Below are 138,601 nucleotides of genomic sequence, written 5' to 3'. Positions count from 1 at the left end.
CCGTATAAGGGTGGGGGGGGGCCGGTGCTGTGGGGATTGGGGGCCAAACCCTCCCCAGAGAGACCTAAGTGTCCCCCTGTCCTCTCCACCTGCCATCCTCTCGGGAAACACTTGAATCCCTGCTCTGCGTCCAGCAGTGAAAGCCCCAGAAGTGGGGCTTTGTCCCCTTGGGCTCACAGTCAGGTGGGGGAGACACAGCGTGACATGGGCTGTGCTGGGGAATGCTGGAACTGTGAGAGCCCAGAGGAGGAGCCTGGGGACCCCTGTTCCCTACTTATGTTGCACAGGCCCCAGAAGCCCCCGGGGTGGTCCAGAGTGTGTTTAGAACAGAACTGCAGTTGGTGAGTGAATTCAGAGCCTCTCCCATCGTCCTGCAGCTCCAAGGCAGAGCCGTGCAGCCAGAGCCCATTTCCTCCTGCGTGGGCTGGGAGACTAAGTCGTTTTTCAGCCAGAGGCGTGGAGGGTGGTGGGAAGAACAGAAGTGTGAGTTCTACTCCGCTACCCACACACTGTAACCACCACAAGTTTCTTCCTTAAGCCTCAGTTCCTCATCTGTAAAACGGGACCGTTACTCCCTACCTGCTCTTGGAGCTCCTGGCTCTGGGGAACCCCTCAGAGAGTGATGCTTGGTACCCCATGGGGCTGGGCAAAGCCCGGGGGATGGGGATGCAGCTGCCAGGGATGCTGCCAAACTGCCTGGGAAGCTGTGCAGCTCGAGGCCTGTTCCCAGAGTTGCGTAGGCACCAGGCCTGACGGGTGGCCCAGGAAATACCTCTCGTGGCTGGGCTCGGAGCCACGCTTTCACTGGGAACTGGGGTTCTGGAAGACGGCCCTCCACCTGCCAGGTAGGTGTATAGGCAGAGCAGTGAGCTTGGCCTCCACCTGAAATGTGTACCAGGCCTCACACTCAGAGCCAAGCAAACACAGATGCAGGAGGGACTGGGGGCAGGAGCAGGGCTCTGCTGTCAGATACCCCTGGTTTCAAACCCTGCATGGCCCTAGTTGTGTGACCTCAGTGAGTGAAAACCTCCCGGAGCTCCAGTTTCCTTTACTGTAAAATGGGGATGCAGGCGGACTTCATTTTACTGCACTTCGCTGAACCACACTTTGCAGACATCACATTCTTTACAAATTGAAGGTTTGTGGCAACCCTGCATGGAGCAAGTCGATCGGCACCATTTCTCCAACGGCATTTGCTCACTTTGTGCTTCTGTGTCACATTTTGGTAATTCTCTCAATATTTCAAATTTTAAATTATTATATTTGTTATGGTGATCAGTGATGTCTGATGTTACTATTGTAATTGTTTTGTAGCACCACAAACTATGCCCATATAAGAACTTAATCTGAACTTCCCTAGTAGTCCAGTGGTTAGTACTCCACGCTTCCACTGCAAGGGACATGGGTTCAGTCCCTGGTCGGGGAACTGAGATTCCACATGCCACACAACGCAGCCAAGAAAAATGCAAAAGGATAAGAATCCACCTGCCAATGCAGGGGACACGGGTTTGAGCCCTGGTCTGGGAAGATCCCACATGCCGTGGAGCAACTAAGCCCGTGCACCACAACTACTGAGCCTGCGCTCTAGAGCCTGCAAGCCACAACTACTCTAGAGCCCACGTGCCACAGCTACTGAAGCCCATGTGCCTAGACCCGGTGCTCCACAACAAGAGAAACCACCTCAATGAGAAGCCTGCGCACTGCAACAAAGAGTAGCTCCTACTCACTGTAACTAGAGAAAGCCTGTGCGCAGCAACGAAGACCCAATGCAACCAAGATAAATAAATAAATTTATTTTTTTAAAAAGGAAATACATTTCACAAGGCTATAGCTGCCACACATAGTGATTCCTCTGATGGATCTGAAAATTGAAAACCTTTTGGAAAAGATTTACCATTCTAGATGTCATTAAGACATTTGCGATCCATGGAAAGAGGTCAAAATAACATTAAGAAGAGTTTGGAAGAAGTTGATTCCAACCCTCATGGATAACTTTGAGGGGTTCAGGACTTCAGTAGAAGAAGTCCCTGCAGATGAGATGGAAATAGCAGAAGAACCAGAGTTCGAAGTAGACCCTGAAGATGTAACTGAATTGCTGCAATCTCATGATAAAACTTTTAACTAACAAGGAATTGCTTCTTATGAAAGAACAAAGAAAGTGGTTTCTTGGGATGGAATCTACTCCTGGTGAAGATGCTTTGAAGATTATTGAAATGACAACAAAGGATTTAGACTATTACATAAACATAGTTGATAAAGCAGTGGCAGGGCTTGAGAGGATTGACTCCAATTTTGGATGAACTTCTACTGTGAGTAAAATGCTATCAAACAGCACTGTGTACTATAGAGAAATCATTCATGAAAGGAAGAGTCATTTGATATGACAAACTTCATTTTTGTTTTATTTTAAGAAATTGTCACACCTTCCTCAATCTTCAAGCAACCACCACCTTGATCAGTCAGCAGCCAGCAACATCGAGGCAAAACCTTCCACCAGCAAAAAATTACAACTTACTGAAGGCTCAGATGATGGTTAGCATTTTTAGCAATAAAGTAATTTTAAATTAAGGTATGTACATTTTTTTTAAGACCTAATGTTATTGCACTTAATAGATTACAGTATAGTGTAAACATAACTTTTATATGTACTGGGAAACCCCAAATTTTTTGTGACTCATGCTTTATTTCGGTGGTCTGGAACCGAACTCATAATATTTCCGAGGTATGCGTGTAACTATGCTTATGCTTGTGGACTAGGATGATTTCTGAAAGTGCATCCCATGGTCTCAGGACACAGTAGATGTTTAGTAAACAGCAGCCACTGTGACCCCATCCCCTCAAGGAGATGAAACATGCTCAGGATAGCGGGCCTGCCACCTGCACATTGGAACCCGTGGGCCTTTTGACCAGACTGCAGGAGGGCACCTAGGCAGTTTCAATTAAAACCTAAAATGTGGTAATTCCCTGGCAGTCCAGTGGTTAGGACTCTGTGCTTCCACTGCAGGGGGCACAGGTTTGATCCCTGTCTGGGAACTAAGACCCTGAAAGCCATGCGGCGTGGAATGAATGAATGAATGAATCCTAAAAATGCACCCACCCCATGACCCAGCAATCCCCCTTCCCAAGCAGAGCTACCCAGAGGAGTCTCACCCACAGGCCCCAGGAGGCTGGCCCAGGATGCCCACCACCTTGTGGATTAATTGGGAAAAACTGGAAGCAAGCGGAACACCCAGCACCTGGGGAGGTGGTTAAATACTTTCCTGATGTGGAAAGTGGTGCAGGGCCAAGGAATCAAGATGAGCAAGTTAGAGAACCAAAACTTCAGAGTGATTCCACCCTGTGGTTCCATGTGCCAGCTCGTGAGGGCACCCAAAGGTGGAATGAAGGATGAATCAGTGAATGAGTGAACGAATGCATGGGCTGCGCAGACCACAGTCCCTTTAAGACAGTGGCTCTCACAGTCAGCGTGCAAAGCATACTGATAAGACACATCCTTTAGGCCAAGTTCTAGCCCCAGGTCTCAGCCCTGACTGTATAAAGGAATCCGATGCCCAGGCTGCCCCGCATCTAGTTCTAGGTGATCTCTGGAAGGGACCCCACATTAGTATTGCTAAAGCGCCCCACAGTCCAACGGGTACCAGGATTGAGAGCCAGTTGGTTGAGATCTGGGAATCTGCATTTCGCCCAGTCGTCCTGGAGCAAGGAGATGCAGCTGTGAGCAGGACACACCCTGGAAGGCGAAGTCGCCATCCAGTACCGCCCAGCCCCTGTGTGTGGAAGGCTCCACCGCTGGACCCTGGGACCCCTGCGTGAGCGCCCAGCACAGGCGGAAGATCGGTGGGCCCTAAGGGAGGGAGCCTGCGGCGGCCCCGGGAAGCTACAGCGCCCTCTGGTGGCCGGAGGGCTTGCAGGCCCAGGGAGGACCGTTTTGTGCCAGGTACAGTGCTCGGTTCCTAACCCACCTCCTGTCATTAGTCCCTGGGGAAATATTCCAGCAAGGAGGTGCCCGACGACCATTTTGAAGAGATTCAGAGATGTGGAGGTTACACATCTCGACAGCTCCCCTGGCATTAAGAGGGTCTCTGGGCTGCCCCAAATCTCATCCCCATTCCTTAGCATCCATCACACAATTAGAATCCCATTTCCCCAATTTCTTCCTTACTAAGGTGTGAATAGCTGATATGAGCTCCCCTCCCCCTGCTCTGGGGGCATGGGTAAGGAGTCGGTAAAACAAGGGTGGCTGCCAGTCCTGCCTTGTGACATTAGAAGCGACAGGTGACCAAACCCCAGGAACTCAGAAGTCAATGTCCTCCAGCTGGCAGGTGGCATTGGCCCACTGTCCCAGCTGAGGGTTAGGACATGGTTCAAGAGCAAGACAGCTGTGGCCAACCACAGACCTTTAGAAACCTGCCATCAATAGTATTGGCAAAACCTCTCTGAGCCACTTCCTGGATTTAAATCATGAGTTTCATTTTCATAGGAAAATGAAAAAGGAATGTCTCAAAAATTAAGCCAATTAGACCCACTTTGCATCAATGATAAGTTCAAAATAACTCATTTCACAAAATGCTTGCATTCCATTAAAAATGGATCTTGTGGGGCTTCCCTGGTGGCGCAGTGGTTGAGAATCCGCCTACCGATGCAGGGGACACGGGTTCGTGCCCCAGTCCGGGAAGATCCCACATGCCGCGGAGCGGCTGGGCCAGTGAGCCATGGCCGCTGAGCCTGCGCATCCAGAGCCTGTGCTCCGCAACGGGAGAGGCCACAACAGTGACAGGCCCGCGTACCACAAAAAACGAACAAACAAAAAAAATGGATCTTGTTAGCTTAATTGTTCTTGAGCACTCTGTTTGGAAACAAGGTATGTTTAAAAAATGAAAGAAAGATTGTCTTTAAACCCTGGCTCAGTTTTGCAGTAACTGGATATCAAATGCTCCTTTTAATACTGGACCCACACTCAGACTCACCGAGCGTGGGCCAGGAAGTGGCAGCACTGATGACAAACTGTGGGATGCAGACCTGGAGTCAGATCTGGGTCTACACCTGCCTGTCCCACCCCTCCACTGTTACTTGCCCTCTCTGAGCCTCAGTTTCCTCCCCTATAGCTTGTGCATAATAATATCTGCTTTACAGTGTTGTTATGAGACTGAAGCTTGGAAAACTCTCCGTGCAGCCCGGCACACAGTGAGTACTCAGGAAATCTAAGACTATTGTTCTTATTCTTAACTCTGTGAACATCTTCCATGTCTCTGAGCATGTTTGCCTCACAACAGTGCTGTAGGTACAAGGCATGGCTGGGCCCAGGCTAGTGTCCGGGAATCTTGTAGAAAGGGGACACAGTTTTCCTGGATGGGAATGGAGTGAAGAGCCCTGGACTGCGAGTCAGGAGTAGGTTCCAGACCTGGAAGCAGGGTCCGTCTCCCCTTTCCTTACTGTGGGCTTTGGGCCATCAGCCAGCTCCACAGCAGGAAAATGAGAGTCGAAGGCTGATGTGAGTGGCAGGTGGGTCTCATGTGGTTTTAAATTATGAAAAAGAAAATTTGAATGTCAAATACCCCAGTTCTTGCTAGGTGGGGTGATGTTCAAGCGTGGGGCGGGCCCTCTGCTTAGGACCCGCCCAGAAGTGGAGAGGCAGCACGTCCAAAGGGCTGCCTCTGGAGTGTGGAGTTCCAGAGTTTGGAGAGTTCTTCCTTGTACCCCAGCCCCAAAAAACTACCAGGAAGAAAGAAGTATGAGTCATAAGAAAATGAAAAAGGAATGTCTCAAATCTTGTACAACTCATTATTGATTTCAGAACTTGAGTTGGATTGAAGAATGAGTTCAAATAGAGGATTGGTTCAAGATGGCAGAGTAGAAGGACGTGCTCTCACTCCCTCTTGCAAGAACACCAGAATCACAACTAACTGCTGATGCAAGAAATGTTTAACAAAGACCTAGAAGAATTAAAGAACAAACAAACAGAGATGAACAACACAATATCGGAAATGAAAACTACACTACAAGGAATCAATGGCAGAATAACTGAGGCAGAAGAACAGATAAATGACCTGGAAGACAGAATGGTGGAATTCACTGCTGTGGAACCGAATAAAGAAAAAAGAATGAAAAGAAATGAAGACAGCCTAAGAGACCTCTGGGACAACATTAAACGCAACAACATTCGCATTATAGGGGTCCCAGAAGGAGAAGAGAGAGAGAAAGGACCCAAGAAAATATTTGAAGAGATTACAGTCGAAAACTTCCCTAACATGGGAAAGGAAATAGTCACCCAAGTCCAGGAAGCACAGAGAGTCCCATACAGGATAAACCCAAGGAGAAACACTGAGACACATAGTAATCAAACTGGCAAAAATTAAAGACAACGTATGGTGGGGGGGTGAGGGTGTTGGTGTGATGAATTGGGAGATTGGGATTGACATGTATACACTGATGTATATAATATGGATGACTAATAAGAACCTGCTGTATAAAAAAATAAATAAAATTTTTTTAAAAAGCCCCAGTTCTTGGCAGAAACTAAAATCAAATGACATGAAAAGTAGTAATTCCCACTGTCACAAAATTCCATTGAACGTTGCCACAGCAGCAGAAGGAGTAACAGAAGCCTGGAGGTCTCCCCTTCTCCATCCCCTCTTGTTTGGTCTTAGGGCCACACTAAAACCTCTCCCTCACCCCTCAGGACCTTGCCCAGCATGTTCCAGAGGCAGAGGTGAAGAGCCTCCTGGGAGCCCCCAAATAGCATCCAGGATGCAGATACATAGGTTGGGCAGGTGTTTCTTGAGCAGCTACTAAGGTCAGATCCTGCATTGGAGGCTTTTCTAGTGTATTTGTGGTCATGTCTCTGAAATGAAGGCTGGACTTGTCAATTCACTCTGTGAGCGTTTAGTAAGCTCTGACTGCATGTCAGAGCTCTGCAGGATGGTGGGAAACTGTGCAAATGAGGAACAGGCTTTTGGTCTCCTGGGAGAGGCAGGTCTGTAAGCAAATTACAGTACAGGGGAGGGTGGCGGTCAGGTTGTCCACTGGGGCTGTGGGTGCACAGAGGAAGTGCCGGCTCTTCCTGGGAGGGCAACAGGGACTGGAAAGGCCTCCTGGAAGAGGAGACATTTAATCCTGAGATCCAAAGAATGAGTAGGTCCCACTGTCGGACCTGCAAACACTTTTAAGTCTGCTAATACCAAGTTTTGCTGAGATGCAAAGCTGCGGGTCCCTGTTAGCAAGAGTGGGAACGTTATTGGCCTCATTCCCCCAGAAGGCAACTTGGCACCCTTTGGGACTGCTGAAGACCCAGCCTTCTTGCTGGAGAAAGTCTTGGTTGCGACACTGCGAGCCACACAGGTAAGTTTGTTCATCGCCACACTGTAAAGTGCAAAATTGGAAACAATGTCCACACAGGAGACTAAATGGAGAACTGGAGGTGAGTTTGCGCAGTGGGTATGGAGCCTCCGCCTTCACAGTGGACAGAGCTGCCAGCTTCAACACTGACTGACTCTCAAAACCATGTTAAGAGGAAAAGTGGAGGAATATGTGCGGGGTGATGAAATAGGGCAGCGCAGATGCAAGCTTCTGTGTGAAGCGCCGAGGACTCCAGGAGTCAGAGGGTACAACCAGGACACAGGACGCTGGCTCCTCTGAAGGGTAGGGGTTGGGGGACACCTGGGCTCCAGAGACTACCTAAGGGCTTGGCTTCTGTCTGTAATGCTTTACTTCTTTCAAAAAAAGTTTGAAGCATGTACAGAAAACCATCAGAGGTTCATAGAGCTTGGTGGAGGGTCTGCAGATGCTTATTTTATTCTCTGTGCTTTATGCTCAAAACATTTCATAATTTTTAAAAGTATTTTTTTAAAGAACAGGTAGGCGTTCTGTCTCTTGACCTGACTGCTGGTTACCCAGGTGTCCCTTTCTAATGATTTGTTACACTGTACATTTGTGCTATGTGCTTTTCTTTACGGTGGTGACATTTCGCAGTTTTTTAGAAGTTAAAAAGAATGAGTAGGCAACACAGTGGAGTCGGGAAGCGGTCTCAGGCAGAGGAACTGTCAGAGCCAAGGCCTGGGAGCTGGGCGGGGCCCTGGAGTCCCGCCCCAAGGATGAGTGGTCCCCTGAGCACAGCCCTGCTCCCAGCCCCCACCCATGGGTGGTCGGGCTCTCTGCACTGGGGGGCCAGGCTGGCAGAAATTGAGCGCTCAGGCAGGGGCGCCAGCTGGAGTGAAAGGACAGGCTTGATGAACGATTTAACCCCCTCCTGGTGTGTTAAGAGGTGGGCGTGCGGCCCGCAGGTGGGGGTTATCATGAGCTTGGCATTACTTGTTGGAGGCTGGGGGCGGGCTGCAGCTGAGCTAGTGCGCGAGCTCGTGGCCGGGGCGTGGCGGCCGGCGGGGCTGTGGAGAGAGTGCGGCGGGGCCCTGGGCGTGGGCGCGGAGGAGCAGCTACCCCGCTGGGCTCACGAGGTTCCGCTGACTGCAGCCTGCACCAGCTCGGTAAGATTTTCTGGGGCTTTGGGAAGGTTGGGGGAAACGCAGCACGGGCAAGTGTCGTGGGATAGTTGCGCTTTCCCAAGGGAAGCAAAAAACTTAAAGGGTTGTTTTTTTAAACTCTCCGGTGTTCTTTCTGCGTCAGAGATAGGAAGTCAGGCTCCGTGGGACTGGCGTTCGCTGTGAGGTGCTGGGCCTGCGCAGGGATGGAGGGGCACTGATATCAGGGGAAATGTGGGTGATTTTTCTGACAAGTAATCTTATTAACAAAGCTCGTAAAGGGACTTCCCTGGTGGTCCAGTGGGTGAGACTTGGTGCTTCCACTGCAGGGGGCCCGGTTGGATCCCTGCTTGGGGAGCTAAGATCCCACATGCCCTGTGGCCCAACCAAGAAAAAACAAAACAAAGCTCTTAAAGAAAAGTGTAGAGATAAAATTGCCACCCTTTGTACCTCCCACCCTCATTTCCTCTGCATTCTTCCAGAGGGAACCAGCACCTGGTTTTAGTGTGTGGACCATTTCTCTGTGCCATAGGCAACTCTGAGCATAGTCTAGAGAATATTTTTTTATTTTGCTTTAATTAATTAATTAATTAATTTTTGGCTGTGTCTTTGTTGCTGCGTGTGGGCTTTCTGTAGTTGTGGTGAGTGGGGGCTACTTTTTGTTGCAGTGTGCGAGCTTCTCATTGCAGTGGCTTCTCTTGTTGCGGAGCACGGGCTTTAGGTGTGCAGGCTTCAGTAGTTGTGGCTCACGGTCTCTAGAGCGCAGGCTCAGTGGTTGTGGCACACGGGCTTAGTTGCTCTGCGGCATGTGGCATCTTCCCGGACCAGGGCTCGAACCCGTGTCCCCTGCATTGGCAGGCAGATTCTTAACCACTGCGCCACCAGGGAAGTCCCTAGAAAATTGTTTTGCATGTTTTTAAACTTTATTATAAACAGTGTCTGTGCACAGGAGGATCCTTCTGCTGCCTCATTGCCCACCCTGCCAACCCACGCATGCTTTTGAAATTGACCTTTACTAAGCCCTGTAGCTCAAGTTTATTTCCTTCTTTTTGTGAGAGCTTTGAGATATAATTCATATACCATACAATTCACCCATTCAAAGTGTACAATTCAATGGTTTTTCAGTATGTGCATAGAGTCATACAATCATTACCGCAATCAATTTTAGAAGTTTCATCACCCAGAAAAGAAACTCCATACCCTTTAGCCTTCAGCCTCCCACTTCCCCCATATCCCCAGCTCTTGGCAACCACTAATCTACTTTCTGACTGTATAGATTTGCCTATTCAGGATGTGACATATAAATAGAATCATACAATATGTAATCTTTTGTGACTGGTTAAGGCATTCCCTTTCAGGGTTGTATGACATCCCATCATATATATTGACCACACTTTATCCAAATAAATGACGTAGAATCCTGCTTTCATCCTGCCAAATGGAGTAGAAGGGACGATATTTACCGTCCTGTCCTGCCTGAGGAAAAAAGAAAAAAAAAACCAAAAACAAGTTAAAATCAATGAAACAACAGTTCTCAAGATTCTGGACATGAGGTAACAAAGGGCAGTATGCCCTGAGAGATGGGAAACATGGGAGGTGAGCCCCATGTTCGCCCAGCTTACTGCTTGCAGACAGTCTCCAGGCTGAGGCTTAGGGAGGGGAAACCAGGCGGTGCCTCATGGCTCCCCAAGTTGGGAAGATGAAGCTGGGAATTCAGGGAAGCCAAGGGGGCTGGAATTCAGAATGTAGCCTATTGGAGATGAGAGAGAAAGGCCCAGAGGTCTGCAGAGAATCCTTCTGGAGTACTTGGCTAAGAACTCATCAGGGCATGTGTGTGAGGAAATGCTCCAAGGTGAGAAAGGATTATCTGAGTGGATAAGAGGGAGCAATCCTTAGAACTCACAGCGTGTTGGGAACAGTGGCTATTCTCAGAAGCCATACTGGAAAGCCTCATTGTTCAGGGTCATTGTGTAGAGTACCCAGAAGTCACCACATCCTAGAACAAAGCCTAAGAATATTTATGGGAATATAAAAAGTATCCAGCATCCAATCACATAAAATCCACAATGTCTGGTATCCAATAAAAAATTACCAGGCATGGGGACTTGCCTGGTGGCGCAGTGGTTGAGATTCCGCCTGTAAATGCAGGGGACACGGGTTCGAGCCCTGGTCCGGGAAGATCCCACATGCCGTGGAACCACTAAGCCTGGTGCCACAACTACTAAGCCTGTGCTCTAGACCCCTCAAGCCACAACTACTGAGCCCACGTGCCACAACTACTGAAGCCTGCGTGCCTAGAGCCCGTACTCTGCAACAAGAGAAGCCACTGCAATGAGAAGCCCGTGCACCGCAACGAAGAATAGCCCCCACTCACCGCAACTAGAGAAAGCCCACGCACAGCAACGAAGACCCAACACAGCCAAAAATAAATAAATAAAAAATAAATAAATTTTTAAAAAAATTACCAGGCATGAAAAGAAACAGGAAAAATATCAATTGAAACTGACCCAGAACCAACACACGTATTAGAATGTGCAGATAAGGACATTAAAACTAGTTATTAACTAAATAATTATTATAACTATTCCATATTTCAAAAAGTTAAGTAGAGGATGAATAGGCAAAGCACAACAAATTTTTAGGGCAGTAAGTAAAACTGTTCTCTATGTTAATATATTGATACATGTCATTATACAATTGTCCAAACTCATAGAATGTATAACGCCAACAGTGAACCCTAATGTGAACATGGGCTTTGGGTGATAATGATGTGTCAATATAGGTTCATATTAATTGTAACAGATGTACCACTCTGGTGGGGGATGTCAATAGTTGGGGAGGCTATGCATGTGTTGGGGTAGGGAGGATATGGGAACTCTATCTTCCACTCAGTTTTGCTTGTGAACCTAAAACTGCTTTTAAAAATAAAACCTATTTTAAAAAAATAAACAAATATGGAAGATACAAAAAAAGACCCCAATTACACAGTGATGTCTGAGATTTTAAAATATGCTGACTGGGATTCACAGCAGATTAGACATTGCAGATAAAAACTTAAAGACGTAGCAACAGAAAGTATCCACAATGAAACTCAGAGTGGGGGAAAAATTAACAGCACCAGTAAGTCATGGTACAACCTTAAGCAATCTAATCTATATCAAAGTGGAAGCTCTAAAGGATAAGGGGATGATGGTACAGAAAAAATATTGGAAGAAATAATGGCAGAAAATTTTCTAGACTTGATGGAAACTATAAATCCATAGCTCCAAGAAGCTCAATGAATCCCAAGCACAACAGACACAAGGAAAATACACCAAAGCACATCATAATTAAATTGCTAAAAAGCAGTGATAAAGAGAAAATCTTAAATATATCCAAAGAAAAAAGTCATGTTACAGGCAGAGGAACCAAAAAAAATAAGGATGACAACAGATTTCTCTTTGGAAACAAGGCAAGTGAGGAGACAAGTGGGCAAGTCTTTAAGATACTGAAAGACACACACACACACTCAGAATTCTATGGCCAGAAAGGGGGTCAAGAGTTTTTCAGACATCCAAAGCTAAAATAATTCATCTCCAGCATTTACAGAAAATGTTAAAAGAGGTCCATCAAGCAGAAGGAAAATTATTCCAGATGGAAACAGGGATCTACACAAAGGAACAAAGCATACCAGAAATAGGAACAGTATGGATGACTTGGTATAGTAATGAAGCTTTGGTGAACTGTGTTCTGGAATTGCACATGCAGGCCAATTAGTTCCAGAGGTGACATGATTTAACATTTCTTTATAAAAATGTCCTTATTCCTCTAGGGGTGGACGCAAGGCAGGAAAACTGTTTCTGCAGATAATGAAGGGCAGGAAATTAGCAATGCATCTGCATACACCTTTCCCAACGACCACAGTGAAGTTTTTCTCAGGTTAATTGTACTCTTTTGCTCCTCATTTCTCATTTACCCACTTTGTTGGACAGCTATTCATGTGCCATCTGCCCCATTCACAACACTGCAACTGGCTATGTGGAGAAAAAGACGAACCAGAAAATCACCCAGGTTTTAAGGATTTCACAGTCTAGAACAAACTGCCATAATAGCAGTTAATACATACAACTGCCTTATGAAAGGAAGAAATATAGAAGAGGCAGGGAGGGATTTCTCCCAACCAGAGATCTAAGGAAGGCCATTTCCTAGGTAACCCTCCAAAGCATGAGAATTTAGAAATATTCAATTAAGAAAGGCTGCATCTTATCTGTCACGTGTTGGCAACTTCTGATGAAAATATTAAATTTCTGTTTAAAATATAAAATTTCTCCTCCTGCTTCATGCCCCTGCCTTCTGTTACTCTACTATGTTTGAAACTGGAGGAGCATGGAGAGGGAGGAGGAGGGGGAGAGAACACACAGAATGGATGGTGAAGCAGCAAAGTGGAGGAAGATAGTTTTCATCGCTAGAATATCTCAATTATCTCCAAAGGCTGCTGGTAGCAGGGTGAGTGGCCTTGGAAATTACGACTGTAATTTGGGCTTGCTTGCAGATTTCTCAGGTGTGTAGGGGGTGTGAACAGAAAGACAACCTTTTGGTTTGGGAGGCTTGGAATCTGTGGAGAAGTGTGATTAATTTTTCAAGCACTCTATGCACTGATATCCTTTTTGTTTTCTCTTGGTTTAGTGGACCCTTTCTTGAGAATTTCAGCCCATCTTGTCTTTGCTAAGGAAAGCCACAGAAAGGTGATATTCTGGGCCTGGGACTTGTGTGTGTGGAACTCTCCCATTCTGTTCATTAGCTGGGTTTGGGGAATCACTGGCCTGGAGGACATGAAGTAGGGCTGGTCCAGCTTTGGATTCCTCTTTTCACAGGGCTCGGGCCATGGAAAACATTCAATAAAATATTGGTTGGAGAAGGAAAAAAAAAAGAGTTCCTCTTCCTGTGAAAGTAAAATTGGAAGTCTTTTCAGGCATAGTTGAGATCCAAATTACTGAAGTTAGCATTCAAGGCTGCATCCTTCCTCCCCCAGCCCCCCACCATGTGTGCTCTCTAGTCACACTAGGCATGGGCTGTCACGCAAATAAGCTGTGCCTTCCTCCTGAGAGGCCCTTGCCCCCCAACCCAAGCTTTCTCTTCCTCCTCCTCAGTCCCCGGTTTTCTTCCTGTTGTCAAACTGCCTTGTGTTTTTCTCAGCACTAAGTGATCGGCACCAGCGCAGCCTAGGGAGGGGGTGGGAGGGAGAAGAGGAAGTGGGAGAGACCATGGAGGAAGTGACAGAAGCTGGGCTGTGGGGTGGGGGGGCTGGCGCTGGAGAGACAGGGTGGGGGCGGGGGATATGGTTTGAGGTGAGGCTGCCGCAGGGGCAGGAAGAAGCCGTTCAGGGCTTCATCCAGTGGGAGTCATGAGGGAGGGGATGTGCTTGAACAGTAAGTGCTTGTGTCAGGTTCTAGAGGATTCCCTTGGGCTGCTTTGTAGAGAATGAGCTGGGGGGAGGGGCAGAAGTCAGAAGACATCTGGAGGCCATTGACTGTGCTCTGTATAAGAAGAGGTGACGGGGACTTCCCTGGGGTGCAGTGGTTAAGAATCTGCCTGCCAGCACAGGGCACTTGGGTTCGAGCCCTGGGCCAAGAAGATCCCACATGTGGCGGGGCAGCTAAGCCTGTGAGCCACAACTACTGAGCGCGCGCACCACAACTACGGAAGCCCACGTGCCTAGAGCCCATGCTCCGCCACAGGAGGAGCCACCGCAAAGAGAAGCCGACGCACCACAACAAAGAGTGGCCCCCGCTCGTCACAACTAGAGAAAGCCCACACGCAGCAATGAAGACCGAGGGCAGCCAAAAATAAATAGATACATTTATTTTAAAAAAGAAAAAGAAGAAGAAGAGGTGATGAAGGTCTGGAGCAGGATGAAGGCAGAAGCTGGCATATTTGGGATCATTTAGGAAGCAAAATCAATGGGGTCTGGAGTTACTGGGAGAGAACCCTGTCCAGTCCCACGAGTGGGACGGGGGTGAGTAATTGCCCAAAACTTCCTCTTCGTCCCAGCATGCATCTTGCAATTTCAGTGCTGTGTGACTACTGGGAGCCATTGCTGCAGCCCAGGGTCTCTGGTCCATGAGTCAGCTCCTCCCTAGTCCTTGCAGGTGGAGGTACAGGCTACTCTTCCACATGGGCCACGTTTTCCTACAAAGTGATGTGACTTGGGCCTCTGAGGTGATGGAGAGACAGGCTCTTTGCTGAGGTCTGTGTTCCTGGGATCCGCTAAAATGAAACTCCCGGTGGGTCTAAACTTCAGTGCCCCTCACCCCCAGCCTGGTGGACCTGGGCTCAAGCACATGCAGAGGCCCTGGCTTGTCTCCAAATACCTCTTGTAAGGATAGAGCTGCTCATCCAGTTCTGAACTGTGTGATGGTTTTCTTTATCTTTTGAGCTGCAGAGGTGGAAACTTCTTGAATTTAAGGTGCAGAGGTATGGTTAGGAAGTTTTTGTTAAAACTCTGATCAGCTGCCTCCTACCCCCATGAAAATATGAGAAAAACGTTTATTGCATGTTCAGATCTGAAGTCACTGAAGGCAACATAGAAATGGGCCATGTATGACTTGGGTACTAATAAACTCACCCTTTGTGCTTTGAGGAGTACTGAGATAGAAAGAAACATTTTCTGGGGAAAAGCATTTGTCGATGTTGGAAACTCTGTTGCTCTTTTTTTGTGGTGAGATGGGGATGAAGGATGGGGGCTCTGGGCTTCCTTCACCCTGGCTTGGGTGTGTGTAGGGAGGTGGTCAGTGACCTGCGGATGAATTTCTGCTCCCTTTATAAAGAACCTTCCCTCCTCTTCCCCTTTAAATCCCAGATATTTTCCTTTTTCTCTTAAACTTCAAGTTCTAACGTCTAGATGAGTGTTCCCCTGGGAGATGATGGGTGAACCATGAACTGGGCAGATTTGGGGGCTGCTATGCACTGGACTGTGTTGCTCCCAAATTCATAGGTTAAAGCTCTAACCCCCAATATGACCATATTTGGAGATGGAGACTCTAAGGAGGTATTTAAGGTTAAATGAGGTCATGTGGGTGGAACCCTGACCAGATAGGGTTAGTGTCCTCCTACTTAGTGACACCAAGGGCACTGTCTGTCTCCCCTGGCACAGGGAGGAAAGGCCATGTGAGGACATCTATAAGCTACAGTGTAGGCCCTCACAAGAAACCAAATTGGCCGGCACCTTGATCTTGGACTTCCAGCCTTCAGAACAGTGAGAAATAAGTTTCTGTTGTTTAAGCCACCCAGCCTGAGGAATTTTGTTATGCAGCCCGAGCTAAGACCAGGGCTTCAGCAGCTTTGGGGTCCTTTTTTTTTAAAAAAAAAAATAGATTTATTTATTTATTTATGGCTGCTTTGGGTCTTCGTTGCTGTGCACAGGCTTTCTCTAGTTGCGGCGAATGGGGGCTACTCTTTGTTGCGGTGCACGGGCTTCTCATTGCTGTGGCTTCTCTTGCTGCAGAGCATGGACTCTAGATGCACAGGCTTCAGTAGTTGTGGCTCGCAGACTCTAGAGCACAGGCTCAGTAGTTGTGGCGCACGGGCTTAGCTGCTCCGCAGCATGTGGGATCTTCCCAGACCAGGTCTCAAACCTGTGTCCCCTGCGTTGGCAGGCGGATTCTTAACCACTGTGCCACCAGGGAAGCCCTGGGGTCCTCCTTAATTCTGACGTTGTCCCTCCCCATTCCCAGATGGCTGGGAGCAGGACACCTCCTGGCTCAGGCTTAGGCTGTAGAGGCAATAGCAAGACACCTGACCCCGAGGACCCTGTCCTGCCTTGCCAGCTTGACCAAAGGCTCACTCTCCCCAAGGCTGCACCTGACCTAGAGTGAATCAGCACCAAGCCCAGCACAAATGCAGACCCTGTGCCTCCATCCAGGACACAGCTCAAAGGAGACACTTTCCTCCTCTTGCCCTTAGGGCCACATCTGCGTGACCCCTTTTCTCTAGAGTGGATAATAGGAGCACAAGATCTGGTTTGGGGGGCCTCAGTGGCCCCCACTGAACCACTACTTGGGGGAGGAGCCTTGTAGTTCACACCCTTTTATTGCCTCATCCTTTCCCACTTTTTGCACTTAATGTATTTTTTAACATCTTTATTGGAGTTTAATTGCTTTACAATGGTGTGTTAGTTTTCTGAATCAGCTATACATATACATACATCCCCATATCTCTTCCCTCTTGCGTCTCCCTCTCTCCCACCCTCCCTATCCCACCCCTCTAGGTGGTCACAAAGCACCAAGCTGATCTCCCTGTGCTATGCGGCTTTTTCCCACTAGCTATTGGTTTTACATTTAGTAGTGTATATATGTACATGCCACTCTCTCACTTTGTCCCAGTTTACCCTTCCCCCTCCCTGTGTCCTCAAGTCCATTCTCTAGTAGGTCTGTGCCTTTATTCCCATCCTGCCCCTAGGTTCTTCATGACATTTTTTTTTTTTTAGATTCCATGTATATGTGTTAGCATATGGTATTTGTTTTTCTTTTTCTGACTTACTTCACTCTGTATGACAGACTCTAGGTCCATCCACCTCACTACAAATAACTCAATTTCGTTTCTTTTTATGGCTGAGTAATATTCCATTGTATATATGTGCCACATCTTCTTTATCCATTCATCTGTCGATGGACACTTAGGTTGCTTCCATGTCCTGGCTGTTGTAAATAGAGCTGCAGTGAACATCGTGGTTCATGACTCTTTTTGAATTATGGTTTTCTCAGGGTATATGCCCAGTAGTGGGATTGCTGGGTCATATGGTAGTTCTACTTTTAGTTTTTTATGGAACTTCCATACTGTTCTCCGTAGTGGCTGTATCAATTTACATTCCCAGCAGCAGTGCAAGAGGGTTTCCTTTTCTCCACACCCACTCCAGCATTTATTGTTTGTAGATTTTTTGATGATGGCCATTCTGACTGGTGTGAGGTGATACCTCACTGTAGTTTTGATTTGCTTTCTCTAATGATTAATGATATTCAGCATCCATTCATGTGTTTGTTGGCAATCTGTATATCTTCTTTGGAGAAATGTCTGTTTAGGTCTTCTGCCCATTTTTGGATTGGGTTATTTGTTTTTTTTTGATATTGAGCTGCATGAGCTGCTTGTAAATTTTAGAGATTAATCCTTTGTCAGTTGCTTCATTTGCAAATATTTTTCTCCCATTCTGACGGTTGTCTTTTGGTCTTGTTTATGGTTTCCTTTGCTGTGCTAAAGGTTTTAAATTTCATTAGGTCCCATTTGTTTATTTTTGTTTTTATTTCCATTTCTCTAGGAGGTGGATCAAAAAGGATCTTGCTATGATTTATATCATAGAGTGTTCTGCCTGTATTTTCCTCTAAGAGTTTCATAGTGTCTGGCCTTACATTTAGGTCTTTAATCCATTTTGAGTTTATTTTTGTGTATGGTGTTAGGGAGTGTTCTAATTTCATTCTTTTACATGTAGCTGTCCAGTTTTCCCAGCACCACTTATTGAAGAGGCTGTCTTTTCTCCATTGTATGTTCTTGCCTCCTTTATCAAAAATAAGGTGACCATATGTGTGTGGGTTTATCTCTGGGCTTTCTATCCTGTTCCATTGATCTATATTTCTGTTTTTGTGCCAGTACCATACTGTCTTGGTTACTGTAGCTTTGTAGTATAGTCCAAAGTCAGGGAGCCTGATTCCTCCAGCTCTGTTTTTCTTTCTCCAGATTGCTTTGGCTATTCAGGGTCTTTTGTGTTTCCATACAAATTGTGAAATTTTTTGTTCTAGTTCTGTGAAAAATGCCAGTGGTAGTTTGATAGGGATTGCATTGAATCTGTAGATTGCTTTGGGTAGTATAGTCATTTTCACAATGTTTATTCTTCCAATCCAAGAACATGGTATATCTCTCCATCTATTTGTATCATCTTTAATTTCTTTCATCAGTGTCTTATAGTTTTCTGCATACAGGTCTTTTGTCTCCTTAGATAGGTTTATTCCTAGGTATTTTATTCTTTTTGTTGCAGTGGTAAATGGGAGTGTTTCCTTAATTTCACTTTCAGATTTTTCATCATTAGTGTATAGGAATGCAAGAGATTTCTGTGCATTAATTTTGTATCCTGCTACTTAACCAAATTCATTGATTAGTTCTAGTAGTTTTCTGGTAGCATCTTTAGGATTCTCTATGTATAGTATCATGTGATCTGCAAACAGTGACAGCTTTACTTCTTCTTTTCCAATTTGGATTCCTTTTATTTCTTTTTCTTCTCTGATTGCTGTGGCTAAAACTTCCCAAACAGTGTTTAATAATAGTGGTGAGAGTGGGCAGCCTGTCTTTGCCCTTATGTATTTTCCCAGATTCATACTTCAAATCCCCATGTCTGTAACACCTAGTTCCCTGAGGGTTAGTGATTTCTGGAATCCTGCTCAGAGCACTTGCCAGTGTCCCCTTGCTCTCCTGTTACCTCTCCCCCCACCCCGAAGAGGACAGAAGAGCACAGGGGAGCCCCAGGCAGGGACTCGTCTTGGGGAGGAGGGCTGGAACCTGCCTCTGAAATGCTTTAATTATTAAAGTAATACCCACCCCCAAAACCCGTTGTCCCGGAGGCTGGGAAGGACAGGCTGTTTGAGGTGGCGGCTTTCTTTGTGGCAGAACCTGGATCCCCCTACACACAACATCTGGGGAGGGGAACTTTGGTGAGATGAGGGAACGGTTGTGACCCCAGCTCTGCTGCAAGAGGTGTCTGTGTGGATTTCCACACGGAGATCCTGGAAGCACAGGTGTCCTCACTGGGAGAGAAAGGAGCACTTGGTCCCCAGCTGCAGTGAGACACCTCACATTCTGCCCCCCTGTCCTTACCACAGAAAGGACAAGAAGTGAAGGCCTTCAAGTCCCATCAAAAAGACAGGAACTGGTGAAATCTGAGTAAGGTTTGTGGTTACCTGAGACATTGTACAAACATGCATGTCCTGGTCTTGGTGATGCACAGTAGTTATGTAAGATGCCACCACTGGGGAAAGCTGGTTGAGGTCATGAGACCTCTTCTTTTTTTGCAACTTCTTGTGAATCCACAATTATCTCAACAAAAAAGATTTTTAAAAATGGCAGACCCCCAGAACGGGAGAAGATATTTTCAAATCATAAGTCTGATAAGGGACTTGTATCTGGACTACATAAATAAAGAACTTTTAAAATGTCTTAGTTTGGACTACTGTTATAAATTACCATAGACTGGGTGGTTTAGCCAACAATTATTTATTTCTCATAGTTCTGGAAAGTCCAAGATCAAGGTGCCCTCAGATTTGGTGCCTGAAAGCCCTCTTCCTGGTATGCAGATGGCTTTTTAGTTATGTCCTCACAGAACATTTCCTGTGTGTATACAGGAAAGACATCTTATTTGCTTCCTCTTTTAAAAGGGCATTAATTCCATTGTAAGAGCCCCACCCTCATGACTTTATCCAACCCTAATTATCTTCCAAAGGCCCCATCTCCAAATTTCATCACACTGGGGATGAGAATTTCCACATGTGGACTTTGAGGGGATACAAACATTCAGTCCATACAATTCAATAATAAGAAGAAAAATAACCCAATTTTAAAAATAGGCAAAGAATCCGTATAGATATTTCTCCAAAGAAGGTGTGCAAATGGCCAATAAGTATATAAAAAGATGTTCCACACCATTATCCATCGTGAGAATGCAGATCAAAACCATACGATACCACCTCACCTGTAATAAAAAAGATAATTACAAGTGTTGGCAAGGGTGAGGAGAAACTGGATCTGTTATGCATCGCTGGTGGGAATGTAAAATGGCACAGTTATCAGCCTTGCAGTTCCTCAGAAAGTTAAACAGAGAGAGTTACCAGCAATTCCAATCCTAAGTATACACCCAAGAGAAATGATAACATATGTCCCCCCAGACCACAAATGTTTATAGAAGTGTTACTTATAATAGACAAAAAGGAGAAATAACTGATGAATGGAAAGATAAAATGCAGTATAACCATACAATAATATATTATTTGGCAATAAAAAGAAATTAAGGGCTTCTCTGGTGGCACAGTGGTTGAGAGTCTGCCTGCCGATGCAGGGGACGCAGGTTCGTGCCCCGGTCCGGGAAGATCCCACATGCTGTGGAGCGGCTGGGCCCATGAGCTATGGCCGCTGAGCCTGCGCGTCTGGAGCCTGTGCACTGCAACGGGAGAGGCCACAACAGTGAGAGGCCCGTGTACTGCGCAAAAAAAAAAAAAAAAAGAAAAAAAAAGAAAACGAAAAAAATGAAATTTCTGATACATGGGTGAACCTTAAATACATTATGGTAAGTAAAAGAAGGCAGAAAAGACCTGTATTATTTTGTCAGGCTCACCTGGCTCAGCCTCGCCTGAGAACCAAGAAGTCCCCAGGGTACCCCTCACCCCTGTAGCCATGTCACATGCATGGCTGGGGGGTGGTGTGAAGAAAAGTGGTCCCTGGCCTCCCCTCCCTGCCAGCTGGGCTGGGAGGCCCTTCACGGGTGCCAGGAGTTTGTCCTGAGGCTGTTGTGGGGCCCTGAAGCTGACCCTCCCCAGGCCATGCTGACCTCCCACTCAGCTGCCTAAGCCATGAGGCTTGGCCAGGACTTTCAGGCTGGGAGGTCAGGCCAAGGAGAGCCTTGGGCACTGTGTCCTGCCTTCTTATCCTCCCTGGCCAGGTGCTGAGGAGGCAACAACAGGTTCCTTGGACTCTCATGAGGGCCCAGCTGACTGGGCTTCCTGCACGTGCTTGGCCACACCGCACAGCATGTGGGGTCTTAGTTCCCTGACCAGGGATCGAACCTGCAGTCCCTGCAGTGGAAGCATGGAGTCTTAATTGCTGGACCTGTAGGGAAGTCCCTACCAAGCACGTTTTATACTATGTCTTCTCAGCCAAAGAGAGGAAGCAGGGTTTCAAAGGCTCAACATGGGCTCTGGGTCCATAAATGTCCCAGTTTCCTGTGTTCCTGATGTCTTAGGACTAGGTCTGGGGCCTTGGGAGTATTGTTACTTCCTCCATATCCTGCCCAAGCCCCAAGGACCTGCCCGCCCAGGACTTTGTCTTCTCCCTCACAAGCTGTGTGGGTTTCGAGAGGCTGAGCAGGCTGGGGTGTTGGGGCAGCTGCCTCTCCTGTCCCTCTGCTTGGATTATCCAGTGCTGCCCAGGTCCTTGGGGCCATGGCTGATGCATATAGATGGGCCCAGCAGGTCTGCCCCAGCCTCCCTGCAGGCCTGGGCCTGTGTCCATGGCTCAGGTGCCCTTTTCCCACCATTTGCTTCTAGAAACTTATGTGCATGGGCCTTAGGCCCCAAGGACCCCAGGCGGCTTTGCTGACAGCTGTACAGAATCTGAGCTCCAGCATGCTCCCTCCACGCTCCCCATGGCCATGGTCCTGCAGGACCCAACGCCCTTCTCCAGGTGCCCACTGCACAACCCCTTCTCCAAGGGGCCGAGGGGCAGTAGGGTGCAGAGGCTGAGGTCTCGGAGTGAGAGAGACCAGGCTCCAATCCCAGCTCTGCCTTCTACTACTGTGCTGGAGTAACTGGTGTCTCATCTGAGCCTCAGTTCTACCTCATCTAAAAGATGGGATGATCCAGTTGGAAGGGCTAAATAGATGTATACACATAAAGCGCTAGCTTGCAGGAGGTGTTCAGCAATGTCACCTTCACCTCCCACTCCTCACTGTTCCTGGCTGGCTGCAGCCCAGTCCTGGGACAACAGCCACCATCCCACTCCTCGTCTCAGCCCCACCTTGGGGATCCATTTCAGGCATCACAGTACCAGGGACGACCACCAGGTGGCGCCCACCCCAGCTCCCCGTCCCCAGGCTGCTGCTTTGCAGACCTCCATGGATTTCCTTACTCTTTTTTTCTGGTTTACTGTAGTTTATTTTGGATTATACAAGAAGGGGCATCAGAGTTGTGTCAGGACCCAGAGCTCTGGCTGAGAACTATCCTCTTCCCCCCACCCCATTGGTCCCAGGCAGGAAGAGAGGGCTTGCTTGCTCCCCTCCTCCCCCTACCCATGTGGGCTTCCTGCAGTGCCTGGTGCCAGCCTCCCTGGTGTTTGCCCTGATATCGGCTTCTAGTGCTTAAGTTGCCTCCAGTTGGTGCCCGGATCTCCTGGGAACCCCACCAGTGGCTGGGAGCACCCAGCCCTCCTTCTCTGGCATTAGTTTGTCCTAGGTCGGGATAAGGTTCTATGCGTTTGGCTATAGGCAAGGCCTACTGTAGCTGAGACCAGGGAGCAAGGGAGAAATAAGCTGTGGTCACGCGGGTGAGGGAACCAGCCCGTGTAGAGGCTGGAGCTCGGGCCTGCACAGCTCTCAAAGTGTGAGCAGAAGCTCCTGGAGCAGCTGTCAAATACAGAGTCCCCGGCCCCAGAGGCAAGGCCCAGGAAACTGCATTTTCACAAGTCGAGGGGAGGCAGTTCTGCGCACTTGGAATTGAGGACTGCTGGGTCTGTGGTGCTGGGTGAGAGATTCTTTTTTTTCTTGCTGCCTGCAGCTCTGATGCCAACCTGAGAGCTTCATTCTTTCTCAGGATCGGGCTACCCTGTCCTTCTGCTTCTCTGAGGTTGCTGGTTAAGAGGGCATGGGAAGGAACTGGAACAATAAGCAAGTGCCCTCCCGACCCCAGGAGACCTCGGACCACAGGGGTCAGACTATGAGGCAGCTCCCTAAGCCCCTGGGGCCAGGCCAGCTGAGGGTGAGGGTTTCCACCTCGGGGCTGGAAGGCAGGTTGCAGGCGAACTGGGTGGTGCTTGGGAAGCAGCAGCAGCTCAGAATCAACTGCGCCAACCTCCCTACTTCTCCCTCCACCCTTCTTCCTCTGAACCAGCACTGGCTGCATTCACATCAAAGAAAAAACATTTCAGGAGCCAATTCATTTTTCTCAAAACATATATTTATGACTCCTCTCGGTACATCTTTGAGTACCAGTACCTCTGCCAGGATCTCAGGAATGTGTAGAACTCACTCCCACGCTGTACCCCACGCTCCCCACTAGGCCTTGGTGACCAGGCCCCGCACGGCTTGCGCGATGGCGTCCCTGTCAATGCCGAACATCTTGAGCAGCTCTGCTGGTTTCCCGCTTCTTGGCACCTGGCTGACAGCCAAGCGAGTGACAGTGATGCCAGGCTCGCCCACTACTGCAGAGGCCACTGCCTCACCTATGCCACCTGGACAAAGGAAAGGAGGTGAGTCAGGTGATGCAGCCTCATGTGAGCAGTGGGCGGGTCCCCAGATCCCCTAGCTGCCCGTCCAGGCCCTGAATCAGTCTGAGTTTACTCCCTTTCCCAAGGATGGGGGGATGGCATATATACCAACCACGCTGCCCCACGCCTGTAGCCAGAGCAGACATCACCAATCACAGTACTTATTTTTTTCATAAGCCCAAATATGGCCTCTGAATCATATTTAACACCATCCTCTGGGCAGCTGTCATCAACCGACATCTGCACTTGATCTCAGGGTCTAAGCCCGTCTATTCCCCTGGGGCCTGCCTTGGAGGAGAGAGTAGTATATATTTGCAGAGGATGGCTTTGTGAAAAACTCATTAAAGCCAGAAATTTGTGTCACTTTCCCAGCTTGATTCTGCACAACAACCTTAACTTTCAGGTACTTCAGGGACATGACCACTGTGTGCTCTTAGCACGGCTGGAACCCCCTCGGGCTTCCTGGGTCAGGCAGGGATCCAAGGAGCCGTTCCAGCCATTGAATTCAAGGGTCCCCAGGCCAAGCCTGAGGTCTGTTAAGAGGCCAAGTCCCAGCTGCTCTGGGTTTCCTGGGCCGCAGCTACCCTCCTGGGGCTGGGATAAAGGAGGATGTCCAGCTCTGTGCCCCCAGCCCTCCCAACCCGTGTGTCCCTGGCTCTCTCACCTTCACAGTAGTGGTCCTCCACGGTGACGATCCTGCCCTTGGTAGCACGGGCACTGTCGAGAATGAGCTTCTTGTCCAGGGGCTTGATGGTGAAAGGGTCCAACACGCGAATGTTGATCTTCTCTGTGAGGGTAGGAGAAGCAGGGTGGGCTGAGGGGAAGGAGCTGGGCGCCGTGGGTCTGCCCTTTGGGGGTCTTTGATGGGCACCCTGCGAGGGGGCCTGTCACACAGCTGCCCACCCCCGATGGCTCGGCCACCTCCTCTGTTGATCTGTGATGCCCGTGTCCTCCGCACCCACCCCTCCACCTCGGAGCCTCCCTGGCCTGACAGGAGCAGCAGGTCTCAGGCAAGACGAGGAGCGCCTCCTCTCTCCCCTCACGCCCTGGGCTGCAGTATCTTGGCCTTTGGACCGACTGTCAGGGAAAGCCAGAGGGATGGCTGCCTCCAAGGGTCCGCCCGGAGGTAAAGTGAGGGCATGTGGGGTGGTGGGGAGGGGAGCTGTGGCTGCAGGCAGGACGGTGTCAGGTCAGGAGGATGGGTCAACCCTCCCCCTGGATCGCAGCCCGTCTCGCTCCTGCTCTGGCCCTTCCCCCAGTTCGTCTGAGCTCTGTTCCTGCTGTCTGGGCCCCTTCGATAACCCTCTTTGCTTATCACAGTTCCTACTCACACCTGAGGTCATTTTCTTTTCTTTTTAAAAATTTATTTATTTTTGGCTGCACTGGGTCTTTGTTGCTGCGCGAGGGCTTTCTCTAGTTACGGTGGCTTGTCTTGTTGCAGAGCATGGGCTCTAGGTGCATGGGCTTCAGTAGTTATGGCACGTGGGCTCAGTAGTTGTGACTCCCAGGCTCTAGAGCGCAGGCCCAGTAGTTGTGGTGCACGGGCTTAGTTGCTCCATGGCATGTGGGATCTTCCTGCACCAGGGCTTGAATCCGTGTCCCCTGCACTGGCAGGTGGATTCTTAACCACTGCGCCACCAGGGAAGCCCTGAGGTCATTTTCCTAAGGACAACCATGTCCACCCTCTCCTGGGTGCTCAGCACGGCTGAAATCTGCTGTGATTCTACTGCAGGGGAGGCTAATGCCTGTCTTCCCTACAGCTAACACTTGTGAGCTCGCAATGATAATAATAATAATGCCAGGTCACGTTTATTAAATCCTCAGGACAGCCCCGTAGGGAAGGTGATAGTACCTCCATGGATGGGGAAACGAGGCACAATGATGCTGAATAACATACTTAATTAGAAGCCAGCTAAGTAGATTCAGGCTCCAGGGCCTCTGATCTGGCCACCATGCTGGGCACACAGTAAGTGCTCCAAGCCTACCTTTTAGTAATATTCTCATCATTTAATTAGATGAGATTTTTCTTCACCCAAGACCAGGTCTGCAGTTAGTACCCCATCTAAGACTGTGGGTCCCGCCCTCCTTACCTTTCTTTAGCAGGTCAGCAGCAGCCAAGGCCTCATGCAGGGTCACCCCAGCCCCGATCACAGTCACCTGGTCATCCCTGCTCTTCAGGACCACCTGGGGGCAACATGGGGGCCAGTGAGGCTCAGAGACTGGTAGACTGGGGTGGGTCCCAACCTCAGGCTCTCTCTATGGGGTGTCACTGGGGCATAAATCACACTGACCTTGGCCTGTCCGATTTGGAAATCCTCATTGTTGTTGTAGATGATGGCGTTTTCTGGGCGGCTGGTCCGGATGAAGCAGATGCCCTGGAATGAAACAGAATAACTGAGGATTTCAGGACACAGGACTTCCAACCTTGAGGACTGGAGTCTTTGCTCTGCAGCACGTGCCTCTCCGAATATTCCTCCTGCGTAACAGCCAGACCCAAGCCCCAGATGGAAGATAACTTCTCCATCAGGTAGACTGGCCTCCAAGGACCGCACCCACTCCGCCCCCCGCCCCAGAGTGCTGTGGCTCGCTCCCCGCCCTCAGAGGGACGAGAGCCACGTGAGACATTCCAGTCAATGGCAGCGTGGCTCTTGTTCAGGATTCAGTTCATTCTGTCTTGGAGAATCCAACTCAGGGAGAGCAGACAGGCATCAACTGCTGGATTGGCAGGGGCTGCCAGGATGCTCAGTGGTGAAAGAGAGCGGTGTGATCAATTAGCAATGTCTGCCACGCAGCAGGAAGGGTGGTGTGTATTTCATTTTTCCTGGTCTAACTCCTCCAGGCCACAACACCAGTGCAAGGTCAGGAGACACCACTCTGGGGCAGCAAATGACCAGCTCTGTGCCTGCATGCAGGCCTCCCTTCCCATCCCTTTAGGGGAACGCTAGCTGCCAGCTGAAGAAAGAACAGTCAAGTGACCCACCTTTCTATTGGCTGCTAATTCCACTGCCTTCTCCGTAGACACCCCATCGCTTGGGTAAAAGACAGTTGACATGGGGACAGACCGAAACATAGCCAGATCTTCTAGGGCCATCTGGGAGGGCCCATCTTCCCCTGGGGTGTGGGAAAGGATATGTTGAAGTAAGACCTCATGCGTGGAATGGAATCCTGGCCCCAAACCCTGTTTCAGAAGTCTGGGGACAGAATTTCACGCCAAGCTGGCGGGCTATCCCCGTGTCAGTATGATGTCCTAGCTCAGAAGTGTTTTCTGCCACCGTCATGGTTAGTCTGCTAAACTGCATTGTCACTGTGTCCCAGAACATGGGCATCGGCAAGAATGGGGACCTGCCCTGGCCCCCACTCAGGTAAAAAGAATTTCGTGATGATGGGTGGGAAAACCTGGTTCTCCATTCCAGAGAAGAATCGATCTTTAAAGGACAGAATTAATATAGTTCTCAGTAGAGAACTCACGGAACCTCCACAGGGAGCTCATTTTCTTGCTAAAAGTCTGGATGATGCCTTAAAACTTATTGAGCAACCAGAATTAACAAATAAAGTGGACATGGTTTGGATAGTGGGAGGCAGTTCCGTTTATAAGATATCCAGGTGGGGCTTCCCTGGTGGCGCAGTGGTTGAGAATCCGCCTGCTGATGCAGGAGACACGGGTTCGTGCCCCGGTCCGGGAAGGTCCCACATGCCGCAGAGCAACTAAGCCCGTGAGCCATGGCCGCTAGGCCTGCGCGTCCGGAGCCTGTGCTCTGCAACGGGAGAGGCCGCAACAGTGAGAGGCCCGCAAAAAAAAAAAAAGATATCCAGGTGTTCCTTCTGATGTCCAGGAGGAGAAAGGCATTAAGTAGAAACTTGAAGTATATAAAAAGAACAATTAATGTGAAAGTGATTTCTGATCTATTTCAAGCCTCCCCCCCACAAAAAAAATTATGTATTTTTTGTTGTGGAGACTTTTGTTGACTTTAGATCTATGGATAATTATTTCTAAGCAAAGTACTTTTATTCCCCATTAATCTTAACTAGACTGTTATCAGATACCATTTGTGAAACATTTCTTGCTGTAACTGCCTGAATGCCTATCAAGAGTCAAGAATAGGTGACCAGCACGTGCCTAGGGTAGAATATCTACCAAGACAGCCCAAAGTGGCAGAGTCCCCTGGTAGCATGAGTTGAAACCAGAGCCTATAGAGCTAGGAGCTAGGCAGATGGGTCCAAAGGTCAGAAATGGATTATAAACAGAAGAGCTAGTATTCAGTTATTAAAATTAGATCAAAAGAGGGACTGTGAATTACTTTATATCACACTTTTGAAAAAAATTCTGTTTACTCATACTAGGAGTCAGTAAGTTGAAAAATCCAGGATATTCCACAGAGATAGTAAAGAGGCAGGTACGAGACTACCTTTTGGGTGGTTAAAGGAGAAGGTCTGAGACCTTAAAAAACTTTGTTTCTGATCTTCAATGAGATTGCATGAGATGTTACAATGATAGAATAAGAATTGGCTGCTCTTTACAAAAAAGAATAACCTAATATCAAGCATAATGACTAAAATTAAAAATTCAAAGAGGTAAAAATTGAGGATGAATATTGCTAGAAACCAAAATTAGTAAGTTAGAAACTAAACTTCACAGAATTCAAAAATGAAAATTAAAACATGTTTTACCCATCACTTTAGCAAAGATTTAGATTAAGTATCCAAAAAAAAAATAGCATTTTCTGCCTTATAAATTGGTACAACCTTTTTAGAGTGTAAGTTAGCAATATCAATTAAAATTCAAAGTATTATGGGTTTGGACCCAGAACTTCCACTTCTAGAAATTAATCCTGAACAAAGAAATGGACCCAAGAGTATTCGTTGCAACTTTCTTTTTCAAACTTGGAAACAGCCCAAATGTTGATTAATAAGAAATAACTAACCAATATGTCTATAAAATGTAACATCTGCAGCAGTTAAAAAGAATGAAGTACTGACAGAAAAATGCCAAAAACTGCTAAGTGAAAGAAGCAAATTGTGTATAATACTCAAAATGTTTAATAAATGTTCATGTGTGGGGAAAAAGCAAAAAAAAAAAAAAAAAAGAACTCCGGGGACGTCACAGGTGTGAGCACCCGGCCGCAGCTCCTTACCGATGGACACGCCGCAGTGGGAGCCGCAGAGGTTGATGTTGCTCTCAGAGATGGCTGCCATGCGAATCTGGTCAAAGGCCCGCGTGAAGAAGGCTGCAAAGGCGCTGCAGAAGGGCACCGTCCTGTCACGTGTGGCACAGCCCACGGCAATGCTCACCTGGGGGCAGAGTGGGTGGTGTCAGCCCCGAGGAGGGAAGAGGGTGGCCACGGGGCCCAGGACCCCCAGGGCCACCTCTTGGGAGGTGAGGGTTCTGTCATCCTAGTAACCGTTAATTCTCCTCCTCCCATGCAAGTGATCCTGTGCGCCCACAGACTCCACAGTCTGTTTCCAAACTCCTCCAACTTGAAATCGTAATTTCACAAGTTCTCTTAAAATCACTGTCCTAGGGAACACTTTTCTAGCATCAAGAAAAGCCTTTCACAGAGCAGGCTAGTAAGCTTGGGCATGGATGGTCCATCCTTCCCAGGCCTCTGCAAGTCTCCTCCACCATCTCCCTGCCACCCCAAGGCCTCTGCAGAGACCAGCCCTCGCAACCCCTCTGTATGCCCAGAGGCCCCAGGCCCCAAATCCTGGCCCAGAAGCACTGAGTGCAGGCACTGGTTCTAAATTGGCATCACCTCCACAGCCCTGAAACTCACCAGCTGACAGGAGCCCTCCTTCCCCAGCCCCCGCCCCAGATCCTCCAGCTGCCAAGGCTGGAAGCCAGAGACAACTTCAGGTTCTTCAGGTAGAGGAAGAACTCTGGATGCGACAGAGTCAGGTGGTCTCCAGGGCGAGGAAGCTCCCAGTTCCTAGAAGCCTGCAGGCCAGGCTGGGCTCCTCGGCCAGGATATTTTGAAAAACAGGACAAAACACTGTTCCTTATTTAACAAACATAGATCCTGACAAGGAGCTGTTAACCCAACTGTGTGCATGGCAGGGGTCCACAAAGTTCTCTCATCTCTGTATTCCACAGGGTGGCAAGGGCCAAAGCCTTGTGCATAAAAGGGCCCAGCAGACTCTGGCTGCTAGTTCCAGCCTCCTGGCTGTGCCTGCCCTTCCACCTGGAGGGCCCTTTACCCCAGAGAAAGCCCATCCATCACAATGACTGGCCTGCGTGCAGCATCCCCTGCTCAGCTCCCCCATGTGCACTCACCCAGCCCTTGGGTGTCACAACACCCCTCCCCCACCAGTTACTTGAGGTCAAGGGTTAATGCTGGGTCCTAGCTGTTTCTAGGGCCTAGCAGGCGCCTGGCACTGCCAAACACGGCTGCTCAAGGGAACAGGAGGGGTTCAGCCCTGCCCCTGCACCCCTCAGACCCCAGCTGCACCCACCATGTTCTGCTCAGCAATGTAGCACTCGATGAAGCGGTCTGGGTGCTCCTTTTTGAAGAGCTCTGAGAAGGTGGAATTCTTGGTGTCCCCGTCTAGGGCGATGATGCGGTCGCTGGCATGGCCCAGCTTGGCCAGGGCCTGCCCATAGGCCTTGCGGGTGGCTATCTGTAGGGAGGAGAGTGGGAAGGCTGAGCACCTCGGGGGCGTGTGGTCTGGAGCCCAGCTCAGCCTCTGGGTCATAGCTTCCACCAGGGAGGAAAAGGGTAAAAACAGGAGCAGAAAAAGGAAGCCCAGCAGCATATGGCTCTGCGGAAACTTCTGTAAGGTTGCCAATAAGAATTTAAAACGATGAATGTCTTGGGTGCAGCCTCTTGTCTCCAGCCCGGCTATGAACCATCTGAGCTGGAAAAGATGTCCTAACACCCCCATTTCCCCAGCCCTGTGAAAGAGGCCTGTGAACTTGCCCCACTCTGCACGAGAATACACTGAGGGCCTGGGAGTCAGAAAGCCTGACTCACGTGGCACTGATGGGTCCAGAAGGAGTGCCCAGAGCCGGGCAGGCCTGCCCTTTGCCTTTGCCTGGCCAGAAGTGGGGGAGTCCTGAGCGCAGGCCAAGGCCATGATGGACAGGGGCTGCGGGGGGACTCAGAAGCTGACAGCTTTGATCCCAGTAGCTTGCTGTGTGACTATGGGCAAATCCCTTGCCCTCTCTGAGCCTCTCTGCATGTAAATAATTCCAGAGCTGGCTGGCCCCATGAAAGAACTGACAGGAGCAACATCTCAGGGTTCCTCCTCACCCTGAACTAATCTAATCTCTCTTCTCTTTCCTGGCCCCAGCCCTGGGGAACCAGAGAACTGCTGCCACCCTAGCCCAACCAGTCCAGAAAAGTGGGGCCCAACTGGGTACCTTGTCCCCAACTTTGTAGCTGGGTGGGGTGGGCATTCGGATGCTGGTGATGTCCACTGAGGGGGTGTCCTCCTGCGGGGGTTTCGCCAGGATCTTCTTTTTGCTCTGGATCTGGCTGTAGATTTCCTGGATGATCTGATCAGCCATGTTTTTGGGGAGGGGCTTCCCATGCCAAGACTCCTTATCTTCTATTCCTATGGGTACAACATAGGAGGGCAGAGGGCCAGGTAAGGTGAAAGCTCTCAGAGGGCCAGGAAGCTGCTCGAGGGGGCCTAACCCTCCACACGTCAAGGGCAGGCCACCATGGGGGTCAGGGAAGGAGTACCATGGTGACCAGCACTCAACTGCAGGCCCCTGTTGAATAGCGGCCCAATCCCCCAGGAGCTCCCAGTGGGGAGGGGGCATGTGTGGTAGATGAATGTTGCTGGCATACCACCCCATACCATTGCCCTTGCATCACCTCCCCACCCCAAGCCTGCACAGCGTGGGGTCTGCTGTAGAAATCACACTCAGTTTGTTGAATAGGTTGGGAGAGGAAGCTGAGGCCTAGGGCAGGGGGAGCACCGCCAAGGTCACCTATGCATCAGTGAGCAGCAGACGGGGCTCTGTAAGCCCCCAGGTGCATCCCCCGCCATGGCATCTTGCCGTGTGGGGACCAGTGAGGCTTAATAACCCTCTCCTCTAAGGTCACCTCAGATGTCACCACAGCCTGGAGAAAGCCACGGACTAACCCTCCCAAGCAGCCCTCAGGAGCTATGAGGTTTCCAGATCCCACATGGTGGTAACACCTGAGGGGTCAGCATCAGCAGCACTGAGGCCATGACTGTATACCAAAGTCCTCTCCCAGAAGGTTCCAGAGCTGTACACTTCTTCCCAGATACCAGTGAATCTCTTCATTTACCTCAAGTCCACACAGGCAGAGGGGGACGTGACCCCTGGTGGGCATGGGGTGAGCCGGGCACGTGGTACAGTGAAGCCAGCCCAGAGCCTGCAGTTAGCCCTTTGAGTGCCAGACTCCCTGTATCCCTCCCTGGGCAAGTTCCTGGCCACTTCCAGCCCCATCTTCCCATCGTTACAATGGGCAAGGGCCATCCCAGCCCCAAGCAAGGGTCTGGAGCCCGTGCCTAGGTGCTAGGGAGGGACTTATGTCTGCATGGCTCTCAGGCCAGGCACAGGAACCATCTTCCAGACCCTCCTGGGCTGCCCACCTGCACAGTCCTCTGGAGTCACTTTTCCATTGCATGAGGGGTACCCCGCTTGCCTCCTAGGGAAGAATCTAGGTCTCCCCAGGCTTTCCTGGGGCTCCCTGCATCAGCCCTTCAGCTCAGGGCAGACAGCTGGAGCTGTCAAGGTCGCTCTGCAGATGCCAGGCAGGGAGTGTCCTCTCTCCTTACCCCCAGTCCTTTCCAAGTCCTCCCTCTCCTCCTGCCTACACATGACCCCCAGTCGAGACCAGCCAAACCAGGGTCTAAATCCCAGCTCAGCCACGCTGCCCAGCAAGTCTCCTGCTCCCCCTTCCCTGGACTGTGTGCACTCCGCTGAGGAAGCAAGGGGCTGGCTCAACCCCAGACACGGGCTCTCAAAGGCACGCCTCCTAAACCCCCCCCACCGCTCTTCAGTCAGCTGCAGGGCCCAGTCCTGGGGTGGTGGGTGGAAGGAGACTCAAGCATACAGACCTGTGATGCCTCTACCCTTGAAGGTCTTGGCAATGATGGCCGTTGGCTGGTTCTTGACCTGCCCGAAGGCCTTGCACAGCTCCTCCACGCTGTGTCCATCTACGATGATGGCGTGCCAGCTAGGGACAGAAAGAGAGTGTGAGGGGCGAGGGCCCTGAGAAGGGTCCTGGGGAAAGGCCCTGCTCTTGCTTCACTGCACGGCTGCAATCTGGAAAAGAGCTGGAGGAGCTGGGGTGCCTCAAACCTGCCGGTTTCCAATTTGGGTTTAATTTTCTCTTTTCACATTGTTTTACTTCCTCTTGTTTGCCTTTGAACAGATTTTCCTCCTCTCTCCTAAGTAATGCAAAGCCTAGTTCACTTATTGTCTTTCATTCCTGAGCTATTCGTTTCCTACTGAAAGCTGCTTTTAGGACAATGCACTGGGTTTGGAATCTACTGCTAGATTTTTGATGAATTTTTATTTAAGGGACACATCCGATCACTCCATATATGGTGGACGTGGTGCCGGAAACTTGTATAAAATGAGTCATGTTGTCAAACATCCAGAGGAAGGAGCCTTTCTCTTTCAGGCAATCCCTTTTGGGACACTTTTTGGCAGATTAATAGTAACAGAAGTAGCAGCTCACATTTACTGAGTGCCCACTCTATGTAGGCACGGGGCTGAGCACATATTAACCCATTTAAACCTGTTGTTGGGCTTCCCTGGTGGCGCAGTGGTTAAGAATCCACCTGCCAATGCAGGGGACATGGGTTCGCGCCCTGGTTCGGGAAGATCCCACATGCCACGGAGCAGCTAAGCCCATGTGCCACAACTGCTGAGCCTGCACTCTAGAGCCCATGAGCCACAACTACTGAACCTGTGCTCTAGAGCCTGCGAGCCACAGCTACCAAAGCCTGCGTGCCTAGAGCCCGTGCTCCAAACAGGAGAAGCCACCGCAATGAGAAGCCCACGCACCGCAACAAAGAGTAGCCCCCACTTGATGCAACTAGAGAAAACCCAGGTGCAGCAACGAACACCCAACGTAGCCAAACATAAATAAATAAAATAAATTTTTTTAAAAAGAATAAAAGGCAAATTATTAAAAACAAACAAAAACCTGTTTTTGTCCCCATTTTATAGACATGTAAACTGACAAGGTGGAGTAAACTGACAAGGTGGAGTAATCTGCCCGAGGCTGCAAAGTAAGTTAAGTGATGAAGCCAGGACTTAAGGAATCTGGCTTCGTAGCCACAAGGTTATGGACACAGCCCCAAGGATGCTGCCGGGGTTATACTCCAAGTCCCCAGCCCGATGTGGCCTTGAGGAGGTCTGTCCCTGAGGCATGTTGTGGCTGTTTCTTCCCCTGTCCAACAGAGAATCTTTCTTCTCTTCATTTTCTCCCTCTGTAAGGTCAATCAGAGATAACAGCCCTGTGTCTGCTGTGTGATCAGGTACTGTAACTCCAACTCGACTTTCCCTGGTCATCGGGTCATCTATGAAGGGTGGCCTTGGAGGCCCTGGGCCCTCAGAGCCCAACTGCAGAACTTGTATTTGGTGTAGGGGAGGGACATCAAGGTGAGGCCCTCTCTGGCTGACACCCACCCAGATGGACCTCCCTGCTTTGTAACACGTGACTCTGAACTCACAACCATCCAAGGCCCACGGGGGAAATCTGGAAACCCTATCTCCCGTTTCCCTATGAGAGGCCTGTTCCTCCTCCTGTCACAGGAGGTAACCAGTGGCCTGACGTACTGAGCGAGCCTGGTCCACACCGTGCACCTCCTGCCTCCTCACCCAAGAACAGGTGAGGATGTGTGAGATCACGTTATGTGGAAGCTCTGAGAGCCATCACACCACCCAACATGCAAATAAAGGAACAGAGCTGGGCCTCAGCCCACAAGTCCATGGCACTGGCCAGGGCGGCCACTTTAAGTCCAAATGCCCTGTGAGTCAGACCCTGAAGGGAGACCTTCTTTTGATGGGGCTTAACATCTGGCTTCAGCCCCTGCATCTGCAAAGCTTCTGGCACAGAGGTCTCCTTTGCTATGAGGGTGCTCAGGCCACAGCCTCGTACGTACCCGAAGGCCTCGCAGCGCTTCTGGTAGACTTCCATCTGATGCTGCAGCGGGGTGGGGTCGCTCTGGCCCAGGCGGTTGATGTCAAGAACGGCGACGAGGTTGTCTAGCTTGTAGATGGCTGCAAAGGCCATGGCCTCCCACACGGAGCCCTCTGACAGCTCCCCGTCTCCCAGCATGCAGTAGACACGGTAGCTGTGGGGGTGGGGTTGGGCGCGGGGGTGTTAGAGACTGGCCCCCTTGCCTGGCCCACGTGCCCCTGGCCTTTCCCTCTGGGACATGCAACAGCTGTGCCCACCCCAAGTCCACACCCAGTGAGGAAGGGGCTGTGAAGGAAGCTGTCAGGAGCTCCAGAAAGACAGCAGTCTGGACTTGTTAGGGCATGAAGAAATGGTGAGGTTCACAGGGGCTAACTACTCACGCTGGGCGGGAGGGCCGTGAGCCGCCCGCTGCCGAGTGCACCGGCTTCTCTCCGCCCCACCATGAACCAGGACTGCTGGGGGAGCCCCGGGACTCGCTAAGTGGGCCAGAGGGACAGAGGACCTTTCTGCTCAGAGGAGCTGGGCCAGGGAGGCCATCTGTGATGCACCCTAGAGGGAGGCTTCAGGTGAAGATGAGCACTCACGAGGGGACTTGAAGGCTGGGATCACGGTGCGGGCAGGTGCCTCAAAGGATGGGCTCCTCCCAAACTTCTGGGGCTGGTTCTTACCCAAGACCAGAGCTGGGCCTAGGCTTTCTCCACCCCAGGGGGCTATCTCCTGCCCTCAACACAGGCAGCCATGATTGTTCCAAAGGTAGCATGACACGGTAAAAAGAGCAATGAAGTTGGGATAAATTACCCAGAAACGAAACCTTCCCTGGCCGGGGAGGGTGGAGCCAAGGGGTGAGGCTGGAGGCAGGGAGACCAGTTCAGGGATCTTGACCCCAACCCCCAACCCCCCAACTCTGCTTAGCACTGAGGAACCCTCTCAAAGAAGGTAAGTGCAGTTGTTATTCCCGAAAAAACACACAGACAAGGAAACAGGCTCAAAGGTAAAGGCACTTGCCTGAAGATCATGCAGCTGGGGAGCAGCTGAGCGAGGATTCAAACACAGGCCTGACTGCCCAGCCCAGACTGTCCACTCCTTGCTGACTAGGATCGCACACAGGGGGAGGAGCAGGATGCGGAGACCCCCGTTCCCCTGCCCAGCGTCCAGATGTGTGACCCCAGGGAGTGAGGCTGGTGCCTGGATGGCTTGGAGGGACACAGCCGCCCTGTTGCTGAGTGGGTCGGGCCTCCAGGCCTCCCTGCTACAGGGCCAAGGCAGGGGGAGCTGAAGAGAGGTGGGGATGGCTGTGGTGCTGTCAGCACGACTCAGCACCCCTGCAGGCCTCCAGGTCAGGGAGGGCTCCTGCATCCTCCCCTTGCCATACCAGGCCCGTACCTTCCCTTCTGCGGCCTCCAGCAGGCCAGGCCACTGGTTCCCCCACAAGGAGCAGAAGGTCCCACTCACAGAGGCTTATCTGAAGCTGGGTCTTGCAGGCTGCAAGGGGGACCCAAAGACACTGCAGGGGTGGGGTTTGGCACAGCAGCTCCAAAAAATGACCAGCCTGATGGGGCTAAGCCAGAGAAGGTAACTCGACTTCCCCAAAAAGGGATTCCAGGGAAGCAGACTGGCTGCCTTCCCAACTCCACACCCACTTCCAAGGAAGCTGAACTGGGGCCAAGAGTGGAATTCCAGCATAGCCTCAGACTCAAGTCAGGAGGGCGGCGTGGGGAGACACTGGGGGTGCTTGTGAACAGGAAAGGGGGCCCTGCAGAAGCCAGGGCTAACCTGAGGCTGCATATTTCCTGAAGCTGTTAGATTCAGGGTAGGGCTACAAATGCCCACAGTCCTGAACTACCATGAAGAGAAGAGACCCTAACGAGAGGGCAAACATTTGCTGCAGGAGTTGGGAAACCACCTCAAATATCCAACAACAGATGACGGTCTAAACGTGTTACAGCATCCCCATAAAACAGAACAGTATCCAGTCATTAAAACTAGCTCTTGGACTTCCCTGGTGGCACAGTGGTTAAGAATCCGCCTGCCAATGCAGGGGACACGGTTTCCAGCCCTGGTCCGGGAAGATCCCACATGCCGCGGAGCAACTAAGCCCATGTGCCACAACTACTGAGCCTGCGCTCTAGAGCCCGTGAGTCACAACTACTGAAGCCCACGCACCTAGAGCGCATGCACCGCAACAAGAGAAGCCACTGCAATGAGAAGCCCGCGCACCGCAAGGAAGAGTAGCTCCTGCTCACCGCAACTAGAGAAAGCCCACGCACAGCAAGGAAGACCCAGCACAGCCAAAAAAAAACACTAGCTCTTGACAGTTAGGGTGTGAGAAAGTGTTCAGATTTTTCTAAAAAGCATTGGGTAAAATTGTATAAATACTAGGATTATAAATCCATTAAGTTTCTTCTCACAATAACATGGAAGAAATAGGATACACTGTTAAGTGAGATTGAAATGGGGGAGAGGTGGTTAAGAATAAGGAAGTTGTTTGTTGTTGTTTGTTTCTTCTTCTTCTTCTTCTTTTTTTTTTGGCCACACCTCACAGTATGCAGGATCTTCATTCCCCAACCAGAGATTGAACCCATGCCCCCTGCAGTGGAAGCGCAGTCTTAACCACTGGACCGCCAGGGAAGTCCCTTGTTTCTTTTTAATGCATTCCTGTATTTTATAATCCAAAAAAGAGAAATGGGGAATTCCCTGGTGGTCCAGTGGTTAGGACTCAGTGCTCTCACTGCCAGGGCCCCAGGTTCGATCCCTGGTTGGGGAACTAAGATCCCATAAGCCATGTAGTGCAACCAAAAAAAAAAAACAAAAGAGAAATGGAAGAGAGCCAATTGGATGTGTGCTCCGTGGTTGATGGCTGGACAGACTTGACTGGTGGCTGGATCCAGGACCTCTGGCAGCTGGCGCAGCCTGATAATTCCCTTAACCCCTCAGTCTTAGCCAACCCTGGCCACTGAGAACCCAGCTAAATGCTTTCTCCCTACACTGGCTTTTCCCATTACGTTAGGGTCAGGAAACGACCCTTCACGAGGAATTATTTCAAGCAACTGTAGAGAATAATTAACTCACAGCTCTGGTTCTGTGCCAAATAAAATACTCTTAAACACACATCCCATTCTTTGTGATTTTCTTCACTGCATGGTGAATCATTTCTGGGTGTAGCTGAGCCTGGCCCCAGAGCCCAGCCCGGGAGGCTATGCCGTCAGGTAACACTGGCCTGAGTCTGGAAGGCCTCACAGCCCCAGCCCACTTCCTGGAGAGCTGTCTCAGGAGCTTCCCCTGCACACAGTAGGTGTGGCTCCCTGTAGCCACCTGCCGCCTGCAGGCCAGACTTCCTCGGCTTCTCCTCTGGGAAGCTTCCCGCCCACAGGGCTCCCCGAGCCTGCTGTGCTTCCCTCAGGCCCCTCAGAGCAGCCTGGGGACCCTGAATGTGGACTCCAGATGCACACCCTGGGTTCACATCCTGCCTCCACCATAAGGCAAACATCTTATCTCAGTTTCCCCACCTGTGAGAGGGGCAGCTGTACGCACTTTATCATCTTATCAAGGTGAAACCCTATAAAGCACAGAGTACAGGGCCCTAAATGGTAAAGGAATGGAGAAACCACTTTGACAGCCTGCAGCCAACACTCCTCCCCTCCGCAACAGAGACCTGTCTGCAGGCCACGGTGGACGGCCTTGTAGCTGAAACCTGCCTCAAGGGGGTTCTCCCCCAAACTGCCTGGTGCTGGAGCAGCAAACCTCTCTGACCAGGCTGCTCACCCTCCACAGGCCACTCTCTCCAGGGTTCATCTCTTCCCTGGCTGACACGTGGGGGTCAGGGAGGCCCAGAAACACCCGCGGAACACCCCATTTTCTCCTTTCCCGAGGTAAAGGCGAGTGGCTCGGGCCTGGGTTCTTGGCACCTAGTCAGGCATTGAGAGGTGGGCCCACCTAAGACTTCCAGGGTCCAGGTGCCAGGCTTGGGGGCAACACGGGAACTCATGAGCCAAAGCACTCTGGCCAAAGAGCACGTGGCTCTGGACGCAAGCCTGGCCCTATTGGTCACTATCCAGGGACTCTGGGCAGGTCCTTTCACTCCTTTGAGCCTATTTCCTCATCTGAAAAGGGAGCTGGTCCTGGTACCAGCCTCATGACACACATGCACGGTTAGTTACTCAGTTCCTACTCCGCCCTGGGCACACAAGGAGGTGCTTGGGGGCAGCGAGTAAAGCTGGGCCACCAGGACCCCTCCCAAAACCATCGTGGGGGTGGGGAGTGGGAGTGTTACCTGGCTTTGTCGAAGTATTTGCCAGTGTAGGCCATCCCGCAAGCAGCCCCAAGGCCTTGGCCCAGGGAGCCCGTGGCCACGTCGGTGAAAGCTTGTTTCTGTCATAACAGAGGGCTACAGTTACCACAGGCAATGTTTCCCAGAAGTGCCTCCCAGGATTCTAGCCCTGTGGCCTTGGGAGCCTCGAAGCCACACCCCACCCACACCCAGGGTGCAGGCATGTCTGCAGAAGGCAGAGTGTGACTTCTCATTATTCCCCTACAGCAGTAATTGTGGGTGTGGTTCAAATGCCAGCTCGGCCCATGGGGAGCTGTGTGACTTCAGGCCACGGACTGAATCTCTTTGGGCCTTGATTCCTTCATCTGTAAACAGAGCCCACATTATTCACCTCACACAGTGGTTGAGAGAATTCATGACAAAACTGAATTATTTGGCCCTGGTGGGTGCCCAGATGGGGCGTCACAGTTTCCACAGTAACCCCATGAACTCCAAACGTTTGCAGCGCCCCGAGGAGCACACCGGTGCTCCTCGGGGCGCTGGTGATACCCCTTCCGTGGGTATCAGCAGCACCCTGCTGCTACCCCCTTAGAGAATCCCTGGTGAACCTCTTCTCCCAAGCTGTGTCTAAGTGGCCAGGGAGGCCCAGCAGGGCAGGGAAGCCGGTGTTTGGTGCCTGGGGAGAGGCCCTCCCTGCAGTTGACCCAGAGTGCCCTGGGATGGGGCGTTAAAGGTCTCACCCTTCAGCACAAGCTTGGGGTAAACAGCGTGCCCCCAAACACCTGCTTCTTCCTCACTTTAATGCCCTCCTCTGCCCTCCAACACCCTCAGGTCCTCAGTGGGTGCCCTGCCCGCTTCCTGTATGCCTTGAGAAACAGGAAGTGGAAGCAGAGGCCTGGAGAGGCTCCTGGTGGGGTGCACTTACCGGGACAGGGTGCCCGTCCAAGTCAGAGCTGATCTTCCTCAGGTTCAGCAGCTCTGCTTCGGGCAGGAAGCCGGCTTCAGCCCAGACGGCATACAGGATGGGCGCTGCGTGGCCCTGCAGGGGATGTACAGTGTGGGGATGGGTCCGATGAGGAGCTGTTCCCGCCACGCCCCGAAACCCGGGGCCTGGCCGAACCGAACCTGCCAGCCCGGGTATCCCTTTCAGGAAAGGAAGCAAGTGAAGGCTATCTTCCCTCCTTTCATCCCTCTCCAGCCCATGATTCCCAAAGCCAAGGCTGAGCAGGCCCTAGGACAGGTGCAAGGGGAAGTGCAGCTGTGAGGCCCGAGGCCAAAACACCAGCAGGCAGCCGGCCACCCTAATTCCTGGGTTCTGGCATGTGAGTGGACTTGGACAGACTTCTAAGCTCTCATGCCTACCCCGAGAGACCAGAGGCCATGGAGCCAAGCCTGGGTACAGGTGGATTTCGGGGGTTCATGACATAGTTTGTGGCTATGGTTCTCAAGCAGGGCGGCGGGGGGAAGTGGTCAGTGCCCACCATCCCAAACCCTACTGCAGGGCATCCCTACTCTTGAGGGAGCGAGCGTGGCCTGGGTACTGGCACAGCAGAGATGTGTGTAGAAAGCCACAAAGCTATACCCCAGACCTGGACATCAGTCCTACCTGTCAACACCAAACATGGGTGGAACACCCAGACCATTTCCATTATCCCCTACTAATTTGGTTGTTTATTCCTTAGCTTGGGGTTAAGTTTACCAGCTAGGTCAGCACAGAGCAAGACATCGAGGGAGGGGCTGGGCGGAGCAGGTGGAGAAGTGTGGTGAGGGGCTGGGTTCACACCAGGGAGGTAGGTCCCCTTCTCACCATTTCAGGTCCCACCCAGCCCCAGGTGAAGGACAGAGGGCTGGCATCCTACCTTGGAGAGCACAAAGCGGTCGTTGTGAGGGTTCCGGGGATCCATGGCCTTGTAGCGCATGGTGTGGAAGAAGAGGACAGCCATGATCTCGGCGGCGCTGCAGCATGACGTGGGGTGGCTGTGGCCCAGGAGAGAGACGGATGCATGCATCACAGCCCTGAACCCCTGATCTATAGGGCTTATCCCACGCCCACAGACAGGGACCTGGGGGTACAGGTCCCAAGGAGTCACAGGCTTGGCTTGTCAGAGAGCCACGTGCTCCTCCCTCCTGGGAGGGTTACATGGGGTCTCAAGGCGGCACTGCTGGCAGCAAGGGGGTTGCACCCTCCCAGGGGCCAACAGTCTGGACCCTCAGAGTCACGGTAATTGAAGAATTCTGGGGCTGGACTAGAGTAAGAAAGGAGGAGGGGTCCAGGAGACTGCGGTGGCCCCTCTATGAACAGTTAGCTAAGTCCCAGTGGGACTGCCCAGGACTCTGTCCACTTGTCAGGGCAACTTGGCCTCCCAGGCCCCCAGGGGTGCTGGGCATCCTACGGCCCTGGGCAGGGGCTAACAGATGAAGGCTCCCAGCAGCCTGCACCCACAAGGTTGGTAGTATGAAAACTGGGCCTTCGGGCTCTCCAAGAGCATCACTGGGCTACTTGGTAGGCTTTTAATGGGCATTCTGAGGGCTGGTATAGCCAGCCACCAGAAACCATGTTTTTGCACAGAATTTAAAAGGCAAAGCAACCTCTTATCTTCTACAAAGGCTACAATCCTGGAAAAAATAAAAATTCCTTCTGCCTGAGACAGGGCTGGGCTGGGGCTGACAGCAGCAAGCGCCTGCCCTTCCAGGCCTGGGGCGGTGGGGTCAACGGGTCTCCCTTCTTTAGGCTCTTGTCCTATTTGCTGCACAGTTATTGGAATGGCTACTGGGCAAAGGACTTAACCAGAGAAAGTACAAGGATTACGTCTTAGAGATGTGACTTATTCAGGTTTCTTAGGACCCACTTGATTGATTCAGCCCCAGCCCCCAGGAGTGGAGACTGGGGTTCCTGGCAGGACATGCTGTGAGTCCTGAAGCCCTGTGGTCTGCAGTTTGATTACAATATCAGCCTCAGGGCACGTGCCTCCCAGGCGCTCCCTCCATGCAGCTCAGAGCAGCCTTCTGCCTACTCTGAGGCCCTTCACACTAAAACATGCCCACTGCCAAACTCAAGGGCACATGCACCACCTGGAGTTCCCATGGGCCTCCCTCCTCCCTGCCAGCCGGCTCCCACCCTGGGTTAGGGGTGAGTCACTCCCAGAGCAGACACATTAGTAGAGAAATCCGGAACTGTCCATGCTGGTTTAGTACCCACATCCCCAGCACACAATTGTCTTATACTTAACCATTTCTACGAACTCCTGGTCATGGGGAAAGACACTAGACCTGAAAGAGGGAGGTGAGGAAATGTGAACGAGAAACCTTTCCCTGCCTGGCAGGAACCCAACTCCCTTGTCCCTAGCGCAAAATTCAGCTGGAGGACACCCCAGTCAACACCAGCCAGGCTGACCTCCTGCCCTTCCCCTCCTAGGGCAGCCCCATCCCTGAGGAACCCTCTTTCAAAAGTCATGACCCTATTAGGAGAACAGTGGGGAAAGGATGTGGGTGGAGAGCAGGCCAAACTGCTCCAAGAGAAAGAAGGCAGACACGGACAGGAGCTTGGCCTGCCCTGCCCACCTGGCAGTTCCCAGGAAGGGGCTTCAGGGAGAAAGGGCTGTGACACAAGCACTTTCTGCACATGGTGGAAGTGTGCCTGGCCCAGGCAAAGCTGACGTAGTGGGAGGGAGGTCACCCATGAAGAGACACCAGAAGTTGAAAAGTAGTTGATCTGAATCCTTCCTTGTGAGACCCATGGGGGTTGAGCCTGTATTTCCTCCAAAGCCTGGATCCCGGACACACTACTGGCCCTACCTTCATATCATACCTCCCAAATAAAAACATACAGAATAAGGGATCCTTGGGGGCCAGGTGTCTGCTCCACCCCACCCCAGAGCTTTCAGGGAACTCCCTCTGAGAGGTGTCCCAGGATGGGGATATGGGCCACTCAGGCTGTGACTTTAGCACATGCTTCACCTCCCTGAAGCTCGGCTTCCTCACTTGTAAATGGGATGCTGTGTGGGGGTCCCTAAGACAATGAACTCATAGTGCCCAGGTTACCATCAGCCACCACCATCTGCTGGAAGACCAGATGCCACACTTCTCAGTGCCTCCAACTCCTTGTCTGCAGGCTGGGACCACAACCCTCTGCGGACCACAGGGCAGGCAGGAGGGAAGAAATGAGCGGAGGATTGACATGGGGCTCTGCAAACCGTAAACTGCTGAACACACGGGAGACAGTTACTTTTAGGTGCAACTTACTAGAGGAACTTCAGTGTACAGAGTCTGTGGTCTGAGTGCCTAAGATTCTCCTGTAACCCCAGCCTGCCCTAGGGGAACAACTGTGGGCGGGGGCCCACTCCAAGGTGCTGTACAGGACAAACCCATGAATGTAAACTGGCAAGAGGCAGGGAGGGGTGTGGGCAAGGTGGGAGGCTGCAGGGAACTTTATCCACTACACAACTCTTTGTGATGCATGGGGGTTATAAGTTTGCTCCAAAACCTGTCCACTTACTCCTAATTAGTTCAATCTATGAAGGTGGTGCTGAGGCCTTAGAGCTGGGCCTAGGTAAGTCTCCCAAAGGCCCCCCACCTCTGGGAGGACATTCTTCCAGATGTCCCCACCACCACCCATCCCTTCAGGATTCACTCTGCTTGCTCACAGGTTTCCCTGCAGAAAAAGTGCAGAGAAGATCCCTCACCCCCTGGCTGGGCTCCTCTCCATTATCAACAGATAATGCTGCCAGCTGCTGGAAGATGGCCCTTCTCCCACCCTACACATGTCATACACATGCCTCAAGGCCTCAGAAAATGAACCAGGGAGGTGAGCACTACAACAGCCTCTCCAGTGCTTAAAAATACAAAGAAAAATAATCTGTTATAAAGAAGAAATAAGTACCCGAAGGAAAAAGTAAGAAGTATGAGTTGAAAACCAACAGTTAAGGTCCAGCCTAAAAAGTTAAAAAATACAGTGAGCTCAAAGACAGCAGAAAGATAAAAAATGGAAATTTATGAAATAGGAAGCAAATGTACAATTTTAAAAAATCAAAGTCAAGAGTTAGCTCTTCAAAAAAGAAAAAACAGGGACTTCCCTGGTGGTACAGTGGTTAAGAATCTGCCTGCCAATGCAGGGGACACGGGTTCAAGCCCTGGTCCGAGAAGATCCTACATGCCACAGAGCAGCTAAGCCTGTGTGTGCACCACAACTGCTGAGCCTGCGCTCAAGAGCCCGTAAGCCACAACTACTGAGCCCATGCACCCCAGAGCCCGTGCTCCGCAATAAGAGAAGCCACCGCAATGAGAAGCCCGCACACCACAACGAAGAGTAGCCCCCGCTTGCCTCAACAAGAGAAAGCGTGTGCACAGCAACGAAGACCCAATGCAGCCAAAAAGAAATAAAGAGGATATTTAATGACAATATATTCCTATAATGGAATACTATGCAGCAACCTCAACAAGATCTCACAAATACGACACGTGAACAAAGCACACTGCTGACAGATCTCTACAGCAAGGAAGACCATACTGTTTATGAATTTATACAAACGTTATAAGACTATAAGGAAAACAATAAAATGCAAAACTCAGTGTATAGTTCTTTCTGAGGGAAACCCTCCTTCTGTGAGGAGGGAGAGACACCTAGCAGGTTCTAAAGCACTATAACATCCTAGTTCTTAAGCCTGGAGGTAGGTACACCCAGGTTAGTTATTTATAACATGTATATCATTTATATTCTTTTTTAGGTATATATTAAAAAAAACACTCAAGGGACTACCCTGGTGGCATTCTTAACTAGTGGTTAAGAATCCGCCTGCCAATGCCGAGGACACAGGTTCGATCCCCGGTCTGGGAAGACCCCATATACCACGGAGCGACTAAGCCCGTGCACCACAACTACTGAGCCTGTGCTCTGGAGCCTTGGAGCCACAGCTACTGAAGCCCGCGTGCCACAACTACTGAAGCCTGCACGCCTAGAGCCCGTTCTCTGCAACAAGAGAAGCCACCACAATGAGAAGCCCACGCACCACAACAAAGAGTAGCCCCCACTCACTGCAACTAGAGAAAGCCTGTGCGCAGCAATGAAGACCCAACGCAGCCAAAAATAAATAAATTAAATAAATAAATTTATATATTAAAAAAGAAAATACTCAGGCAAGAGAATCTCAGGATGCCAGGATAGAAGCCATCTTTGTTCTTCCTGTTCCTAGAACCACCTGGGCTGGCTCCTGCCTGTTAAGACTGCCTCCACACCTCAGACTGTGAAGAAACAGAGCTATGCCCCACACCACTCCCTCCAAGAAGCCCTCCCTGACCACACTATCTAAAATACCTTCTTCAAGACTTCCCTGGCGGTCCACCGGTTAAGACTCTGCACTTCCACTGCAGTGGGCTTGAGTTCAATCCTTGGTCAGGGAACTAAGATCTCGCATACCCGTGTTAAAAAAAAAACAAAAAAAACCTTTCTCCCCTCACTCATACTTGCCGCCAACTGACATTATGTGGCTATTTGTTGGCTGTCTATCCTAGGTGCAACTCCAGCTCCAGGAGGGCAGGGAGTTTGAGTCTTTTCACTGTTGTAGCCTCCGGCCTGAAGAGCATCTGGAACAAAGAGTGCACAAATAAATGAGGTATCCTGGCTCCAGGACTCTAGGGATGTGACCTCTCTGAGCCTCAGTTTCCTCAATGTAAAATGGAGACAGTAGCAGAATCTGACTGAATGAGGTAGTATTTGTGAGTAAAGAGCTTGACACAGTGCATAGGAAAATGGCAATTGCTCACTAAATATCAGCTCTAAAAATACCAGATATGAAGTCGAACCTCCTTCTCATTTTGAGGATGGGACCACTAAGGTCCACAGAAGGGGGAAGTACCTTGCCCAAGGTCACACAGTACCATCAGAAGAGCTGGGAGAAAAGCAAAATGCTGAGAAAGTGAAGAATGGATAAACAAAATGTAGTATATCCAAACAATGGACTATTCAGCAATAAAAAGAAATGAAGTACTACTTCATGCTACAACATAGTGACCTTCCAAATATTGCGCTAAGTGAAAAAAGCCAGACCCCCAAAGACCTCATTCTGTAGGATTCCATTTATATGAAATATCCAGAAGAGTTAAAATGGGAAGTGGTAAATTCACTAAAACTTATTGTAAATCGCTGTCAATATACTAAATTTACTAAAAGCCACTGGACCATACACTAAGAATGTTATGATGTGAAAATTATACCTCACTAGAGCTATAAAAGGATGATTTTTAAAAGGAAGAAGGTGCTCAGAGCCCAGCAGAGGAAGTACTTGAGCAGCCACACTCCCTTACCCAGTTGTGCAGCCCTCAGAGATTACAGCCTTCTTGCTCTTCTGAGCAAGAAGGCCAAACAGTGCAGGCCCCCGCCAGCTAGACCCACATGCTGGGGCAATCGCCAGCTCCCACCAGCCCACCCCATGGAGTGGACTTCACCTCACTGTTCAGGGTAGGAGCACAGAGTCTGCCTAAGGACCCAGCGTCCAGGGCTGGTAGCTGTAGTCTGTGGCAATAAGGGAGTTCCTGATTTTGTCAGACTGGGCTCTAGTGACAACAGGCCTCTGCCTAAACAGGCAAAGTCAAGGGGAGTCAGAGCTGGTGGTCCAGGGGCCACAGTGTGATCAGCTCACGGCAAGACAGGAGAACATCCCAGACTCTAGCCAGGTGGCTGCACCATGTTCCCAGCTTCAGGAAGCACTGCCCATCAGCCCTGCTGAGTTCAGAGGCAAAGAACAGAGTCATTGCAGGACAGCTGGGTGTCCTCACACAGAGTTGGGAAATGCTGCTGCTGGGGTAATCTCAACGGGCTTGCTCTTGCCTCAGTCAGGGCCAAGCTGGGGTGAAGACAGCCCGAATGGAGAAGCAGGCCCAGGAAGCAGTTTTCTGCCCAGAGAAGCTGGGCCAACAGGGGCCCTCTGAGCACTCAAAGCCTCTCTAAGCACCAGAGCTGGGTAGAAGGGAGGGATGTACTTCCAGCCACTTCAAGGTCATGTGAACCCCCCAGGACATGAAACCCACAATAGGAGGTGGCAGGACCCCAGAGCTTGCTCACTCTGGTCCCCCAGCCCCACCCTGTGGAGAAACCCAGTTAAAAAACCACCTATCTGTGAACTTCTCCTTTAGAGATGGCGAAACTGAGGCCCTGGGATGGGAAGGGTCTTTCTGACAAGGGCACAGCCAGTCGGAACACAGCCAGGGTTAGATTTGTCGCCCTGTGCCCATAGCCAGGCCTGGCCAGACCTTATGTTCCTGAGTATCCACCCCAACACTGTGGGTCAGAGCCCCGGGGACCTCTAAGCACAGCCCGCGCCTCCAGATCTGGGCCTGACTCTGATGGCGTCCTCAGATGACACTCAGCACTGTTTGGGTAATGCCAGTCTAGCCCGCTTGGTGAGAACTCAGAAATCTCCACCATGAGCCTCGGCAGTAAGGGCCCCTCTGACAAGGCCATCAAGTCTCATCTTTTAAAGCCTGGATGAGCTGGACCCTTGCCACGGCTGCCACAGCTCCCCCAGCACACGGAGGGAGGGGCAGGTGACCTGGAGAAGCCGTGGGTGCTGCCACAAGGAGCCCTCTGTGCAGGCTCTGTCCCTCAGCTCCCTGGACACAGAGGCCAGTGTCCTCACTTCCCGGGCCTGGTGACGTCCACTGTCACTTGGTCAGTGATGTTACAGGAAGGGGAAAGCTACTGAGATATCAGGACTTTACCGAATCCTGAACACCACGGCCTGGTCCTCACTGATCTAATGTCAGTCCAGCCTCTGCAGTGACCATGAAAAGACTTTTGCCAAAGTGCTGTTTCACCACCGGGGGTGTAAGTTCCCCGAGAAAGGAGACAACCTGACAGGATGGTCACTTTGGCCATGACTGCACAGAGCCAGGGCCTCAAATCTGAGCCTTCACTTAATGGACTGCACCCATTGCTGTGAGGGAATAGTTGGCCTCAAAACAAACATCAGGAGACCTGTTCAAGTCTTTACTGGTTTTTTTTTTGTGTGTGTGCACACAGAGCTCTTGGCACCTGCCTTTCAAAATCTCTTGTGACAGAGGTAGTAATAGTAATGTTACTTCCTTCTGAAAAATTAAGTTTTTTCTAAGTATTTCCTTTTTTTTTTTTTTGGCTTTGCAGCATGTTTTTTTCTAAGTATTTCTTTCCTGCATTTTTTATGCATGCTTAAAACGAACAGGAATCACTGTATCTTGCACTTTTTCTTTTTGTAAATGGACACTTTGAGTTCAGTGAGCTCCTCCCTAAGGCATTACAATGTAAACCTGGGTGTAACTTAGTTGCCAAATCCAGTATCTTTTCCCCACAGAAATCAGAGTTTAACTATCTAACAAAGACCCAGGAGAACCATTCGACACCCTCTCCCTTTGGGAGCCCCCCTCCCCCAGTTGTAAATGTTATTTCATTTCTCTCCAAGTGCCTTCAAACTGACTGAGATCCCCTATCACCGTGCCTTATCTTCCCCTTTCTAGTTTCTCTCCATTTTCTGGCCTGGTGCTGCCTGCCTGCCCAAGAAGTCTTCCTGGTTAATGTGAGCCCCTCACTGAACAGCATGGAACAGCTACCAATGACCAGCTTGGGCAAGTCACTTAACACACTAGCCTCACTTTCGTCATCTATAAAATGTGATAACGGCAGCATCTGTCTCACAGGGTTATTCTCAGAATCCATAAGATAATATTAGCAATAAAGGATGCTCTGTGTCATACCAGGGATACTTACTGACCACTCAGGAACCCTGTAATTGCCTACAGGTTTTATCTAGACCTGTAAGATGCTCAGAAGCGTAACACTATTTTGTGTCCCTCCAGCTAGACCGCCAGGAATCTAGCTAGAGAGCTCCTAGCATACAGCAGGGCTCAACAAGTTTCTGCAGGGCAAATGATCCCTTGAAGTGGTCAAGGTAAGGGGATCCAGTAGTACTCACCAAGCAATATAGGTGTGCAGACCTACTGTGTGCCAGGCGGAGGAGAGGGCACCAAGAGTAAGCCAGATCCCTGCCTGGCCCAGGGATACCCCGCATGATCGGTATCAGTGAATCTCCACTGATATAAACCCAGTGAAGATAAAGGGTCCAAAGACTGCATGGTGGGTGGGGTGGGAGAGGTGATTGGGAGGGCAATGGCCTCCCAGGAGAGGTCTAATCCCTTCTGAGAAATGGGTGTCTTAAAGGCACACAGGGTGAGTGGCTACCTACCCTGCTGGTCAACAGGTTTACTCATTAAAAGCCTATCCTGTATGAAATCGGCCAGAAGCAAGAATCTTGTCTTTGTTCTAAAGAGAAGAATTGGCTAGGAAGGTTCCTGGAAACCATCCCCCACCCAGACTTCAAAATCATTTCATGAATCCATCACATGCTGTCTGGGCAGCCTCATGCCCCACCCCAAAGGGCTGGAATCCTGAAAACCACTCAGTGTGTAGATGCTACTACTGTTCCCATTTTCCAGAGGGGAAACAGGCTCTGAAACAACTCACTAGCTGACCCTCTCAACTACCCCACCTGACGCCTCCAGCTGCACAGTGGCCAGTTATCATTACTGTCCCTTGCAACTGGCCATCTTCAGAGAAGGCTCCTTGGGATGGGCAACAGCCTTTCTCCATCTTCTGAGCCATTAGGGCTGACGGGAAAGAACGCTGGGGGATGGGCCTCTGACTTGAAGAAAGTGCACCTGGAGGCTGGCCCTGCATGTTCACCCCGAGGCCCTGGGGCTTGGTTCTAGGTTCTCTTAACCTTCCAAGTCTCCCCTCCTCCACCCCATCCCCTCCTCCTGCCCTCACCCCAGAGGAGATCTTAGACCTTCCCTTCACAAGGGATGCCAGGGTTCTGCATCCACGTGGCCACCTTCCTCCTCACTCCCCACTGCTACTCCCCTGGAGTCTCAGCACCCTTGCTCCAAAGCCAAGAGTGGTAGGAATGTGACTCTGAACAGGAATGTGAGGCGGAGAAGGGGACGGGTAGTTTGAGGTAGGGACAAGGCCGGGGCCCCAGGCTCCTCTGCAAGATGAGGGGTTAAAACAGGCGCTCTCGAGTTGGGGGCAGCACGGGTTCAAATTCCAGCTCTCGCCGAGTGCGACCTCGGGCAACTGAAAAATTCGGAGCTTCAGTTTCCTCATGTGTGGGTGGAACGTCACCAGTTACCAGGGTGGAAAGGGTCCAGGGGCCGCGCGTGCCGAGGGCATGGTACAGGGCTTGTCTCTCTGCGAGTGGGCACTAATGGTGGCCTTCCCGGCACGGCCGGCGAGGGGCCTCCGCAGTGCGGAGCCGCGCGTCCCCTGGTCCTTAGTGCAGCGGGGAATGAGGGGCCGGGCCGAGCCGGCCTGAGGCCTGCTGGGAGCCGGGCCCCAGCGGGCGGAAGCCGGGCCGAGAGCGGGCGCGGCGGAAGGCTCCTCCGGCGCTGACCTGCGCGGCGCACGCTCCGCCATCTGACCGCGCCCCCAGCCGCCTCCCTCGTGGTGGCACCGTGCAGCGCGACATAGAGCCGGCGTGCCCGCGGCCCCGGCGCCCTCGCCCTGCGCCCCCACTCACCCCGAGCCGGCCGCCGTGGTGGCCTGGATGGAACTGATGCGCAGGCGGTTGGCTGTGTCCTTCAGGGCCTGCAGCTTCTGCTGGTCTGGCTTATGGTAGGCCTCCATGGCGCGGCCGGGCGAACGGGAGGGTGGGGAGGCCCAGGACGCGGAGACGCAGTGCAGCGTAAATGCAGGCAACTGCTAAGGCCGGACGCCGCCCGGCGGCGCGTTAAGAGTCCCGGGGGCCGCCCGCGGGGGCGGGGCGCCGGCATCACCCCAGTTTGCCCCGCCCCACCCCGCCCCCGGACCCGCGGAGGCAGCCCCGCCCCAGCCCTCCGGCGCAGTTAGGAAACCGAGGCCGTCGGGAGCCCGGGAGTCTCTGGACCCAGCCCGATGCTGTCCACCCACCTAACCTCTCCGTCCCTCTTTCCTTCCCCCGAAATCTGCGGGGCAGCTGCGGGCTGCCAGGCTCCTGTGAGTCAGGCTGCACTGCCATGCCGGGATTAACCACCGACACGAATAATGTGATAATAACTGCAGGTTCTAGGCCTGGCTCAGGGTTCTCCTGTTGACTCGCATCTTCACTGCAGACCGCTCTCCTTCCTCCACAAAGCCCTGGAGTGAAACTGAGAGGGGAGGCTTCATTGATTATCCCTTAGTAAAAACGAGCAAACTGAAACTGGCAAGGTCAATTAAGCTCACAGGGCTGGTGCGTGCAGGGGGCTCTGCCCTAGCAAACATGCCCTATCCTCAAGCCCCAGCCCCAAAGAGGGACCCCAGGGCTTGAGGAGCCTGTAGGAGGATGAGGATTATGAAACTGAGAATACATATTAGTAGTAATGATAATATCAGCTAATGTTAACTGAGAAATTACTAGAGGCAAACCCTTCACAGGTTATTAGGACCTAATAACACTGCTGACTCAGGGAGATCACTGGGTTTGGTTCCAGGTCTGTAGGGACAGGAGAACCCACCTTTGCTCTTACCAGGTCCCCTGGCCCCCAGGGGGATGAGGGTCCCCCAAGTGGGAGTAGGGAGGGGACCGTCATCACAGATGCTGTCGGTGGAGTTCACCACCCCCCCCAGGAGGCTGATACCCTTTACCACGTCTTATACAGGAAGAAGCTCCATTTTACAGAGGACAGAGAAAGGTATGCCCTCAAATCAGTGGCTGAGGAGGGGGCTGCATCAGATCTGTCTGATGCTGAGCCCCTAAGTGAGCTGAGGGAGACAAGTGGCCAGGCCTTCCTTGCCTGTGTCCTCTCTGTGTCTTTTGCCAACACTCAGAGCTCTGGGTCATGAGGGTCAATGGACTGAATGTGACTGAGTCCCCCACCCCACCTCTGGGTGCTCCTTGGCTGTTCCTCTGCTGACCTGGCTCCCAGATGCCCAGCCAGACCCTAAGCCAAGTGCATCTCATAGCACTTGGGTCCTGCTGGCCCAGCCCACGGGGGCCTGCCCACCCAAGTTTGGCTCCAAAGCTGGCAAGGGCTGCAGGCTGGATTGGAGTGAGATAGCCCCAAGGGTATGCCATGTCAGAGACCTGACATGTGCCTCTGCCCTCAGTCTGATAAGAAAGGACATACCTTTGGAAGCTCTGTGCCTTCCAACTCTGGCCTTTAGAGCAGTGGTTTCCTGTTCCAAACCTCAATTTCTTCCTCTGCCCGACGGGACTAATCCTTGCCATTCTGCACCCACCCTGGTCTCTAATGGTGGCACAGGTCTCTTCATGGCTCTGGGGATCCAGCAGTGATGGAAGAAAATGCCCCTCTACCTGCCCCATTGTGGGGCTCTAGGGACCCCAGGGGCAGCTTCTTGTCATCCCAGTATTCCAGGTGAATAAGACCCAGTTTGGCATCACCACAGCCTTCTCCTCCCACCCCCCTCCCCGACGCCCCTGGCCTACAAGGTCTGGGTGCCTTAACTAAGGCACAGGGCAGAGCCAAGGTCTAGCTCCTCCTGCTGCCCAGATCTGGGCACCCAACTAGACCCTTGGACATGAAGACCTCCACAACGCTTGTGCCCTTCCACTAGGAACTCTGTGCCTGGGAGATGATGCTGAGGGAAGTTCCATGGGCAAGCTTGTCTGCAATGGCAGCAGGCACGGACTGGTGGGGGCCTACGTGGTCATTTCACCCAATCGGTGTGAAGACCAAGCCTCCGGAGAAATGGGGATACTCTAAAGTATCCCCATTTCTGACTTGTGGACAGAAAGTGGAAGGGCCTGTGGGGAACTGCAGCTCCTAAGGGTCCCAATCACCAGACCTGACAGTCCCCTAGCTGGCTGAGTCATAAGAATTGCCTGAAACAGTTATTCTACACACGAATCCCTGGTCACCACATCTAACCTTCTGAATCAGAATCCCTAGGGTGGGGCCTGGGACTCTGCATTTCTAAGAAGACCCTCAGGCAATTCTGTTTTGGGGTTCTGAGAACTCTCCAGAGAAAAACATTGGGGGGACCTGGACAGACCTGAGTTCAATGCCTCGCTGGTTACATCATGGGGCTAAGTGAAGCACTGAAAGTCCAGCTGTGGTGGGGAGATGTCCGTGACATGTAAACAGAGTAAAGCGAGGTATAGAACAGCAGGTAGAGTGTGATCCTATTTCTGTCAAAAATAAAGTGTGCACATGCATGTGTGTGTGTGTGTGCATGCGTGTGTACCCATGCATGTGTGTGTTCGTAAGTGTGTCTGGGCAGAACAGAGGCTGCAAGGACAGACTTCAAGCCATGGGGGACTTTGGAGGGTTGGACTGAGGGAGACTTTGGGTTTCTACTTTACGAATTTCTCTTTGGCTGGAATTTAGTGCTAGTGAACACTGTTGACTTTTATAATCCAAAAAAAAAAGCAAAACAAAATTCCATGTTGAAAAAAGCACTGTTGAGATTGGGAGATGCATTTTTTTTTTTACTTTTAATTTTTTAAATTAATTAATTAGTTAATTAATGGCTGCTTTGGCTCTTCATTGCTGTGCGCGGGCTTTCTCTAGTTGTGGCAAGCGTGGGGTACTCTTCGTTGCGGTGCATGGGCTTCTCATTGCGGTGGCTTCTCTTGACGTGGAGCACGGGCTCTAGGCGCACCTGCTTCAGTAGTTGTGGCTCACGAGCTCTAGAGCGCAGGTGCAATAGTTGTGGTGCTCGGGCTTAGCTGCTCCGCGGCATGTGGGATCTTCCCAGACCAGGGCTTGAACCTATGTCCCCTGCATCAGTAGGCAGATTCTTAACCACTGTGCCACCAGGGAAGCCCTGGAGATGCATTTTTATGAATGTGCTTTTTCTTGTAATTTCTCATGATTATGTAAAGCTGCCTCTGTGTTTCATAAGCCAGGCTGTTTCCTTGGATGTTTTTGAGTTGGGAGCAAACCTCCAGGCTGTGGGTGCTCACCAGTGGGAGGTCCCTCCTGCCCTTGCTCTGCTATCTACATGAAATTCAGGGCAGAGCTATCCTGATGTGCTTCTGCACATCCCCTGAGTGGACACCAATGAGGCGTGAACGGGTCCTAAGCAGCTGTGTTCCTGAATGACAGCACTGGGCATCACTTTGGCAGGTCTGGCCCACGTGCGGCTCCTGGGGCAGGCCTGGGCTAGTGCTGGGGGCCCTAAGTCAGCACTGGGCTTACAGTGGAGGCAACATCCCAGTCTGGGTCTTCAGGACACTGTCTTTGACTCATATCCGGGGCTGAAAGCCTGTGGGGGCCTGGGATGAGTCCTTGTGCGAGGATGTGTCCAGCCTCATGTCCACCAATGCGTAGCAGAGGGCCCACTCTTGGACACTCTCTAACGGGCTTGTGGACTGATGAAGAATTCAGTTTTAATAAATCTATCTCTCCTCTCAATGCTGGAAACTTCCTTCCAGAGGCATTTTTGGGGTAAAGTTTCTTTTGATAATGTTGCCCCCAGGGATGTGAGATGACACACAGTTCAACTCACAGAACCTCTGATTTTTCTGATTTAACTTTTGTTTTCGTTCTTGTTTTTTTAAAAACACTGCCCTCCCTCCAAAGGTAAAAGTAAAGTGCACTCATTGTAAAAACCTGGAAGGTATAGAAAATTTAGAAGTAAACTAAAATTGTATGTAATGCCACCCAAAGAGGACCACTGTTAAAGTCATTTGTTCGTTTGACAATTTTTTTTTTTTTTTTTTTTGGCTGCACCATGCTGCATGCAGGATCTTAGCTCCCCGCCAGAGACTGAACCTGTGACCCCTCCAGAGGAAGCTCAGAGTCCTAACCACTGGACCGCCAGGGAATTCCCTCATTTGACAAATACTGATTTATTACAATTGTTTGAAGAAAATAAAACAGGGTCAAGGGTCAGAGAGAGGGGCTGGAGAGTAGAAGTGGGGGTCCCTTCAGTAGGTGTTTGCTACTATAGTTTCTTTTGTTTTCTTATTGTCAGGATCACATAAAATTCTCCATTTTTCATTTACATTTTCCCATTAGCATTCCCAAATTCTTCAAAGACATCGTTTTTACTAGCTGTGTATTGTCCCATCATGGAGCTGTGTCCTCATTTATTAACTATCCCTCAGTGATGAATATTTGGAGTGCTTCCAGGTTTTCACCAAGATGTATTACCCTGCAGTTAACATGTGGTACCTAAATCCTTGTTCTCCTGGCAGCTTAGCTGGGGGTTTTCCCAGAGTTTTCAATGGGAAACTGCTAGGTCAGAGGGTGGCAACCCTTCTAAAGCCCTTGATACATATTTGGCAATGAGCTCTCCAGGAAGTCTGGTTGTGACTCAGTCACCTCTGCCTCTTAGTAGAGAGGTCCCAGCCATGTGCTTGGGGGAGAGGGCAGAGGGAGGGAATCCAAGACCTGCATGGCCTTGGGTGGATCCCTGCATGTTTCTGGGCCTCTGTTTCCTCACATTTGTAAAATGGGCTCATTCTCATAACAAACAGAGGTTTCTTCTTGTTTTCCCTTTCTCTGCCTGGGGAAAGCAAATTCAAGGTGGGGAGGCTACCCTCATTTTCACAGTTGTAAGCTCTTCCTGGCAGTGGTATGTAGGCAGCAGGAGGTATTAGACCCCCTTGGCCAGTTAGCAAAGGGAAAATCAATGAGAAGAGAGAATTCTGAGATGAATTTTATAGATGGTTTTCTCCAGGACACCTGCAGACTCTGGGACCGTGGGCACTGGGCAAGAGCCCCATGACAGGGAGGCAGGGGTGGGGAAAGGGAACCTGGACACAGGGGATAACTCACCAGCTCCTCGACTTTGCTAGAAGTCAGCTCTAACCCAGGTGCACATGGCTCTCTCTCCTTCCTTTCTCATTTTATTGCTTTAAAAAAAAAATCACAACTTGGGAATTCCCTGGTGGTCCAGTGGTTAGGACTTGGCGCTTTCACTGCCAGGGGACTGGGTTCATTCCCTGGTCGGGGAACAAAGATCCCGTAAGCCGCGTGGTACTGAAACTGTGCACCTCAAATTGGGACTTGAATCCACATGCTGGGACTTGAACCCAGCTTAAACGCAGATTGGGACTTGAACCTACGCGGCTGGGACTCGAACCCGGCCAAAACCCTGACTGGGACTTGAACCAGTCAGGGTTGCTTCTTTACTCCCAAATCTTCTCTCTGGATTCACTTTTCTTCTTGCAGAAATGTATCTTTTAATAATTTTTTAAAATAAATTTATTTATTTTTATTTTTGGCTGCATTGGGTCTGTTGCTGCACGCAGGCCTTCTCTAGTTGCGGTGAGCAGGGACTACTCTTTGTTGTGGTGCACAGGCTTCTCATAGCGGTGGCTTCTCGTTGCAGAGCATGGGCTCTAGGCACGTGGGCTTCAGTAGTTGTGGCATGCAGGCTCGGTGGTTGTGGCACACGGGCTCGGTTGTTGTGGTGCACGGGCTTAGTTGCTCCACGGCATGTGGGATCTTCCCAGACCATGGCTTGAACCCATGTCTCCTGCATTGGCAGGCAGATTCTTAACCACTTCGCCACCAGGGAAGCCCGTCCTCTTGTCTTTTTTATTTTAACTAGCCTTGTAGGTACAAAGTGGTATCTCATGGTGGTTTTGTCATTTACTGCTTTAAAGAAAAAAAATTATACAAGTAACAACACATGTTCTTTGTAGAAAATTTGAGAATATAGCAAAATACTGTGATAGTCTGTTTTATACGTCATTCTGAAACCATGCACCCCAAATTGGGACTTGAATTCACGTGCCAGGACTCAAACCCAGCCAAAACCCAGATTGGGACTTGAACCCACATGACCGGGACTAGAACCCGGCCAAAACCCCCAGCCTTCCAACTGAGATCGCACACCTGGTTTCAGGACTTAATGAAGCTCAGGTTCTTGATGTCTCATTGCAGAAAGGATTCAGTGAGACAAAGTAACAGGTAAGAAGTGAGAAACACACTCCACAGACAGAGTGTGGGCCATCTCAGAAGGTGAGAAAGGCACCAGGGTATGAGATTGTCAGTTTTTATAGGGGTGGGTAATTTCATAGGCTAATGAGTGGGAGGAGTATTCCAGCTATTCCGGGAAGGGGCAGGGATTTCCAGGAATTGGGCCACTGCCCACTTTTTCATCCTTATGGTTGGCCTTGGAACCCTTATGGAGCCTGTGGGTTTGTCATTTAGCTTACTGATGTGTTACAATGAGCGTATACTGAGGCTCAAGGTCTAGTAGAAGTCGACTTGTCCACCATCATGGACCCATTTGGTTCTAATCCATTTATGTCATGTCCTCGGGCTATGCCATTCTTTCAAAAGTTGTGCCCTGCCCCCCCTTCCCTCCTGTTTCAATTCAGCTAGGCTGTGTCCCCAATTATTCAATCAAACACGAACCTAGGTGCTGCTGTGAAGGTATCTTGTAGATGTGATTAAATCCCATAATCAGTTGATTTTAAGTAAAAGAGATTATTCTAGATAACCTGGGTGGATCTGATTCAGTTGGTTGAAAGGCTGAAGAAGAAAAGTGACTTCTTCTGTGGCAGCTCCAGCCTCCTCTGCAGTTTATGACTTACCTATCAGTCCCCTCGCCCCACCACCTTGGAGCAATCCAATTCTTTGCCACAAATCTTTAATATAGACCTACAGGTTCTGCTTCTCTGCTTGTATCCTGACTGATACACAAAGAGGAAAACTTCATCCCCCATTATCCATCATCCAGAGGTCACTAAGGACAACATTTTGGTTATTTTCTTCCAGCCTTTTTTTTTCCTTTTTATCCATGAACATAAATATTTTAAGTAAGGTCATGATCCCTCTGGTTTATATCACTGTGCCTCTTAAATGCTTTCCCGCAGAGTCCACGTGCTTTTCTCCCCCAGAATTATTACTGGCGCAGAGGAAGGTCATCCACTGTCCCCCCTTGGTTGGACGTTTTTGTTGCTTCCGCGTTTGTACTGTATCAAACAATACTTATGCTTTCACTATAGTTAGCACTTGCTTCTGGGAGAGAGGGCTTCTTTTCTGGTCATCACTGTGTGTCCTTGGCCAATCCCAGGACCAGATTGGGTGGTCGACCCTCTGAGTCACCCCCAAAGGCCGGGGCTGCAGGCACCTGGCACTCCTGAAAGGTGAGCACCAGCATGGAGCCCAGCGCAGCCCTGCCAGGCCTGCTTTCCTAGCACACAAAGGAAAAGTGCCTAGTCATTGCAGCTTGCGGTTTGAGTAGCAGAGCCTGGGCACCTCCCTGGGTGGGGAGTAAGGAGCTGCCTCAACAGCCCCCATCAGTTCCTGTCCGGGTGTGCCATGCCGGGCTGGGCTTGGGCAGTGCTGTTGACAGTCAGGGCACTTCTAGGGCAGCCGGGCCCATCTGCATGGCCTGTGGCACAGAGTGGGGAGAGATTGTCACCCTGTTCCCTCTTCTGCTATCTCCTGGTTTCCCTGAGCAAACTGGGTGGTAGAGGTGGATTTTGTTCCTGTGGATATTAAAGATGAACATTTTTGTTTTGTTGTGGGGAGATTAAGTGGATTTTCTCCTGGGCAGTTGTTGAATAGCTGAAGTGGTAGTTATTTAGGAGTAGGGCTGCAGCAGTCTGGAGAAAGGCATGGAGAGGGATCCTTTCTTTCCCTGTTCAGAGCCACAGGGCTCCTCCTGGGAAACATGAAGCTGTAACAGTGCTTGGCTGGGAGGAACAGTCAGCAGCCACAGGAAGTCCCAAGCCCAGGTTGGTTGCCCTCCAAACACAATGGCTTTTTCTACCCACCCCACCCCCAGAATTAGCAATGACATCTAGTCAGCCTTCCTTCTGGTGACTTTGATGAGGCCTCAATTGACCCTTTGATTCTCTCATGAATTCACTCCTTTGTTGCATTTACCAGGGCCTGTGTGCCGGCACTGTGCTAGATGTTTGGGGAAGAAGATGATCCTGTCTTGGTTCTCAGATCACAGGTCACAGGTCGGCAGGGGCCACACGGCCCTGTCCTGTGATCGGTACAAAGAATTGCCTGCTGAGACTGCAGATCAGGGAAGGCTCCAAGGAGGAAGTGACAACCGACAGCAAATTTTGAAATAACAGTATTCCCTGCCACCAAACTGTACCTGTGTCATGCTGGCACGGGTGATGGGGATTGAGACAATAAACCCATTTCAGATCTGGACCTCGGCTTCCCAGCTCGGCCAGTGTCCTGGCAGGATGCCTCTGAGCCACTCCCACGCACCCCCCCCACCCCCCAACCCACAGCCTAGGGCTGAGAAAGCCCTCTGAAGAGCCATACCTGGGAGGAAGGGATAACAACAGGTGACTGGCAGCAACGCCACTGTCATTTCCAAACGTGCTTCAAAATTCTCCAGGGACCCAAAAGCTTTTTCCACGTTCCACAAACCCAGAGGGAGATTTGAAATGAACACGTCCAGGTCAACTCTTGCCTCTGCTGCCCCCTAGCTGGGTGAACTTGGACGGATGGCCTTTGGCAAATCACTCAGTGGTCAGTTCCTTCATCTGGAAAACGAGGCAATGACATGTGTCCCCCAGGTGGTCAGGATGGTGAAAGTTACTCTATTCCACAGAGTGACGTGCATCCCTGCTCCTGAAATCACAGTTTACCATGGAGCCCAGGCTAAGGGGACAGGGCAGGCGTGTGTGGGGCTGTGTCCATAGTGTCCAGCACTGAGTCTGGGACAGAATAGCTGCTACCCCCCAGCCCCAAGGGTCGGTTGGGGACCAACAAATAGGGTATGTGTGTGTGTCTCTCTCTCACCTTCCCTCCTACCTTTCTCTGAGATTGAGGAACCAGCCATCGCACTGGCCCATCATTTAAGGGCTCCAAAGTCCTCGGGGAATGTTAATTAATAACCTCGCCATCTTGGGCTGGAACGCAAACAGCTCCTCGGTCTGCTTTTGGGCAGGAGCCCAGTGAGTCAGGGCAGGCGATGGAGGGGGTTGGGGGCTGGCTCCCAGGTGTGTCGGTCCTGGACGGGTCCTTTGTGGGAGAGCAGCCGTCTTCTGGGTGAAGGGGAGCCGTGTCAGAGTGAAGATCAGGGCTCCTATTTACGGGGGCATTCTGAGAATTTGTGTAGTCATACCCAAGCATTTCCATATTTAATATGGAACATCTGATTATAAATTACTTTAAAACTTCTCATTTAGATCACAATTAAGGTCCTATTTAAAAATTATGTAGGCATAGGTTACATTCTCTATGAATTCTAGGTCAAAATGGTAAAGGTGAAATGACAAAATATTTGTTTAAAAGGGGGTGAGGTGCCTGCTGGGGTGGAGACCACACAGTAAATGGGGGTGTTGCCGGCAACATTGCTCGCCCCATCAGGGGCCCTGTTGGGGTAAGGGTCAAACAGAAGTCAGGGAAGCTTCTCGGTGCCAGCAGGACGGGAGAGGATGTTAGCCCTTCTGTCCAGGGGAAAGACCCCTGCCTGGGAGAGACTGGGAGGGGCAGTCTCTGGGGGCAGGGATGCATCAGATATAGAAACAACAAAACAGGGCTTGGTTAGCAAAATGTGTAGGGTCCGGATTTTGTACATGCTTCAGAAGCCAGGGCACCATTGCCAACACTGAGAAATTCCACAGAACATGGCAGGTGGTTTGCTGGGGGTGTCTCTAGAGCTTTGCCAGGGCTCAGGCAGTACCAGACCCGTCTTTCTGGAGGGGCAGGGATGTGGTAAGCAAGCAGCAGTTCCTGTGGACTGTGGCTGCCTTCTCAGTTCCAAATTCTGGGGCCCTTTTTGGACTGATGGGCTGACGTCAGTCTAACCACAGCCAGCGCCTCTGCCCCTTCCCAGGATGCCAGGAAGCTGGTGTCGTGAGTGGCCCATTCCCGAGGCTGCACTTTGAATGGCCTCCACTGTCCAGGGCTGTGGGGAAGGTTAAAGAATGCACACAGCACACAACAAACATCGGTTATGATTACTTGTAGGACTGTACTTCAAATATATTCAAACTTATGTGAAAGAAGGGTTTGTGAAACATGATGTGACTGTCATGTGGCCTTTGTATCACCTCCTTCCGAGCCATTCTACCGCTGGGCATAAGAAATCTCTTAGTAATCAGCTTTACTTTTAGCTAATTTGCCTGGTGAACCTGAAGAGATATGTGTAAGTTCCATCCTCCCGCCCTGCCATGGGTCCGTCTGCATGAGCGTGGCAGCAAACTTAGACAGATGGAGAATCTTGAATTGATCTAAGCCCTTTAGAAATCTGTTGGCGTCTTCCCATTACATTTGGGGATAACAGAGACCCCAAAAGACACGGTCTGAAGGAGGGAATGCAGGCTGGGCTCCAGGGTTTGCTTGATTTAGTGACTCTTTTGCTGCTCTTCCCTTCAGCTTTTCAAAAACCCGGCTTCATCTTTAGAGGAAACCCCGTGGCTGGATTTCTAGCTGCTCATCCAGGAAAGACAGGCTGGTTCTTGTAGCTCTGACAAACACAGAAGCCTCAGCAATTTCTAACTCACACACTTACTCAAAGACCAGGTATTTTAAAAAATTAATCAATTAATTAATATTTATTTTATTTTTGGCTGTGTTGGGTCTTTGTTGCTGCATGCGGGCTTTCTTCAGTTGCGGAGAGCGGGGGCTACTCTTTGTTGAGGTATGTGGGCTTCTCATTGCGGTGGCTTCTCTCGTTGTGGAGTATGGGCTCTAGGCACGCGGGGATCAGTAGTTGTGGCTCACAGTCTCTAGAGCGCAGGCTCAGGAGCTGTGGCGCACGGGCTGAGTTGCTCCGTGGCATGTGGGATCTTCCCGGACCAGGGCTCGAACCTGTGTTCCCTGCATTGGCAGGCGGATTCTTAACCACTGAGCCACCAGGAAAGCCCAAGGCGAGGTATTTTTTAGCAACAGCATGAACCAGGATCCATAAACAGTGAGTGAAAACATCATTAGAAACAACCAGGAAGCCTAAAATCCCAAACCCTATGGCTCTTGTTCACGATCCAGTGGCGTTAGTTTTTCATGAAATTCCAATGAACCTGGTCACCTGGTTTCCTAGGTCATGACAGCTGAAAAGCAGCACATGAGTAGGTCGAACTAGCTTTTAATAAACAGTGGTAATGTGTGACCTAAGGAATTATAAAAAGCAATCTAGAATAATTTATCATGGAGGCGATGGGAGTCAAGAAAGGAATTCTAGACCAGCCCCTCTGGTCTGTTTGGCTTCGGGTCCCTAACTCAGTACTGGCTTAATAAGCAGCAGGTCCTGTCACTCTCGGCGTCAACTCCCTTCTCCCTAAAATGGGTTATTGTGAAGATCAGGAAAATAATGGACAGCAATGCTTAAGTGCTGAATGAGCATGCATTAACGATGACTGGGGTGTGTCTACAAAAGTCATAAAGCAAGGGTTAAGCATATGCTCTGCTCTAAAAAAGCAGGCAGGTAGGGCTTCCCTGGTGGCGCAGTGGTTAAGAATCCGCCTGCGGATGCAGGGGACACGGGTTCGTGCCCCGGTCCGGGAAGATCCCACATGCTGTGGAGCGGCTGGGCCCGTGAGCCATGGCCACTGAGCCTGTGCGTCCGGAGCCTGTGCTCCCCAAAGGGAGAGGCCACAGCAGTGAGAGGCCCACGTACCACCAAAAAATAAAATAAAAATTAAAAAAAAAAAAAAAAAAAAAAAAAAAAAGCAGGCAGGTATAACAAACATTTTAGAGAGAATTTCATTTGGAAACACACTTAATGTGAACAATTACTAGGGAGATACATGATTAACACTTTTCTCCTTTTCCCTATGTCCCATAATGATCACATTTTACTTTCTTCCCTCCCTCTTTCCTTCCTTATCATCCTAGATGCCTGGCACATATGACAGCTCAATACACATGAACTGAGTGAATCTGAGAAGTGACCTGGACGGTTAAGTCCCCTGTAAAACAGTGTTTTTGGTCATGATTAGACCTGTACCCTCCAACTGGGGAAAACTCAGAGGAATAAATGGAGTTGTTTTGTTCTCTCACCTCACTCCCTCTCAGCAGTAGGAGGCTCTGGCAAAGTGTAGCAACACATTCAAAAGTTCCTATTTCTGTAAATTCAATAAAAACACAATTAAAATTTAGTAGGTGCTAAAACTTGGTTTTGAACTTTTATTAAAAAAATATATTTGCAAACATATAAAATTTAGGATGAAAAATGCTCATCTGAAAACAGGTAATAACTTAATATTTGCAAACATACACAGATGGTATAAAATCCATACCATTAAAAATGTTAATGATGCTGTATTGCGCTCATGGAACAAAAATCTTGCTGTAATCCCAGAGCTTCTCATGCTCACATTTCAGGGCGCTGAGACTCTGGTACACTGAAGGTCATGAGAGCCACATGGCCAAAGCAGGAATACAGAATAAAAAACCATTTAGAACACATACTGTTAAAAACACATTTCTTAAGGAATCACACAGATAAAAGGGAAACACAATTTTGCATTTTCCCCATTCAAAGTGAATGATATTGCATCATAGCATTTCAAATGAAGATGTCAAATACAAAACCGAGTGAAACATTGCACACATCTCTCCTGCTGAATTTGCTGAAAAACAGGCTCCTTGAGGCCCCGGCCCACTCAGGGAAATGTTCTCAAGCACAGCTTTAAAAAGCTCAGTGTAAGTTGCTTTACTTGTTTCAGATCTTAACATTTTAGACACCTGAAAACACAGGGCACTATTGGTTCCAGAAGGCCCTTTGAATACAACTGAAGAAAACCAAAGACAATTAAGAAGAAACACGTGCTCAGCAGCAAATGCGCAGCAAGAATGCAGGACACACGTCCCTGTGATTCCTCGTCTTCACTCACGTGGACAGAGCCCACTCGTGCCTGTGCCGCCTCTCATTCCTCTGTGTTTCATTTTGCCCAGAGTTACAGTATGATGGCTAATTTTGTTTTTTAAGCAGTTAGGCACCTTCAATTTCATGTTGCATTGTTAGTAATACAATGGCAGTTATGGCCTCTACTACCAAAATGAGAAAATTTCAAACTACATTCTTTGGGGAGGAGAGTAATAAAGCTGCGTGGTTTAAAAATATTTACCTAGTAGAAGATTTGATGGGGTTTAAAATTTTTACAAGAAAACATGGGTGGAAAAAGAACAATTCTTGACATGCAAAATCGGGTCATATTCTAAACTTAGCCTGTGCATCCTCCGGCAGAGAAGGACCCAGGTCAACTTGGGTACTTAACAAAACCCCACTCCCAAAAGCCTTCCAAAGTAAGCCATGGACACTCACATTCACATGCAGACGGCATGAATGCTTCTGAAACTGACAGTCATTTGAAAACTTAGGATTCAAAGTCACACCTTACAAACCTCGGGAGAGATGCACAATGAGGAGAAGCTTCTTCCTTAAAGGAAGGGAGCAAGGCTGTTTGGGAGGTGGGAGTCCATTCAAAGACACCATATTAACTACAACCAAAGAAGAGTAGTGCCACCCACCCAGGTGAGGGGGGCATACAGACAGTCACGGTGACCTAAATGCAGGTCACCTGCAGTTCTGCAAATCTAGCAAGAAGCATCTGTTTTGGAGTCCGTTTTGATTCAACTAAGGTTTAAAACTAAGATTCCAGTAAAGCCACTGCAGCAATGTAAACATGCAACCTAAACTAGCATGAGGTTCTGGACAGAAGCCTGAACGAGGAATAAGGCAACTGATCTGCGACTTTCGGGCCAGGATCATCCAACTGCAACTGTTCAGGCTTGCCCTGACTTCTCTAGGGACTCATTCTGGCCTGAACTTCCAAGTCATCTTGACGGTGAACTTTTGGCTTCTTACTTTTCAAAATGCTTTGAATACATAAATCTGGGAGTTGAAACAGGTTTACCCTTTTCAAGTCTTTGTGACTTGGGCACTTAAAAATTTACTTTCACACTAAGGAAACCTTATCACAGATTCTCTTTACTGTCTGTCATATTCATTCCTTGGATTAAAGAGTGAAAATTAACAGATTTGATTAAAGATCCTCTTCAGGATATTCTCTCAACTCTCTCATAATATTGTCCATACTCAAATCATCGTTTCAATTCAAATGTCTGTCATAACAAGAATCCCTCGATTCTTCCGCCTACCAAAGCCCACTGAGACTACACCTGGGATGAGAGCAAACCTACCGGGGCAACTGTTTTCTGAGAACAGTCACATGGCTCCCTGGACACCACCTCCTGGTGTCAGCAACACTTCATGTCTTACTGTAACTTTCTCTTTCCCAGGTGACACGCAAGCAATTCATTTTTGGTTGCTGAATTTACACACTACCTTTGAAAACAAATTATTCCTAATGGAGTATGAGAACTTAAAAGCTTCCCTGACTTCTGCGCAATTCACAAATAACTAGGTAAATGCAATAGAAGTCACTAAATTGGGAAGCAGAAAAGTTGCCCAGGAAGCATGTTTAGATTAACAAAAGCCAATCAAGGTATTCTTTATGCTAAAAAACTAAGAGCAAACTAAAACAAGTATGTAATTCACAATTTTCTAAAATCTCAGCTAGAAAAAAAAAAATCTGTGGACTTATGACTGAGTTACCATTAAAGCTTAAATGATTGTTCCCGAGGAACCATTACATCTGTCAGCATTATTCACAGCTAATCCTTATGCTAGCTGGTTGAGCCAATTGGGTTTTACCCCATCATTAATTAGTGCTCAGAAAAGTAAGCAGTGCATCTTAATTGGTTAAATACTACAAAACGACCTGTATCATAGAAACGAAGACACTTTCATTCAAAGAATATCTTAAAATTACTATTGCTGAAATAAATCAAAATCTACATTAAAATATTACTAATCACCATTACATGCCATAAAAGAATAAATATAAATCATGGCAGATCAATAGCAGCATAACAAAGCATCTTTACATATTTTCACACTTTGGGCTGCAAAAGTACTCACAGCCTAGAAATACATTGGTAAAGTTCTGAATTTCACACTTTGTTTTTAACTCCATATTCTATAATAAAGTAAGGGCAGTGTGAACAACAGCTCCCTTTTCTGCATAGCTTTAAAACTATTCTCAGTAGACTTGAGGAATGGAACCAGCATGGCTTTGTCAGATTGGTCCACTGGTCCTTTTGTCAAAGTGTTAAGGAAAACAATTAACAATGACTTCTCACTGTGTTTAGACAGAAAAGGAAAATAAGGCTATGATTCACACACAAATTTAACATTTTCAAAACCACTGGAAAGTAACTTAAAGTGAAGATTTCTGATAGAATTCCGGCCTCACCAGTCCCAGCCTTTATTTCAAAGGTGTGCCACGCCTGCTCCCTTACCATGACAGGGCCTGCAGGGCCTGATTCCAATGTATCCTCGCACTGGGAGCCTGCTACATGGCAGCACTGGGGACACTTAAAAACAAAACACAATTAAGAAATTTCAGAACTTTTAAGGCCCAAGTGAGGCATTCATATAAAATATACTTCACTTGAACAAATCAGTCCTAATTTGCCAGCTTAAACTCTGACCCTTAAAACATGAAGTTACTTTGCACAGAGCTGACTTCTGCTCTGTTCTGAACTTGACTATCAGCTCAATGCTCAAGTTTTTAGTGGGGGAGTGGAAGGCAGAGGGGTGCAGGCTGGGCTGAACTCTGACTACTGCAAGGCTGGTGACCCCTTTTCCCTAAGACCTTGAACATGAAAGTGAGTTGAAAATCAGATTCCTTATTTCACAAACTTGCTTAGATCTGATGAAAACACCCACACAACTCAACACAATGGTCTTTTTTTTTTTTTTTTTTTTTTTGTCAAAACAAAGGTCTGCTGGTGATGCGTCACAGTGAAACCTCCATTATCACTGGGAACGTCACTTGGAAAACATTCTTAAGGAATGAGTCTCTTTCTCATAGGCTCAATTTCAGGATTCTCAAAACTCAATGTTCTGTTTAGAAGTTTCCATGATGAGGCCTATTTGTTTCTGAGGTCGACATTCTGCCTTCGGATTTACTCTGCTCCAGTCATAGGTTGTGGTTGTCTTTGTTCTTGGTCAGAACCTGCAAGTATACTTCATGAAGCGTACTGAGGAAGGTGGAATCATTCTGGAAGAGATGGTAATGTCACATTTACCTCATTAGAGCTTACTTTCTTGATAACAGCTTAGGAAGAAGCTGTATACATGATTTGTATAACTAATTATCCAAAGAATCCCACCACCCAGAGATAACCATCATTAATAGTTTGGAATTCACTCAGATATTTTTCCACCTGGAGCATATGCCCAAGAGGAGAGAAACAATGGTTCTGGCTAGTCTTGAATTTTCTTTATGAACTGATTTTCTAAGAAGTCACACAATTTTTTTATTTTTAAAGAATGAAATTCAAAGACTAAATTGATATTCTACATACCTTAATTAGATGTATTAATGTATCCTGGAGCTGAGACTTGCTGAGGATAATGGAAGGCTTTCTCTGATTTTCTGATGTTCCAACAGTGAGAGGAGAAGGGGAGCTTGCTTTCCTCTCAAGGTCTGAGGACCTTGTAACTGTCTGCTGGAAAACACTTGGGGACAGCAGGACTGAGGACACTGCCGAAGTTGTTGCAGGAACCAGTGGGGGACCTGCCACCTGCAGGGGAACAATGGTCATTTTGCACCGAAGTGTGGAAGCCAGCAGCCATATCCAGAGTAGTGGATGCCTGATAACAAGCATAAGCAGCAGAAGACTGGAGCCCAGAGTCCAATGCTAACTATTTGGGGTTCAGATAAACATTCAGGAGCAGCATCTGGGCATTTTACATCTGGTTAGGAAGCTTGTTAGCTGAAGGATAAAGAGTCCATTTATATGATAAGGATGCCCTAGAGTTGTTATGAGAAGCCAAGCCCGATCATCACAGAAGGGGAATCCGATAAATAACAGCAGGGTATGCACAGTAAGAATAGTCCTGTGATAAATCAAACATGTAAAGTTTTTCCATGAGGGGCACAGAAATGACTGGAAGAGGGTGTGAAGGAACTTCCTGAGGTGATGGAAATGTTACATACCTTGGCTGGGTCGTTACCCAAGGGATATACGTATGTTAAAACTAAATTAAAAAATCTGCATTTTATTATATGTAAGTTTTTTTTTTTTTTTTTTTTTGCAGTACGCAGGTCTCTCACTGTCGTGGCCTCTCCCGCTGCGGAGCACAGGCTCCAGACACGCAGGCTCAGTGGCCATGGCTCACGGGCTCAGCCGCTCCGCGGCATGTGGGATCTTCCCGGACTGGGGCACGAACCCGTGTCCCCTGCATCCGCAGGCGGACTCTCAACCACTGTGCCACCAGGGAAGCCCTACATGTAAGTTTTATTTCAATAAAAAGATAATTAAAAAACCCAGTTATATTAGCATTAGTTTCTTTCTTTTAAAAAATATTTATTGGGCTTCCCTGGTGGAGCAGTGGTTGAGAATCCACCTGCCAATGCAGGGAACACGGGATCGTGCCCCGGTCCGGGAAGATCCCACATGCCGCGGAGCGGCTGGGCCCGTGAGCCATGGCCGCTGAGCCTGCGCGTCTGGAGCCTGTGCTCCGCGACGGGAGAGGCCACGACAGTGAGAGGCCCGCGTACAGGGAAAAAAAAAAAAAAATTACTTATTTGGCTGTACTGGGTCTTAGCTGGGGCATGCGGGATCTTTTAGTTGTGGTGGCATGTGGGATCTAGTTTCCTGACCAGGGATCAAACCTGGGCCCCCCTGCATTGGCAGTACAGAGTCTTAGCCACTGGACCACCAGGGAAATCCTGAGCCTTAGTTTCTTTGGTGGTGTTCAACGTATTTATTATACCATTACAGGTATCAAAGATACATTTTAAAAACATAAATCTAGTATCTATCTCCTTTCATTTAGATGTACTTCTGGGCTAATAATGGCTAACCATCAAAATATACAAAAGAGTAATAATTAGTATTTTAAATTATTCTCACATTTTGATACAGTCAACAGAGAGCTATATATTTTTCTCCTCCTATCTGTCACCCTCCTCATTTACAAATAGCCAAGAGCTTGCCATAGTTTTGAGAATATGGTTTCTGGGTTCTGAGCCATTTAGTTTGTTTCTTTGGTATAACACCAGGCTGAGAGCTCCCGCCAATCACCATGCAGCAGGACAAGTTATAGAAAAGACCTATTAACAAGACCAGTCAGAAGCTGGCTATACTTTAAATTATGAGACTTGAGGAGTGGTGTAAAGGCTCAAAGGCAAAAGGAATGTAAAAGTTTAAGAACTGAAAAAAATAAGCGTGCATGTCAAGGCTGGTAGGTAATGGAGGATGAGGGCAACTTTTAAAAAACGAGGCAGGGGAGAAACAGCAAGACACAGAGCACACAGGCCTGGGAGGCTGTGTCGTCAGAGCAACGTCAGAAGCCAATGAGCAGCATAGTGATGCTGCCCTCTGTTTACTGAGACACCACAGCTCTTCCAGGGCAAAGACAATCTCCTACTCACAGGGACCAGGCTGACTTGCTCTCAGCAGTCGCCCATTCACAAACACTGAATGAGTGCCCCTGCTGTGGCCCACCCTGCCCTCCCATACACACAGTCAGGGAAGACATCACTGCAGACAGATGCCTTGAGGGCTACAGAGGCCACAGCAATGAACTCTGCCTAGGGGAGCAGGAGGGAGCATCTAAGATGGGCCTAGGCTTGAAAGCTAAAACTTTTCACTCAAGTGACAATGTTTTACTTCACACTCAGCAAAAGAACTTAAGCATACTGTGCTCTTCAGAAAAAGGGAATCCTTACCGGGATGGCACTGGATAACATCTTAGGCTGGGCAAAAACTTCAGGATCCTGGTTTTGCTGCATAGACTGCAACGTTTAAAAAGAAAAGATAAACAGATGTAGCAAGTTTCAATTAAGATTTCTTAGTTACCGTGGAAAAATCTAGGTTAGCAAAAGTAAGAAACAGTTCAGACATGAACTGGTTCCTAGACTCCTGAGGGGAGAGGCTGACCAGAACTTGTGACAATGCAGGATGAGAGCTCTGGGACAGTTCCCGACCCCCTTCAATTCCACCTGAGAACAGGGGTGCGTGCAAAGCCTTGAAAGTGTCTCTAAGGAAAAAGCCGAAACCTGTGTCTCTTATAAGAGCTGGGACAGCCCAAGCCTATTTTTGCTATTGAGGCTGTAGAGATGCAAGATCCTGGCAGTGTGATACCTCCTGATAAGGTGATTTAAACTTTGGACAGGTGGCACTAAATAGTCTTCATACAGAGTCAAACTTCCACATGCTAAAGTTTATCCCCATTCACTGGGAGACAAAAAACTTCCTGTGTAGAGCAAATACATTAGAACTCAATAAAGCCCAAGGTCCTAAAATTCAGTACTACCATATAAATGAAAATGTACATGTTTGTAAGCTTCCCTTGCAAGGAGGCATGCTGGAGAGCAGGGTGCTATCCCAGAGGTCAAAATCTGGAGGGAGTGGCATTCACCACTGCTGGCTGTACTTCCAGAACAACAGGAACAGTGGCAGCAGACACACTGCAGGGGTGTGATACCTATCTGTTAAACAGAACATCTTTTCTCCTCCTTATACTGCAGACAGAAATGGCAAAAAATGACAATTTAATGATGTAACTGGGACACAAGGTTTCCTCTTTTTCTGTACAGAATTTCAATGGAATGGAAAAAATACTCCATTAACTAAGAAATAATATTCAATTATTATGATGGGCTCTTCTATATAATATTATTTGGTAAAATGTTAAGAGTTGGGGATTATAATTATTAAAGGGCATGAGACTAAAACCCTGAAAAGTTCTACCCCCTTTCAGTTCTGTGATCTTGCACAAGTCACTTCCAACTCTGACCTGACTTCCTCATTTGTAAACTCACCAACCTTATAAATTGAGGGACAAGCCTCTTCTTCACCCCTACACCCACTTCACCACTAAGTCCCACTGATCCTACTTCTTAACAAATCCACGTATCCACACTCCCCAGTGCAGGCCCCCACCAGCTCAAGCCTGGTTGACTGCCCCAGCCTCCTTCCTGATGGGTCATTCTACTTCCATCTTCTCCTTTCCCGGCACGCCACCCGTGGCTCAAAGCACTGAAAAGACTCCCCAGGGCCCTTAGAACAAACCTCTAACTCCTTGAGACAATTTACAAAGTTTTGCTCATCAACAAATACCTGCTCCCCTACGTTTCTTTCCACGTAGATCCAGCCACAGTGCAAGTTCAGCAAATGCCCTCTCATGTCCAGGCCCCCGTATGTGCTATTTTCCTTGCTTCCACACACCCTTCCTACCTCTAGAATAGATCTGGCTAACTTCTACTGAGTCTTCAGATCTCAGCTGGACATCAGTTTCCTGAGGAAGCTTTATTTGACCCCAGACCTCCAAATTTGGGATGGTCTGATGGCAGCCCTAACGCTCCTGGCACAAGGCAGGCAACTCAGTGAGAGTACTGAGGGAGTCAGGGATGGAACAAAGATTGGGATAATCTGGATCCGTGGTCCCGAGTCAAATAAGGACTTCTGGAACTGTTAGGCAAAAATAAACAAAAAACCCTAAAATGTACACCCGGAAAGGAAAATACAAATACTGTTTCTTAGCTTTTATCAGTTGAAATAACTTTGGGAAGTGAATTGAGTTACAACACCAGTTACCAATGGTTTGGCTGATCACTGCAGGGCGTATCTCTCTCCTTTCTTCTAGCTCCTGACACACTCAACAGCTGTCTCTTTAAACAACTGTCTCCTGTCAATTAAAATCCAGGTCTTTGCAGTTTCATCCCACCCAGTTACAGCCACCCACCCCCCTGCCAGTACCTGAAGGGGAGCAAGCACCATGTTGCTCAGGGAGGCTGAGGCTCTTGCTGCTGCTGTCTTTGTGGGAGGCTCTATGAAGCTCTCAGGCGTGGCCAGCTGGCCAGCTGCTGCAGTAAAGCTGGGTGCCACTGCACCTTTCCCAAGTGACTGTGTCTGTATTTGGTCATGCTGTGGGGTCAACCTGAGTTTCTGGAGAAGATCAACGCTTGGGAGGGATGTACCAGCTGTGTTTGTCACACTCAGCGGGGCCCTGAATGGGCTCTGGCTGGCAGTCAGACTGGTGTGGCTCAGCTCAGGGACTGGCTGACTCAGAAGTGGAGACCTCTGTCTAGGTGTGGTCTTCACTGCTTGCATCATGGTGGTGTTTCGGGGTAGGCTTGGGGGAGCCTGTCCAGTAGAAGCTTCTGCTGGTAGAGTAGGACTAAGCACAGGGTGCAATGGGATCGCATAGCTTGGGGCCTGCTTTTCGCTGGACTGTGTGATGGAGGCAGGAGTGATTAGCACCGGGGTGGTGACTTCAGGCTGGACTGAGTGGTGGGCAGCAGGATGGACACCCAGGTTTTCCGACTGAGAGGCCCCTCCCGGCTCAAAGGAAAATGGTAGGAATGAGCTGGGCTCTTTCTGGGAGGCATCTCCTGGCAGCTTCTCCACTTCTTCTGAATCCAGACCCAAAACTGTTGGCTGTTCCTTTGGCAAAGAGGTTCCAAATAATTCTTCCACTGTCAGATGTTTATGTCCAGACGGAGCAGACTGAAAAACAAATCAAACCACCCAATGAAAATCTCTTGCAAACCAGCTCAACTAAACTTCTTTTCCATCAACCAAAACAGTTTGCAGAAGCAAGGTTGGGTGGAGTCTGAAAATAGGAAATGGAACAAACTGAAGATGTCCTCAGGATTAAGGCCTAGGTACATCTATCTGGTCTCCCCAAGGTGGTGGACAGAAATCTGCATTAGTAGTAAAATTCCAATTTTCTGGACTCTAGGTGATAGCTTAGAATTCACCTTTTTTTTGGTTGGCAAACAGATATAAGGTGAAGGGGCAATTACTTTACTTCAAAGTTAATTGTGCCTAATTGCCCTATGTCAGTCACACATGGTAGGGAAATTACACTCAAGAGGACAGAGGGACCAAATGCTGATCAAGCAATCCTACCTTTATTTTCATGATTTTTGACTAAAAGGTAGGCATTGCACCTTGAGGACTAGGCCTCAAATACCAGAAAATAAAATTAACTATTGAAAAAAATTAAAGTATAGCTGATACAACATTATATTAGTTACAGGTGTACAACACAGTGATTCAATATTTTTATAGATCGTACTTCATTTGAAGTTATAAAATATTGGTTATGTCCTCTGTGCTGTACAATATATCCTTACATCTTATTTATTTTATACATAGTAGTTTGTACCTCTTAATCCCCTACCCTGATCTTGCCCCTCCCAATTTAACCATTTTTAAAATAGCTAGCCATTCCTCCTTCCTACTCCCGAATCACAGAAACCTTAAGAAAAAGCAAAGCATTGAAGCCTGAACTTGTTAAATTTGCATATATTTTAGTGATCTGGTTTATTGCTACCACTGCAATGACTCAAAGGAGAAATATTCATGCCTCCCACTTGTGAGCTTTCCTGCCCCTTCCCTTCAAGCAGTATTTGCTGAATTCATTTAACCTTTATTTGCTGAGTAGGCACAGGGTGGCAGGTCCTGCTCTGACCTGGGCCCAAAGGACATACCAGGAAGTAACAAAAAAAGTCCTACGCTGACAGAGCTTACATCCTCATGGGAGACAAAGTACTCTGAGGACACAAGCAGCCTCAACTTATGGTTTTATCCCTAAAGTGTATGGACTTCTTAGTTGTTTACATATATGTTTACATGAAAAAAAAATTCACTGAAAACACATGATTTTCAGGGCCCCAGAAAGTCTATAAAGGCCTTAAAGTACACTGCATCTGAAATACAATGATCATAACACTATGGTATGATCCCATTTCTACAGGAAAACAAGCTCAGTTTTCTCCCAATGTTTGCTGCGTCCATTTGACAAATAATTAATGGTGTTAACCAGGTGCCAGGGGCATTGGGCTGTGAAGGGTGGGAAGAAAAGAGAGGGAGCTTCTGGGCAGCAGGCTCTTAAGGGAAGGGGGTTAGGGATCCCCTTTGTTGAGGGACAACAGGGAAGGGAGGACTGAGGATGCAGGGGAGCTTACATATAAGGGAGAGAAAAAGTTTCAGGGGTGCCGCTGTGCACTTTCTCCCTGATGTGAGGGCAGAAGCATCTGCTGGGTGCGAGAGAGGTGGCCGGGAGAGCGTAGGTGGTGTGGAATAGCTGTTGTGGAGGAAGAGGCAGAAGCCTCCTCCAGTTGTAAAAAATTACAATTTCGTACCAAACCATTATATCTTAGAAAATAGTCAATGAAGAGAATTCTATTAATATTAAAGCTAATATAATGTATCTTGGCAAGTTAATGTGACGAGAGGCTTTGTTTAGGTGAGGGAACTCTCACATGGCACATTCAGGCCCCCGCTAACAATGCTGTAGCGAGACTAGTACGACTGTCTTGTCACAACACTTTCCAGCACTTCAAGGGATTTTCCAGATTCACAGTCTCACTCCAAATACTAGGCAGCACTAACACCTCATCATAAACTGTGGATGTGAAGAACTGCAAAAGACTTTATATGGTTTAATATCCTTACATTTTTACTTCTGGAAAACTGCAGAGCTTAGGGTCTGAAATAAAAAGTACCTAGGTTCAAGTCCCAGCTGTTAACTGGTAAAATTACAGCATTTCTATGTAGTTCGCTCATTTGAAAACTGGGGGCAACTGTGGTTAATTGCCTCACAGAGCTGTTGTAAAAATTAAGTTCTCGATATAATGTCTGGTGCCCAACAAGCATTCAATAATTGGGAGTTGGCTATTATCATCATTATATGAACCCAGATACAGTCTTTTTTTTTTTTTTTTTTTCTGCAAAAAGTTTTATTGTTTCCATTTGGTCCAAGGCTTGGGAGAGGGGTCCAAGGTGGTTAAAAAGCTGCCTAGTGGCTGCAGAGAGGGGCTTCAGGCAGAAGCCCTGACACCAGAGGGGCTCCTAAAAGGCCGCTCGTTGGGCTCTGAAGGCTCTTAGTTGTGCTTGAGGGTGAGACTTTCGAAGAGATACTCGTCCAGCCCAGCCTGGGGACCAAACAGCCTGTGCAGGTTGGTCAGGAGGTGACTCATCTTCTTGATGAGTTTCACCTCCTTATCTAGGAAGTGGCTCTCCAGGAAGTCACTGAGGTGGGGGTCTGGGCGGGCAGAACCCAGGGCATGCAGATCCAAAAGGGCCTGGTTCAGGTTCTTCTCCACAAGAATGGCACCTTCCAAAGTGTCCTGGGTTTGTACCCTACTCATCTTGAGATGGCTTCTGCATGTCCTCGAAGAGGGCATGGCTGCCACACTGGTTTTGCATTTTCAAGAGACGCTGGGCGCCCTTACACTTATTCCCCACCAATTCACAGAAAAAGTGGCCCATGCCCTCCAGAGCCACGTTGTCACGGTTGAAATAGAAGCCCGGAGAGGAGGTAGGTGTAGGAGGCCCGCAGATGCATGCTGACCAGGCAGTTGATGGTGGCCTCCACATTGGTGGAATAATTTTGACGAATCTGGGAGCTCAGGGTTGATCGGTAATAAGGAGTTAAGCTAAAAAAATGGTGTTAGCTGGTCCTGGTGGCCGAGGATAGCTGAGTGGCTGATTCCGAAGGTTGCAACTGGAAAAAAGGTTGGAGGGTGGCTGGAGGCTGGAGCAAGGGGCGTCCCTGGGTCTGTTCCATCCAAACACTGTTGAAGCAAGAGACAGATCTGCGGGACTGGTGAGCACATTGCCCCACATATACTCTTAACAGCAATTATGATAAATCTGTGTATGGATATGTTTTAAAGAACATCAAATAATATGTGGGGATATTAAAAATCTATCAAATCCTTTTAGAATATCATCCCCTATAATGCAAAATAATAACAACAAAACCACTTGATGGGATATGGAGGCTGTGCTATTATAAATCACCCCATTGTTCCCTGAGGCAAGGAGTTATTAAAGATACAGCTGTTTGTTCAAAATTCAGTGGTAACGTTTCAAATCCATTCAAAGTAATCCGAAATAGACAATGAATTCTGATATGGAACAGATGTCTCTCTCTGTCCAAGCCATGTAACTGTAGTAGAATACATAGGTTCCAACCCCAAGCTGAACACTGTGATCTACTCACTTTTGGATCCCTGGCATCATAAATGTCTGCTGATGAGCAGAGAGACAATTCCTTCCCCCTTCCCATTTCTAAAAGTTATGGTAAAATATACATAACAAAAGTTAACCATTTTAACCATATTTATACCTAAGTAAAATTCAGTGGCATTCAGAATATTCACAACGCTGTCTATTTACAGAAGTTTTTCATCAACCCTAACATAAACTCTGTACCCATTAAACAACTCCCTATCTTCTCTCCCGGTCACCCCCAATGCCCCACCCACAGACCCCGGTAATCTCTATTCTACTTTCTGTATCTATAAATTTGCCTATTCTACCTACCTTGTATAAGTGTAATCATACAATATTCGTCCTTTTGTGACTGACTTAATTTCACCTAGCATGTTTTCAAGGTTCATCCATGTTGTAGCAGGTATCAGAATTTCATTCCTTTTTATTTTTATTATTATTATTATTTTTGGCTGCGCCTCACGGCTTGTGGGATCTTAGTTCCATAACCAGGGATCAAACCTGTTCCCTCTGCAGTGGAAGCGCAGAATCCTAACCACTGGACCACCAGGGTATTCCCAGAATTTTATTCCTTTTAAAGGCTGAATAACACTCCATTGTACGTATATACCACATTTTGTTTATCCATTCATCTGATGATTGACAATTTGTTTCCACCTCTTGGCTGTTATGAATAATGCTTCATAGAACATTAGTGTAAAAGTGTCTGTCTTAGTCCTTGTTTTCAATTCTCTCAGGTACATATGCAGGAACAGAATTGCTGGATCATATGGTAATTCCACATTTTAACATTTTGAGGAACTGCCAAACTGTTCTCCAGGGCTGCTGTACCATTTTACATTACCATAACACTTGGTGGCCTTTTGTGTATGTTATTTGGAGAAATGTCTATTCAGACCTTTGCCCATTTAAAAAATTTATTTATTATTTTTTGGCTACACCATGCAGCATGCAGGATCTTAGCTCCCCAGCCAAGGACTGAACCCATGCCCACTGCAGTGGAAGCTCCGAGTCTTAACCACTGGACTGCCAGGGAAGTTCCCCCTTTGCCCATTTTTGAGTTGGGTTAATTCCTTTTTTACACATCATGTTTAGAACAAAATGGTGAAGACTGCTTGGCAAAAGAAGTGCTGGAAAACTACACTAATTCTTATTCATTAATGCAAATTATGTAGTTTTTTATTTTTGCCATGCCACACAGCACGCAGGATCTTAGTACCCCAACCAGGGATTGAACCTGTGGCCCCTGCAGTGGAAGCACAGAGTCCTAACCACTGGACTGCCAGGGAATTCCCAATTACGTAGATCTTAACCACCATATTCTTTTATATATATATATATACACACACACACAAACCAACATTTAGACATACCTACTTTAAAAAACACAGACCACATTGGGACCATCTTGCAGAAACTTAAGAGTCATTTCCAGGGAAGAATACTATTTTATGTTATAAGAAAGGAGCAATCAAACAATAGGACATGGAGATGCCTCACCATGAAATACACCTTAGGCTTCATAAATGACAGGATCCAGGTAGCAATTTTTACCTATCTAGTGGAACACAAATCAACTTTTGAACAACTAACATTACCCACATTTACATGTGAAATGTTTCTACACTTACATTTAAAAACTGGTATCTCTAGGGACTTTCCTGGTGGTCCAGTGGTTAAGAATCTGCCTTCCAATGTAGAGGACATGGGTTTGATCCCTGGTCAGGGAACTAAGATCCCACATGCTGCGGGGTAACTTAGCCCACGTGCCGCAACTGAGTCTGCACGCCACAAGGAAAGATGCTGCATGCCACAGCTAAGACCCAACAGAGCCAAATAAATAAATATTAAAAAAAAAAAAATCACCTTCCAAGACGATTAGAATGGTGAATGTCTTATGGTGCTTGATGATAATGTTTATTTCAGTATAGAAAAATACAGTTTACTTTGAAGTATAAGTTTAATAAATATTTACTGAATTAATATATATATCTAAGACTGTTGAAAAAAACTGATTTTTTAAAAGTCTCTCTAAATCCTCCATTAAAAAAATATATATTTCTTTTCTTTTTCTTTCTTTTTCTTTTTTTTTTTTTTGGCTGTGTTAGGTCTTAGTTGCTGCACACAGGATCTTTGTTGAGGCATGTGGGATCTTTCGTTGCAGCACGTGGGCTTCCCTCTAGTTGTGCTGTGCAGGCTGCAGAGCATGTGGGCTCTGTAGTTGTGGTGTGCAGGCTGCAGAGCGTGTGGGCTCTGTAGTTGTGGTGCAAGGGAGGGCTCTGGTGTTGAGGCACGAGAGCTTGGTAGTTGTGGCGCACGGGCTTGGTTGCCCCATAGATCTTAGTTGGGAACTTAGTTCCCTGACCAGGGATTGAAACTGAGTCCCCTGCATTGGAAAGTGGATTCTTTACCACTGGACCACCAGGGAAGTCCCCCAAACTGCTATTTCTAATGGTATGAAATCTACTTCATATTAAAAAATAGGACTTCCCTGGTGGTCCAGTGGGTAAGACTCTACACTCCCAATGCAGGGTGCCCAGGTTTGATCTCTAGTCGGGGAACTAAATCCTGCATGCATGCTGCAATTAAGAGTTTGAACGCCGCAACTAAGGAGTCTGCATGCCGCAACTAAAAGATCCCGCATGCCTCGATGAAGATCCTTCGTGCCGCAACTAAGGCCTGGCACAGCCTAAATAAATATAAATAAATAAGTAAATAAGTAAATAAATAATGAAACCATAAGGTAGAATGCTGAACTCTGATGGCAAAAGCAGCAGAAAGTTTCCAATTTCTCCATGCTGCCTCCCTGCAACTTCTGCCAGGCCAGAGACAGATTCTCAGACTTTCTCTGGAATAGGGTGTGTGGTAAAGCTTTAGGGTTTCAGAGGTATCTCACATGAGGCAGAATAAATGAGGTCACGAGGGCAATAAGAGTTATCATAGACAGAACGCTCATTATACATGAGGCCCTGTGCTACACACTTTACAAGCATTACTCTATTATTCGGTGAGGGCAGTACTATTATTATTGCCATTTTATAGATGATGACCAAGTACAACAACAGAACCAGACTCCAACCTAGTTCTAACAAGACAGTCCATATTCTTAACCATTATGCCACCATCCTGGGATGTCCATCAGGCAGATGATAGGTTACCTACTCAATTGAATGGTGATATGATCCACTGGGGAACGGAGGTGCAGCTAAGACTTGAATAACTAGGAGGTGGATACAAGTCAAAAGGTACCAACTTTTGGAAATATGTAACTCTGGCTGAATCAGTCGCAAGAGGCTGAGTGGGCAGAGCATACATCTCCACACAAACTCCCCAAAGCTTTATAGTCTCTGTGTTGGACAGGACCCTCTCTACACTTCTCTGCCTCTGACAAGAGTAACTGGCTGCATTCCTCTAGTAGCGGGGCTTATTTATTCATGGATTCATCTCCCATCATCCACGGAAAAGGTGAAATTTTATTCTTTACTCATCTTTAAAAACTGGATTCTGAGTTCTGTAATGCCTCACTTAAATCAAGTTTTAGTCTGACCATGCCCCTGGGAAATGGAATTCAATGAGTGACACCATGTATGGTACTCAAAAAAATTCTAATAAACTATCAAGGGACTTCCTTGGTGGTCCAGTGGCTAAGACTCTGAGCTCCCTATGCAGGGGGCCCGGGTTTGATCCCTGGTCGGGGAACTAGATCCCGCATGCCTCAACTAAACATCCTGCTTGCCACAGCTAAAAGATCACACGTGCTGCAACTAAGATCCTGCATGCTGCAGTGAGGATCCCGTGTGCCACAATGAAGACCTGGCACAGCCAAATAAATAAATAAATATTTAAAAAAAAAACCGAAGAAATAAAACAATAACAACAAAACTGTATCAGGTTTTCCATTGTTCCTTCCTCACCCCATAGCTCTTGCTGTTTAGAGAACTTCATATTTGCTTGGATTTATTGTGTCCATGTCAGATTTCCTACCTGTTAGTGCCCTGGGCACACTAGAAGATACCATTATTCTTAACCACAGGAACCAAAAAAACAATACAAAACAAACTAGGGAAATAGTCCCAAGGGAATTTTATTTATTTATTTTTTTTGGTACGTGGGCCTCTCACCTTTGTGGCCTCTCCCGTTGCAGAGCGCAGGCTCTGGACACGCAGGCTCAGCAGCCATGGCTCACGGGCCCAGCCGCTCCGCGGCACGTGGGATCTTCCCGGACCGGGGCACGAACCCGTGTCCCCTGCATCGGCAGGCGGACTCTCAACCACTGCGCCACCAGGGATACCCAGCCAAGGGAATTTTAATAAGTGAATTATGAAACTGAAATAAAATTAGTACTATTAAGGCTTGACAGCATTACTTGCTCCTCAGCATTAGATGGCAGTGTTACTAAACCAACATACAATCTGCATGCAGGGCCGATTATGGATTTTAGCTAATTTTAGACATGGATCTGACAATATCCAGATCTCAATATTTTACAACATGCTGTCACTTTGGCTATAAAATGGAGTTTTGGGGGGTCCATTTCTTCATTTGGATCTCACAGTGAGTCTGTGAGTTAGACACTGCAAGAATCCTTAATTCCATGACTCAGAAGGAAAGGGGAAGTGACTGGCCCACTGGCTGATAAACCAGACCAAAAGGAATCTGTTCCTTCCCTTGCTGCCTCTCTTAACATATATTTTTTAAAAATTAAATTTTATATAGCACTGATTTTGTCTTATTTTAAAAACACAGCATTGCTTCTAATATATGTTTGCCCTTCAGGATCCTAAGTCCAAATACAGTAAAAATGGAGCAAAGTAATGTGGTATACAAAATGTGGTTTAACTTAATTACCATCTACATACCTAAAAACTTTATAGATACATTGCTGATGGGAATGTAAAATGGTACAGCCTCTCTGGAAAACAGTATGGCAGGGAAGTTTCTTATTAAACTAAAACATGCAATTACCAAACTACCCAACATTTGCACTCTTGGGCATTTACCCCAGAGTAAACAGAATTTCTGTACAAAAATCTGTATACAAATGTTCATGGAAACTTTATTCATAGTAGTCCCAAACTGAAAACAACTCAGATGTCCTTTAACAGGTTAATGGTTGAAAATGTTAATTCCACTCAGCAATGACAGGGAACTATTGACATACATAATTTCAGTGAATTGCCAGGAGTTATGCTGAGTGAAGAAACATTATCCCAAAAGGTTATATATGATTCCATTTATAGAAAATTCTTGAAATGACAACATTACAGACCTGGAGACAGATTAGTCACTGCCAGGGGTTAGGGATGCCAGAAGAAGGCTGGGAGGGTGTGACATGTAAGTTAGTACGATAACAAAAGGGCAACACAGAGGATTCTTGTGGTGATGGAAGTCTTCTGTATCTTTGTGGTGGAAGACATACAAAGCTCTACATGAGATAAAACTGCACAGAACTAAATAAAGACATACACACAAATGAATACGAATAAAACTGAGGAAATGTGAACAAGATGGGTATATTGTGTAAATATTATGGTTGTGATATTATACTGTATTTTACAAGTTGTTATCAATGGAGTAAATGGGTAAAGGGGACATGGATCTTTCTGTATTATTTCTTACAACTGCATAATAATCTATAATTATCTCAAAATACAAAGTTTAATTAAAAAAACTATGGTTTTCTGGGACTTCCCTGGTGGTCCAGTGGCTAAGACTCTGTGCTCCCAATGCAGGGGGCCCAGGTTCGATCCCTGGTCAGGGAAGATCCCACATGCTGTGGAGCAACAAAGCCCGTGTGCCACAAATACTGCGCCTGCGCTCTAGAGCCCGTGTGCCACAATTACTGAAGCTTGTACGCCTAGAGCCCGTGCTCTGAAACAAGAGAAGCCACTGTAATGAGAAGCCCGCGCACCACAACAAAGACTAGCCCTGCTCGCCGCAACTAGAGAAAGCCTGTGCGCAGCAACGAAGACCCAACGCAGCCAAAAAAAAGGGTGGTGAGGGAATTCCCTGGTGGCGCAGTGGTTAAGAATCCTCCTGCCAATGCAGGGGACACAGGTTCGATCCCTGGTCTGGGAAGATCCCACATGCCGCAGAGCAACTAAGCCCATGTGCCACAACTACTGAGCCTGCGAGCCACAACTACTGAAGCCCATGTGCCTAGAGCCTGTGCTCTGCAACAAGAGGAGCCACTGCAACGAGAAGCCCGTGCATTGCAATGAAGAGTAGCTCCCGCTCATCACAACTAGGGAAAGCCCACGTGCAGCAACAAAGACCCAACACAGCCACAAATAAATAAATAAATAAATTTATTTTAAAAATAAATAAATAAAATAAAATAGGGTGGTGAGAGAGGCTCTCACCTTTACAGAAGACACTAGAGATCTGAAGGAAGAAAGGAAGCAAGCTACTTCTAGGAGGGAAGTCTTCCAGGCCAAGGGAACTGTAAGTGCAAAGGCCTGTGCTGAGGCAGGGGCATGTGTGGCACATTTGTGGAAAGGCAGAAAGCCAATGAGGCTGGGAGCAAGGCAGAAAGATAGAGGATGAGGCCAGATCAGGTAGGGCCTTGTGAGCCACTGCCATGGCCCTGGCTTTTATTTGACTGAGATGAGATACCACTGGAGGAAGGCCATGATCTAACTTATGTTATACCAGGATTACTTTGGCTGCTGGGTTAAGAATAGCGGAGGGAGTGGCAAGGGAAAATGCTGGGAAACCAGACAAGAGGCTACGGCAAAATTAAGATGAAAGATAGTTACATGGACCAGGGGATATGACATGAGAGGATGCCATTACGCTGCTGCCTGTACATACATACTCTGACACATGAACAACAAATCAAACTTGTACTGCATTAAAATCCTTACAAAATGTTGACTCTGTTAGGTTACCTTGGATGAAGTTAGGGCTTTAGCTGTACAAACCTTATCTTGGGACCCGGATGGCGTCTCTTCTAGAGTCTCGGTGCTTCCCAGATTGGAGATCTGAGTACTTGGCTGTAACCCAGGGCTGGAGATATTTGAATTGCCCATCTGATTCTTAAATTAGAAGGAAAAGTATATCATGTGAAAAGCTTGCTATTCTTTGGCTCACAAAACAACATTCAAGGTTACCAGAAACATTATTTTAAAAGTCAAGCATAAAATCCCCCCCAAATGTTTGTTCTGGACCTGCATGTAAATTAACCTGTACAATAAAATGCATCTGATTTTAGACAATAGTGTTAGTAATAACTTATTATTATTATTATTTTTTTTTGTGGTACGCGGGGCTCTTACTGTTGTGGCCTCCCCCATTGTGGAGCACAGGCCCCGGACACACAGGCTCAGCGGCCATGGCTCACGGGCCCAGCCGCTTCGCGGCATGTGGGATCTTCCCAGACCGGGGCACGAACCCGTGTCCCCTGCATCGGCAGGTGGATTCTCAACCACTGCGCCACCAGGGAAGCCCTCTTATTTTTATAACTCCTTTAAGGAAAAGCAAATAGCATTACTTTATCATGTACTCGTTTCCATTTTATTTTTAAAGTTAATATATGGTGAAATTAACTTTTGGGGTGCACAGTTCTATCTGTACCTATCACCACAATCAGGATATAAAACATATTGATCACCCCCCAAAACTCCCTTGTGCTATCCCAATGCAGTCATGCTCTCCCTCCACTCCTGGCAACCAGTGATCTGTTCTCTGGCACTAGTTCTGTCTTTTCAAGAATGTCATATAAATGGAATGCTGGCTGCTTTAACTTAGCATAATGCCTTTGAGATTCATCCAAGCTGTTGTATGTATTGGGCTGGCCAAAAAGTTCGTTTGGGTTTTTTCCATAACGATCTTAAAGATTTTTAACCATTTACCTATAAGGAGGACATCTGTGTTGCTTCCAGTTTTTGGTGACTATGAATACAGCTTCTACAAACATTCATGTACAGGTTTTTGTGTGGACAAAAGCTTCATTTTCTAGAGTAAATTCCTAAGAGTGGTATTTCTGGGTCATACGGTAAATATATATTTCTTTTAAATTTTTGTACTTTTATTTTTTACATTTAGATCTATTGACCCATTTTAAGTTGATTTTTGTATAAAGTGTTACATTTAGGTTGAGGTTCATATTTTTGGACATATGAATGTACAAGTATTCTAACACCATCATATATTTAAAAAATTAAATTAAAAAGGTCTCTAGGGAATTCCCTGGTGGTCCAGCGGGTAAGACTCTGCACTCCCAATGCAAGGGGCCTAGTTCGATCCCTGGTCGGGGAACTAGACCCCGCATGTATGCCGCAACTAAGAAGTGTGCATGCTGCAACTAAGACCCAGCACAGCCAAAATAAATAAATAAATAAATAAAGTCTCTGAACATCACTATCACAGATAACAAAACATTGTAATAAAGTGTTTAAAAATTCCTGTTAACTTTTATCTTTGTTCTTAGAAAGAATCCTTAAAAAATGATCACTAGATGGACATGGAATTTTTAGAAACTTAAGCTATATTTAGGCTATATAATCGAGCATCTAGTGAGCATTATCTGTGTCAAAATAGACACCAAAAACAGTTTAGAACTTTTTAAAAAAAGAAGCTCCAAACTTTAGTTCAGAGACAAATTAACTTTATTGACACCATACTATAAACATATGTGCCTAGTGCAGGAGTAGGTACTGAATGTGAAATGAATGAATATACATTTTTTTCTATTCAAATGACTTAGTCCTTGTATTATTTCAGAACACCATTTACTCAACGTTACCCATTTAAGCAGAGGTGAAATAGTCTGTGAAAGCTTATGAACTGTCTTATCTTCTAACATACCTCTTTGTGCAACACCACCATCAACCAGTATCAACACCTTATGGGGAATACTTGGAATTGAATTGTATTAGAGAAAATATAATGGGTTGGCCCAAAAGTTCATTCTGGTTTTTCCACAAAATGTTATGAACTTTTGGGCGAACCCAATATAGACTGAAAACACTGCTCACAACAAGTTCTTAAGATGGAAGGTGTAAATGTTCAGGAGTATCTTTAAAATTGGGAGTTTTCACATAAAAATCCTGGCTTGTCATTTTCAGAGAAAAGCTGAATAATTTGGCACACCAGCCCATTTGGTAACGACTGGCTATAGCTGAGCTGCAACTGACCAGATGACACAGGGACAGGCTCTCTGTTGGTTTTACTTCCACTCTGGCCCACTGTGGGCGCCACTGTGGCCCACCTGGTTTTGGGACATGTGAGTCTGCAATGCTTACTAAACTCAACATGAGCTATAAGGTGGGTTGTACTTTAAAAGGTTTCCAGAACTTCAAATATTTTCTTACACTTATGCAGGGTTGTTCTTGGAAGGTTTGTTTGTTTGTTTATTTATTTATTTTTGAGGGTTTATTTTGGGTTTGTTTGTTAATGATAGTAACCAGTATTCATAAGAATTGGGTGAAATGGACAATCACAAACAAACTTTTTTTAAAAAAATTTTGTTTTTGGCTGCATTGAGTCTTCATTGCTGCACATGGGCTTTCTCTAGTTGTTGTGAGCAGGGGCTACTCTTTGTTGCGGTGCGTGTGCTTCTCATTGCGGTGGCTTCTCTTGTTGTGGAGCACAGGCTCTAGGCACGTGGGCTTCAGCAGTTGTAGCATGTGGGCTCAGTAGTTGTGGCTTGCGGGCTCTAGAGCACAGGCTCACTAGTTGTGGCGCACAGGCTTAGCTGCTCTGAGGAATGAGGGATCTTCCTGGACTAGGGATCGAACCCGTGTCCCCTGCATTGGCAGGTGGATTCTTAACCACTGCGCCAGCAGGGAAGTCCCACAAACAAACTTTTGGGAAGATAATTTTAAAGTATTTGGTAAAAACCTTAAAAATGTCAAAATCTTTTGATTTACCAATCCCATTTCAAGTAACTTATCTTAAGAGAAAATTAATGCTAATTAATAACAAGACAGCTACAAAGGTATACTTCTGAGTTCTTAAACCTAACTAGAAAAATCTAGGATATTGTTTATATAAGGCACAAAAATAAAAATATACAACTATTAACATCACAGTTTGCTTTTTCAAAAGCTTTTCATTCTCCCAAATGAACTCTCCCAGGGACTCCCTGTGAGATAAATACTGTCACAAAAAGATACTGTTCTTTGGAAAAAAAAATAGGTTACAAAAAAGTTAATGAGGGGCTTCCCTGGTGGCGCAGTGGTTGAGAGTACGCCTGCCGATGCAGGGGACGCAGGTTCGTGCCCCGGTCCCGGAAGATCCCACATGCTGCGGAGCAGCTGGGCCCGTGAGCCATGGCCGCTGAGCCTGCGCTTCCGGAGCCCGTGCTCTGCAACGGGAGAGGCCACAGCAGTGAGAGGCCCGTGTACCACAAAAAAAAAAAAAAAAAAAAAGTTAACGAAAAAGTAGTTTTAAAACTAGTTAATAAAACTGTGTACTTAAATATTATCACACACATTGGGACATATTTAGACAAATTTGTGGAAGGATAAATAACAGGGCATTAGTAGCAATTATTTCTAGGTGGGGGAATTATTTTTTTCCCGTTTATTATAATTTTAAAATATAAAATTTTCTATAATTAATATGCACTGCTTACATAATAAGAAAAATAATAGTGTTCCTATTTTTTTAAGAACAAAAAAATCCCTCTGGGTTAAAACAATTTTGGCAATTACACTAAAACAAACAAAAAATCACTACCAAAATCTAGGATTACATCCTGTGGCTAGATGTGACTCAGAATGGGCCAACCTTAGTCAAGGCCTATGTTTCAGGTATCTTCTTTACATTAAAAACAGGAAAGTTGGGGGACTTCCCTAGTGGTCCAGTGGGTAGGACTCCGCACTCCCAATATAGGGGGCCTGGGTTTGATCCCTGGTTGGGGAATTGGATTCCACATGCATGCCTCAACTAAGAGTTTGCAGGCCGCAACTAAGAAGTCCACGTGCTGCAACTAAAAAGATCCCACCCCACATGCCGCAACGAAGATCCTGCGTACTGCAGCTGGGACCCAGCACAGCCAAAATGAATGAATAAATAAATAAATAAAGGAATGAATAAATAAATATAAAAAAACCCAGGAAGTTGGTTAAAACAAACTACTATAGGACTTGGGGAGAAAATTTATTATAAAGTGTTTTTATTTTCAAATAGTCTCTATTATAAATTCCTCACTCAAACTTCTGGAATTTCCAGACTTCCCTGATGGTCCAGTGGTTAAGAATCCATCTTGCAATGCAGGGGACGCCAGTTCGATCCCTGGTTGGGGAACTAAGATCTCACATGCCACAGGGCAACTAAGCCTGCACATCACAACTAGAGAAAAGCCTGCGTACCACAACAAAGCAGAAGAGCCCTATGCCGCAACTAAGACCCGATGCAGCCAAATGAAAAAAAAAAAAAAAGTGTGGAATTTCATTCACTGTATATATACACTGGACAGGGGAGATTTAGAACTGGGATTAAATTCCATCATTGAGGCCTAGCTTGTACCCCTGCCCTTGAAACTATCAATCTCCCAAGTCTCTACCTGAAGATAAAGGGTCCATCTGGAACCATCGGCACCAGAGAAGAGCCCATCCAAACACTAAGATGTGAATTCACGGGCCACTGCTAATACTAACTCCATTTGATTAGATGATAGGCAAGTGCAGACAAGAAACAAAACTCTTGTTTAAGGAAGCACCACCTATTTATGGACGGTTTTCAAAAATAGAAAGAACATATTATGAAGTAAATATCAAAGATTTAACTAAATTCCCAAAGGTTTAGTCTTAATCCAACCACAGAAATTTCATTTATTCCACACCATGGAAGAATTTTCTTTACAACAGTAATTATTGCACTTGCCATATTTTCTACTTTTGCAATGTTTATTAACTAGAAATTGTGTCAGATTTTTATTCTGCTCATGTGACCTAGAGTTCCTTTACAGCTCTGTGTAGAAAAATAAGGCTTTAGTTCTTTCTTTCCTTTGGAGATTATTCGCTTCTCAGCCTGAGGCGGGCCAGGCTGGCCATCTCCTGGAGTGTCTGCTCTAGTGTACAGCACCTATACTTCCTATCCTGTGTGGCACCTTGATCTACTCATCACTGGGAACAGGTGACAGAGCTCGGAACTTATTTGTTACTTGTCAGAACACCAAAAGGTCTCTATAAAAACAGAACAAGGCATCTATGTAGATAACCCATATCTCATTAAGGATATGAGAGGGAATTTTTGGTAATACATGGTAACCTAAAAGTTCAGAAATGATTCTTGAAATTAATTTCATCTAGTTTCCTAAGAATCAAGGAATTCATTATAGAGATGACTGCTTTTCCTATATTAATTTTTACAGATACACAAATTCTTCATAATTCTCTATGAGACACTGAGGAATTTGGTATAAACTGAAACTTCTCATGGGCTCTAATGTACATTTCTCTACCCAGGAGGTGGGACCTTTGGTGTTTGAACATAGATTTGTTGTAGTTTATGGTGAATATGAGTGTTTTTAATTAGAGGCAACTACCTTCTAGAGCACTGCTTCCAAAGTTTGTTCCCCGAACTCTAGATTCTTGAGATGTTAAAGGGTAGTATGTGAAAAATGGTCCTGTAGTCAAGTCAATCTGGAACTTGGGGTTACTATTTTGTTTATTGTGGGACCTCTCAGAGTCTTGAGCACTGTAAAGCCCCAAGAAGATGGGGGAAGAGAAGCCATTCTAACAATGTTTTCTGAACTCATTTGACCAATTAGAACCTCTTTTCAAGGACCACCTGTTAACAATGTAGAGGCTAGTGTTAGAGAACTGTTAGGGGAGCTACAGTCTTAGTGTTTTTCACACCTTGTTCCTTGAACTTTTGGTGAGGTGAAGATTAAACAAAAAAAGCTTAACTTAACCCAATGTTAGTAAAGAGTAAGATGACAATTACAATTCTGCTGAAACAAAGTGCAGCAGTGGAAACCTTCCACCTCACTCCAATGAAGCATGGGGCTTTGAAGTGCTGATGTCAGGTGAAAAGCCAGGACAGTTCCAAAGCCACAAGGTTTGAAGACCACTGAGGAACTGCCCACTGCTTGGCACATAGTGGATGTACTGAATAAATTAATGAATGTACCACAACTTCCATTTAATTCAACTTTGGGGAGAAAATGTTATCTATTAACTTTTAAACTATAATACAGGGAGGGACTTCCCTGGTGGTTCAGTGGCTAAGACTCCATGCTCCCAATGCACAGGGCCCAGGTTTGATCCCTGGTCAGCGAACTAGATTCTACATGCCGCAACTAAGACCCAGCGCAGCCAAAGAAATAAATAAACAAATAAATATTAAAAAAAACAAAAACAAAAACAAAACCCAGGGAATTCCCTGGTGGTCTAGTGGTTAGGACTTGCACTTTCACTGCTGAGGGCCTGTGTTCAGTCCCTGTCAGGGAACTAAGATCCCACAAACCATGTGGCGAGTCCTAAATAAATAAATAAACTAAAATACAAAACAGAAAGGAAAAAAAGGCATTCTAGAAAAGCCTCTCATTTGGGTAATATTCCAAATGATGCTTAATGAGGGCTGTGCACCTAGCACCAATTACAGATCATAAATATATGCTTTGGTATTACAGGGTGCAAATCATCAGAGTACTTTTCAAAAACTAAATAAATTCCTAAGACCTAGCAGAGCCTGCAGGGTGGAAGAAGAGGCGTAAAACCTTTCCAGAACTACCTGCTACAGGCTAACTCCTGCAGTCCAAGATCATTTTCTCCCACAGTAATTTTACAGGAATAGAAAAAGAGCATTCTAAATTTTCTGAGGTAAGAAAATGTCTTTCCTTATCTTTTAGGCTTAAAATTATAAGGCATGTTTTCTTTTTGAACTACTTATTCCTGCTGGCCCTAGAGGTGACTTCCCCAGCCCACGAGCCCCCCTGAAGGTCTCCTCCTCCCTTTAGTTCTCCCACTCAGCATGCAGAGTCTCACCCTCTCATACTCATCCTTGGCTCTGCTTAGCATCTCCAGGATGTCGATGGGCCTGTGGTCACTGCAGCCGTTGGCCTGGCTGGGACTCTGCTTATCCCGAGCTGCTTGCTGGGACCGCCGTGTCTCCTCTTCTACCACACTACAGGAGGAGAACCAGGTTTTAGAAAGACTTCTTTTGATACAATCTGACCCAATAACTCTTTTGGTGCCCATCTTCCAAGGATACAGGAAGAATGCCACACGGTAACACTGTCCTCACAATACAAAACACAGAGCCTCAGTTACCCCATCCCAGGAGTATATGACTACATACTTCACCACCTCACTCATAACAGTACCAACCAATATATTTCACTGTCAGAAGGCCAAAAATACAGAATTCCTTTCCAGAGTGGGTAGAAGTAGGTACCATTAAAACTCTACTGAATTATCTCATTATCTCTCTCTCTTTTTTAAAAGCATCTCAAAATCAGTCAAACTAACTGGTGAAGTAAATTTGAAAATGGACAATGCCACCAAGACAAAGGAAGGCTGCACAGTTGAACAACCCCTGTGGAGATTGTGTACTGATAATGGGGTAGCAAGGAGAAAGATTAGCTTCTTGAAAACGGAGGTCACGTGAATCATCAAAAGTTAACGATAGCACTACAAGCAAACAAAAGATTTCCCTTGTTCTCTCCTTAAAAAATCACTAAGTGGGTGACAGAAGTTAGGGTGATTGTGGTGATGCTCTTTATTTTGATTGGTACTGCTTAAGCTAATTCTGCACTTGAAAATATATAAAGCATGAAAAGTCAAGGTCTAAGTCGAGGGTTGGGGTCTTCAAATCTATCTGAGGGGTTTCATTTCTTAGGAACTTCCTCTCTCCCCTGCCACGTATTAAAGTCTGAAGCAATTATAGCAAAATGTGAGAAACTGAAAGCTGGGTGGTGAGCACATGGATATTTTATTGTTTCTTATATTTTTCTTCAAGCTTGAAATAAAAGTAATAAATTTTAATATGGCAACTAGTCTTTTTTTCTTTTAAAGATCCATTCAGGTGGGCTTCCCTGGTGGCGCAGTGGTTGAGAGTCCGCTTGCCGATGCAAGGTACACGGGTTCGTGCCCCGGTCCGGGAAGATCCCACATGCCGCGGAGCGGCTGCGCCCGTGAGCCATGGCTGCTGAGCCTGCGCGTCCGGAGCCTGTGCTCCGCAACGGGAGAGGCCACGACAGTGAGAGGCACGCATACCGGGGGAAAAAAAAAAAAAAAAAGATCCATTCAGGTTTCAATCCCAACTGTAATGAATAGGCCTACCTGCCACGGGATATTATAGGTAGTCACAACTTGATAATCATATTAATTGAGAACTTTCAGACAGTGATGATGACAGGCAATACAACAGTTCAGTAGCAAAAGGTTTGTTTTTATGGACTAAGAGGAGTAGGACAACAACAGGCCACCCAGTGTCAGCTTACTCCGTCAAAACAGCCTGTCCAGGAACTCTCAGTAGTGTGTGTAGGATGGTTCCTTTATTTGAAAATACTGGGTTAAACAATATTAAACAGATTTTTTTTTTTTTTTTTTGTGGTACGCGGGCCTCTCACTGTTGTGGCCTCTCCCGTTGCGGAGCACAGGCTCCGGACGTGCAGGCTCAGCGGCCATGGCTCACCGGCCCAGCCGCTCCGCGGTATGTGGGATCCTCCCGGACCGGGGCACGAACCCACGTCCCCTGCATCGGCAGGTGGACTCTCAACCACTGCGCCACCAGGGAAGCCCCCAGATTTTTTTTTTAAACAGCAAAAACATTGAGTTTTTAACATGCTAAAATGTATTACGATTCTCCAAGGATGGGCTTACAGATTTCCCCAAATTTATTTGACCATAGAATCTTCTCTTGAAGCAGGATTCTTATTTGGAAAGTGCTGCTTTAAGGTAATGGTCGTTTCTCTATTTAGATTCTTACAGCTCTTAATAGGATTATTATTTATAAAACAAATGTAGAATCATGGACTTGATGGCAGACTGAAAGAAGACAGGCAGGCATGTGATATGAGGATCAGACCAATTAGAATAAATATTGTTTCATTTATATCCATACTAGTAATCAACTCCTGGGAAAGAAATACTGTATTGTGACAACTGTGAGGCCTGTTGCAAAGGAAAAAAAGACTGGAGAGATATACATTGGTTCTTTCTTTCTTTTTTTTTAAGATGTTGGGGGTACGAGTTTTATTAATTAATTAATTAATTTTTGCTGTGTTGGGTCTTTGTTTCTGTGTGAGGGCTTTCTCCAGTTGTGGCAAGCAGGGGCCACTCTTCATCGTGGTGCGTGGGCCTCTCACTATCGCAGCCTCTTTTGTTGCAGACCACAGGCTCCAGACGTTCAGGCTCAGTAGTTGCAGCTCACGGGCCCAGGTGCTCTGTGGCATGTGGGATCCTCCCAGACCAGGGCTCGAACCCATGTCCCCTGCATTAGCAGGCAGATTCTCAACCACTGCGCCACCAGGGAAGCCCCAACATTGGTTATTTCTTGATGGTAGATTACAAGCAATTTCACTTTCTTTTTTTGTACTTCTCTTCATTTTCCATAATTAACAGACACTCTTTTAATAATCAGAAAAAAAGAGTACTATTAAAAATGACTAATTAGTTAATACTTAGTTATAGGCCACATCAGCCTGAATCTACCTTTTTGCTCTCCTACATAGCTTCTCAGTTCTTATTAACACCTTTTGGAATAAATCAATTTTTTACTTGAAGAATTTTTATTATATCATGGCTGTCAAAACAGTGATAAGAACTAGATTTAACAGAATGGGCAATTACGGGCACTTTTATTTAGATGCACAATATGCCCAAAAGAGTTTTACCTGTATTTCTGATTAAGAGAGGTGATAATTCTGAAATATGTAGCAAATAGAGGCTGTATGCAGGCAAAGTTAGAGCAAAGAAAGATAAAGTAACCTTTTTATCTTTGGTGACCAGAACACCATTTATCACAAAGTTAATGTTAACATATTAGATATTCTCTTCAGCCATAAATAGGCCAGACACTTGAAAACTCACTATCAACAGTTTCATGAGGGCATTCACTAATCAGTTTCAATACCACCACTGCTTCTAGTAAAACAAGCTTAAAGCTTAAGCAAATGTCCCTCTTTTGGGCATTTCTAGTGAAGGAACCCTGAATGTCCTTCTTTTTCCTTTCTGCTTCCTGTTTCTATTTCCTCATCCTATTTCTAGGCTCAATACAATAGTTTCAGATAGGCCTTCAGTCTTCTGCTTTATCTACATTCTGAAGTCTTGCCTTAGATGTACCACCTGCCCTGAGAGAGAAAAAAGCTCAAAATGGTTTCCTGCAAATAGCTGTTAGTGCTGCAAGAGCCAGGTTCTCTCATTTTGGGCCCAAAAGCTCTCAATCTGCAGGAGAAAGTCTATATATTAATATATTCCAAAGCATAGATATTTAAGAAAAATATTCTGGATTTCAGGACAACCAAGAATCAACAAATCTTTGTCTTCTAAGTTATCAGAAGCTGCCTTTGCTGTCACTTTCAAAACTACAAAATAGTCAACTAAATGGGTTTGTAAAAAAAGTTTATTATCTTTTTTTTTTTAAGAGAAAAGTTGTTTTAAAAAGAAAGTCTGTTTCTAGAGGGCCAACAACACATTTTCAAACGAATGACACAAGTTCATATGGAACAATGTCCTTGGGGTACACACAGTAATAAACATGGCCTGCCAGTGGCTCATAGCTACAGCAAACAAAGCAGGAAGCAAATAAACATCCAATTGAGACATGTTAGCAGTCCTGGACTAAAACGTGGCCTTAGCCATGTGCACTTCTTTTAAAATGCAAATACACCTGGAACTGAGATTTTGGGCCTAACTATTTACACTTTTACAAGAATTAGTTTAAAATTAGACTGTTAAGGGCTTCCCTGGTGGCGCAGTGGTTGAGAGTCCGCCTGCCAATGCAGGGGATACGGGTTCGTGCCCCGGTCTGGGAAGATCCCACATGCCGCGGAGCGGCTAGGCCCGGGAGCCATGGCCGCTGAGCCTGCGCGTCCGGAGCCTGTGCTCTGCAACGGGATAGGCCACAGCAGTGAGGGGTCCGCGTACCACAAAAAAACCCAAAAAAACAAAAACAGAAATTAAGACTGTTTTCCCCCAAGCATGTAGGTAAAAACCTTGCAGGAGAGCAAAGGGAATTTTGATATGACAGAGGGGAGCCTTCAAAGCTCTAAGCAAGGCTTAGAGCCTTAGTTAAGTGAATTGTACTTGCTTAGAGCCTTATGCAGAGGTCTGCATTTCTGAGGAGATTCAGGCAAAAATTGCAAAGGAAACATAAGTGCACCAGAACTCGCTGCCCACTGCAACAGTTTGTCCAGAGCTCTGTAGCACCTCAGGGCCCTCTAGCACCTAAGTGTCTTGGGCTCCCAGAAACCAGAATGGCAATACCAGCAATACAGATAAGCCACATGAGGGATGGCTTCTGTGGGCCAGTCTGAGAAAGGTCAATGAACCATCCCTCAGAACATCAATCCAATGAAAATTACTTTCCAAATTCCAAGATTCTGGTTTATAAGAACCTTCCTGGAACATAATCCATTAGAGGATTGGGGACTACTAAACCTAGAATCTGTGTCAAAAACAAGTTCTCTTAAAGGAAGTAGCCACGGATGAGTGCAGAAGTTCTCTATCAGTTACTGAACACAGTTCCACCTGCTATGGTGGAAATCTGGAGAGAACCTAAGTCAGATCCACTGCATGTGATGGTTAGGCTGTGCACTGGATATAGACGATACCCTCTGGAGCTAGGCAGTTTAATGGCTCTAATGTTTAACAGTTAAATTATGATCTGTCTGCAGGACTGAATACAATGCAGTCGTTATAAATACTAGAATGCCCTGGAAAAATGCTGTTGACATGAAAAGTAGGATGTACAGTATGATCTTACTTTTTTAAGTGTAAAGAAAAAAGTGTTGCTTGCCATTCCAGTTCAAGAAACATCAAGCCTATAGCTACTGCAGTTGCCCACAGAGAGTGCGCCCTGAGAGGAATTCAGAATGGAGAAAAACAGGAAACATTCTGTGCTTTGGATATACTGGTCCTTAGATTAAGATGCATATCTAAGGAATCATTTCAATGACCCCAGATTCTTGCATCTTCCCATACATAGAAAAGCACTAAAATCATCAACTTGAGGTGTCTGTTCTTGCTATTGGCAGTAATCTTTTGATGCTTGACTACATGTTCTTCTCAGCAAAAAAGTTCATATATCCTCATTCTTTTGGCATTCCATTCTCTAGCTCGTTTTTTTTTTTTAAAGTATTTTAAAATTCTTTTTACTATTGCTGAGGGTCATATTTTGAATTCTTTTTTTTCTTACCTTTTTGGTTTAAAAACAAAGTAGTCTTTAGCTGGTTTCAGTTATGTAAATATATTTTTTCCTATGATATTTTCCTCTTGGTGGTAACATCTTAAGTAGATGATTTTTTTCTGATGTATATATATATATAAAAAAACAGTTCATATATATCCTGGCTCCTCCTTTACCTCTTGGGAGCAGTTCCTCAGAGCTCTCTGAGAGGCTATCTCCCAGGCTATAGCACTCAGTAAGGTCACTGAAAAAAAATTAACTCACAACTTTTATGTTGTGCATTGTTCTCTCAGTGGACATAAGAAACAATCACACACATCAACCCAAGGTACACGTAAAGAAAAAGACTAGAATGAATCAGACAAAAACGGTAATGCTAGTAGTAGTAGGATTATAGATAATTTTAGATTTCTTTAAGCTTTGCTGCCTTTTTCAAAACTTTGACAGTAACAGGAAATCAGGGGAAAATACATGAGTTAGTGGATTCCAGTAACAAAGAGAAAGGGGAAAAGTCATTTTTTCATCTCCCATATATCACTAATTAAATCTATGGTGTAAACAGAAATACTTACTCGGCCATGAGTTTGGCTATGCGGTGACAGTCATTCTTGTCATAAAACCAGATACTGTATATTGACACTTGAAAAACAAAGAAAAAAAATAAGGGGAAATGAGGTTTCAATACTTGGGTAATATGTAAGTAATATATTATCACCATAAAATGTCACAGAATTTACCATGAGGACCTCAAACTGCTAACAGTTACTTTAAAGAAAAAAAAAAAGCCTCCCCGCAAACTGTTTAATAATAAAATTATAAATAAAATTAGGACAGCTAAAATATTCAGATGAAAATTGCAAAAATAGTTGGTTTTAGACATCATTACCAGATCTCGAGCTTAAGATGCCACTAAAGTACAAGATAAACTTTTACGTATTATCAAGAAAAAAAATGCTGCCAATTAAACTAAGAATTAACATTGATTGTGTGGAAAGGGAACGTTGCCTACCATTCCAGTAAATATCGTATGTTGCCCTAGCCTGCCATCAAGCCATCAGCCACTGCAGCCCCTCCACCGCCCCCATGGTGAGCCCTAAGGCAACTTCAGGATGGAGACAAACAGCAAACACTGTGCGCTCTGGATACTGGCCCTAGATAGTTGCATATCTAAGATGCTTATCTAAGGAATAATTTCAATGAGCCCAGACCTTGCATCTTCCGGTACACACAAAAGCACAAAAATCATTAACCTGAGGCATCTGTTTTTTGTGATTAGAAGTAATATTTTGATGTTCAACTACATGTTTTCAGCAAAAACTCCTACATACCCTGGCTCCTCCCTTACCTCTTGGGAGCATTCTTCAGTTATCTGAGAAGCTATCTCCTGGGCAATAGTCCTCAGAAAGGTCTCAATAAAATTTAACCTGCAACTTTTAGGTTTTGTTTTTCTTCACTTGATAATTGTAAAATGCTTTCCAAATTGACAGTCAAATGTGGGGAAAAAGGTGTCTTAATTGTTGAAAACCATGTTCCAAAAACAAACACCAGAATCTTTTTATGAGTCTCTTGAAGTTTAAAAATATAAAATTAATACCATGTTATGGTAAAAACAAAGCTTCAAAAAACAAACATCAACTCCAGACCCATCCTATGATCGGACTCTATTCACACGTGAAATAGAAGTGCCCAGGCTGTGCTCCATATCACACTTCTTTTCCAATCTTTTATTCCCAGTATGGTGATGACCACTAAGAAAGCCCCCACAAAACACTGAAACAAGCTCCTGCTGTATCGCACAGGGAACTATATTCAATATCCTGGTATAAACCATAATGAAAAAGATAATAAAAAAGAATGTATACATGTATATAGCTGAGTCACACTGCTGTACAGAAGAAATTAACATCGTAAATCAATTATACTTCAATAAAAAATAAAAACACTGGTGAATGGATAGATGAACTTTATTATAAAGATGACTAAATATAAAACTACTGTACATACTTTAAAAAAAATTAATTTATTTCTATTTATTCATTTTTGGCTGTGTTGGGTCTTCCTTGCTGCATGCAGGACTTCTCTAGTTGCGGTGAGTGGGGGCTACTCTTCGTTGCGGTGCGCAGGTTTCTCATTGCGGTGGCTTCTCTTGCTGTGCAGCACGGGCTTCAGTAGTTGTGGCTTGCGGGCTCTAGAGCACAAGCTCAGTAGTTGTGGTGCATGGGCTTAGTTGCTCTGCAGCATGTGGGATCTTCCCAGACCAGGGCTCAAACCCTTGTCCCCTGCATTGGCAGGCGGATTTTTAACCACTGCGCCACCAGGAAGTACAAAACTACTGTAGGTGCTTTTTAAAAAAATTTTATTTTATTTATTTATTTTAAAATTTTGGCTGTGTTGGGTTTTCGTTGCTGCGTGGGCTTTCTCTAGTTGGGGTGAGTGGGGGCTACTCTTCGATGCGGTGCATGGGCTTCTCACTGAGGTGGCTTATCTTGTTGAGGAGCCTAAGGCTTCAGCTCTAGGCTCTCTTGTTGAGGAGCACAGGGCTTCAGTAGTTGTGGCACATGGGCTCAGTAGTTGTGGCTCGCGGGCTCAGTAGTTGTGGCTTGCAGGCTCTAGAGCACAGGCTCAGTAGTTGTGGTGCACGGGCTTAGTTACTCCGTGGAATGTGGGATCTTCCCAGATGAGGGCTCGAACCTGAGTGCCCTGCATTGGCAGGAGGATTCTTAACCACTGCGCCACCAGGGAAGCCCCAGATACTTTCTGAATTTATTTTTTTTACTTGAACTTTTAATTTTTGTACAATTTTTAAAGGTTACTTTCCATTTACAGTTATTACAAAATTCTGGCTGTATTCTCTGTGTCATACATATAAATACTTTCTGGATAAGGTAGATATACTGAATATATAAGTCAAAATAAACATAGCGATAGGCATGGCTCATTGCTACCATGTGCACCCACTGTGACACAGCACATCCCAGGTTGCACCCCCTTTTCATACTTACTGTGACTCTCTGGCACAGGAAGGGCAGATATGCTTTTATTTTTTTAAGTTAAACTTTTAGTTTTGAAATAATTGTAGCTTAACATGCAATTGCAAAAAATAAACAAGAGATCCTGTGTGCACTTTAATTTGTTTCTTCCAGTGGTAACATTTTGCAAAACTATAACATAATATCACAGCCAGACTACTGACATTGATAAAATCAAGATACAGAACATTTTGGGACTTCCCTGGTGGCCAGTGGTTAAAACTCTGCCCCCCCCCCCCCAATGCAGGGGGCCCAGGTTTGATCCCTGGTCAGGGAACTAGATCCCACGTGCATGCCACAACTAAGAGTTCACATGCCACAACTAAGAAGCCTGGAAGCCACAACTAAGGAGCCCACCTGCCGCAAGTAAGACCCAGTATAACCAAATAAATATTTTTTTAAAAAAAGATACGGAACAGGGCTTCCCTGGTGGCGCAGTGGTTGGGAGTCCGCCTGCCGATGCAGGGGACACGGGTTCGTGCCCTGGTCCGGGAGGATCCCACATGCCGCGGAGCGACTAAGCCCGTGAGCCGTGGCCGCTGGGCCTGTGCGTCCGGAGCCTGTGCTCCGCAGCGGGAGAGGCCACAGCAGTGAGAGGCCCGCATACCGCAAAAAAAAAAAAAAAAAGATACGGAACATTTCTGTACCCACAGGGATCCCTGTTGCCCTTTTATTGCCACACCCATCTCCCTTGGTACCCCTCCCCCATCTCTGACTCCTGACAAGCACACTAATCTGTTCTCCATTTCTATAATGTTGCCATTTCAAGAATGTATTGTAAATGGAATCATAGAGCATGCAACTTCTTGCGACTCACTTTTCTGTCTCAACGTAATTCTCTGGACATTCATCTAAGTTGTTGCTTGCATCAATAGTTTGTTCTCTTTTTTGCTGAATAGTATTTCATGGTATGGATGTACTAGTTTATTTAACCATTTTATCCACTGAAGAACATCTGGAGTGTTTCCAGTTTTTGGCCATTATGCATAAAGCTGCTATGTTCGGGTACAGGTTTTTGTGAACCTAACTTTTCCTTTCTCTGGGTTAAACGTCCAAAAGTACAGTTACTGAGTCACAGTAGTTGCACGTTTTTTAAAGAGAAACTGTTAAACTGTTTTCCAGTTTTACAGCGGATGACACATGTAGTCTCTCTGCATCCTTGCCAGCATTTGTTGTTCTATTTTTAACTTTATGCATTCTGATAGGTGCATAGTGGTATCTCATGGTGGTTTTAATTTACATTTCCCTAATGGCTAATGTTACTGAACGTCTTTTCATCTGCTTGTCATCTGTATATCCTCTTTAGACAAATGTCTGTTTATGTCTTTTGCCCCAATGGATTGTTTTGTAAACTGTTGAGTTGAGAGTTCTTCATATACTCAATATACCATTCCTTTGTCAGACTTGTGGTTTGAAAATATTTTCTCCTTTGTCTGTAGTTTTTTTTTTTTTCATCCTCTTCATGAGGTCCTTCCAGAGCAAAAGTTTTTAATTCTGACAAGGTACAATTTATGAGTTTTTCCTTTAATGGATTATGCTTTTGATGTCAAGTCTAAAAACTCTTTGCTGACCCTCAGATTCAAAATCTTATCCTGGGCTTCCCTGGTGGCACAGTGGTTAAGAATCTGCCTTGCCAATGCAGGGGACAAGGTTTCCAGCCCTGGTCCAGGAAGATCCCACATGCTACAGAGCAACTAAGCCTGTGCACCCCAACTACTGAGCCTGCGGTCTAGAGCCCGTGAGTCACAACTACTGAAGCCTGAGCTCCTAGAGACCGTGCTCTGCAACAAGAGAAGCCACTGCGATGAGACGCCCATGCACCGCAATGAAGAATAGGCCCTGCTATCTAGAGAACGCCTACACGCAGCAATGAAGACCCAAAGCAGCCAAAGGTAATATAAATAAAATAAATAAATTTAAAAAAATTTTTTATCCTGTTTTTTCCCTAAAGGGTTTATAGTTTTACATTTAAAATGGTGATCCATTTTGAAGTTTTTTTGGGGAAAAAAAGGTTTAGGTTAAGGTTCTTTATTTTTCTTTTTGGTGCAACTGTTCCAGTATTATTTGTTGAAAATGCTCTCTTCTATTGAGAAAGCTTTTGTACCTTTGTCAAATAACAGTTGGGCATATTTGTGTGTGTCTATTTCTGGATTCTTTATTCTGTCCTATTTATTTGTTTATCCCTCTACCAATACCACATCATCTTGATTGCTGCAGCTATATATAGGCTTTAATATTGGGAGGAATAATTCCTCCCACTTTATGCTTCTTTTTCCAAGTTTGTTTTAGCTTCTAGGGTCTGTGTCTTTCCATATAAATTTTAGAATAAGTTTGTCTATGCCTACAAAAATCCTTGCTGGGATTTTGACAGGACTTGGGAAGAGCTGACATCTTTACTATGTCAAGTCCTTCAATGCACAAATATAGCACATCTCTCCATTTATTTAGGTTTTGATTTCTTTCATTTTGTAATTTTCAGCACACATACCCTGTATATTTTTTGTTATGTTTACCCTAAGTATTTAATTTTCTTTGTAGAGATTATGAATGGTATTGTTTTTAACTTGGGTTTCCACAGGTTCATTGTTAGTATGTAGAAGTTTGACTGATTTTTGTGTGTTGATCTTGTATCCTCAGACCTTACCAAACTCACTTATTAGTTCTAGGAGTTTATACATAGACAATCATGTCATTTGTGAATAGAGACAGTTTTATTTCTTCTTTTCCATCTGTAGCCCTCTTCTTTTTTCTTTTTTGCCTTATTGCAGTGGCTAGATCTTCTAGTGCTATGTTGAATAGCAGTGATGACAATGGATATCCTTGTCTTGTTTTCAATCTTAGAGGGAAAACATTCAGCCTTTCACTTATGATATGGTGGATTAGAGTCACTGATTTTTAATATTGAACCAGCTTTGCAGATTTGGAATAAGGCCCATTTGGGCATAATTTATATTTCTTTTCTATATATTGTTGGCTTTGCTAATATTTGGTTAAGGATTTTTTTCATCTAAGTTCATGAGAGACACTGGTTTGTGGTTTTCTTTTTTTTTGTACTGTCTTTGTCTTGTTTGGGTATTAGAGTAAATACTGGTCTTACACAATCAGTTGAGAAGAGTCCCTTCCTTTTCTGTTTTCTGGAACAAACTGTGTAAAATTAGTGTTAATTCTTCTTTGAATTCTCCAGTAAAACCATCTGGGCCTGGAGATTTCTTTTTCGAGAGCTTTAAAATTATGGATTCAATTTCTTTCATGGCTATAGGACTACTCATGTTATCTATTTTATCTCGATTGAGTTTTGCAGTTTGTTGTTTTCAAGGAATTGGTCCATTTCTTCTAAGTTGTCAAGTTTATGAGTATAAAGTTGTTAATAGCATTCTCTTATTACAGAGGATGTGTAGTGACATTGTAAGCAGATACGGTAGGAGGTCCCAGGAGAAAGAGAACCAGGCACAGCTTTCTTGACAGAAGAGAAGCCATTTTTGGCCTAAGACATTTTGTGATCTAAGCCTGGCCACCATGCTTGCCCCTGAACAGGTCCCAGTAACTAATGATCTTAAGGGAACAAAAGAATGCAGAAACAACTATTACCAGGCAAGAGAAGTAACAATAACAAAGATAACATATCAGTCTTAGACTCCCTGTTCTGTTTCAGTAAGACTAGCCTGAAAAGCTCAACCACCAGATCAATTGAAACCTAAGGAATGATGATGTTGACCTTTCCTGACCCTCGTGACTTCAATCATCTAGAAGCTTGGACTCTGTGCACCACTCAAGCCCCTTCATGAATATGCATGTATCCTTAGCTTAAAACTCCCCCAATTTTGCTGTTCGGGGAAACCCTGCTTTGGAAAGGCCAGTAGTTCTTAATTGCTGCAAGTAATAATAAATCCTTCCTTCTACTGATCTTTGGCTTGGTTTTGTCTTTTGGCTTGACACCCACCAAGAGGCAAACCCAGTTTTGGGGTAACAACGTCCACTATTTCATTCCTGATATTGGTAATCTGTGTCATGTTTTTGCTTTTGTTAGTCATTACTAAAGGTTTACCAATTTTATTGACTTTTTCAAAGAACCAACTTTTTGTTTCATTGGTTTTTCTCTATTTTCATCTTTTCAATGTCACTGATTTTTCTGTTCTCATCTTTGTTCTTTCCTTACTTCTGTATGCTTTGAGTTATTTTATTTTGTTCTTATTTTCCTAATTTCTTGAGGTGGGAATTTAGTAGACTCCCAGGCAGTGTTGCTTTAAGGGGTGAGAGAAGTTTCCCATGGCTAGGCCATCTGGTATGCCTTTAGTGGGGAGCCTCTGACCTTCAGAGATGAACACTGCTTTCCCAGGCCAGGCTGGTTGTGATGTGACTCCTCCCCTGCTCCCACCACACCTTCATGAAAAGGAGGGAACATAGTACCTCAGTGGCCACTTATTGTCAGTAGGGCTTCCAATCCTTCCTGCCAGTTTTGCTGGGCTCACCTGGTATTGTTGGCAGGACTCCCATTTGACCTGGAAGAGGAATAAGCCTAACTGGGGCACCCTACTTTGCTACAATGGAGGTCAAGAAACACCAGGCCTGGGTCCCCTTCTTCTGTTGGGTGGGAGGGTTGTAAGACAACATGCTGCTGTGTTGTTCTTTGAGTTCTGGGTCCTGCACCAGATCATCTTTCTCTTTCTACTGTTCAGAGTTTTCCTGATTGTCTTTTGTGTTACTTCTGGTTTTTATAGTTGTACTTAACAGGGTAGAAGCAAAGAAAGACAAATCTATGCCATTTTGTTTGGATCAGAAGTCTCATTATGTATGCTTACGGATAGAGAACTGAAGCTCATGGAAAGACTACATGACATTAATAAATCAGAAAAATAGCCTTATAACTAGAACTCAGGTCTTCTCATTTCTAGGCCAATAATCTTGCCACTATACACCCAATGCCTCATTAGTTGAAATAGCATAAAATATTTTGTAGGGCTTCCCTGGTGGTGCAGTGGTTGGGAATCTGCCTGCCAATGCAGGGGACACGGGTTCGAGCCCTGGTCTGGGAAGATCCCACATGCCGTGGAGCAACTAAGCCCGTGAGCCACAACTACTGAGCCTGCACGTCTGGAGCCTGTGCTCCGCAACAAGAGACGCCACGATAGTGAGGCCCGTGCACCACGATGAAGAGTGGCCCCCACTCGCCGCAACTGGAGAAAGCCCTCGCACAGTAACGAAGACCCAACACAGCCAAAAATAAATAAATTAATTAAAAAAATATTTTGTAGGATCAAAAAAGTTAATGAGCTTCAATTATGCTTGAAGACTAAAGCAACACATAAAAGAATAAAGTATAAATAATTGAATAAGTTAAAAATTATACACTAAAAGACTGACAGAATATAGAAAATATAAATGCCAGCACAAGAAACTTTAAATAAATTAAAAATCCATTTTTATATCTACGATTTTAATTTCATAAACACACATTAACATATATTGATATTACCAATACACATTCATTTAGAAAGCCCCTGTTAATAAAAGCTTTTTAAAAAAATTAAGGTATAAATGACATATTATATTAGTTTCAGGTGTACAGTGCAATGACTTGATATTTGTGTATACTGCAAAATAATCACCACAAGTCCAGTTAACATCCATCACCATACAGTCACAAAAAATTTTTTGTTCTTGTGATGAGAACTTTTAAGATCCACTCTCTTAGCTACATTCAAATATACAGTACAGTACTATTAACCATAGTCACCATGCTGTACATTACATTCTCATGACTTATTCATTTTATAACTGGAAGTTTGTACATTTTGACTTCCCTCGCCCATTTTACCTACCCATCTCAGGCAACCACCAACCTATTCTCTATACCTATGATTTCCGTTTTTGTTTGATTCCACATATAAGTGGGCTCATGTGGTATTATTTTCTCCGTCTGACTTATTTCACTTAGCATAATGCCCTCAAAGGCCATCCAAATGGAAGATTTCATTCTTTTTTATGGCTGAATAATATTCCACTGTGTGCTCAGTTTTCCCAATACCATTTATCAGAGACTGTTCTTTCCCCATTGTGTATTCTTGGCTTCTCTGTCATAAGTTAATCAGCCATACATGCCTGGGTTTATTTGTGGGCTATTCTGTTCCTTTGGTCTATGTGTGTTTTTATGCCAATACCATATTGTTTTGATTACTACAGCTTTATAATATAGTTTGAAATCAGGGAGGGTAATGCCTCCAGCTTTGTTGTTCTTTCTCAAAATTGCTTTGGCTCAGGACTTCCCTGGTGGTCCAGTGGTTAAGAATCCACCTTCCAATGAAGGGGACATGAGTTCAAGCCCTGCAGGGAACTAAGATCCCACATGCTGTGGGGCAACTAAGCCTGTGTGCTCTGGAGCCTGAGTGCCACAACTAGAGAGCCTGTGTGCTGCAACTACTGTGCCTGCAGGGTCTAGAGCCTATACATCACAACTAGAGCCCTGCCCGCCGCAACAAAGAGCCTACGTGCTGCAAGGAAAGATCTCACATGCCTCAGCTAAAGACGTGATGTAGCCAAATAAATAAAATATTTAAAAAAACCGATTGCTTTGGCTCTTCAGGGTCTTTGTGGTTTCATACAAATATTAGGATTGTTTGCTCTATTTTGGTGAAAAATGTCATTGGAATTTTGATAGGGATTGCACTGAATCTGTAGATTGCTTTGGGTAGTATGGACATTTTAATGCTATTAATTCTTCCAATCCATGAGCATGGGATATCTTTTTTTTCTTTTTATAAATTTATTTATTTATTTATTTATTTTTGGCTGCATTGGGTCTTTGTTGCTGTATGCGGGCTTTCTCTAGTTGCGGCCACCAGGGGGCTACTCTTCGTTGCGGTGCACGGCCTTCTTATTACAGTGGCTTCTCTTGTTGTGGCACATGGGCTCCAGGCGTGCGGGCTTCAGTAGCTGTGGCGTGCAGGCTCTAGAGCACAGGCTCAGTAGTTGTGGGGCACGGGCTTGGTTGCTCCACAGCATGTGGGATCTTCCCGGACCAGGGCTCAAACCCATGTTTTCTGCGTTGGCCGGCGGATTAACCACTGTGCCACCAGGGAAGTCCCAGGAATATCTTTTTATTTATTTGTGTCTTCTTCAATTTCTTTTCAAAAATAAATTTATTTATTTATTTATTTGGCTGCATTGGGTCTTTGTTGCTGCGTGCAGGCTTTCTCTAGTTGCGGTGAGTGGGGGCTACTCTTTGTTGCAGTGTGTAGGCTTCTCATTGCGGTGGCTTCTCTTTTTTCAGAGCATGGATTCTAGGCGTGCAGGCTTCAGTAGTTGTGGCACATGGGCTTAGTTGCTCCGCGGCACGTGGGATCTTCCCGGACCAGGGCTCGAACCTGTGTCCCCTGTATTGGCAGGCAGATTCTAAACCACTGTGCCACCAGGGAAGTCCAATGTGTCTTCTTCAATTTCTTTGATTAATGCCATAGTTTTCAGTGTACACTGAAAGCTATTTTAATGGCGAATTTTTTGTTTCACCCTGAATTAAGGTCATTATATTCTATAAAAGACTTCATGGCCAATCACAACTTTAACAGTTTCTTTTCAATGGAAATAAAAGTTTAATTGGCTTTTATATTGCCATTGTAGAGTTAGATAAAACAGTGATATACAGAGTAAGTGAATGGTTTCATTTTAATCAATGAAGATCATGAACATGGATTTTTTTTCCCTACTCTGTTCACAAGGGGGTTTCTCTGACCCCACATCTGGCCATGCGTCCTACCATGAGGCAGCCCAGGCTTGCTTTTGTTTTCTGAGCCGTCAGCCTGCTGTGAATATTTCCCTGTGTTTGGAATCCATGTTCATCACCCTTCTTCTGTTCACAGAACTTCAAAACACTACCAATGCTTCAAACAGAGTTAACACCCTTGAATAACAGATAATTCTGGAATATTTTATGTGATGTAGGTCGACAGATTAAACTTAACTTTGACATCCCAACGGAAGAAGCACAGAAGCAACCTTGTTACAGAGGAGATAACTGCTAAGCATTATCTACCGCTGGCTCTAAGTTATGTTCCTTGCAGCTAAGAACTGCTCCAACATAGAGTAAATTGGATGGGGGTTCTGAAAAGACTTCGTATATGGCAATCACACACAACTACCTTTCTCTAAATATGCCTCATCTGACCTTGGCTAAAGAACACACAAAATACAAGAGGCCAAATATAAAAGACACCAATATTTCTCTAATAGACACCCCATACAACTTAGAGTGAGGAGGAAAAAGGATGATATGCAACACATCAGGCTCAGAGAGGAACACACTATTTCTGGGGGCTAAGCAGAGGCATTTAAGTATGTTTTCATAGGGGATTTGCAAACCAAACTCTTAAGAAAGAATTCCATATCAATAATCAAAGTAAGTCCACCCGAGCTGTCAACTTACTTTGACAAATTTTTACTTAAGTCCCACCCCCTTTCCTTTGAAGAAATACACTATAATTTAGAAATAAGATGCACACTTTGCACACTTGTACATTATCAAGTAAACGGCCAAAAAAGAGTCAAACACTTTCAAAGGCATGCTGCAGAAGAAATAAAGATAAGGAAGCCATAATGATAGCTTAATGGGTAAAGGATAAGAGTCACACTCGATTCTGCCAAAAGCAGACCTGTAGAGGTTCAGACACGCATCAAAGAATCAGCTCTGTCTGCCAACATATCAAATGCTCAGTGCATGCAATTGGCAAGGAGGCCCAGGGAGCTGCCACTGAGCCTGTCACTGTCACTGGTGAGGAAAGACAGACAAGTTCACCAGATAGCTAAAACCATGGAAGACCTTGTCTCTAAACCAAAGTATTCTTCCCTCAAGAGAACTTACACTCTAAGGCCCAACACATTTTGCCAACAATTTGCTTGCTGAAACATCTTTATTAATTATACCACAGAGGATTTAGGGATTTGGCAATACTGTATAATTTTGCTATGGTAAATAATGGCATCCTGTTTTATAAGTGGCTTTTCTCAATATGAAAGCAAATTATTTAGTTATTAGACACCCAACACATATCATGGCTGCTAACCATTGTCCCAAGTAAGTCATGCTGTTACTGAAGAGTTAGGGGGTGTGACAGGACATTTAAACACCTTTATGTTGTACTTCCATAAAAAATAGCAAAGTGCAGAAAAGTATATTCAAAATTAAACATTTCCATTGCTTTTCTTTTTACAACTTAAAAAAAATTTATTTATTTTATTTATTTTTAGCTGCATTGGGTCTTTGTTGCTGTGTGCGGGCTTTCTCTAGCTGCAGTGCACAGGCTTCTCATTGTGGTGGCTTCTCTTGTTGCAGAGCACGGGCTCTAGGCACGCAGGCTCAGTAGTTGTGGCTCGCGGGCTCTGGAGCGCAGGCTCAGTAGTTGTGGCGCATGGGCTTAGTTGCTCTGCAGCATGTGGGATCTTCCCAGAACAGGGCTCGAACCCGTGTCCCCTGCATCGACAGGCGGATTCTTAACCACCACCAGGGAAGTCACCAGGGAAGCTCTCCATTGCTTTTCTTTTTTTCCCATTGCTTTTCAAGTGACAGCCCTTTTCTTTTGAAAGTATGAAAAATACAACCGACAAAGATTAAAGTTATTGGATTATTTAATATTGATAAATTTTAAAAAGCTGAAGGGCAAGATGTCCATTTCCCTAGAGAGTCCTGTTTGAAGATCCAGGAGCCAATTATGATTTGATATTATACCTCATTTTGCTTATCATCTGCAGTAGCTTATGGCACACACAAGATCAAGGAAACCCAAATTAATCTGGAGCCTTTATAAAATCCCTTGAGACTTCTAGAGATTCTGTGAACTGTCACAAAAACAGAGCTGGGAATCACTCTCATGCACACTGTCTTTTTATTCATTTTTTATTTAGATCTGATCTACTTTCTAAAAGGATGTGAGGAGGCTGAAGATTTTCTCAGTATGGTGCCAAGCAGAAAAAGGGGTTTGATAAAGCTTTTTGGCATTGAGTTATAAAATTATTATAAAATTTATGAAGATGACACCCACAAAGATCCCCTAGACCGGGGAACAAAAACAAGAAAATGTACTTTCAACATAACCAAAAATATTTACCCTAGAATGAGGAAGACTCTTCTGATTATAAAAGTACTGTTAAGAATGGAGTAGATGATAACAAACATAAGCCTGCCCTGACAAGTGAAAAAGCAAATGCCTTGACAGATCATTTCCTTTAAGACAAGAATAAGCCTGGTGGCTCCTTATCAGTATCAAAAGGTTGGGAAAGAGAGAGAAGAGAAAGTCTCTGAGGTGGAGTGCGGGTTAGAACACACACACACACACACAGGAAAAGGGGTATGGAGCCAAAGACTGTGGACCCGGGGTTATGACCGGAGACTGTGGTAGGTGGCAAACAGGCAGGTGAGGAAATGCTGTGAATCTGTAAGTAAGGCTGGTAAGTGTAACTGGGTTATGTCAGCAGCTTACCTTTTCTGGACAAAAGAACACACATATTAAAACACCACTGAACACTGGCAGAGAAAGAGCCCACTTTGTAAAATTTAAATTATAATGTCTGTTTAGTAAACACTGATTAAAAGACTTAGGCCAGGAAATTAAAAATGCTATTCTGCAAGCTCTTTGGTTTGTTTCTAAATTTGGTTCCCCTCTCTAAATTAAATCAAGTCCAAAAATATTTACCAGCAATACTGCTTCCACAGTCCCTTTTAACACTGTAATTTCAGTATAGGATTCAGACACATGAAATGACCACTGAATGTTTTTGGGGACTAGGAAAATAAACCCCAAAATATCACAACTGATAATTCCTATTTATAAACTTTTTATTCTTTAATGATGGCCAGCCCTGAATAAAATAGTGAATCACACTAGGGTTTCACCTCTGCTGTCAGGATTTACCGCCACTATTGCCACACAGTACTTGCCACTCCCTAAGGCAGAGCTACCCCTGAGCTGCAAGTGATTATGGATGTGCCAAAATGTTGGATTCTTCCAACACCCACTAGTGGTCTATTCACCCCAGTGTCCCACACAAATCTGTATCATCATTTTTATGTATCATAAGGGACAACAAAGGGTGGGAAGCATGGCCCTTGGCTTCCATACAGCCAAGTTCCTGTTTCCTGGGCTTCTAAAAGTCTACACTTAGGGGTTTGGGAAACAGGTCAGACAGTGGTGTAAGAAAAGGGGGAATTTCTTTTCTCTCCTTTCTCTAACTTCTCTCCTACGTTTTTCTACCAATTTACTAAGAGATTATCCAAACCAGGGTAAGGCAAATGCCAAAGGGGGTATAAGAGACCTCAGAGTGTGATGGGATCAGCGAAGCTCTGGTGAGCAGGCCCTACCCAGCACTCTGTTGACTGTTAGTGTTTGCAGGAATGCAGGTGCTGTGTGGCCATACATGCCATTTTATCGTAAGAAGAAAAGGTAGAACTCCAGATGTGTGTGTGTAAAATACCCCAATTTAAAAAAACATTTATTAAATTTATTTATTTTGGGCTGCATTGAGTCTCTGTTGCTGAACGCAGGCTTTCTCTAGCTGTGGCGAGCAGGGGCTACTCTCCGTTGTGGTGCGTGGTCTTCTCATTGCAATGGCTTCTCTTGTTGCGGAGCCCAGGCTCTAGGCACATGGGCTTCAGTAGTTGTGGCTCGTGGGCTCAGTAGTTGTGGTTCGTAGGCTCTAGAGTGCAGGCTCAGTAGTTGTGGTGCACGGACTTAGTTGGTCCGCAGCATGTGGGATCTTCCCGGACCAGGGCTCGAACCCGTGTGCCCTACAGTGGCTGGTGGATTCTTAACTGCTGCGCCACCAGGGAAGCCCAAATGCCCTAATTTAAAAAATGTTGGTAGCAAATGCTTATCCTATGCCTTCCTCTAACAAAAAGAAAAAGTTGAGCATGCCTAGAAGGAGTGACTTTGCAAGTAGCTCAGATCTGCCTGGACCCTCCAGGGGACTGAATGTCAGAGGGCTGTCTTGAGGTTTATTCTGTCCACTCCAGAGTGGCTTCAAATCTTCCTGGACTAGTGGTTACTCTGTTTCAATTTTTCACCTTCACAGTGTGCTTCCCTATATTAACACAAGGTGAAAACCTATACAACCCATAGTAAGAAGTTTCTGCCACTTAGCTATAAGTAATTGTTGCTTTCCTTTTTGAGTTCTTGAAAGGGAAAACATTAATTATCTAAAAGAAATAAGTGGAGCATACATGGTTAACTTTTAAAATCTTTACAATTAAGATAACACTATAATTAAAAAATTGATAAAAATTACTTTTCCCCTGACAACACTACCTTGGGCAGGGGGGGAAAGCCAGTAATTAATTAGGCATAATGAAAAGAATCTGCTTTGGAAATTCTGACACATTCCCAGACTCACGAAGTTAACAAGAAGGTACCTGATGGAGCTCTACTAGAATACTAAGTGGCGGCCTATGACAGGAAGCATTAAAGATTTTTGATATGTCTGACCTAACAGTGTCACCAGATCAGCCTTGGAGTCTAAGTCACTGTTTTCATGGTGTTTTTACCTCTTCAATCTACAAAGGTGGCAACAGCAAGGCTTTTTATCTTGGTTCAGAAGGCCAGACTAATGCAGCGCCACAGATCCTTCTTCTTTCACTGATTGCAGAATCATACCAACCACAGCAGCTGCTGCTGATGGGGGAAGACTGCCTGCCTTTCTTCAGGCTAAGTGAGAAGCAGTGTGCTGGATTCAAAGATGACAAAGAATGAACTGTGTAATTTTAAAAACTGTTTATAAATTCCTCTTTCAGTCTCGAGGTAGAACTCACATTTTCTGAGTTGACAAATTGTAAACTTCTCTTGCAAGGAAATTTCCTGCACTGTGCTTTAAGTCTGAAGATTTGCACCAAATGCCAGCAGCCACCTAGCATCTCTACTGTTCCGAGTCTTGCCCTTGAACTGAGAAAGGACAAGCAGAGAACAAGAAACACACACACAGACACACACTAGAGTATTTCTCCTACTAAAACTTTCCATTTGGCAGCTACATTTTCAACGCTATGGAAATGAATCTCCCTGCTTTTTCTAGTGATCTAATTTTAATTAAAAATGCTCTATATCAAGAGACTGACGCCCGATATAAAGGAAAAGTTATACGTGAAGCGGAAACGAAGGGGTACTTCGCACAGGTTTTTGGAGGTAAGTTCTTAAAAATATTAAATAGCAATAATATTTTTATATTCAATTGTTTTGTTATGGTGATCTGTTGTTGTTGTTAAGCTGGTTACAGAGTGAAGCTTTGTTGATTTTTTTCAAAAGTACTTCTGGATTATAGAAAGCATTTTAAAATGAAAAGTGGCATTCAGTGGGAGATCCATGCCTTAAGGTGTTGGGTGGAGGAAACATGGAGTTGTCCTTGTTAAAATGATAATCATTCAGTAAAAAGATGTCAAGTCTAACGCACACAAAGTAAGATAATCACTTCTCTTTTGGCTAAAACCGCCACCACAAACTTATCTAAGGACAGAATAAAGTTAGGTGTGAGAAGAGAAAATCTAGACTGTATACTCCTTCTAATTCATGAATCAGTACTGCTGTTAAAAATGACCAGGAAAAACAACACGTAAATACCCTCACAGTCTCTCTGGTGAATCACATTTTCACTGTAACGAGCTTAATCATTCAAATTGGCAACTGGTAAGTCTCAAATCACAGATCTTAAATCATTAATTTTTACTACTAATTAACAGCGTTGTTTCAGGAATAAATATGCACAGCACTGGGATTAATATAGTAGTATATTTCTTTAAGAATCTTGACCTTTATCAGAAAGGCAGAGTTCTGACACTAAAAGTTCTAACACAATTTAATTTAAAGACTTCTGCTTATAATTTTCTAAGAAAATAAAACAGAATCTCAGAACTAGAAACATACATAAAATTCTTTAAAAGTACACAATACTGTTAATCAAAATGATATACCATGTGGTAAAATGCTTAGCAAAAGATATTTAATAAACATTAATGAATTAAGATGCTTATCTGAATTAAATCATCACCTTGTTTGTTTAAAAACAAAGTAAAGGACAAAATAAAATAGTTTTTGCAAAAGAAAATCATTAAATGCTAGAATCGATTTTACAGAGCTTAGTGGCACCACAAACCTTTATCTTAATATTTTCAATTAACCAGGTTATCCTGTAAACTGTCTAGCTGTAACAAAGAAAAACCAGTTTTGCTTGCTTTCATTTTTTTGTTGATTCACATACCAAATTTTGAATTTAAAAAAACTGCTCAGAACCTACCTTACAAAATGGCCTTGGGGCATGTCATAATTAAGTCACACACACACGTATACATAAAAATAACAAATTCCAGGTTACCACATTCACCCTGAGAGATACCCACAGAAGTGGAAATCAAAGCACCCCTGACATTGATCTTGGGGAAAAGAACCTTCTAAGAGAAACATACTTAGTGAGGTATGTTGTTTGTAGCAGGTGCTCACCAGATGCTTGAAGGAAGAGTGGATAATAGAAGCACAATTTTCTCACTGTGGAGATAAGTGTCCTGTGATAAGATCAGAAATGTACAGATCCTATGGCTGCTTTTTCAGGGGCTGGTTGCTATATAGAGAACTACTCTAGTATCATTTACTGAACTGGACAGAACATTCTTCTCAGCATTTTTTAAGATGTGATGGAAGAGATTTTAAACTACTGACCCAATTATTTTATTGAGTCCATTTATTCCTGACTAAGTTTTGTTACACTGTGTTTTTCCCCAGGAAATTGTCCATATAATCCAAGTTTTAAACTTACAGGCAGAAAGTTCTTCATAGTGGTTTCTTATTTTTAAAAAGTTCTTTGCAGTGGTTTCTTATTTTATTCTCTATCTTTAGTTGCTATATGCAGTATATATTATTACTAGTATTGCCTATTATGCCTCTCCTTACTCTTTTTGTTGTTGTTGTTGCTGGATCAATCAAGTTATAGGGGAAGAGTATTTTGTTTTGTTGATTTGCTCTACTGTTCTATTGCAATTCCTACTTTCTGCAATTAATTTCTACTCATCTGTATTTTCCTTCAACTTAAAGATTTCTTTTTTCCTCTATAACTTCTGTGGCTGGGTGGCCTACACATGGTATTTTTTATAAAATTCTATACAGACTTGAAAAAAATGCAAATTCTTGAACTGCTAGAAGCAGGGTTCTTTATATGTCCATTAGATCAAGCCTGTGTTGTTTAAATATCCCATAACCTTATTAAATTATCTGCCTTATCTGTCAATTACTGAGGTGGCCTGTTTAACTCTCCCATTATAATTATGGATTTTAAACATTTGATATGTAATTCTGACAAATATTAATACAAAGTAATACCAGTTTGGCATTGTTTTATCTTGCAGGTTTTTGTCCTTTTGTCATTATGTGGTATGTCCTTTTGTCATTATGTGGTAACGTTTATTACTGATGATGTTTCTTACCTTAGAATCTATCATATGTGATTTACATAGTTACATCAGCCTTGTTTGGTTAATAGTTACCTAATATATATCACTCTATCCCTTTACTTTCAACCTTTCCTGGTTTTTGAGTTTTAAGTTTTTTTAAAAACAGCATTTTTGGCAAATTCTGTATCTTTATCCAATCTCAGAATCTCTTTTAACTGGCAAGTACAGTTCACTTAACATTTGTTCTAAATACTGATTTATTTATTTCTGCCATTTTATTATAACTGGGCTATTTCCCATGGTTTCTATTTACGTTTTTCCTATCTTGATTTATACTGGCTTAAAATCAAGACATCCTATTTTTTGTTCTGCAGTGATTACCCTGAATCTTTTGGGTAATCACTTGACTTAAAAGTCTATTGTTCATCAATTTATTTACCCTCTCCTCAGTCTTGGGATGCTTTAGCTTTGGAAAGCTTTTGTCTTATATTATTGCTGTCTAGTATTTTTGCTTCACCTTTTTTAATACCTCTACTCAAACTAGTCATTTTATTGTTTTATACAGTCAATGCGTATTTTGATGTACCTTCTTTTCTTTGCTCATTATTGTTGTTGCTTAAATCTCATTACTTCTGTGTTCAATTTCCTTATTTCTTTCTCTCTCTCTCTCTCTCTCTCTCTCTCTTTTTTTTTTTGTGGTACGCGGGCCTCTCACTGTTGTGGCCTCTCCCGTTGCGGAGCACAGGCTCCGGACGTGCAGGCTCAGCAGCCATGGCTTATGGGCCCAGCCGCTCCGCGGCATGTGGGATCTTCCCAGACCAGGGCACGAACCCGCGTCCCCTGCATCGGCAGGCGGACTCTCAACCACTGCGCCACCAGGAAAGCCCCAATTTCCTTATTTCTGAACTATAGCCTTTAGAACTGCACTGGTAAAATTAAATTAATTAAACTAAATTAAGAATTAATTTACAATTAAAAACTCAGTTGTACTAGGCACATTTCAAGTGTTCAATAGCCACATGTGACTAGTGGCTACCATACTGGACAGTATTGCTTTGGAAGTGTATACAACAAGGGTCTGGGGAGACAACAGTTCTGTTTTTGTTGAAAATGTCTTTATTTTGCTCTCTTGAATTACTGAATTATTGTTTGTTTTTTCCTCAGTACTCTGCATATATTATTCCTCTGACTTCCAAATTCAGTAGCTGCAATTAAATATGCTGTCAAACTGGTGCTCTTTGTAAATAATCAATCTCAAGCTTGGTTGCTTCTGTCTTTGCCTTTGATGTTTTACCATCTGTCCATGTGTGTATTTATTTCTATTTATTTTACCCGGGGCCTTATTTTACTGACTAAATGTGAGACTTCTGTCTTTCATGGATTCTGGAAAATTCTCAGTCATAATCTCTTCAAATATTACCTCTCTATATATTTCATCATTCTGAAATTCTTCTCTGTCACATGTTAAGCTTTCTAAGACTTTCCAATCCTATCCTCTCTGTCAAATTTTCCATTTTTTCCCTTTGTGGAATGCATCCTGGATAATTTTCTCAGCTGTCTCTTCCAGTTCCTCAATTCTCTTTTCAGTTGTTATAAATTAACTGTTGAGTCCAGGTAGGGAGTTTATTTCAATAACTAAAATTTTAATTTCTAGAAGTTTTACTTGGTTATTTTTCAAATCTACCTATCATTTTATTTTATAATCTACATCGGATATTCATATCCGTTAAAGTCTCTATCTGATCATTTCATCACCCAAAGTTTCTGCGAAGGGTTGGCTGTTTGTTTTATCGTACTTTTACTGACTGAATTATTTCTTTGTATATATGGTAATTTTGGACAACGAGACTTGTCAAAAAGATGCCTGGACAATCTGGATTAAGAATATTTCTCTCCAGAAAAGTTTTGTATTTGCTTTTGCCAGGTGTTCTAGAGTACTCAACAGTTGACGATCAATTTTATGTTAATTTTTTGGCCTGGGTAAGAAATTATACCAAATGAATCATATAACTTGAATCTCAAATCTGTATGAGAGCTCATGGTTACAATTTTCAGGGGAGACATTTTCCCTCTAACTCATAGCCTAGATTGAAGTAGATTAGCTTGCCCGTCATCTCCCTAGGTTCGTGGGGATATCCCTGATAACCTTCTAATTTATTAATATATAACTCATTAGGGCACCTGGGTGAACGTTGGTATGTACGTCTCAGCTCCAGTGAGCCACCTTGTGAGGGGTCAAGGTCTTGTCTCCTAATCCCACGTAATTATAATGGGGTCCTTATGTTAAGGAGCGTTCCCTATCCCCAAGAACCCTATAACCAGCTGGCAGCTGGTGTCAGCACACAAACTTCCCACTTTGGCTTTCAGTTTTCACTGTAATGCTGACCCATTAAAATGCCCCCATTCCCTTTCAGGCTATACTATGCATTTAATATTTTATATAGCATTTCTAAGTGTTTATAGGAGGAAGATTTTCTGACATCATATTGCTGGACAGGAGCTTTTCTTTGATGTGCCTATGCCATAACTCCTCGAAATTCAGAGTTCCCAAAGAATGGTTTTATAATCCAGTTAGTAAAATGGATTCTGTTCACAAATGAAAACAGAAGATCAGCAGATTGGCAGTAATGCATATGTTTACACAGCAAAAGAATTATGATTTTTCAACTAATCACAGATAAAATGAAAACTATCATAAATGTTTTTAAGGGAGATGTGTCCACAGATTAAAACAGCATTACATTATCCTACAAAATTTTAGCCAGGAGGCGGCTCTGTGTTCCAGCACACTATGACCCACTGATCAGAGTTTTAAAAAATTTGTAGCCTCTAAGAGTTCTCATCTTTAATATATATTTATATATTTTCAACTTATCATACCTCAGGCTGTCTAGTAATTGCCCTTACAACATTTGAATGTAATATTTGTAAAGGTAAACAGAGTTCCCAGCTTGTCATGGTGCTAATCAGAAGGGATGGAAAGAAGCACACTATGGGTCTAGGTTATAAGAGAGCCTGGATAATATTAAAGTCTTTATGATTCTTCCACTAATAAGATCATTTGGCTTAAGTCCAACATGAAGACAAAGTCTATAATATTTTATATTTGTAAGTGCCTGACAAAAAACCTTTACATATATGATGCTCTCTTAAGACAAGCAGGTCAGATCAGTGGTTTAAGAGATTTATCCAAGGTTACAGTTGGTAAAATGGCAAAGCCTAGAAAAGAATTCTTGTCTGCAAACTAAATTCCACACAGAAGAGTGTTACCATGGCAAAGCCACCCTCAGGGATATCTTCTGCAGCCTTTGTATCTAGAAATCATTTGTAAATTTTAAAAAGGAATTACTGAATGAGAGGCATAAAAATCTAATCTAAAGCTTCCCAAGTGCTTGTTCAGTTCAGGTATGGCACAACAAAAGGGTGTGTTTCTGCATGGATCCATGCTTTAGACCTCTGTTGTCCAATATGGTAGCCACTGGTCTCGTATGGCTATTTAAATGCAGATTGATTAAATTAAATAAACTTTAAAAAATTTATTTTCTTGGCCACACCAGCCACACTTCAAGTGCTCACCAGTCACATGTGGCTGGCTGGCGATTGCTATATGAGACTCTACCCATATAGAACCTTTCCATCATCACAGAGTTCTGTTGGATAGCACTGCTCTAGAATGTGGATTGATGAAGTAATTTTATTGTTGTAGCAGAGTAGAAAGAACATTGGTTTTGAAGCTCAACAGACCTAGATTTGACTTCTGCCTGTCACTTATAACCTTTGTGACTCGAGCAAATTTCTTAACTTCTCTGGGACTCTTGTTTCCTCATCTGTAAGTCGGAAATCAGAAATAAGGTGCTGGGAACATCATTTTTGCTTAATAACTACAGAATCTGCAGTCTCCACAACACTTATTGGGGTCTTGTGGCTGCCCAAAGTCCTTGCACAGTATACAAAAACATACTGCTTCCAAAAGGTTCAAGAGAATCACCAAAGCTAAGCTTCTGGAGGGCATAAGCATTTCCTCCGTAAGATTTTACCTTTCTCTTGGGGTGGTGGGGCTGGGGTGGGTGGGGAGTGTATAAAGAAAACCTAGGGAATTCCCTGGTGGTCCAGTGGTTAGGACTCCGCGCTTTCACTGCTGTGGGCTGGGATTCAATCCCTGGTCGGGGAACTAAGATCCCACAAGCCGCACAGCACGGCCAAAACAAACAAATAAGAAAAACCACTAAAAAAAATAATATAAAGCAAAACAAACAATTTAGAACTGGAAAAAGTTATACCTCAATATTCTCTCAACTCTAAAAATTGATTTCAGTGGAAGAGGCTCGATCTGAAGGTGTAACTTGAGTAAAATGGGTCAGGTGTCTTGCTGGTATTTTCCAAAAGAAAACAACAGAAGAGCAGCTACAGAATCATGTACAATTACTGTATACACAATCAGACACTAATTAACTTTTTATTTAGAGAACAATCCCTAAACAACTCAATAGCTTGCTGACCTGACAAGACTACTTTTTACTTTTAAGACTAGGTAGACAAAACATATACTCAAGAGAGGCCTTAACACTCCCAGAATCACTTTATGCTGCCTTTGTCACTTCTCCCCAATACAGCTATTCCTTTAAATACTTTCCCCAAGCTCTTCCTCTGGACTGTTTCTAATATATCCACAGTATTGTGCTTGACCTTTTCAGGATTTTCTCTGGTCTGAAAGCAAACTGATGTGCTCTTGAATTTCTAATTAGCAGTATCAGAAACTGTAAGGCCCTTGAGATGATTCAGTGCCTCAATTAACCGAGGAAGGGAATGACCTGGTTAAGTGAGTCTTCTGTTTAAGGAAACCTTTGTTTCAACCTCTTGTTGAAAATATTTCTAAAATAAAAAGCAGTAGTGCACGTTTTCCCTCAAGAATATTCTAATTAATATAAAAAACACTCCTGACGATTTAAGGTCTTATCATTACAGCAAATCAATCTATGACACTATAGTGTGGTTAAAGTTATAGTATTGAACCCAAGTAACATATGAGAAATTTACTAGATTTTCACAAAATAAAACCTAACATTAGCTTGTTTTTTTTACAATTTGCTTTCATTTCTTCCACACATGGACTATAGAAATATTTCCAGATATTTTAGGCTCCGATTAGTTAAATTTTGTTTTATCAACACAACATTGTAAATCAACTATACTCCAATAAAAATTAATTTTAAAACGTTTTTGGTTAATCATGGTTCACTTATAGTTGTGTTATCTTGCACTTTCAACTTCACAGGAAACTTTACTTGTTAAAGAATAATGAGATTCACTTCAGGCTTATGCTAAATGGTAATCAAGTCCATGGGCCTCTGATAATTTCCCCTACTGACTACTAATCAAACTTTTCTTAGAGGCAATAGCTAGATTAAATTTTCAGGTAATAAAGCAGAATTAAACCAATTTTCCTTAAAAATAATTGGATCTGTGTTACTTTGCAGTATTTCCCCTTTAACAGAATGGTCAGCATAAAGAGAACAGCTATTTGAAGTAATTCTACTGTAACATTAGTTTAAATAAATCCATTCAAACCATCTAAGCGAAGTAATTATCTGGACAAATAGTTTACTGAAAAGTCAAGAGACAGATTTTATTTCACTTAAAAGTGAGCTACAGAGAAGAATTTGGGGTTTCTAGCTTCAACACAGACCTTGTCATTTCTCATTCAGGGAATGAAAAGATGCATAATTTCTAGTAGTTTTTTACATTTTATACTGAAGACATTCCCCCAATACCAGTTACCTCCCAGTCAAGTGAAATTCAAACTTCTACTTAAGGAGCAAAGTTATCTCCAGCAATCTCCTTAGATGATGGTTACAGCACAATCACCTTACCACCGTAACCAGTTTTGATATCCCTACCATCAATGCCAAACAAATCGCCTGTCTTCCGTCCTCAAACACTCATACCTTCAATACCCATGCTAAAGTACAGGAACCAGGTATACTTTTTAGTGCTTCCCTTCTTGAAAGGGCTACTCTAGCTTTGCTGGCCACACCCAACCATTTTTAGAGTCTATAAAATGCCTGAAAGGACCCTGGACTAGGAAGCAGAAAAAAGGGTTACAATCCTCACTCTTCAACTGAATAGCCGCCACTCACCTCAGAATCTCAGCTGATTTAACTGCCTGCCTACCCCATAGGTTATTATATTATTAACATTAAAGTACAATAGCTCTTGGCCCAGCACTTGTACCCAACAGATAATCAACTAAATAAACAGATTGAAAAATACCACAATCAGGGCAAAGATAGTACTTTCTTTGTGGACAGAAATATCAGTACCTGTCCTGTGTCTCTTAAACTAAGTTCTGTTGCTCAGGGGCATGGGCAGCCAATAATACATGTTACAACAAAAACAAAGGGTGAAACTTATTTTCAGAGAACAAACAATAGGAATATAATGTAATGCTATTATATGGAATAGTATAGTTAACTAAAATAATGTAATAAGTTACTGTATACAAAAGAGTGTTTCAATTTTAGAAGCCCAACTTAAAAGCTTTGATCTTACTAAGTGACTCATTTATAACCACAAGAGTACAGACCATATTTTTTATTGTACCTCTAATTTCCAAGAATAATGTGCTGACAGAAACTAAAGTCACTCAATTTTAACTGCAAACATATGCACTGTAATTAACAGACAGATACTCACAGCTTGCATTTCTATATAGAAGAAATGGTTCATGGAGCTGAAATTCCAAGTCTTTATTCACTGGTTCAACTAGATTGTGCATATTCAGTCGATTCACAATGGTAAAACCATGGTAAGGTGAAGCTGACCTTAGATTTAATAGAAGAAAAAAAAAGCTGTAGTCATTGTTCAATTTGCAGAAATGTTATCTAACTCTTTATTTCCATTTTAAAGTATGAATACAATATTGCATTATATAATATTATTAGCACTTAAAATTGTAAACAAAAAAATCTAAGTCAGATCATATCCCTCCTCCTCTCAGAAGCTTTCTCGGTCCCTCAGAGTAAAGACCAAGGTCCTATCTAAGGCCACCAAGGCCTTAGGTGATGTGCGCCCCCTTGACTTCATCTCCTATGCCTCTTCCCTTGTTCCTCCTGCTCCAGGTACACTGGGCTCCTTGCCATTCTTCCTACAGGTATGTTTCCACCTAAAGACCTCTGCCTGGGCCACTGGCCCAGAATCTAGAGTTATCCCATTTCCCGCAAGCCTTTGGTAAACTGTCCTGTTCTCATTGAGGCCTACTAGAGAACTACCTTTTTTAATGCTCCCAAACTCAATACCTCTAAGCCTCCTCTCTCTTTTTCCATACCACTTATTATTTTTTGTATTTATTGTCTTTCTCCACTAAACTGTAAGTTCCACACAAATAGGGTTGTCATTTTTTTAGATATGTCCCAAGACAGACATATAGTATATGTTTAAAAAACATATGCTCAATAAAAATATAATTTATTTTAAATATGTTGCAGGATTGGTTTATTATTGCCCCCCATTACAATGATTTTTCTTACATCAAATGTGAGAACTATGGAAAAACCTGAGTTACAAAGAAAATGCTTTGAATCCTACAATAAGAAACACCCTTGGTTCTCATATCAGGGTGATTCAGCATACGATCCTTTAGATATTTCTCACTTGTATACAACACTTTACAGTTTCTCACTTGTTTCTCTGTATGCACTTGTTTTGCTGAATCCTTTAGGTTTTCTGATTCCAAATCCAGGCTTCTTTTATACTAAGGTCTCTCCAAATCGACGTTCTGACATCCTGGTATATATTTATCCAAAGTATATAAAATGTTCTCATATTTCCTAAATAGAGTTTCTCTGGTCTCCTTTTATTAGAATCAATACTCTGTAAGCCTCCATAAATTTCATTAAATCAAGTCGCTCACTAAACTAAATTTCATCTTCTATAACCGGTGGATCTGTACTCTACTGTAACAATAAGGCCAGCAAAGCACTTTCCAAGTACCAACATTCTAACAACAGTTGAAGAGCTTCTAGATGTTTATATTGGTAATGAAGTAAGTGAAGGGTAAAGGCTTTTTTTTTTTAAAGGAGAAAGATGAATAACAGCAAACAAAATGTCAAAAAATAAAAAGTAACATCAAAGCATATACATTTAGGGGCTTCCCTGGTGGCGCAGTGGTTGAGAATCTGCCTGCCGATGCAGGGGGCACAGGTTTGTGCCCCGGTCCAGGAAGATCCCACATGCCACAGAGCGGCTGGGCCCGTGAGCCATAGCACTGAGCCTGCGTGTCCGGAGCCTGTGCTCCGCAACGGGAGAGGCCACAACAGTGAAAGGCCCGCATACCACCAAAAAAAAAAAAAAAAAAAAAAAAGCATATACATTTAAAGGAAGAAAAAGATCAGTATTTTTAGACAAGATCTCAAAGTTGTACAGCAAAATTTAGAAGAATATTTGACAAATTCTTGTTAATAACCATCAGTGGAGAAATGGAGAAAGGCAATCCATAAAAGATAACTCACAATATACACATACAGGAAAAGAACCAGGTATCAGTAATAACTCCTGCTGAGTTCCCTAAGCTTTAGAAACCAAGGGAAGGAACCTACCTCAGTCAGAGCAAGAGGGATCCAGGAAAACAAGGAACTCCAATGACTAACATACCCTGTCAGTTGCCTTTAGGCCAAGAAAGTTGCTGAACAAAACACAAGTTGCATTTACAAACCAATCATGTTTTAAAGATGATAATTCTCAGAAAAGTTAAAAATAAAAAATGTGCAATTCTGAATAATCTAGGCTTTCTAAAGGACTCTCAAACTAAAAATACATATTACTACAGACACTGACACAATCCAAAACTTTTGGGGGTAGTTGGAAAGCGGACAGAACCAGTCTTAGAAGATAACTTTTTGTTTAGTAATCACACAACAGCTAGTCCATCTATTCTCTTTTTCTCAACTATTTTTCTCAATGTATTCTATTTTTATTAACATGGGGGGAGGGAGAAAGGCAACTGCTTTAAACTAATTCATTACTAGAAAATGTTTTCCATTTTGCTAGGTTCCTAAATAAATTCTAGTTCTGTTTGATTCTGAATCACAGTAAGTGTCAAAGAAAGGACATAACCTGGTAGGATCTCACAGCAAGGGATGGATGAATACTTGATGGGTCAAGCAGGAAGGTTCCAAAGACAAATATACAATAGGGCTGAATCACTCCATATGACACCGTTCACCATCAAATAAAAAAAAAAAAATTAAAAATTTTTTTAAAAAGCTTACCTTCGATATACAAATAAGGTCCCTTCTATATCAGTCTTCTCCTATAACAGACAATGAGACGATTAGTTTTTTTCCCCATAATCTAACCCCAAGTAGTCCCAATGGAGAAGAAATACTTCATGTTTAAGATCAACTTATTTATTTTAAAATTAGTTACTTTGAACAGGTCAAGTAGGTCTTCTCCACAGACTACTATTACCAATTTCTTTTGTATCCTTTCTATTCTATTGATGTGTATTAACGGATATGCGATGTTCTATCCAGCAACACGCCTGTATCCGCAGCAATTTCCCTTTCCTTTTTTAAAATTCAAAGGAGAAAAATTCTAGAATTAGCCTTCACTTTTTAAAACTAAAATGTTTTAGCCAAATTTCTTAAGTTTAAAGCCAAGGTCCTGTATATAGCAATTTCTTCACCTTTAAAGTTTATCAAAGTTAGTAGGGAAAAATAATTTTTTTTCTTATAGGACACTTTGTTTCATCATTGGGGGATTTTGGTATATTTTTATGAGTAGCAAATTTAGTTAAGAGTTACTGTCAACCACAATTTTTTTTTTTTTTTTTTGCGGTACGCGGGCCTCTCACTGTTGTGGCCACTCCCGTTGCAGAGCACAGGCTCTGGACGCACAGGACCAGCGGCCATGGCTCACGGGCCCAGCCGCTCCGCGGCACGTGGGATCCTCCCAGACTGGAGCACGAACCCGTGTCCCCTGCATCGGCAGGCGGACTCTCAACCACTGCACCACCAGGGAAGCCCTAGTTTGTTATTTTTAAAACTGTGTTGAAGAATCATGAATATTGAAACTATACTCTGTCTCAGTGTAATTCTTATAGGTCTTACAAATAATTAAAAACTTTTTTTAGCTTAAAGTAAATGTTTTGATTAAGAAAGTACAACTCATCTTTCATTTGCTGTGACAAGAGCGTATTTAGGTTTTAAACAGTTACAATGTTTTTAAAAAAGCAAAAAAAACCACATTCGTTTACAGTTCACAGCCCAGATAGGCCCTAAATGGTTTAATGTAATCAACAAACTTAGCAAACTTAAATGTTAGTCATATAAAATTGAATTTGCTGAATTTATTAAAAATTTATTAAAATTTATTTGCTGAATTATTTAAAAAATAATTTAAAAAATATTTACCATCTTGATTTCTTCCAGGAGTATTGCCCTAGCTTAAACATCATAATGAAACTTTTCCTTACTAAAAATTCAGAGGCTTTTTCTTGCCTTTCAAATTTTATTAGTACAAGAAATTGGTAATCAACTGTTTCACAATGAAAGAAAACTTGCCCAAATAAACCACTGTGCAAAGTTACAACTCACTGTAAAACAACAATGAGAGAAGAGACTTTGGTTATGCTCCATGTGCCATGACCCAAATGAATAATGGCAGCTTATTTTTCAGTTCAGATTATTACAACTTGTATTTCATATTTAAAGGAGAACAACAAAATTAAAATTCCAAAATATTGGAAGTCTGTGACAAACTAGAAATAAAAGCCTGTTAATAATAAGTCCATGCCTCAAATCTTCACCATCTGTCTGCAATCCATATTACAAAAATTTATACGTCGAGCAAGAAATGAAAAATGATTCAGAACGATTCAAACTAAAGCAATGTCTAAAAACAGCCACACTTAAAAAAAAATCTATAATTTTGTTCTCTTTAGCTTCCCATACCACCTTCTCTTACAGGAGGTGAAGGAAAGAAGACATAGTAAAGCAAGATGATTTTGAAAACTCTCTTTATCTGAATTAACTGTTTATAAATGCCAAATGATTTTTCACAAAATTACTAATTAACTATAACCTATGTATCTGCACTATGTTGTAAAGGCCATACTACGATAATAATCTTTCAGTTTTGTTAGTATAAAGATTTCAATTCTTACTGAAACATGAATGTCAATCATTAATTCGATCCAACAAACATTTACGGATTATTTTCTAAGTAAAGCCTATATAGCTGAATGAGTTAATTAAGCAGTTTCAATTTTTTTTAAAGGGAAATTATGTTATCTTTATTTATTTGGCTGCTTGCGCAGCTTGTGGGATCTTAGTTCCCTGACCAGGGATCGAACCCGGGCACCCTGCAGCGGAAGTGCAGAGTCCTAACCACTGGACTGCCAGGAAATTCCCTAATTATGTTATTATTTTATTTTTAAATTTTATTTATTTATTTTTGGCTGCATTGGGTCTTTTTTGCTGTGTGGGGGCTTTCTCTAGTTGCGGTGAGTAGGGGCTACTCTTCATTATGGTGCTCTGGCTTCTCATTGCGGTGGCTTCTCTTGTTGCAGAGCTCAGGCTCTAGGCGCACGGGCTTCAGTAGTTGTGGCACACGGGCTCAGTAGTTGTGGCTCACAGTCTGTAGAGCGCAGGCTCAGCAGCTGTGGCGCACGGGCCTAGTTGCTCCACACCGGTCTAGTTGCTCCACACCATGTGGGATCTTCCCGGACCAGGGCTTGAACCCGTGACCCCTGCATTGGCAGGCAGATTCTTTACCACTGCGCCACCAGGGAAGCCCCCTAATTATGTTATTTAAACAACGGACGAAGCTTCAAACGGGCTAATAAGTCAGTGAAGAAACTGAATGCAACTTTTCGGATCCTCTCCCGTGCAAAAAAGACAAAAAGTACTTAAGTCTGATGGGAGCATTCAGAGGTGACATCACCAGCAGCATAGCTGGAACAGACACAGGGTCTCTTTTCCAAAGGTTTCAAGGTAATCCAATTAACATGGAAGTCATTTTCCTAAGTGCCTTGAAATCTTTTCCAAACTCTGGAAATACAGTGTAGTTCGATAAATGCTGGACTTATCCCCAACCCCTCTCTTCCAAGAATTGAAACTGGATTTCAAGCTCTAAATCCAAATGACCTCCGAGAAGGGAGCTCTCATTTATGTGTCTATTGGGGGGGACAGAAGGAGTGTTTATTTTATAGATTATGTATCTATACTTTATCTAATAACTCTCAAAGCTTCAAACACAATATTTCAGGCATCTTTATGACTCCACCGGTCTCATATCCTCTAACACACCTGCAAAAAAGGCAAGTCGCCCACATCCTCGAACCGGACCCCATGGGACTGATCCTCTTCCAACCCTCCCCTCTATCAGCTTTCCCCCCGGATGTTTGGACCTACTTCTCTCGCTCCTCTCGCCCAATCTCCGGCTCCGCCGACACCCCTCAGGCGTCAGCCGCACTCTTCTCCAGTCCCTGGCCTCGCCCCTGCCGCCCTGGCCTCCCTCATCGGCCCCCACCCAGGACGGTCCGCGCGGCCCCTTTAAGAGGCGGCGGCCGGGCGGGCGACTTCAGCGGCCAGGCTGCACTCACCCACTGGTTGGCCTTGGGGCAGAAGGTGTACAGTGCGACCTGGCCCGTGAGGTCTGCGATGCTGGTGATGTAGGGGTCGTGTTGCTTCAAGGCCGCTAGGCTCATCTCTTGCCCAGCTCGACTCAACGACTCCATCTTGAATTCCGGAACCTAGCCCCTCTGGCGGGGGCGGAGTCGCGGACAGGAAGGTGCCGTGGAGCCAAAGTTCCCCCAGCTACGTCAGCACACTCAACTTCCGCCTCTCTGCCGGGCCTGGCGGCGAAGCGGTACGTCAGCTATTATGCTCCGCTGCACCCACGCCCGGCGCGCTGGGTCCCAGTGTTGTCAGGTCCCAGTGGACCTACCGTTCGGGTTGGCGTATGCCGCCGCGTGGCTGAGCTGGTAGGCCGGGACTCAGGTGCTTCTTTTCCGCAGGCTGAAAGGTCCTGGCGCCCGCATCAAGGCTGCTCGGGAGCTTTCTCAGCGTTCCTGCCGGACTAGGCTCCCGGGGCCGCAGAATGGAAACCTCGCTGTGGCAAGGCAGTGCTCCACGGGCAGTTTAGAAAGCACAAGAGAAACGGAGAGGAAGGAGGGAGGGAACCCCGAAAATCACCCCAGATCTCGGATCTCTTGGTGTTTTTATGAAGGAAAATTTTGAAAAAAGCCAAACTAACCCGCCTGTAACTATACAGGAGAGTCTTTTATTATCCACGTTTACTTATTTTCCTCGTCTGAATCCCACGAAAATATTTCTATCCAGTCTTGGAAAGAGCCCGTGAAGGCTTGAGTTTGTCTTGGATCGTTTAAAGCTTTAAAACGATAACTCATTCTTTTAGCAAACATCTGTTGAGCATTTTAAGGCATTTTAAAGAGCCAGGTACTAGCTACAGAGGAAAACAAGGCTTGGAAGTTATAGGGAGCTCTGCCCCACCACCGACTTGTTAAAAGACATTTTCTTATAGAAAAGATACCCCAATGGAATTGAAAATTTTTGACAGAAAAGAAAAAAAAAAGGATAGTAGTTGTATTGTTGATGATTTTACATCCCAAGGCCATTTGTTAATGGAAAGATACTTCATGTCTTACATTCTTTGCAGAATCACGTTACGTATACAAATGCAGACAAGGAAACATGTATCATTCATTTACCGGTCATTAAGCAAGTATTTATTGAACTCCTAATTGTGAAAGGGTAGCCCCCTGGAAGCTTCAAAGACAACTTTCTAGCTCTGGGAGAAACTGAAAGAAGTAGGGGCAATGGTAGAGACCTTTCACTTGAAACCCAGAGGATGGAGCCACTAACTTCATCTGGTCAGGAAAGTATAGGAAGGCTTCATGGAGGAGATGATGTTTGAATTAATGTTTCAGGGATGAGTAGGAATTCATCAGAGAAGAAAGGCAAGGGCTTCCTTTCATCTCACAGTCTAATGGTAGAAATGTGTTCATCCTCATTTGATGGTTGATTTAATTGAAGCTGGGTGGAGAAATCACTGGCTAGTTGTTCCACACTAGTCAGGGGGGATCTGGTATTAGAATCCAGGGACTACTGCCTGCTACCCCACGGTCCTTTTATCCACACTATGGCTGCCTTTCTTCATAGTGGAGGCAGAGCCCTGCATCCCCTCTACCTACTTTTTTAAAAAAAACTTTTTATTTTATGTTGGAGTATAGTTGATTAACAATTTTGTATTAGTTTCAGGTGTACAACAAAGTGATTCAGGTATACATATATATGTATCTATTCTTTTTCAAATTCTTTTCCCATTTAGGTTGTTACAGAATATTGAACAGAGTTCCCTGTGCTCTACAGTAGGTCCTTGTTGGTTATCCATTTTAAATATGGCAGTGTGTACATGTCAATCCCAAACTCCCTGACTATCCCCCCCCCACCTTCTTTCAAGGGAACATTTAAACAATCTGTACCCTAATTTTTTTTAATTGTATTTTTTGAATAAGTAATACATTCCCTTGGTACAGAATTCAAAGGCACACCTGAAACAATTTAGGTGTTTTTAATTCTTATTTTTTAATTGAGTTATAGTTGACATATAACATTATATTAGTTTCAGGTGTGCAACATAATGATTTGATATTTGTATATATTGTAAAATGATCACCACAATAGTCCAGTTAACATCCATCACCACACATAGTTACACATTTTTTTTTTCTCACGATGACAAGGTTCAAGATCCACTCTCTTAGCTACTTTCAAATATGCAATACAGTATCATTACCTATAGTTACCATGCTGTACATTACATTCTTGTGCCTTATTCATTCGTTTTTTTCTTATGTAGATTTCCTGACATAATCTAGGACATTTCCTTTTTTATTTTTTAAATATTTATTTTTGATTGAACAGAGCCAGATTAGTGGAGTACACCAAGTTATTTTAGGGAGTTTTCATATTCAGAATAGAAAATTGCTTCGAAATGCATGTTTGCATGGCCCCAAACATGTTAATGTTGACTTTGATGCCCTATACAGCTCTTAAGATATATTAAAGAGAATGTGAGTATTTTGGAATTGAAAATCTTATTTACTTTGAGGCCTGACTTTACCTTATATTTGTGAGTCAAACCTTAAGACCTTTCCAGTGTCTTTTAGACCAGGGGTCCCCAACCCCCAGGCCTCGGACCTGTAGTGGTCCGAGGCCTGATAGGAACCAGGCTGCACAGCAGGAGGTGAGCGGCGGACTAGGGAGTGAAGCTTCGTCTGCCGCTTCCCATCGCTCTCCATTGCTCTGAACCATTCCCCACACCCCACCCCATCCGAGGAAAAATTGTCTTCCATGAAACTGGTCCCTGGTGCCAAAAATGTTGGGGACCACTATTTTAGACAATAGGCTTTGAGAAGTCAGAGATTCCATCTCAGTCTATCAGGTCTCCAGTAACTAACACAGCCCCGGCAAAGAGTAGACTCTCAATAAATACTGGTGAATGAATGTTGTCTTAAAACTCAACTCCCTTAAGGCCATGGAAGAGACTTGTGGGAGGGGTGGGGAGGTGGGTGGCTGGGATCATGCGATCAGAGATGGGAAGGAGTCTAACTCTGCACTGGAAGACCTTTGGTAACATTTGCATTGTGTTCCATGAATGACAGTTTTTTAATAAAAATAATTTAAAATATGAAAACCTAAAACCCAATCAGTCCAACCCATGTGTCTCCCACTCTGAGTGGTTCTGTGGTAGAAAATAAAACTTGCCATTTAAAACCATGGGCTCTAGGTCCACGATGGTGGACAAGTTGATTTCCACTAGACCTTGAGCCTCAGTATACCCTCATTGTAATACATCAGCAAGCTAAATGACACACCCACAGGAGCCATGGCAGTTCTGAGGCTGACCATAAAAGGCCAATAAGTGGGCTGTGGCCCAGTTCCTAGAAATCTCTGCCCCTTTCCCAAAATTGTTGGAATAATTCTCCCACTCATTAGCCTATGAAATTACCCAGCCTATAAAAAGTAACCACCTCCACACCTTGGGGCCTCTCACCTTCTGAGATGGCCCACATTCTGTCTGTGGAGTGTGTATCTCCCTGAATAAACCTTTCATTAAAAAAAATAAAATAAAATCATGGGCTCTAAGGTAAAGGGCACTAAAATACATCTACCAGCTGTGTGGCTTTGTCAGTCCCAGACTTCCCATTTCTCCAGTGTCAAATCCCAAGTCCTTGCCATGGCCTAGGAGGAGACATTGCTGGGCCTGGTCTCTTGCTTTCTTTCCATCTCCATTTTCTGTGAATTGCTCTTTCAAATTTTCTATCCTAGCCCACTGACTGACATGTCCTAAATGAGTCTAGTCTCAGGGACTTTGCACTTGTTGTTCTCCCTTTCTGGAACATTCTTGTCTCTGACATCCCTGTAATATAATAATGGCTCATTTCCTCACTTTCTTCATAGCACTTATCTGTGAGTTGTAGTTATTATATTCACTTATGTTTTGTCTGTCTCATCAGCTTAGTGAAGCAGGAACCATGTCTGTCTTGTTTATTATCACATTTTGACACAGAGGCCAGGCTTAATAAGTATTTGTTGGATTAAATGGAATGTTAAGATGATTTCTATCTACCACATAAACCTGAGAGAAGGGATGGTTGTTTCAGCTCTACAGCCAACAAAACATTTGTTTGTCATAAGTATAAACAAATAATCATGTTTGATTTACTTGTATTATTAATATATTTTGTTTCTTAGGCTCTATGCTTATCGCTTTTAGTATAGCCCAGAATTCAGCATCTTTTCACTCTTGCAACTTTCTCCCTGTCCATTTTCTCTCCATCTCTGTCTCCTCTATCTTTCTCTCCTCTCTCTCCCCTTCTTTCTCAGATTTTTTTTAATTTTAAAAATTTATTTATTTATTTATTTTTTGGTTGCATTGGGTCTTCATTGCTGTGTGTGGGCTTTCTCTAGTTGCGGCAAGCGGGAGCTACTCTTCGTTGCAGTGCGTCGGCTTCTCATTGTGGTGGCTTCTCTTGTTGCAGAGCACGGGCTTCTAGGCATTTGGGCTTCAGTAGTTGTGGCACACAAGCTCAGTAGTTGTGGCTCATGGGCTTAGTTGCTGCACATGTGAGATCTTCCCAGACCAGGGATCGAACCCTTGTCCCCTGCATTGGCAGGCGGATTCTTCACCACTGCACCACCAGGGAAGTCGCTAGGATAAGGTTTTATATTGTTGCTGTTTTTCTAATTCTGAATTTGAGTACTTTATTCATTTATTTTTGAGACTAGGTATTCTGTTCTTATTAACTGTATATTTTACACATATTCGTGTATAGATGTCAATCCCAATCTCCCAAATCATCTCATCCACACACCTCCCCCTCCGCCACTTTCCCCCCTTGGTGACAAGGACATTTCTAGAGGGCAGGGGTTTTTTCCAGCATAGGTTTGAAACTTGTCGTTACGGGCCGTGGCCACAAGGCGGCAGCATTTCCTCCTGCCCTCCATTGCTTCCTTTGGCCACAGAGCCTTAGCCAAAGTGGTGTTCCTGGGCTGGAAATGACGGTGAATGGGCCAGCAGAGACACCCAAATGTTTGTGTCTCATTGCTTCTTCCCCGTTACTCTTCAGTCCCACCCCCGACTCATCCCAAGGCCTGCAATACCTCGATGCAGAGGGTGCTGTCGGCTGAAGGTGGGGCGGTGACTGTAAGGAGAAAAGCTGGAGTTGGGAACCTTAGCAGAAGGAGACGTGGACACCAGGGGACTTTTGCAAGGCCTTCCAGCCCAGAGGGTCCTGCGTCCTTGGGTGCACTCGGTCGGTTTTAGCCGTAGGAGGTCCTTCCTGGATTTCAAGTATGTGGTGCCATCCAGAGGGGACGAGGTGCTCCCGGTCCAAGGGGCGCTCATGTGCCTGCACATGCTCCCCAGGTCGCTGAGCCCCACGACGGTCCAGCCTTGGGTCCCAGGCTGCTCAGAATGCAGGGAGGTGACAAAAGCCTAGGTCCCCGATGTCTGAGGAGAATACAGTAGCCCTTTCTTTCTGGGTTAGTTTGTTTGTGTTAATTCTATTTTCATTTTCTGTGGCATCATAGCTGATTTACACTGTTGTGTTTGTTTTAGGTGTACAGGAACGTGAGTCGCTTACACATATACATATAGCCTTTCTCTTTCGCATTCCTTTCCCATACAGCTTAAGACAGAGTGTTGAGTCACATTCCCTGTGCTCTACAGTGTGTGTTTTAGGTATACAGGAACGTGATTCCCTTACATATAGACATATATGCAACCTCTTTTGGACTCCTTTTCCATATAGCTTATGACAGAGCGTTGAGTCGAATGCCCCATGTTCTCAGTGGGTCCTGGTCGATGATCTGTTATATATATAATATATTTGTGTGCATATGTTCATTCCAACCTCCTAATTTACTTGTGCCTGCCACCTTTCCCCTCTGTTAACCATAAATTTTTTTTCTATTTCTGTGGGTGTGTTTTGGGTTTGGAAATTCGTTCATTTGTGGATCTTACATATATGTGATATCAAATGATATTTGTCCTTCTCTGGGTGACTTACATGACTTCGTGTGCTCCTGTCTGGGTTGATCCTTGTTGCTACAAATGGCATGAGTTCATTCTTTTGTACGGCTGTGTAGTATTTCATTGGTCATATATAGCCGTGTTCCTTAGGCATTCCTCTCTGTATGGACAGTATGGACAGGATGGTTCCGTCCGTGTTGTGAGTATCGTAAAAGGTATTTCAGTCAACATACAGTGCATGTAATTTTTCCAGTGCTGGTTTTCTGATATACACCCAGGACTGGACTTGCCGGATCACATGGTAGCTCCATTTAGCCTTTTCTAAGGAACCTCCATTCTGTTTTCCATAGAGACTCTACCAATTTACCTTCCTCTGCCCCTCGATCGTGTGGGGAGTTCCCTTTTGTCCTCATTCTCTCCAGCATGCTTTGTTTCCAGACTTTCAGAGGATGGCCATTTAAGTGGTGTGGGCTGCTTCGTTGTTGTAGTTGTGATAGGTATTTGTCTAAAAATTAGCAAATTTGAGCACTTTTCCCGTTTCCCTTTGATGCAACTTGCGCGAGCCATGCACCTATGGAAACTGGGCTTGTCGGCCCTCTTTTGAATTCTTTGGGGATTACCCAGAACAGGATATTTCTTTTATTTAAAAAAATTAATTAATTTATTTGTTTTTTAAACAGCAGGTTCTTATTAACTGTATATTTTACACATATTCGTGTATAGATGTCAATCCCAATCTCCCAAATCATCTCATCCACACACCTCCCCCTCCGCCACTTTCCCCCCTTGGTGACAAGGACATTTCTAGAGGGCAGGGGTTTTTTCCAGCATAGGTTTGAAACTTGTCGTTACGGGCCGTGGCCACAAGGCGGCAGCATTTCCTCCTGCCCTCCATTGCTTCCTTTGGCCACAGAGCCTTAGCCAAAGTGGTGTTCCTGGGCTGGAAATGACGGTGAATGGGCCAGCAGAGACACCCAAATGTTTGTGTCTCATTGCTTCTTCCCCGTTACTCTTCAGTCCCACCCCCGACTCATCCCAAGGCCTGCAATACCTCGATGCAGAGGGTGCTGTCGGCTGAAGGTGGGGCGGTGACTGTAAGGAGAAAAGCTGGAGTTGGGAACCTTAGCAGCAGGAGACGTGGACACCAGGGGACTTTTGCAAGGCCTTCCAGCCCAGAGGGTCCTGCGTCCTTGGGTGCACTCGGTCGGTTTTAGCCGTAGGAGGTCCTTCCTGGATTTCAAGTATGTGGTGCCATCCAGAGGGGACGAGGTGCTCCCGGTCCAAGGGGCGCTCATGTGCCTGCACATGCTCCCCAGGTCGCTGAGCCCCACGACGGTCCAGCCTTGGGTCCCAGGCTGCTCAGAATGCAGGGAGGTGACAAAAACCTAGGTCCCCGATGTCTGAGGCGAATACAGTAGCCCTTTCTTTCTGGGTTTGTTTGTTTGTTTGCGTTAATTCGATGTCCATTTTCTATGGCATTATAGCTGATTTACTCTGTTGTGTTGTTTTAGGTGTACAGGAACGTGAGTCTCTTACACATAGACATATATGCAATCTCTTTTGGACTCCTTTTCCATATAGCTTATGACAGAGCGTTGAGTCGAATTCCCCATGTTCTCAGTGGGTTCTGGTTGATGATCGGTTATATATATATATTTGTGTGTATATGTTCATTCCACCCTCCAAATTTACCTGGACCCCCACCTTTCCCCTCTGTTAACCATAAGTTTTTTTCTATTTCTGTGGGTGTGCTTTGGGTTGGGAAATTTGTTCATTTGTAGGCCTTACATATATGTGGTATCAAATGATATTTGTCCTTCTCTGTGTGACTTACTTGCCTTCGTGTGATCCTGTCCCGGTTGATCCGTGTTGCTGCAAATGGCATGAGTTCATCGTTTTCTATGGCTGAGTAATATTTCATTGGACATATATAGCTTGTCGGCCCTGTTTTGAATTCTTTGGGCAGTATCCACAAAAGGATATTTCTTTTATTTAAAAGAATTAATCAATTTATTTGTTTTTTATACAGCAGGTTCTTATTAACTGTATATTTTACACATATTCGTGTATAGATGTCAATCCCAATGTCCAAACTCATCTCATCCACACACCTCCACCTCCGCCACTTTCTCCCCTTGGTGACAAGGACATTTCTTGAGGGCAGGGATTGTTTCCAGCATAGGTTTGAAACTTGTCGTTACGGGCCGTGGCCACAAGGCGGCAGCATTTCCTCCTGCCCTCCATTGCTTCCTTTGGCCACAGAGCCTTAGCCAAAGTGGTGTTCCTGGGCTGGAAATGACGGTGAATGGGCCAGCAGAGACACCCAAATGTTTGTGTCTCATTGCTTCTTCCCCGTTACCCTTCAGTCCCACCCCCGACTCATCCCAAGGCCTGCAATACCTCGATGCAGAGGGTGCTGTCGGCTGAAGGTGGGGCGGTGACTCTAAGGAAAAAGGCTGGAGTTGGGAACCTTAGCAGCAGGAGACGAGGACACCAGGGGACTTTTGCAAGGCCTTCCAGCCCAGAGGGTCCTGCGTCCTTGGGTGCACTCGGTCGGCTTTAGCCGTAGGAGGGCCTGCCTGGGTGTGGAGTTTGTGGTGCCATCCAGAGGGGACGAGGTGCTCCCAGTCGAAGGGGGGCTCTGTGCCTGCACATGCTCCCCAGGTCGCTCAGCCCCACGACGGTCCAGCCTTGGGTCCCAGTCTGCTCAGGCTGCAGGGAGGTGACAAAAGCCTAGGTCCCCGATGTCTGAGGCGAATACAGTAGCCCTTTCTTTCTGGGTTTGTGTTTGTTTGCGTTAATTCGATGTCCATTTTCTATGGCATTATAGCTGATTTACTCTGTTGTGTTGTTTTAGGTGTACAGGAACGTGAGTCTCTTACACATAGACATATATGCAATCTCTTTTGGACTCCTTTTCCATATAGCTTATGACAGAGCATTGAGTCGAATTCCCCATGTTCTCAGTGGGGTCTGGTTGATGATCGGTTATATATATATATTTGTGCGTATATGTTCATTCCAGCCTCCTAATTTACCTGGGCACCCCACCTTTCCCCTCTGTTAACCATAAGTTGTTTTCTATTTCTGTGGGTGTGCTTTGGGTTGGGAAATTTGTTCATTTGTAGGCCTTACATATATGTGATATCAAATGATATTTGTCCTTCTCTGTGTGACTTACTTGACTACGTGTGACCCTGTCCCGGTTGATCCGTGTTGCTGCAAATGGCATGAGTTCATCGTTTTCTATGGCTGAGTAATATTTCATTGGACATATATAGCTTGTCGGCCCTGTTTTGAATTCTTTGGGCAGTACCCACAAAAGGATATTTCTTTTATTTAAAACAATTAATTAATTTATTTCTTTTTCATACAGCAGGTTCTTATTAACTGTATATTTTACACATATTCGTGTATAGATGTCAATCCCAATCTCCCAAATCATCTCATCCACACACCTCCCCCTCCGCCACTTTCCCCCCTTGGTGACAAGGACATTTCTAGAGGGCAGGGGTTTTTTCCAGCATAGGTTTGAAACTTGTCGTTACGGGCCGTGGCCACAAGGCGGCAGCATTTCCTCCTGCCCTCCATTGCTTCCTTTGGCCACAGAGCCTTAGCCAAAGTGGTGTTCCTGGGCTGGAAATGACGGTGAATGGGCCAGCAGAGACACCCAAATGTTTGTGTCTCATTGCTTCTTCCCCGTTACTCTTCAGTCCCACCCCCGACTCATCCCAAGGCCTGCAATACCTCGATGCAGAGGGTGCTGTCGGCTGAAGGTGGGGCGGTGACTGTAAGGAGAAAAGCTGGAGTTGGGAACCTTAGCAGAAGGAGACGTGGACACCAGGGGACTTTTGCAAGGCCTTCCAGCCCAGAGGGTCCTGCGTCCTTGGGTGCACTCGGTCGGTTTTAGCCGTAGGAGGTCCTTCCTGGATTTCAAGTATGTGGTGCCATCCAGAGGGGACGAGGTGCTCCCGGTCCAAGGGGCGCTCATGTGCCTGCACATGCTCCCCAGGTCGCTGAGCCCCACGACGGTCCAGCCTTGGGTCCCAGGCTGCTCAGAATGCAGGGAGGTGACAAAAGCCTAGGTCCCCGATGTCTGAGGAGAATACAGTAGCCCTTTCTTTCTGGGTTAGTTTGTTTGTGTTAATTCTATTTTCATTTTCTGTGGCATCATAGCTGATTTACACTGTTGTGTTTGTTTTAGGTGTACAGGAACGTGAGTCGCTTACACATATACATATAGCCTTTCTCTTTCGCATTCCTTTCCCATACAGCTTAAGACAGAGTGTTGAGTCACATTCCCTGTGCTCTACAGTGTGTGTTTTAGGTATACAGGAACGTGATTCCCTTACATATAGACATATATGCAACCTCTTTTGGACTCCTTTTCCATATAGCTTATGACAGAGCGTTGAGTCGAATGCCCCATGTTCTCAGTGGGTCCTGGTCGATGATCTGTTATATATATAATATATTTGTGTGCATATGTTCATTCCAACCTCCTAATTTACTTGTGCCTGCCACCTTTCCCCTCTGTTAACCATAAATTTTTTTTCTATTTCTGTGGGTGTGTTTTGGGTTTGGAAATTCGTTCATTTGTGGATCTTACATATATGTGATATCAAATGATATTTGTCCTTCTCTGGGTGACTTACATGACTTCGTGTGCTCCTGTCTGGGTTGATCCTTGTTGCTACAAATGGCATGAGTTCATTCTTTTGTACGGCTGTGTAGTATTTCATTGGTCATATATAGCCGTGTTCCTTAGGCATTCCTCTCTGTATGGACAGTATGGACAGGATGGTTCCGTCCGTGTTGTGAGTATCGTAAAAGGTATTTCAGTCAACATACAGTGCATGTAATTTTTCCAGTGCTGGTTTTCTGATATACACCCAGGACTGGACTTGCCGGATCACATGGTAGCTCCATTTAGCCTTTTCTAAGGAACCTCCATTCTGTTTTCCATAGAGACTCTACCAATTTACCTTCCTCTGCCCCTCGATTGTGTGGGGAGTTCCCTTTTGTCCTCATTCTCTCCAGCATGCTTTGTTTCCAGACTTTCAGAGGATGGCCATTTAAGTGGTGTGGGCTGCTTCGTTGTTGTAGTTGTGATAGGTATTTGTCTAAAAATTAGCAAATTTGAGCACTTTTCCCGTTTCCCTTTGATGCAACTTGCGCGAGCCATGCACCTATGGAAACTGGGCTTGTCGGCCCTCTTTTGAATTCTTTGGGGATTACCCAGAACAGGATATTTCTTTTATTTAAAAAAATTAATTAATTTATTTGTTTTTTAAACAGCAGGTTCTTATTAACTGTATATTTTACACATATTCGTGTATAGATGTCAATCCCAATCTCCCAAATCATCTCATCCACACACCTCCCCCTCCGCCACTTTCCCCCCTTGGTGACAAGGACATTTCTAGAGGGCAGGGGTTTTTTCCAGCATAGGTTTGAAACTTGTCGTTACGGGCCGTGGCCACAAGGCGGCAGCATTTCCTCCTGCCCTCCATTGCTTCCTTTGGCCACAGAGCCTTAGCCAAAGTGGTGTTCCTGGGCTGGAAATGACGGTGAATGGGCCAGCAGAGACACCCAAATGTTTGTGTCTCATTGCTTCTTCCCCGTTACTCTTCAGTCCCACCCCCGACTCATCCCAAGGCCTGCAATACCTCGATGCAGAGGGTGCTGTCGGCTGAAGGTGGGGCGGTGACTGTAAGGAGAAAAGCTGGAGTTGGGAACCTTAGCAGCAGGAGACGTGGACACCAGGGGACTTTTGCAAGGCCTTCCAGCCCAGAGGGTCCTGCGTCCTTGGGTGCACTCGGTCGGTTTTAGCCGTAGGAGGTCCTTCCTGGATTTCAAGTATGTGGTGCCATCCAGAGGGGACGAGGTGCTCCCGGTCCAAGGGGCGCTCATGTGCCTGCACATGCTCCCCAGGTCGCTGAGCCCCACGACGGTCCAGCCTTGGGTCCCAGGCTGCTCAGAATGCAGGGAGGTGACAAAAACCTAGGTCCCCGATGTCTGAGGCGAATACAGTAGCCCTTTCTTTCTGGGTTTGTTTGTTTGTTTGCGTTAATTCGATGTCCATTTTCTATGGCATTATAGCTGATTTACTCTGTTGTGTTGTTTTAGGTGTACAGGAACGTGAGTCTCTTACACATAGACATATATGCAATCTCTTTTGGACTCCTTTTCCATATAGCTTATGACAGAGCGTTGAGTCGAATTCCCCATGTTCTCAGTGGGGTCTGGTTGATGATCGGTTATATATATATATTTGTGTGTATATGTTCATTCCACCC

The 138,601-nt window shown here is 45.4% G+C and overlaps 2 protein-coding genes, 1 non-coding gene and 1 pseudogene across 3 annotated transcripts; 1 reads left to right on the top strand and 3 right to left on the bottom strand.

Moving 5' to 3' along the window:
* Positions 1-23,349: 23,349 nt before the first annotated feature.
* On the bottom strand, positions 23,350-50,912 carry TKT (transketolase). Its single transcript, XM_059076006.2, has 14 exons — positions 50,612-50,912; positions 40,934-41,051; positions 40,000-40,113; positions 39,078-39,175; positions 34,770-34,961; positions 32,712-32,830; positions 31,036-31,229; positions 30,129-30,293; positions 28,814-28,970; positions 26,662-26,792; positions 25,973-26,056; positions 25,772-25,865; positions 24,346-24,468; positions 23,350-23,645 (listed from the first exon to the last, which is right to left on the bottom strand). The coding sequence occupies exons 1-14, from the start codon at positions 50,716-50,718 to the stop codon at positions 23,470-23,472; spliced, it is 1,872 nt and encodes a 623-aa protein (XP_058931989.1). The 5' UTR covers positions 50,719-50,912; the 3' UTR covers positions 23,350-23,469.
* LOC131763629 (dihydrofolate reductase-like) lies at positions 26,874-28,731 on the top strand (annotated as a pseudogene).
* Positions 50,913-66,729: 15,817 nt separating the features above from the next.
* Positions 66,730-126,527, bottom strand: DCP1A (decapping mRNA 1A). The gene is made up of 10 exons (XM_059076009.2): positions 126,346-126,527; positions 123,011-123,051; positions 120,438-120,565; positions 95,879-95,945; positions 89,942-90,080; positions 82,925-83,038; positions 71,733-72,482; positions 69,701-69,766; positions 67,329-67,547; positions 66,730-67,021 (listed from the first exon to the last, which is right to left on the bottom strand). The coding sequence occupies exons 1-10, from the start codon at positions 126,478-126,480 to the stop codon at positions 66,941-66,943; spliced, it is 1,740 nt and encodes a 579-aa protein (XP_058931992.1). The 5' UTR covers positions 126,481-126,527; the 3' UTR covers positions 66,730-66,940.
* Positions 68,621-68,694, bottom strand: TRNAG-GCC (transfer RNA glycine (anticodon GCC)). Its single transcript has one exon. It is a non-coding gene; the product is annotated as a tRNA-Gly (tRNA).
* Positions 126,528-138,601: the final 12,074 nt, after the last annotated feature.

Source organism: Kogia breviceps, chromosome 10 (genome assembly GCF_026419965.1).
Source record: "Kogia breviceps isolate mKogBre1 chromosome 10, mKogBre1 haplotype 1, whole genome shotgun sequence".
In the NCBI taxonomy this organism is placed as follows: Eukaryota; Metazoa; Chordata; class Mammalia; order Artiodactyla; family Physeteridae; genus Kogia; species Kogia breviceps.
This window is presented reverse-complemented; position numbering and strand designations above follow the sequence as displayed.

Excerpts from the sequence above, each read along its gene's own strand:
- TKT (XM_059076006.2), bottom strand. The coding sequence starts at position 50,718 with ATGGAGGCCTACCATAAGCCAGACCAGCAGAAGCTGCAGGCCCTGAAG. Across the intron at positions 34,962-39,077 it reads AAATACTTCGACAAAGCCAG|CTACCGTGTCTACTGCATGC; the intron begins GTAACACTCCCA and ends CCACCCCCACAG. Across the intron at positions 23,646-24,345 it reads GGAGGACCACTACTGTGAAG|GTGGCATAGGTGAGGCAGTG; the intron begins GTGAGAGAGCCA and ends TCCTTTGTCCAG.
- DCP1A (XM_059076009.2), bottom strand. The coding sequence starts at position 126,480 with ATGGAGTCGTTGAGTCGAGCTGGGCAAGAGATGAGCCTAGCGGCCTTG. Across the intron at positions 83,039-89,941 it reads CCAAGGATGAGTATGAGAGG|AATCAGATGGGCAATTCAAA; the intron begins GTGAGACTCTGC and ends TTCTAATTTAAG. Across the intron at positions 69,767-71,732 it reads TGGTGCTTGCTCCCCTTCAG|TCTATGCAGCAAAACCAGGA; the intron begins GTACTGGCAGGG and ends TAAACGTTGCAG.